The following is a 144,179-nucleotide window of genomic DNA, read 5'->3' as shown; positions in this document are numbered from 1 at the left end:
TGAGTGGTGCCAAGGGGCTTCACCATCCCACTTTGTAAAAATTCAAACAAATTTACAAGAAAAAAACAAACAACCCCCATCAAAAAGTGGGCAAAGGACATGAACAGACACTTCTCAAAAGAAGACATTTATGCAGCCAAAAAACACATGCAAAAATGCTCATCATCACTGGCCATCAGAGAAATGCAAATCAAAACCACAATGAGATACCACCTCACACCAGTTAGAATGGTGATCATTAAAAAGTCAGGAAACAACAGGTGCTGGAGAGGATGTGGAGAAATAGGAACACTTTTACACTGTTGGTGGGACTGTAAACTAGTTCAACCATTGTGGAAGTCAGTGTGGCGATTCCTCAGGGATCTAGAACTAGAAATACCATTTGACCCAGCCATCCCATTACTGGGTATATACCCAAAGGACTATAAATCATGCTGCTATAAAGACACATGCACACGTATGTTTACTGCGGCACTATTCACAATAGCAAAAACGTGGAACCAACCCAAATGTCCAACAACGATAGACTGGATTAAGAAAATGTGGCACATATACACCATGGAATACTATGCAGCCATAAAAAATGATGAGTTCATGTCCTTTGTAGGGACATGGATGAAACTGGAAACCATCATTCTCAGTAAACTATCGCAAGGACAAAAATCCAAACACCGCATGTTCTCACTCATAGGTGGGAATTGAACAATGAGAACTCACGGACACAGGAAAGGGAACATCACACTCCGGGGACTGTTGTGGGGTGGGGGGAGGGGGGAGGGACAGTATTAGGAGATATACCTAATGCTAAATGACGAGTTAATGGGTGCAGCAAACCAACATGGCACATGGATACATATGTAACAAACCTGCACATTGTGCACATGTACCCTAAAACCTAAAGTATAATAATAAAAAAAAAAAAATTAGCCCTGCACGCTAGTTTGTAAACAGACGCTCTGTTGAATTCTTTCCAGAATTCCATTTGAGTGTGCCTAAGGGTGCCCTCCTGGAGCTCTGACACTACAGATATCCCCATGAGAAATTTCTGCCCGTGGGCAAGGGCAGGAAGGGGTCACGGGATCGTGGTGTGATTTCTCTGCCTTAAATTAGTTCCTAATATGTTGTAATATTGTTGATATCAGTAAGATCCAGGATGGGGCCGGGCACAGTGGCTGACGCCTGTAATCCCAGCACTTTGGGAGGCCGAGGTGGGCAGATCACCTAAGGTCAGGAGTTCGAGACCAGCCTGGCCAACATGGTGAAACCCTGTCTCTACTAAAAATACAAAAATTAGCTGGGCGTGGTGGCAGGCGCCTGTAATCCCAGCTACCCTGGAGGATGAGGCAGGAGAGTTCCTGGAACCCGGGAGGCGGGGGCTGCAGTGAGCTGAGATGGCGCCACTGCACTCCAGCCTGGGTAACAGAGCAAGACACCATCTCAAAAAAAAAAAAAAATAATAATAATAATAAAATAAAAGGTCCAGGATGGAAAATGGAGACTGAGGATTTGAGAGGGGCCTGGCTCTGTGTGCACTCATTCTTCTCTCCATCTGCTGAGCATATCAGGAAGATGGACTCACAGGAGGATGTTGAGCGTGGAGGAGAAATCCATTAACCTGACAAACTCATCCAATCCAGGAGCAATGGTGGAGTCAACCTTTTTATTTGTTGTTGAGAGTTCCTGACTCAATGCCACCACTACTGGAATGCTTGTGATCCATAAAGCCCCCGACAAGATCAGCAAACGTTTCATGCCTGATGGGCTTGGCATTCTGTCAGGCTGTAGTTGGTAATTACAAATAGACTATAGATTTCCTCCTACATTTTTGTTTTTTAAAAGGATCAAGTGGCCAGGTGTGGTGGCTCACACCTGTAATCCCAGCACTTTGGGAGGCCAAGGCGGACAGATCACTTGAGCCCAGGAGCTTGAGACCAGACTGGCCAACATGGCAAAACCTTGTCTCTACTAAAAATACAAAAATTAGCCAGGCTTCGTGGCACACACCTGTAATCCCAGGTACTCAGGAGGCTGAGGCAGGAGAATCACTTGAACCTGGGAGGCAGAGGTTGGAGTGAGCCGAAAGATTGCACCACTGCACTCCAGCCTGGGCAACAGAGTGAGACCCTGTCTTGAAAAGAAAAGAAAAGAAGGGAAGGGGAGGGGAGGGGAAGGGGGAGGGGAGGGGAAGGGGAAGGGAAGGGAAGGGGGAGGGAAGGGGAAGGGGGAGGGAAGGGGAAGGGGGAGGGAAGGGGAAGGGGGAGGGGAGGGGAAGGGAAGGGGAAAGGGAAGGGAGGGGAAGGGGAGGGGAAGGGGAAGGGAGGGGAAGGGGAGGGGAGGGGAAGGGGGAGGGAAGGGGAGGGGGAGGGGAGGGGAAGGGGAAGGGAGAGGAAGGGGAGGGGAAAGGGGAGGGGAGGGGAAGGGGAGGGGAAAGGGAAGGGAGGGGAAGGGGAGGGGAGGGGAAGGGAAGGGGAGGGGAAAGGGGATGGGAGGGGGAGGGGAGGGGAATGGAAGGGGAAGGGGAAGGGGAGGGGAAGGGGAAGGGAGGGGAAGGGGAGGGGAAGGGAAGGGGAAAGGGAAGGGGAGGGGAAGGGAGGGGAAGGGGAGGGGAAGGGAAGGGGAAGGGGAGGGGAAGGGAAGGGGAAGGGGAGGGGAAGGGAAGGGGAAGGGGAGGGGAAAGGGAGGGGAGGGGCAAGTTTCTTTAATAGTCTTTTTCTCTGCTCTTAGAGATGAACAGATTGCTATTTCTGTGGTTGTTTTTCAGTTGAGCATCAGTTGAAGGAATAGCTTGGGTAGACACGGCCTCGTTGTATCAATAATATGTCCTTAAAATAGAATCAACTCACAAAGTGGGATGCTCACACCATGAGAGAGATCTACAGATTCACAGCATGTGAACCCCAGAAGATTATGGGGTTTTGCAGCAGCCCCCTCCACTCGGGTGACTCCATGGAGGATGGTCCCAGGAACCCCTTCCCTGGGAGGGTTCCCTGGCCTCTGCCACCTAGCAGGAGCTCCTTTTAGGGGAGGTTCTGCTCTGCAGCCCAGAGGCTGCATCTGCTATAAGGAAGTGCTTAACAGGCCGGGCACAGTGGCTCATGCCTGCAATCCCAGCACTTTGGGAGGCAGAGGTGGACAGATCACCTGAGGTCAGGAGTTCGAGACCAGCCTGGCCAACATACTGAAACCCCATCTCTAATAAAAATACAAAAATTAGCCAGTCATGGTGGCAGGTGCCTGTAGTCCCAGCTACTTGGGAGGCTGAGGTAGGAGAATCACTTGAACCTGGGAGACAGAGGTTGCAGTGAGCCAAGATCGTGCCACTGCACTCCACCCTGGGTGACAGAGTGAGACTCCATCTCAAAAAAAAAAAAAAGGAAGTGCTCAGCAGACATCGTGCCCTTTGCCCTTTGGCTAATCATGTTTTAAAAATACTTTTTCTTTTTTTAAAAAAAAAAAAAAAAAAAGAAGAAGAATTCTCCTTGGGGACCTGGTCTGCAAACTCCACTTCTGTTCCCACTTCTAAAGGTGCAGCTGTTGTCCATGGAGAATTCCAAAGATGTGCCTTGATGACAATAATGGAAAGTAGTTGGTGTTTTTCTTCCTTCATTTGGATTTCAGTTTTGTATACTAAACAGAAGTAATTGCATTTGATGACAAAGGAAAAAGAATGAAATCAGCAAAGGGATCGTTTGGGCTTTTTTTGGTTCAGTGATTCCTGTGGTAGCTGTTGTCGTGGTTAATTTTCTGTGTCAATTTGGCTAGGCCATGGTACCCAGTTGTTTGGTCAGGTACCGGTCCAGATGTTGTAAAGGTATAGGTATTTTTTTTTTTCTTAAGTAAGAGTCTCACTCTGTCGCCCAGGCTGGAGTGCAGTGGTGCAATCTCGACTCACTACAACCTCTGCCTCCTGGGTTCTGCCTCCTGGGTTCAAGTGATTCTTGTGCCTCAGCCTCCCAAGTAGCTGGGACTACAGGTATGTGCCACCATGCCCGGCTAATTTTTTTGTATTTTAAGTAGAGACAGAGTTTCACCATGTTGGCCAGGGTGGTCTCGAACTCCTAGGCTCAAGTGTTCTGTCCACCTTGGCCTCCCAAAGTCCTGGGATTATAGGGGCGGGCCACTGTGCCTGGCCTGTAAAGGTATTTTTAAAACATGATTAGCAGGATATGGTGGCTCATACCTGTAATCCCAGCACTCTAGAAGGCCAAGGCAGGAGGTTAGCTTGAGGCCAGGAATTTGATACCAACCTGGCAAGATGGTGAGTCTCTACAAAAAAAATACACAAAACTTAGCCAGGTGTGGCGGCGTGTGCCTGTGGCCCCAGTTACTTGGGAGGCTGACGTGGGAGTATGGCTTGAACCCAGGAGTTCGAGGCTGTAATGAGCCATGTTTATGCTACTGCATGCCAGGCTGGGTGACAGAGTGAGACCCTGACTCACAAAAAAATGTGATTAGTATTTCAATATATGTAGTATACTCTGAGCAAAGAAAATTACCCTCCATAATGTGGTATGCCGTATCTATCAGTTGAACACCTTAAGAGAAAAGACTGATGTCCCCTGAAGAGGAAGGAATTCTGTCTCCAGCCTACCTTGGGACTGAAGGCTGCAATATCAACTTTTTCCTGGCCTGCACTGCAGATTTAGGACTTGCAGCCCCTACAATATTTTTTTTTTTTTTTTTTTTTTGAGACGGAGTCCTGCTCTGTCGCCCAGGCTGGAGTGCAGTGGCACGATCTTGGCTCACTGCAACCTCTGCCTCCCAGGTTCAAGCGATTCTCCTGCCTCAGCCTCCCAAGTAGCTGGGATTACAGGTGCCCGCCATCACACCCGGCTAATTTTGTATTTTTAGTAGAGACGGAGTTTCACCATATTGGCTAGGCCAGTCTTGAACTCCTGACCTCAGGTGATCCCGCCCACTTCGGCCTCCCAAAGTGCTGGGACTACAGGCGTGAGCCTGCAGCCCATACAATTACATAAGCCAGTTCCTTAAAACAATCTCTGTCTCACACACGCACGTGCCACACACTTACACACACACGCCTGCATGTACACACAACTATTTCTGTAGAGAACTCTACCTAGAACAGCCATTTTGCCAGCTGAAAACAGCAGTCTGCTTTCTCAGGAACTTAGTTATTATTATTATTTGAGACAGCGTCTCACTCTGTCACCCAGGCTGGAGTGCAGTGACGTGATCATAGCTCACTGCAGCCTCTACCTCCTGGGTTCAAGTGATCTTCCCATCTCATCCTCCCAAGTAACTGAGACTAAAGATACACGTTACCACACCCAGCTAATTTTTAAATTTTTTTATAGAGACAGGGTCTCGCTATGGTGCCAGGCTGGTCTTGAACTCCTGGGCTCAAGTGATCATCCTGCCTTGGTCTCCCAAAATGCTGGGATTACAGTCGTGAGCCACTTTGCCTGACCAGGAACTTAGTTTTAAAGAATATATGCATGTAAGGCTGGAATTTAGTATTGCCAAAATTACTCTTACGAATCTTTGGTTCTCAATAAGGTCTGGTGTATGGAGCCATCTTTACACAATATGTTGTTGGGTGGCATATCAACTCAAAAACAGTCCTTTTCCCTGCTCTTAGAGATGAACAGATTGCTGTTTCTGTGTGTTTGTTTTCAGTTGAGCATCAGTTGAAGGAATTGCTTGGTTATGCAGGGCCTTGTTGTATCAAAAATATGTACTTAAAATAGCAGAATCAACTCACAAGGTGAGACTGACAGTGTGCAAAGAAATTTTGGATTCAAATCTCTAGTCTTCCTTCTACTCCAGGGCATAAAATTGTTGATGGGAATAGCAGACAAAATCTCTTTTATGATGTAAACTCATATTCTCTCACTCTCTCTGCCTCTGCCCTCAACATGCGTATATACAGTTGATGTAAGTTATGTGTAAATGTAAGCTGGGTGCAACTCTCCTGTCCAGTAAGAATGAGGGCCTGGCCTACTGTCAGATTTCACTAAACACATTTCTGGACTATGGTGTGCATTAAGAGGTCTCTTCATAACCATCCCCAAAGGAGTCTTCAGTCATTTCAGTTTGCATAGCAATGCAAAAGAGACCACTCTGTTCTTTTTTTTGAGATGGAGTTTTGCTCTCGTTGTCCAGGCTGGAGTGCAATGGTACAATCTTGGCTCACTGCAACCTCCGCCTCCCAGGTTCAAGCACTTCTCCTGCCTCAGCCTCCCAAGTAGCTGAGATTATGGGTGCCCAACACACTTGGCTACTTTTTGTATTTTTAGTAGAGATAGGGCTTCACCATGTTGACCAGGCTGGTCTTGAACTCCTGACCTTAAGTGAGGAGGCCTCAGCCTCCCAAAGTGCTGGGATTATAGGTGTGAGCCACCATGCCTGGCCCTCAGACATCGAATTTAACTCTGGTGAATATTATTTATGATATGACACTGTGGTAGCAGCTGCTAATATGGCCCTCAGTGATCCTTGCCTCCTTGTGTGAAAAAGGGGTTTATGCTCCAGTGTGTCCCCCCCAGTATTGGCTGACCATTGTGGTGAATAGAATTCTGGGAAAATGATGGTGTGGGGCTGATCTGGTTCAGCTCTGTGTCCCCACCCAAATCTCATCTCAAATTGTAATCCCCATATGTCAAGGGAGGGACCTGATGGGAGGTGATTGCATCATGGGGGGAGGTTCCCTCATCCTGTTCTCATGACAGTGAGTGGCTTCTCATGAGATCTGATGCTTTTATAAGTGTTTGGCAGTTCCTCCTTCACTATTTCTCTTTTCCTGCCACCTTGTGAAGAAGGTACTTGTTTCTCCTTTGCCTTCCACCATGATTGTAAGTTTCCTGAGGCCTCCCCAGCCATGCAGCCACGCAACCTCTTTCCTTTATAAATTACCCAGTCTCAAGTATTTCTTTATAGCAGTGTGAAAATGGACTAATACAGACAGTGGCTTCCAGGGCTAAGTCATCAAAGACATTGTGGCTTCTGTCTTGTTCTCTTGGATTACTCATTCTGAGGGAAGCCAGCTGCCATGTTGCAAGGCACCTTCTGAGAGGCTCATGCAGAGAGGAGCTGAGGCCTCCCATCAACAGCCAGCACCAACATACCAGCCATTTAGGGGGACCATCCTGGATGTGCATGCTGCAGCCCCAGTCCAACCTTCAAATGACTGCAGCCCACTTCAGCCAATATCTGACTACAACTTTATGAGAGAATTTGAAACGGAATTGCCCAGCCAACCCACTCTTGATATTCTGAGCCACGGAAATCATGACAGAAAACACAGAAAACAAGTGATGATTGTTATTATAAATCACTATAAATGAGTAATTTGTTAGCAGCAATAACTAATACAGAAACATTATCTTTTAAAATTTTTTATTTATTTATTTATGTTATTTTATTTTTTGAGACTGAGTCTCGCTCTGTCACCCAGGCTGGAGTGCAGTGGTGCAATCTCGGCTCACTGCAACCTCCGCCTCCCGGGTTCAAATGATTCTCCTGCCTCAGCCTCATAACTGGCTGGGATTACAGGTGTCCACCACCACACCTGACTAATTTTTTTGTATTTTTAGTAGAGACGGTGTTTCACCATGTTGGCCAGCTAGTCTTGAACTCCAGGCTGGAGTGCAGTCGTACAATCATAGCTCACTGCTGCCTCCACCACCTAGGCTCAAGCAATCCTCCAGCCTCAGCCTCCCAAGTATCTGGGACAGCAGATGCACACCACCATGCCCAGCTAATTTGATGTGAGTTTGACTATTTTAGTTACCATATGTAAGTGCAATCATGCTTTCTTGTTGTTGTTTTTGTTGAGACCATGTGCTCAGATTCCTAGCACATGACTATAAAGTTAGGAAAGAGTCCCCAAGACCACTTTCCCCTCTGATACCAATTTAAAGTTTAGGGCTCCCCACAACCACCTTCAAGTTCAATAATCCACTTGGTGGACTTGCAGAACTTACTGAAAGCTATTATACTTACACTTACAGTTTATCATAGCAAAAGGACACAGATTAACTTTAGCCAAGGGAAGAGACACATAGGGCAGTGTCCAGGAGAGCTTCCAGCAGTCCTCTCCCAGTGGAGTAATGGACTCCTGCAAACTATATGCACGGACCATATACATGGAGTATTGCCAACCAAGGAAACTCACCAGGCTGTTGGTGTCCAGAGTGTATAGTAGGGCTTGGTCTTGTGGACATGGCTGGCTTGACCTTAGTCTGTTCCTTCGGGGGTCAAGCTGATATGGTGTGGCCGAATCTCCCACCATAAATCACACTGGTCTAACATGTTGTGTCTGTTTGGCATGGCCCATGGCCTCCAGGTAAACACAGTGCTATTATCAAGCAGGACGATCTAAGGGCTTAGAGATCACCTCCCAAGAGCTAAGAGCAAAACCCAGATCTCACTTCAAGTAGGCTTAAAATTCTTTACTACACAATACCCTTTCCTTGTTACAGGAAAGTGGGGGTGCCCTGCTGGCCCTCACAGAGGAAGATCTCATAACTCATAACCCACAAAACTGTAATGAAGGGCAATCCATCCGACTGAAAAACAGGACTGGAAACAGGCACTGAACATTCCAGAAGCAAAGAGGGGGGAACAGGGGAGCGTAAGTGGATTTAATGACGGCTAGTCTACAGGATAAAGTGCAATCGATTCAGGTTATTGAAAATTCACCCCCAATATTTTCCTCTACTCATCAAATATGGAAGAAAGGGGCTCAATGGAGCTTGCTCATGGCTTGCATCAGGGCCAGACCACCTCAGTCTTGTTCTCTGATTATAACATCGAGGACCCCTAGGTGGCGCTGATTTCCAGCTTGGGTGGCAAATAGTTAAAAACAAAAAAGGAATCTGAAAGTTCAACAAACTTCTTTTTTTTCAAACTTTTTTGTTTTTTATTAAGCACATTCCACAGTACAAAGCTGTCATGAATAATATCTGTTCAATTGAACAGTTTCAATAGCTGTTCAGACACAAATTTATTTCAAACAGATAACTGGCAAACATAATTAACTACAAGTTAGAATTAGACTATCCCAGTGCTTTAAAACATTAATATAGCAGTAATTTACATTTGCTCAATTATGGTTAGCAAAATAAAGTCCAGAGTATGGCTGGGAATTTACTATTATAATCCCAGAAAGTCAGAATTCCTTGGGTGCCAAAGTCCCTTGCTATAATTTAGTAGGAACAATTCAAAGGTTGTGTACATATTCAAAGGCCATGATCTCCCAAGGAACAAGGGGGACTTCTATATTAAACATGCAAAAACAACAAAAAATCTATTCATTCATTGAGAATTGCCTCCTCCTCCGCCCCTACCTTCCCCCTGGGCTTTCCTGACCAGTTTGATATTGAAGTTGTAGGATGAAAGTGGTCAAAGCTCAATCACTTTCACAACCACCGTCAAGCTTACAACATCCACCTTATGAATGGAGATTTATTGTTTACGCTTTGAGACTCAACTTCTCAAAAACATAAATTAATTTAGTAACATGAGAAGGAAGGATATTTTTTAAGAAAAACTAAAAAAGCAAAGCCAACTCGATAAACCACATACACACACATTGATCCCCACACCGTTCTCAATGCAAAGGACAAATCGGAGCCCAGGGACCTTCCCTTTAGTAGTAGAGCGTGCTTCCACGGGAAGAGGTTTAATTTATAGGAGGCTGTTTATTGGTCCTTTAAAATGCTATTGACGGCCAGGTGCGGTGGCTCACACCTGTAATCCCAGCACTTCGGGAGGCCGAGGTGGGCGGATCACGAGGTCAGTAGTTCGAGACCAGTTCGGCCAATATAGTGAAACCCCGTCTCTACTAAAAATACAAAAATTAGCCGGGTGTGGTGGCACGTGCCTGTAGTCCCAGCTACTTGGGAGGCTGAAGCAGAGAAGTGTCTGGAGGCAAGGAGGTTGCAGCGATCCGAGATTGCGCCACTGCACTCCAGCCCGGGCTACAATGCGAGACTCTGTCTCAAAAAAAAAAGAAAAAAGTTATTGACATTCTTTGATCTTTGGAAACAATGGCAAAGGGCAAATCAAACCTAATATTGAATAAGGGAGAAGGAGTGCCAATTGGATGCCAATGTCCTTTCCATGCACCGTCAGGGTGACAGTGCCAGATGCCAACGTCCTTTCCATGCACCGTCAGGGTGACAGTGCCAGATGCCAACGTCCTTTCCATGCACCGTCAGGGTGACAGTGCCATTTACACATTTGGGCTGTGTACTCGGGAGTATTCAGGAGCTTTGAGAACCTGCTGAGGCCACAGCAGCAGGTGACACCAGAGATGACTGGGGTGGGATTCATGGGGTTGAGGCTTTACACCACTTAGGAGTGCCCTCCCCTCAGCATGGGCCTCTGAACCAGCCTGACCTGACCTGCAGGCTCCAACACACCAGCGGGCCCTGCCAGAACCTTGGCAAGGACAGGATGCATGAATTCCAGAGTCAAGACAGCCTGTCAATAGGGCCTTATTATTTCCCCTTCCCAGGGCCACAAGTGCACACAATAATGATTTTTGACAGTGAAGCCAAATGAATACTATGGGAAGTGACCACTAGTACTCAGGAGTACTTATGAGAAAAAGAATAAGAACAAAAATGTTTAAGTTACCTCTCTATTGTATAATATATACTGCACAACAAATAAAACATTTCATGTTCAACTTTAGAAATTACATTTTAAAACAAGATTCTCATTAAAAACACACACAAACCACACACACACACAATGACAACAAAATAAAAACACTGTAGGAATACTGCAGGAAGGGTTCCAGGTAATCCACATCAACCTTGGTATCAGGTTCTTGAGCCCAGCCCATGGCTAAGTGTGAACACACTCTGTATTAGTGTCTCAAGTGCAGGGGGCCCTGACCCCAGTAACTTTGAAGTTAAACTGTTATGTACATTATATCTACATGTGAATACAGTATTTTAAATTAGGAGGCAAGCACACATATAAAGGCGTTACTCTACCAAATATCAGGAGATGGTTGCGGGACAGAGAACAGTTAATAAAAGGGCTAACCCCCATGGCATGTGTATATCTATGTAACAAAACTGCACGTTCTGCACATGTACTCCAGAACTTAAAATACAATTTAAAAAATTAAAAATAAAATAGAAGAGCTATGTTGGGAGATAATAACTGACTTATAGTTCTTTTTTTTTTTGAGACAGAGTCTCGCTCTGTTGCCCAGGCTGGAATGCAGTGGTGCAATCTTGACTCACTGCAACCTCCACCTCCAGGGTTCTGGCCATTCTCCCGCCTCAGCCTCCTGAGTAGCTGGGACTAGAGGCGCCCGCCACCACGCCCGGCTAATTTTTTGTATTTTTAGTAGAGACGGGGTTTCACTGTGTTAGCCAGGATAGTCTCGATCTCCTGACCTCGTGATCTGCCCGCCTGGCCCTCCCAAAGTGCTGGGATTACAGACATGAGCCACTGCGCCCGGCCAACTAACTTACAGTTCTTTAAATTAAAAGAAATTGGTACCGAAAGGAAGTATAATCCAAAAAATATTACTATAACAATCCAGAGAGATTTTTCTATTGTCCAGTGTGTTCCTAATACAACAAGTCAGAATTCATAATGACTTGGACGGTCAAAAGGAGAATGCTAACTTTTGAAAATGAAAGCCCTGGACATTCTGAGTAGGTGTTTGGCACCCAAAATTTCACTGAAGAAGAATGCTGTTTCTTAATATCAAACCAAAGTGCAAAACAATATAAATTAGAGGCCAAGACTTCTCTTGGCAGTCAATTTACTTCTGTAAAACAGATTCTATGTTCCTTTTCTATGAAGAGTTTACATTTGAAACATTAGATTTTTTTCACTGATGAGGGAAGGAAATGCGCTTCTGTGCTACTTTGAAGTTGGTGAAGCCAAGGTCTCCTTCTCAAAGTAGAGCCGGAATCAGAGGTGAGAAATGTCGGGACTTGAAGAGTTAGGCTGCTTTGCATCTACCCAGCGTCTAGAACCAATTCCAGCTTCGTAACTCAGCTGTGAACGAAATCCCTTAGGCATTGGTAGCCATGTAGCCAGTAGTTCAAGACTAGAAAACCCGGAAACAGGTGAAAGTGCAGACTGTTATCTAGAGATGTAAGTGTATGTTCTGGAGGGGGAATGGGTCTCATTCTGGTCACTGGGAGGCACACTTAAGAAATCCCAAATCAAAATAGTGTCATCATGGGAGCTGCTGACGATCTGAAACTCATCGAACTGTAGCCAAAACACACATCCAGAATGTTCCACCAATGTGCACAAACACAATGTGCTTGCTGGGGCTCGAGGGTCAAGAGTGGCTTGCAAGTCCTAAACTTTAATTTTCCCATCATAGACCCCACTGACCACCCTCTTGTTATCAAACTGGATGCATCGAACCAATTCTTCATGTCCCTCTAGGACTCTTAAACAGGAGCCACATTCAATATCCAAGAGCCTGATGGTATTATCTGATGATCCACTGACAACCAGCCCATCCCTGTACTGGAGACAAGACTCACCTGTGTCCATTGAGAGTATGAGCAAATTCACAGGTGCTCATGCTCCAGACTTTGATGGTCCTGTCACAGAGGCGGACATGATGTATTTCTCGTCAAAGTCTACTACGTTGACAGCAGCTCAGTGGCCAACCAGGACACTGCGTAAAGTGATATCGGTCGCAGAAGCCATGTCCCACACAGCAATGGAGCGGTCCTTGGAACAGGTCACCATCAGTCCACTGCTGAAGCGTAAGTGCAGTACATCCTCATTGTGGTGGATTAATGTATTAAGAACTTCACCTGTGTTCACTTCCCACACTCTCACCGTAGAATCCGAAGAGCCAGTTACAATGACATGCTCATCCTACTGCAGTCAGAGGACAGAGCCTGTGTGGCCGTTAACACTTTCAAACATTCCAGGCTGGTTTTATCCCAAATCTTAATATAATTATCTTGTAGGCCACTGATAATTTTTTCATCATCGTACTGTAAACCGTAGACACCTTTACTATTTTCAGAGCGGTACTGAATCCTCTGCAAGCTGTGTCGGCCACACTGCTAGGTGGATTCTATAGTTTCTATATCCTGGATAATCTTTGGGTATAATGACCTATAAAATGAATTTGGAGGGCTAGCTGTGGGTCTGTTTTGAAACAGGTACTGATCCCACCCTCTTCTTTCTGAAGGTCCTTTCCATAGGGGATCAGTGTGTACCATTGGTTCAATCAGCTTCTTCCAAAGCATTCATTCTGAGATCACTCCCTGCCATTCTTTACATATCAGCTCTGCTGCACACAGAGACCTGACATCCAGGTACGAAAGAATGTTTTCTGCTATGTGATCTAAGCCTTGCTCGGGTAAAGCAGTAATAAAGTCATGCTGCAACATGGGCTTCAGGTAAGAGTTAATATGTCCATGCTGACAATGACACATTCGTGAAATATGATGTTCCACAAATTCCAATTGATCTGATTCAGACCACTGGTTAAAATATTGAATACACAAGTCTTTTTCTTTTTGATAGTTTCCTTCTGATGGCCTCTTTCTGGAGACGATCACAAATGATGTTCCATTACTTATCTGCCAAGGAGTATTTTTCTTTGGGGACTTATCTTCATCTTGATCTTCCATAACTGAAGTGTTAGTTCCACATGGCTGGGGAGGACTCATAAGCATGGCAGAAGGCAAGGAGGAGCAGGTCGCATCTTACGTGCAATGGCAACAAGCAAAGAGAGAGAAGCTTGTGCAGGGAAACTCCCCTTTTTTAAAAACATCGGATCTCGACCAGGTATGGTGGCTCACGCCTGTAATCCCAGCACTTTGGGAGGCTGAGGCTGGTGGATCCCGACCTGAGGTCGGGAGTTTGAGACCAGCCTAACCAAGATGGTGAAACCCCGTCTCTACTAAAAATACAAAATTAGCCAGGTGTGGTGGCGCATGTCTGTAAACCCAGCTACTTGGGAGGCTGAGGCAGGAGAATCGCTTGAACCCGGGAGGCAGAGGTTGCAGTGAGCCGAGATTGTGCCATTGCACTCCAGCCTTCAACAAACCTCTTCTATCAAATTACATTTCTCAGTGAGGTAAGATTACAATAAGAATTGGCTTTCAATTTGTGCAGTTGGTGTAAGTTCACCTCTTGATTCACTTTGTAAATCTTTGCCACGGGACTGCTGTGGTGGTTGGAAAGGTATTCCACTGCCAATAGGACAAAGTTCAACAGGGATGGGGCCAAGGCGTGCTATTTAGGGAGGGAGGAGGGGAGAGGAAGACAACTATGGGCAGAGAGTGGCACAGAACAAACAGCAGGCATTTTCCACAAGGGCAGGGCTTCCTACAAAACTAACAACTGAGTTTAGCCAGCAGGGGTGCCTGAGTGAGGCCCCCCTGCAGTGCAGCGGGAGAATGGGGCAGTGGGAAGGTGGAGGGTGCAGGGGCGAGGTGGGGAGGGAGGGCTGGGGAGTTGGGAGTGACGAAAGAAAACTTTTTCTGCTTCGCCCCTGCTGCCTTCTCTACACCGACTGGGCTGTCTTCAACAAAGAGGGGAGATATTTTTCTTCGCTCTAGTTTCCCTCCCCACTCCATTTGCCTTTTTCAGGATTTCCAGTCTCCTCCCGCCTTCTTGGATAGGAAGCCTGGACTACAAGCAGCTGTTTCATTTCTTTATGCCGCAGACAAAAGCTAAATAAGTCTCAAACTCAAAACTTGGGTACCAAAGCCTTGACAAGTCTTATTTTAGGCACAAGAGTAAAATAAAGAGAAGTGAAGCATTGTTTGGAGGGGTGATGAGACACAGATGGTAAAAATGAACAGGAAAGTATCCGACGGTGACTATTGCTTATGAAGGAGTGAAACTGAGTGTCTGATAGCGGATGAGTGGGTGGGCATTCTTAGCTATGTCAGGAATGGTTGCTTTAAGAAGGTGACATTTAAACAAAGAGCTGAAAGACAAGAATGAGCCAGTAATGTTAACAGCTTCTGTTGGGGAAAAATCCCTTGAAGTGATTAAGGAAGCCTGGACTTGCCCTAGAACATGTGGAATGAACTAAGACTAAGCAAACCGGCTGAGGATGGAGCTTCCACACCCAGCGGAAGGAGTGTTTGAAATAATAACACATTTCAGTTATGGGAAAATTAAGAAAGCTGCAATCCTCACCACCAAGGGAGAGGCTGGCAAAAGAACTGGGTCTTGGGTGGCTCTACTGAAACCCACCAGAAAGCCTCCCGAAGCTTTCTCTAAGACTTGCCCCTAACTTGGTGAGCCGTGTCATTTCCAGTATAGTGGGGTGGGGACAAGTGAGGACTCTGGCATCAGAGACAAAGCACTGAATTCTAGGTGCGTGACCTTAGGCAAATATTAATGACGTGGAGCCTCAGTTTCCTCATCTGTAAAAGGGGTATGAGAACCCTCCCATTCAGGGAGATTTTGAGGGTTCAATGTGATGATGTGTGCAGAATATTGCCATAGAGTTGTCATGAAGGACCTTAAAAGGTAGTGTTCAGGCCGGGCGCAGTGGCTCATGCCTGTAATCCTAGCACTTCAGGAGGCCAAGACGGGTGGAGCACCTGAGGTCAGGAGTTCAAGACCAGCCTGACCAATATGGTGAAACCCCGTCTCTACTAAAAATACAAAAATTAGCTGGGCGTGGTGGTGGGCGCCTGTAATACCAGCTACTTAGGAGGTGGAGGCAAGAGAATTGCTTGAACCCGGGAGGCAGAGGTTGTAGTGAGCTGAGATCATGCCATTGCACTCTAGCCTGGGTGATAGAGTGAGACTCCATCTCAAAAAAAAAAAAAAAAAAGGTGGGGGTGCTGGGCGTGGTGGCTCACACCTGTAATACCAGCACTTTGGGAGGCTGAGGCAGGCGGATCATGAGGTCAGGAGATCCAGACCATCCTGGCTAACACAGTGAAACCCCATCTGTACTAAAAATACAAAAAATTAACCGGGCATGGTGGCAGGCGCCTGTAGTCCCAGCTACTCAGGAGGCTGAGGCAGGAGAATGGCGTGAATCCGGGAGGCGGAGCTTGCATGCAATGAGCCGAGATTGCGCCACTGCACTCCAGCCTGGGCAACAAAGCAAGACTCCATCTCAAAAAAAAAAGAGGAGAAGAAGAAGAAGGAGGAGGAGGAGGAGGAGGAGGAAGAGGAGGAGGAGGAGGAGAAGAAGAAGAAGAAGGAGGAGGAGGAGGAGGAGGAAGAAGAAGGAAGAAGGAGGAAGAAGAAGGAAGAAGAAAGAAGAAGACGAAGAAGACAAAGAAGACAAAGAAGACGAAGAAGAAGAAGAAGAAGAAGAAGAAGAATAAATTAGCTGGGTGCAGTGGCGCATGCCTGTACTCCCACCTACTCAGGAGGCTGAGGCAGGATAATCACTTGAATCCAGGAGGCGGAGTTTGCAGTGAGCTGAGATTGGGCCACTGCACTCTAGCCTGGGCAACAGAGTGAGACTCTATCTCAAAATAAAAAAAAAAAAAATAAAAATAAGGTGGTGTGCAGCCACACATCAGAGGTTCTTGACGTGGCCCAAGCAGATTGCTCGGTGGGATAAGCAGGTGCTTTCTGTAGCCCCAGGTCTTGGAAGGGAGGAAGAAATGCCTTTACTACCTGGAGGACTCTTTCCTAGCAAACTCCTTCTTGCAAAGGACAAATGGCATTATCTCATGCAGCTGTTGCATAACAGGTTATGTAACTACTTAAGGGGAAACACAACTCTGTGGATGGCTGAGATTTCACAGAATCACACATCATTGTTTTAAATATAAACACTTTCCCACATCAACATGGAAATAGCCAGCACAGAAGACGATGCAGGTGGCTTGTCACCATTTACATGGTTCTGATTTCCAGCTGGTGGTCAACATAAGCAGAGAAAAAGGCAAGAGTAAGTCCATCTTGTTTTGGGAGGCAGGAGATCCGAATTCTAGTCCTGGCTGGGCAGCCTTGGGCAAGTCACTCAACTCTTGTTACTCCAAATGTGGTACCTGGGCCAGCAGTATCCATGTCCCCTGGGAGCTTGTTGGAAATGCAGAATTTCTGGGCACGCCCCAGATTTACCGAATCAGAGCCTGCACTATTAGCAAGATCTTCAGGTGGTTTTATGCACATTGAAGTGTGGGAAGCATTAACTTCACATCTCTGAGCCTTTCTCTCCTAAATAAGGGGCCAAAGTGTCTTTCTTTTTTTTCTTTGTTTGTTTGTTTGAGATGGAGTATCACTCTGTAGCCAGGCTGGAGTGCAGTGGCATGATCTCGGCTCACTGCAATCTCCACCTCCTGGGTTCAAGTGATTCTCCTGCCTTAGCCTCCCGAGTAGCTGGAATTACAGGCGCGTGCCACCATGCCCAGCTAATTTTTGTATTTTTAGTAGAGATAGAGTTTCACCATGTTGGCCAGGATGGTCTCGAACTCCTGACCTCGTGATCCACCCTCTTTGGCCTCCCAAAGTGCTGAGATTACAGGCGTGAGCCACCACACCCAGCCCAAAGTGTCTTTCAAATTGAATATAACTAGCTTCGGCCAGGTGCAGTGGCTCATGCCTGTAATCCCAGCACTTTAAGAGGCCGAGGTGGGTGGATCACCTGAGGTCAGGAGTTTGAGACCAGCCTGACCAACATGAAGAAACCCCATCTCTACTAAAAATACAAAATTAGCTGGGCATGGTGGTACATATCTGTAATCCCAGCTACTTGGGAGGCTGAGGCAGGAGAATCACTTGAACTCAGGAGGCAGAGGTTGCGGTGAGCCAAGATCGTGCCATTGCACTACAGCCTGGGCAACAAGAGCAAAACTCCGTCTCAAAAAAAAAAAAAAAAATCTATATCTACATCTAGCCTCTTAAAAATTATAAAAGTAGGCCGGGTGTGGTGGCTCATGTCTATAATCCCAGCACTTTGGGAGGCTGAGGCAGGAGGATCATTTGAGGTCAGGAGTTTGAGACCAGGCCTGACCAAACTGGTGAAAATCTGTACTAAAAATGAAAATGAAAAAAAAAAAAAACCACCTAAGTAGCCAGGCGTGGTGGCACATGCCTGTAATCCCAGATACTTAGGAGGCTGAGGTAGGAGAATTGCTTGAACTTGGGAGACAGAGGTTGAAGCAAGCCAAGATTGTGCCACTGCACTCCAGCCTGGGTGACAGAGTGAGACTCCATCTCAAAAAAAAAAAAATTACAAAAGTAATATATATTCACAATTAAGAAAAACAATTAAATAGAAAAAAGAGCAAAAACGATTATCTGGGCATGGTGGCAGGTGCCTGTAATCCCAGCTGCTTGGGAGGCAGAGTTAGGAGAATTGCTTGAACCCGGGAGGTGGAGGTTGCAGTGAGCTGAGACGGCACCATTGCACTCCAGCCTGGGCAACAAGAGCGAAACTTCATCTCAAAAGAAGAAGAAGAAGACAAAGAACAGAGAGCAAAAATAAAATGTACAAGTCCTTCTCCTTCCCATAACTCCCCCTCCCAGGCCTGCCTTCCACTAGCCATCTCCTGGACTTCCTCAGGCTGGACTCTGACATCCAGGGTTTCTCCCTTCCTGGCAGGCAACACCCACACTCCAGGTGGGCTTCTTTCGAAGCAGAGTTACTTGCCTTGAGTTGGAGGGGTGGGGTGGAAAATCACCCCTTCCCCACAAGCTAACCACACTCTTCACCGAAAGGATTGTTCTGATGTGCCTATGGATCCTCCCTTTCCCCTTGACAGCCTGCAGGAAAGGAATGGGTTCCAGGTCAGAGAATTGGTCCCACCACCTCTTAGCAAGTTATGTGGGGTTGCCTTTACTCTTCACTTTGAAATGTCAGCGGCTTGTCACTTGTCACTTATATTCTCGGTTTGAGGCTTCAGCTGACATCCTCAGACAAGAGTCTGTTATGGTCGTCCAAATCTAGGGGTCTGTAGATTGACCCCATCAGACCATATTTGTCCCAGTGATCATTTCATGGTTGGCTCGCTCTTTCTCCAGCATGAACGTGACATGATCAAAATTATGACTGCCCTTCATAAGGGCATTCTGGCTGCCCTAAAGGGAGTTTGCTAGCATCTCTGGCTTCCATGCCTACTCAGTTAGAAACTTTCCATCTTTGTCCAGTTTTAACAGACTGAGATCTTGGCCAAGCCTAAAATCTGAGGTTCTCACCTATTATCTCCATGAATGAACAACAAATGCTACCTACTTGGCTGATTTCTATGACTCAAATATCCTTTCATTAGCAAAATGCAGAATTACAGAATGGAAGCAGCTTGCATTTGGTTTTGATATGGACTTATTCATCAAATATTTATTAGAGTTGACTCTGTGTTGGCACTATGCCTGGGCTGGAGGTTTAATAATGAACAAGACAGGCAAGGTTAAATTTGACGAAAGGCCAGATGCGGTGGCTCATGCCTGTAATCCTAGCACTTTGAGAGGCCAAGGCAGGTGGATCGCTTAAGCCCAAGAGCTAGAGACCTGCCTCGGCAACATGGCAAGACCTCATCTCTACAGAAAATACAAAAACTAGCTGGGCATGGTAGTGTGCGCCTGTAGTCCCAGCTACCTGGAAGACTGAGGTGGGAAGTTCCTTTAAGTCTGGGAGGCAGAGGTTGCAGTGAGCTGATATCATGCCACTGCACTCCAGCCTGGGAGACAGAGTGAGACCCTGTTTCAAAAAACAAATGGACAAAAGATACCCCTGTGAGCTAGCTTTCAGTTCTGGAGGAAAAAAATCTCTAGGAACTGAAAATCTTAACTTAGTCTCCATGATAACTGAATCTTACCTCTTGTAAAATTTGCCTTAATAGTATTTTTAATAAAGCATTTAAAATCTTTATGTTGGATTTATTTTATTTCATTTTGGAACTCAGGTTCCAAAGGTAGATTTAATCATACTCCTCAATTTATGGCACACTTAAAAAAAAGAATTACTTTATTGTGGTAAGAATACGTAACATGAGAGCTACCCTCTTAATACATTTTCAAGTGTACAATACGGTATTGCTAAGTATAGGTACAGTGTTGTACAAAAGGTCTCTAGGGCTCATTCATCTTGCTTAATTGACACTTTATGCCTGTTGATTAGAAACTTTCCATTGAGGCCGGGCATGGTGGCTCATGCCTGTAATCCCAGCACTTTGGGAGGCCGATGCAGGTGGATCACCTGAGGTCAGGAGTTTGAGACCAGCCTGGCCAACATGGTGAAACCCCATCTCTACTAAAAATACAAAAATTAGCCAGGTGTGGTGGTGCACACCTGTAATCCCAGCTACTCGGGAGGCTGAGGTGGGAGGATCACTTGACCTTGAGAGGTGGAGCTTGCAGTGAGCCAAGATCACACCACTGCACTCCAGCCTGGGTGAGATAGCAAGACTCTGTCGCAAAAAAAAAAAAAAAGAAAGAAAGAAACTTTCCATTGATCTTTCCCCAGCCCCTGGCAACTACCATTTCAGTTTTGTATTCCATGAATTGGCCTATTTTAGATACTAATTTTAAGTGGAATCATGCAGTATTTGTTCTTCTGTGACTGGCTTATTTCACTTAGCATAATGTCCCAAAGTTCATCCATGTAGTCCCATATTGCAGAAGTTTCTTCTTTTCTAAGGCTGAATAATAATATTCCACTGCATGTGTATTCCACATTTTTTTAATCCACTCATTTGCTAATGGACAGTTGGGTTGCTTCTGCATCTTGGCTATTATGAATAATTCTGCAATGAATATGGCAGTGTTAATAACTCTTGGAGATTCTCATTTCAATCCTTTTGGATCCATACCCATAAGGTGAATTGCTGGGTCATATGGTAGTTCTATTTTTAATTAATTAAATTTTTTTTTTTTGAGAAGGAGTCTCCCTCTTGTTGCCCAGGCTGATGTGCAATGGCGCGATCTCGGCTCAGTGCAATTCTCACCTCCTGGGTTCAATCGATTCTCCTGCCTCAGCCTCCTGAGTAGCTGGGATTACAGGCATGCCCCCAGCTAATTTTTTTTTTTTTTTTTTTTTTTTTTTGTATTTTTAGTAGAGATGGGGTTTCACCATGTTGGTCAGGCTGGTCTGGAACTCCTGACCTCAGGTGATCCGCCCACCTCGGCCTCCCAAAGTGCTGGAATTACAGGCATGAGCCACTGCACCTGGCCCTATCTTTAATTTTTTGAGGAACCTCTATGCTATTTTTCATAGCAGTTGCATCATTTTGCATTCCCATCTACAGCGTAAGAGGATTCCAGTTTCTTCATATCCTCACCAGCGCTTTTTGTCTTTTGTTTGATAATAGCCGTCCTGACAGGTGTAAGGTGATATCTCATTGTGGTTTTGATTTGCATTTCTCTGATAGTTAGTGATATTTGTCCCCACCCAAATCTCGGGTTGAATTATAATCCCCAATGCTGGAGGTGGGGCCTACTGGAAGGTGTTTGGGTTATAAGTGTGGATCCTTCGTGGCTTGGTGCTATCTTCAAGATAGTGAATGAGGTCTCACAGGATCTGGTTGTTTAAATGTGTGTGGCTTTGGGAGGCTGGGGTGGTAGATCTCTTGAGCCCAGAAGTTTGAGATCAGCCTGCACAACATGATGAAACCCCATCTCTACAAAAAATACAAAAATTAGCTGGGTGTGGTGGTGCATGCCTGTGGGCCCAGCTACTGGAGAGGCTGAGGTGGGAAGAATGCTTGAGCCAGGGAAGTCAAGGCTGTAGTGAGCCGAGATCGTGCCACTGCACTCCAGCCTGGGTGACAGAGCAAGAGCTTGTCAAAAAAAAAAAAAAAAAAAAAAAAAAAGTGTGTGGCACCTCCCCTGAATCTCTCCCACTCTTGCTCCCATTCTTGCCTTGTGATGTGCCTGCTCCCCCTTTGTCTTCTGCCATAATTGGAAGCTTCCTGGGCCCTCCCCAGAAGCAGAAACTGCTATGCTTCCTGTACTGCCTCCAGAACCGTGAGCCAATTAAACCCCTTTTCTTATACATTACCCAGTCTTAGGTATTTCTTCACAGTAGTGCAAGAACAGCCTTACACAATTAGTGACACTGAGCATCTTTTTGTTGGGCATTTGGATGGCTTCTTTGGAGAACTGTCTATTCAAGTCTTTAGGCCATTTTAAAATTGGGTTATCATTTTTTATTGCTATCAAGTTGTAGGTAGTCCCTATGTATTTTGGAAATTATCCCCTTATCAGATATATGGTTTGCCGATATTTCTGCACCCTGTCGATTGCCTTTTTTACTCTGTTGATTATTTCCTTTGCTTTGCAGAATTTTTTTAGTTTGGTGTAGAACCACCTATTTATTTCTGCCTTTGTTGCCTGTGCTTCTGGTGTCATAGCCATGAAATCGCTGCCAAGACTAATAGCATGAAGATTTCCCCTATGTGTTCTTCTACGGGTTTTATAGTTTCAGGTCTAATACCATTTTTAGTTGATTTTTGGGATAGTGTAAATTAAGGCTCCAATTTCATTCTTTTCCATGTGAATATCCAGTACTATTTGTTGAGGAGACTTTTGTCATTGTGTATTCTTGGCATCCCTGTCAAAGATCAGTTGACCATTATTTGCAGATTCTGTTAAGTCTCTCTCTATTGTGTTCCACTAGTCTATATGGCTGTCTTCATACCAGTACCATATTGTTTTCATTACTGTCGTTTTGTAAAATATTTTGTAATCAGGAAGTGTGATGCCTTCAGCTTTGTTCTTCATTTTCAAGATTAGTTTGGCTATTTGGGGTCTTTTTTGGCCTCACATGAATTTTAGAATTACTTTTTTTTTTTCATTCTGTAAAAAATGCCATTGCGGTTTTGATAGGGAATGCATTCAATTGTAGATGACTTTGGGTAGCATTGGACATTTTAACAATATTAAGTTTTCTAATCTATGACCATGGGATGTCTTTCCATTTATTTGGATCTTCTTCAATTTCATTTATCAATGTTTTGTAGTTTTCTGTTTATAAGTCTTTAACCCCCTTAGTTAAATTTGTTCCTAAATATTGAACAGGGTCTTGCTATGTTGCCTAGGCTGGTCTTGAACTCCTGAGCTCAAGCGATACTCCCACCTCAGCCTTTGTGACCTGCCAGCCTCAGCCTCTCAAAGTGCTGGGATTACAGGTGTAAGCCACTGCGCCCGGCCGATTTCTTTCTATTTTTTATTCTCTATATTGTCGATTTCTCCTCTAATTTTTATTATTTCATTTCTTCTGTTAACTTTGGGCATAGTTTGTTGTTCTTCTTCTAGTTTTTTTTTTTTTTTTTTTTGAGACGGAGTCTCGCTCCATCATCCAGGCTGGAGTGCGGTGGCGTGATCTTGGCTCACTGCAAGCTCTGCCTCCCGGGTTCACGCCACTTCTTCTAGTTTTTTGAGATGTAAAGTTTGGTTGTTTGAGATGTTTCCTCTTTTTAATATAGGCATTCATTGCTATAAACTTCTCGCTTAGTACTGCTTTTGATTCATCCCATAAGTTTTGGTATGTAGTATTTTCTTTATTTTTAATTTAATTTAGTTTTTTCAGAGATGGAGTCGCACTCTGTTGCCCAGGCTGGAGGGCAGTGGTGCAATCATAGCTCACTGCATCCTTGGTCTCCCTGGCTCTATAAATCCTACTGCTTCAGCCTCCCAAGTAGCTGGGACTACAGGTATTTGCCACAATGCCTGGCTAATTTTTTGTTAGTTTGTTTTTGTACAGAAGGGGTCTCACCATCTTGCCCAGGCTGTTCCCAGACTCCTGGGCTCACACAATCCTTCTGTCTTGGCCTCCCAAAGTGCTGGGATTACAGGTGTGAGCCACTGCACCCAGCTGGTATGTAGAATTTTCATTTCTATTCATCTTAAGATATTTTTTTGATTTATCTTTTTTTTTTTTTTTGAGACAGAGTCTTGCTGTCCCAGGCTGGAGTGCAGTGGTGCAATTATGGCTCACTGAAGCCTCAGTCCTCCAGGCTCAAGTGATCCTCTTGCATCAGCCTCCAGAGAAGCTGGGACTACTGGCATGTGCCACCACGCCTGGCTAATTTTCTTTTTCTTTTCTTTTTTTTTTTTAGTAGAGATGAGACCTCACTTTGTTGCCCAGGCTGGTCTTGAACTCCTGAGCTCAAGTGATCCTCCTGCTTTGGCCTCCTAAAGTGCTGGGATTACAGGCCTGAGCCACCATGCCTGGCCTCAGAGCTGTGTTTTTCTGCTATTGGCTTCTAGTTTTATTTCACTGTGGTCAGAAAAGATACTTAGTATGATTTCAGTCTTCTTAAACTTGTTAAGACTTGTTCATGACTGTTATGGTTTGAACATTTGTCCCCTCCTAAACTTATGTGTTGGAGATTTAATCACCAATGCAACAGTTCTGGGAAGGAAGGCCTAATGGGAGGTGTTTAGGTCATGAGGGCTTTAACCTTGTGAGTGGATTAACGGTGCACTTGAACGAGCTATTTAGAGTGGGCTCATCGTCTTCTGCACTTTTGCCATGTGAGGAACAGTGTTCTTCCCCTCTGAAGGATGCAGCCAAACTTCCTAGCACCTTGATCTTTCACTTCCCAGCCTTCAGAGCTGTGAGAAATCAATGTCTATTCTTTACAAATTATCCATCCTCAGGTATTCTCATATAGCAGCACAACATGGATGAAGGCAGTGGCCTAACATTACAATTTATCCTGGAGAATATTCCATGTGCACTTGAAAAGGATGTGGATTCTGCTGCTGTTGGGTGGAATGTTCTGTGTATGTCTGTCGGGTCCATTTAGTGTACAGTGTTGTTCAAATCATTTGTTTCCTTATCAATAGCCTATCTGGATGTTCTATTCACTATTGAAAGTGGGGTATTGAAGTCTGTTACTATAATTGTATTGCTTTTTTTTTCCTTTTTACAAAGTAGCCAGAGGCTCGGATATTATTGTATTGCTTTCTCTCTTTAGTTCTATCAGCATTTGCTTTATATATTTAGGTGTTCTGATGTTGAGTGAATATTTATAATTGTTATGTCTTCCTAGTGAATTGGCCATTTTATCATTATATAATGTCCTTCCTTGTCTCTTATGACAGTTTTAAATTTTAACTCTATTTTGTCTGATCCAAGTATAACCACTTCTGCACTCTTTTGTTTACCAGTTGCATGGAATATGTTTAAGGACACACATTGCTCTATGTGTGTCCTTAAATCTAAAGTGAGTTTCTTAGAGACAGCATGTAGTCTTGTTTTTTTATCCACTCAGCCATTCTATATCTTTTGATTAGGGAGTTTAATCAATTTACATTTAAAGTAATTATTTATAGGGAAGAATTTACTACAGCCATTTTACTGTTTTTTGTTTTTGCTTTTGTTTTTTTGGGGTTTTTTTTTGAGACAGAGTCTTGCTCTGTCGCCCAGGCTGCAGTGTGGTGGCACAATCTCAGCTCACTGCAACCTCTGCCTCCTGGGTTCAAGTGAGCACATCTGGCTAATTTTTGTATTTTTAGTAGAGATGGGGTTTCACCATGTTGGCCTGGCTGGTATCAAATTCCTGACCTCAAGTGATCTGCCTACCTTCGCCTCCCAAAGTGTTGGGGTTACAAGCATGAGCCACCATGCCCAGCCTTATTAATTGGTTTGTGTGAGTCTTACAATTCTTTTGTCCATCTGTTCCTCTCTTGCTGTCTTCCTTTTTGTTTTGTTGTTTTTTTGTATTGATATGCTTTGATTCCTTCCTCTTTTTCTTTTGTGTAATTTTTACAGATATTTTCTTTGTCATTATCATGGGATTTACAAAAACAATCTTATGGTTAGAACAGTCTATTTTAAGCTGATAACAACTTAAGTTCAATTGTATACAAAACATAATACTTTTATTACCCCCTACACACGCATTATGTTGTCATAATTTACATGTACTTATGTATCTATTAATGTATCCTTTAACTATAGGTATTTATAATGCTTTTGTCTTTTAACTTTTATACTAGAATCAAAAGTGATTTACCCACCACCATAACAGTATTGCAGTATTCTGTATTTGTCTTTGTATTTACCTTTACCAGTAAGTTTTATATTTTCTTATGCAACTGTTTTGCTGTTTTAGCATCCTTTTGTTTCAACTTGAAGAACTCCCTTTAGCATTTTTTTTTTTGTACGGCAAGTTTAGTGGTAATAAAATCTTTTAGCTTTTGTTTTCCATGGGAAAACTTCATTTCTCCTTCATTTTGGAAGGACTATTTTGCCAGGCACAGTATTCTTAGTTGACAAGTTTTTTTTTTTTTCCTTTCAGTACTTTGATTATATTACCCTATTCCCTTCTGGCCTACAAAGTTTCCACTGAGAAATCAACTCATAGTCTTATAGGGGCTCCCTTGTACATGTCCTTATACATTCTCCTCTTAACTGTTTATTATTATTATTTATTATTATTATTAATATTATTATTATTTAGAGATAGGGCTCACTCCATGGCCAAGACTTCAATGCAGTGGTGTGATAATAGTTCAATGAAGCCTCGAATGCCTGGGCAAAAGGGATCCTCCCATCTCAGCCTCCAGATTAGCTGGGACTACAGGCACAGGCAACAATGTCCTGCTAATTATTTTATTTTTTGTAGACACAGGGTCTTGCTTTGTTGCCCAGGCTGGTCTCAAACCCCTGGGCTCAAGTGATCCTCCTGCCCTGACCTCTCAAAGTGCTGGAATTACAGGCATGAACCACCACACCAGGCACTTCTTGACCATTTTTAAGTGTATAATTCAATAGCATTAAGTATTTCATATTGTTGTTGAACCAGTCTCCAGACTTCTTTTCATCTTGTAAATCTAAAACTCTATACCCATTAAACGATAACTCTTCATCCCTCCCTTGCCTTAGCACCTGTCAGGCACCATTCCACTCTTTGTCTCTATGGATTTGACTACTCTGTTTATCTCATATAAGTGAAATCATATGATATTTGTCATTTAATTTTATTGTATTGTAGAGATGGATCTCACTCTGTTGCCCAGACTGGAGTTCAGTGGCATGGTCATAGCCCCCTGTAGCCTTGACCTCCTGGGCTCAAGCAATTCTCTTGCCTCAGCCTCCCAAGTAGCTGGAACTACAGGCATGCATTAGCTTGCATGGCTAATTAATTTTTTTTGTAGAGACAGGATCTCACTATGTTGGCCAGGTTGTTTTCAAACTCCTGGTTTCAAGCAATCCTCCTGCCTCGGCCTCCCAAAATGCTGGGATTATAGGCATGAGCCACCTTACCTGGCCTATTTGTTCTTTTTTGTCTGGCACATATTGCTTAACATAAGGTCTTCAAAGTTTATCCGTGATGTAGCATGTGTCAAAATTTCCTTCTGTTTTAAGAATAAACAATATTCTGTTGAATAGATACTTCACATTTTACTTATCCATTCATCGGACAATAGAAACTTGGGTTGCTTACACCTTTTGGTTATTGTGAATACTGCTGCTATGAACACGGGTGTACACATATCTACTCATGTCCTACTTTCAATCCTTGTAGGTATATACCCAGAAGTGGAATTACCTCCTCACTATTTATTTTTATTTTTATTTTTGAGACAGAGTCTTGTTCTGTTGCCCAGGCTGGAGTGCAGTGGTGCAATCTTGGCTCACTGCAACCTCCACCTCCCAGGTTCAAGCAATTCTCCTGCATCAGCCTCCCAAGTAGCTGGGACTACAGGTGCCTGCCACCACGTCTGGCTAGTTTTTGTAATTTTAGTAGAGACAGGGTTTTACTATGTTGGCCAGGCTGGTCTTGAACTCCTGACCTCAAATGATCTGCCTGCCTCGGCCTCCCAAAGTGCTGGGATTACAGGCGTGAGCCACCGCGCCTGGCCACCCCCTCACTATTTTTAATTACAAACTAAATGGCTCTGTGTTGAAAAAAGAAAGTCAGGATGGGCACACAGTCTGTTCAATATTTACCACCAGTTTAATATCTTAACTGGAGGTCCTTATTTAAAATGAAGAAAAGGGGCCAGGTGAGGTGGCTCACACCTCTAATCCCAGGACTTTGGGAGGCCTAGGTGGGCAGATCATTTGAGGTCAGGAGTTCGAGACCAGCCTGGCCAACATTGTGAAGCTCTGTCTCTACTAAAAAAGTACAAAAATTATCTGGGCATGGTGGTGTGTGCCTGTAGTCCCAGCTACTTGGGAGGCTGAGGCAGGAGAATCATTTGAACCTGGGAGGCAGAGGTTGCAGTGAGCTGAGATCACACCACTGCACTCCAGCCTGAGTGATAGGGTGAGACTCAGTCTCAAATAAAATAGCCAGTGTGGTGGCTCACGCCAGTAATCCCAGCACTTTGGGAGGCTGAGGCAGGCAGATCACGAGGTCAGGAGTTCAAGACCAACCTGACCAATATGGTGAAACCCCGTCTCTACTAAAAATACAAAAATTAGCTGGGTGTGGTGGCACACGCTTGTAGTCCCAGCTACTCGGGAGGCTGAGACAGAAGAATCACTTGAACCTGAGAGGTGGAGGGTGCAGTGAGCCAAGATCGTGCCACTGTACTCCAGCCTAAGCAACAGAGTGAGACTCTGTCTCAAAAAATAAAATAAAGTAAATAAAATGAAGGAAAGGGATTTTTTTTTTTGAGACAAGTTATTGCTTTGTTGCCCAGGCTGGAGTGCAGTGGCACAATCTTGGCTCACTGCAACCTCCGTCTCCTAGGTTCAAGTGATTCTCCTGCATCAGCCTCCCAAGTAGCTGGGATTACAGGTGCCCATCACCATGCCTGGCTAATTTTTGTATTTTTAGTAGAGACGGTGTTTCACCATGTTGGCCAAGTAGGTCTCGAACTCCTGACCTCAAGTGATCCACTTGCCTCGGCCTCCCAAAGTGCTGGACTATTTTGGAAGGTGTGAGCCACCGTGCCTAGCTAGGAAACGGATTTTTTTTTTTACCTTCTCACAGATTCATATAAGGTCCCACTCACTGACATTCTTTCAATCACATCTTGTTTCTGGTGTAACTGTTTACACACACACTCTCTCTCTCTTCATAAATTGTACCCACACAAGTATCATAATCTTATTAAACACTCCCCATACTCACATAGCTAATCGCCTTACATTGTAGATATGTAATTTCACAAAATCTGTTGCTTTAGGTTTATATAAAAGATCAAGTTCCTTTCAATAAAATAACAACAACAATAAAAAGATTATGACCTTACAAAAAGCCCTTGAAATGTTTAAAATAGATTAAATAAAATATAGATCAGCAACTCAGCAGGGAATAAGAAACAGCTAGCATTTCACAGACTTACACAAAGCCAATGAACACATGAACATATACTCATTAGCATGAATAATCAAGTAAGTAGAAATTTAAAATGAGGTTTTCTTTTTCACCTCTCAGATTGGTAGGTAAAGAGACTGGTATTACGGTTTGGTGAGGCTGTAGGGAAATAAACAGAGTAGGAATGGAATTAAGCACAATCATTTTGTTTTTTAAATTTATTTTATTATTTTTATATATAGGATCTTGCTCTGTCTCCCAGGCTGGAGTGCAGTGGCGTGATCTCGGCTCACTGCAACCTCCGCCTCCTGGGTTCAAGCAACTCTTGTGCCTCAGCCTCCTGAGTAGCTGAGATTACAGGTGTGTGCCACCACACCCCTGCTGATTTTTGTATTTTTTTAGCAGAGACACGGTTTTGTCACGTTGGCCAGGCTGTAAGCACAACCATTTTGAAATACAATTTGGCAAAAACTTGTGAGTTGGCATATACACTTTTAGCAATTTGTATCTCAGAAGCATTCCACAAGTCCATAAGAATATATACACGTCCATAGAAAACACATATCTGTTCTAATAGCAAATAATTGAAAACATCTACAAGTCCATCCATAGGTGTGATATGTTGAATTGTGTCCCCTAAAAAGATAAGTTTAAGTCCTAATCCATGGCATACTTGTGAATATGACCTTACTTGGAAATACAGTCTGTGCAGATGTGATTAGTTAAGACAATGGTCCCCAACCTTTTTTGCACCAGGGACTGATTTCATGGAAGACAATATTTCCATGATAGAGGGTGGTTTCGGGATGAAGCTGTTTCACCTCAGATTATCAGGCATTACATCCTCATAAGGAGCAGGCAACCTAGATCTCTCACATGTGCTGTTCTCAATAGGGTTCACCCTCCTCTGAGAATCTAATGCTGCCACTGATTTGACAGGAGGCGGAGTTCAGGTGGTATACTTGTCACCACTCACTTCCTGCCATGTGGCCCAGTTCCTAGCAGGCCACGGACTGGTACTGGTCTGCAGCCCAGGGATTGGGGACCCTTGAGTTAAGATGAGGGCATATTGATATGGCTCCGATGAGTGGAGGAACACAAGGGTTCTTGGTCCTCATGCCGGTTTAGATAAAATGACATGGACACAAGTGGAGTGGTTTTAATAGGCAAGTTTATTAGGCAAGAAGGGAGAAGGCAGAAGGAAGAAGCTCCCTCATACAGAGACAAGAGGCAGGGAAGCTCCAAAGCTGAAAGAGGAGACACCAAGTGGAGTGGAAACCAGCTAAGTATATATAGAGGCTGGAGGAGGCGGTGTCTGATTTGCATAGGGCTCAGGGGATTGGTTTGACCAGGCATGTCATTCACGCAGACCGGGAAAAAGCTGGTCCTCCCACCCTAGCCTTTTAATATGCAAATACAGAGCACCATGATGTTCTACACACGTGGGGATATGTGGGGGTGGCCATGTTTGCCAGGTACATGTGGGGCAAGGGCAAGAAGAAGAGGGTGGGAATCGTCATGTTTGGGTAGACCCAGTTTCTAATGGCCAGCATGTGCATATCAAAGGTTGCTGGCCTGGCTCTAAGAGCCTGGGCTTTACGAGAAACGTTTCCGGAGCAGCTTTAAAAATGAAAACTTCCCAAGGACCCCTTTTCCTCTCTATCTGCCTAAAATAATTTCTTAATAACTCCTACCACAATATGGGATTAGAGTTGACCCTAAACCCAATGATGGGTGTCCTTGGAAGAAGAGGAGAGAACACACAGAAACAGACACACATAGAGAGGAAGACCACGTGACCACATTGGCAGAGACTGGTGTGATGGGGCCATAAGCCAACGAACACCAGGAGCCACCAGAAGCTGGAAGAGGCAAGGGAGGATTCATTTCTAGAGCTGTTGGAGAGACTGCAGCCCCACTGAGACCTTGATTTTGCAAATCTGCCCTCTAGAACTGTGGGAAAATAAATTTTTGTTGTTTTAAGCCACACAATTTGTGGTAATTTGTTATGGCAGCCCCCAAAAAATATTGTAATAAGGGTTAGTTCAATAAATAGTGGTACAGGCCAGGTGTGGTGGCTCACACCTGTAATCTCGGCACTTTGGGAGGCCGAGGTGGGTGGATCGCTTGAGGGTAGGAGTTCGAGACCAGCCTGCCCAATGTGGTGAAACCTCATCTCTACTAAAAATACAAAAATTAGCTGGGCATGGTGGCGCATGCCTGTAGTCCCAGCTACTCTGGAGGCTGAGGCAGGAGAATCGCTTGAACCCAGGTGGAGGTTGCAGTGAGCCAAGATTGTGCCACTGCACTCCAGCCTGGACGACAGAGTGAGACTCTGTCCCAAATAAATAAATAAATAAATAAATAAATAGTGGTACATACACATGACTAAAGATGGAAGTGAAAACCTGCCATCGATTTCCTTTTTTCGTTTTTTTTTTTTTTTTTAAGATGGAGTCTTTGCCCTGTCGCTCAGGCTGGAGTCCAGTGGGGCAATCTCGGCTCACCTCTGCTTCCTGGGTTCCAGAGATTCTCCTGCCTCAGCCTCCGAGTAGTTGGAATTACAAGCCCACACCACGCCCGGCTGATTTTTGTATTTTTACTAGAGGGGGGGTTCACTATGTTGGCCAGGCTGGTCTCAAACTCCTGACCTCGGGTGATCCGCTCGCCTTGGCCTCCCAAAGTGCTGGGATTACAGGCATGAGCCACCGTGCCCAGCCTATTCTCTTTTATGTTTCGGTTTCTGAACTATGTGAAAATAATTTCTTTCACAAAAATAAAGTAAAATTTAAGAGTTGGGTGTGGTGGCTCATGCCTGTAATCCTAGCACTTTGGGAGGTAGAGGCAGGAATATTGCTTAAGCCCAGGGGTTTGATACCAGCCTGGGCAACATTGTGAAACCCCATCTCTACAAAAAATACAAAAACTAGCCAGGCATGGTGGCATGCATCTGTAGTCTCAGCTGCTCAGGAGGCTGAACAGGTAGGATTGCTTGAGCCTGAGAGGCTGGGGTTGCAATGAGTGGTGATCGTGCCACTGTACTCCAGCTTGGGGGACAGAGTGAGACCTTGTCTCAAAAAATAAATAAGTAAATATGGCTCACGCCTGTAATCCCAGCAGTTTGGGAGGCTGAGGCAGGTGGATCACCTAAGGTCAGGAGTTCAAGACCAGCCTGGCCAACATGGTGAAACCCCATCTCTACTAAAAATACAAAAATTAGCCTGACGTGGTGGCGTGTGCCTGTAGTCCCAGCTATTCAGGATGCTGAGGCAAGAGAATCGCTTCAACTTGGGAGGCAGAGGTTGCAGTGAGCCAAGATCGTGCCATTGTACTCCAGCCTGGGCAACAAGAGCAAAACTCCGTCTTGAAAATAAATAAATGTATAAACAAAATAAAGTAAATGTGATTCTGAGCCTTGTTCTATACACCACTAAAAGATTAACTTAAAGCACATGACGTAAGAAAACTGGAAGGGGAAGAGAGTCCTGATCAAGTAGCATAGGAAGAAGAGTTTTTATTTTTATGAATATAAGAAAACCAGCCTGGGCAACATGGTGAAACCCCATCTCTACAAAAAAGTACAAAAGTACTTTTTCAGATGTGTTGGCACATGCCTGTAGTCCCAGCTACTCCAGAGGCTAAGGTGGGAGGACCTCTTGAGCCTGGGAGAGAGAGGCTGCAGTGAGCTGTAATTGTGCCACTGCACTCCAGCCTGGGCAACATAGCAAGACCCTTTCTCAAAAAAAAAAAAAGAAAAGAGAAAATAAGATAAGCAAGTATACCCTAGAAGGCCTGGGTACTTAGCATACATTCTGTTGAATCAAAATGCATGAGAATCTTAATGACAGTTTACTCATACTGTACTTAATATGCAAAATTAGAATAATCAAGTAAGAACAATGATTAGATGCCATTTTTAAATTCTAAAATGAATGCCATGTGGGGATGAGAGTGCTGGCCTTGAACTCAGAAAACCTCGGTTCAAGTCTGGGTTTTTCCCATTTCTAGGTTGTGATCACTTCCCTCCCTGAGTCCTTAATTAAAATACCCAGTTTAGGCCGGGCATGGTGGCTCAAGCCTGTAATCCCAGCACTTTGGGGGGCCGAGGCAGGCGGATCACGAGGTCAGGAGATCGAGACCATCCTGGCGAACACAGTGAAACCCCATCTCTACTAAAAAATACAAAAAATTAGCCAGGTGTGGTGGCAAGCACCTGTAGTCCCAGCTACTCAGGAGGCTGAGGTAGGAGAATGGTGTGAACCCAGGAGGTGGAGCTTGCAGTGAGCCGAGATCATGCCACTGTACTCCAGCCTGGGTGACAGAGCAAGACTCCGTCTCAAAAATAAAATATCCAGTTTATAAATAGGGATAACAATATCTGCCTGGCCTGATAACAAGGGCTTGTAAGTACAAAATGCAATAAGGAGAAAGCAATTCATGGACTTTGACTCTCAGTACCCAGGAGAAGTCTTGTGCATGAAGGAAGAACATAGAGGAAGTCATTAGTGATAAGGACCACAGGTGCAGTTGCAATTCCTGCCCTTTCTGGCAAAGAAAAAGGAGAGATCTGTGCCAAAACAAGCAGCTTCTAACTCAAGTCATACACCAAGTCAGTCCCTTGCACTGCACATTGTCCTAATGCTGGCACCGTCCTGGTCTTGCCAGTAATAGGTTGGGTATCCTAATCTACTGCCCGGAACTTTCAGTGGTTTCCTCTTCAGTTTATCTAGTTAAATGTTCAGGATAATCCTTCCCCTCAGCCCCCTCCCCTATAAGTGAAGAAACTCCATCTCAAAATGGCTTCACCAATGTTGAGGTGTATTATCTCGCAGAAGAAGAAATCCAGAGAAAGTGTGGCTTCGTGTTAACAAATATATGGGCTGGAAGATCATGTCTGTTAGCTCTACCACCTTCGGCTTGTTTTATGCAGTCTAACTCTCATTACATCTGCAAGATGATTGCTCTAGATATCCAGGAGAAGAAGCAAGACCAATTCTTCATTTTGCGTATCTTTTTTTTGTTTGTTTTTTGAGACGGAGTCTTGCTCTGTCACCCAGGCTGGAGTGCAGTGATGGGGATCTCGGCTCACTGCAACCTCTGTCTCCCAGGTTCAAGTGCTCTTCCTGCCTCAGCTTCCCGAGTAGCTGGGACTACAGGTGTCCACCACCATGCCGAGGTAACTTTTGTATGTTTTAATGGAGACAGGGTTCCGCCATGTTGGCCAGGCTGGTCTTGAACTCCTGGCCTCAGGTGATCTGCCCGCCTCAGACTTCCAAAGTGCTGGGATTACAGGCATGAGCCACCATGTCCAGCCTTATATATCTTTTTTTGTTGTTTGTTTTTTGAGACAGGGTCTCTGTCACCCAGGCTGGAGTGCAGTGGCGCGATCTTGGCTCACTGCAGCCTCCACCTCCTGGGTTGAAGCAATTCTCCCACCTCAGCCTCCCGAGTAGCTGGGATTACAGGGGCGTGCCACCATGCCTGGCTTTTTTTTTTTTTTTTCTTTTGAGACAGAGTCTCACACTGTTGCCTGGGCTGGAGTGCAGTGGCACGATCTTGGCTCACTGCAACCTCTGCCCCCTGGGTTCAAGCGATTCTCCTGCCTCAGCCTCCTGATAGCTGGGATTACAGGCGCCTGCCACCACACTCAGCTAATTTTTTGTATTTTTAGTAGAGACGGGGTTTCATTATGTTGGCCAGGCTGGTCTCGAACTCCTGACCTCATGATTCGCCCGCCTTGGCCTTCCAAAGTGCTGGGAGTACAGGCATGAGCCACCGCACCCGGCCTATATATCTTTTTTAAAAGAAAAAGAACATATCCCAGAAATTTCCAACTGAGTTCCCCTCTGGGTCAATACCGGAATTGGGTGGGGGTCTTCAGCTCACCCCTAAACTCATCATTGATAAGCAGAATGAATGACCACGGCTGGTTTAGACAACTGAGATTTCCTCTGACCACTGTAAGGAAGGATAGACACTAGAACAAAATCGGGTCTAACAGAGTGGAAGAAAGGGAAAAGGGTTGGTGGGGAGATAATCAATAGTGCCAGCGAACTGGAAAATCATGTTGATATTTCGGTTCTGCTCTTTGACTATGGTAATTGTGTATAAGTTAAAAGGGGAGGTCCATCCATCATTATCTTTCTTATCTCAGATAGCTAAGAGACATCATGAACTTAACTGTGTCTGAAATGAAACTACTGGTCTTTTTCCTCACACCTGCTCCACTGGCAGCCTCCCTGGCCATATTAATTAACAGCAACTCCTCCTATTGAACCAACACCTCGGAGTTATCCTAGACTCCTGTCCTCTTGCATTCAACATCTTAACGATTGGCAAATCCTATTAGCATGGACTTTGAAATACTGTACCCAACTTGGGGTCCAGGGAACTATGGCAGGGATTTGGGGGAAGGCTATAACTCTCTGCCTCAGCATGAAACCCAGCCATGCTCCAGTACCACAGAAATAGGGGGTATCTGGAGGTACCACCCTTGGCATGGAATTAGGTGTCCTCATGACGCCAGTGGCAGTGGTAAAACTTCACGTGGCTCTGTGAATGATGGACAGGAACAAGAAACCAGACCAGAAGAGGAGGCTGATACAGTTTGGCTGTATCCCCACCCAAATCTCACTTTGAATTGCGACTCCCACAATTCTCACATGTCATGGGAGGTGTGGGGGTGGGTCTTTCCCATGTTGTTCTTGTGATCGTGAATAAGTCTCATGAGATCTGGTAGTTTTAAAAATGGGAGTTTCCAGTTGGGCACAGTGGCTCATGCTTGTAATCCCAGCACTTTGGGAGGCCGAGGTGGGTGGATCACCTGAGGTCAGGCGTTTGAGACCAGCCTGGCCAACATGGTAAAACCCCGTCTCTAGTGAAAAAACAAAAAAATTAGCTGGGCCTGGTGGCACGTCCCTGTAGTCCCAACTACCCGGGAGGCTGAGGCAGGAGAACCCCTTGAATCCGGAAGGTGGAGGTTGCAGTGAGCCAAGACTGCACCGTTGCACTCCAGCCTGGGCAACGAGAGTGAAACTCCACCTCAAAAAAAAAAAAAAAAAAAAAAAAAAAGACTGGGCACGGTGGCTCACGCCTCTAATCCCAGCACTTTGGGAGGCCGAGGTGGGCGGATCACGAGGTCAGGAGATTGAGACCATCCTGGCTAACACGGTGAAACCCCGTCTCTACTAAAAATACAAAAAATTAGCTGGGTGTGGTGGCGGGAGCCTGTAGTCTCAGCTACTCGGAAGGCTGAGGCAGGAGAATGGGTTTGAACCCGGGAGGTGGAGCTTGCAGTGAGCCAAGATAGCACCACTGCACTCCAGCCTGGGCAACAGAGTGAGACTCCATCTCAAAAAAAAAAGAAAAAAGAAAACAAAGAAATATCTGAGACTGGGTAATCTATAACGAAAAGAAGTTTAATTGGCTCCCGGTTCTGCAGGCTGTACAAGCATGGCACCAACATCACTCAGCTTCGTGGAGGGCCTCAGGGAGCTTTTATTCATGGCGGAAGGCAAAGTGGCAGCAGGCATTTCACATGGTGAAAGCAGGAGCGAGAGAGAGAGTGGGGGAGGAACTGTAACACACTTCTTTTTTGGGCTATGCAAATTCTCCAGTTGCACCCCGGGTCTAATGAATCAGAAACACTGGGGGTGGAAGCGTATTTCCAGCTACAGCCATGTGAAAAGTCAGCAAATCCTCTCCCCAGAAAGCAACTATAAGTCTGAACAAAATTGACAAGAACAACTATTTCGGTGCTCTGGAAATCAATAAAACTCATACAACAATCTGAGAAGTGTTTAAGCTTGAACATCGGGTAAGAACAGTGGATGTCAGAGGCATTCTTTCCTAGGACTGCTCTCATCTCCTCTAGCCGAGTGGGTGTGGAGGTTCTGCCAGGGCAGGACCAGGCATGAGGACCTGCAGTGGTGCTGCCAGGTTGGAGGGGGCTTACTGGATTTGCTGTAGCAGGTGATGCCCACACCTATGGCACTGTCAGTGGAAGTGATGACAGTTTTGCCTTTCAAGAAACGCCATAGGAAGTCCTTTAGACTGAAAGGGACATCAGAGAGCAACTTTAATGCACAGGACAAAAATAGGCCGGGTGTGGTGGCTCACGCCTGTAATCCCAGCACTTTGGGAGGCCGAGGTGGGTGGATCACGAGGACAAGAGATTGAGACCATCCTGGCCAACATGGTGAAACCCCATCTCTCTAAAAATACAAAAATTAGCTGGGCATGGTGGTGCATGCCTGTAGTCCCAGCTACTCGGGAGGCTGGGGCAGAATTGCTTGAATCCAGGAGGCAGAGGTTGCAGTGAGCCAAGATCACACCACTGCACTCTAGCCTGGGCGACAGAGCGAGACTCCGTCCCAAAAAAAAAAAAAAAAAAAAGAAAAACCATTGGAATTGTTAAATATGTGGGCTGATAGAAAAGACTCCATAAATATATTTTTCTCATTTCTTCTGTTACCTTTTAAAAAAGACATAATATTGTGTAAAGCAATAATCATAACATTGTATTGTTGGGTTTATAGCACGTATAAACGTAATACATATGATAACACAAAAAAGAGGGAAGAGAATTGAGCTTTATTAAAGCAAAATTTCTATGTTTTATCTGAATTAAATTAGTATTAATCTGAACTATATTTAGATAAGATGCATATTGTTATCAAAATATCAAGTTGTACTCCTTAAATATATAGTTTTGTCAATTATACCTCAATAAAGCTGAAAAAATTACTTTGAGATGGCTCTTATTAAAAAATACATATTGCGGCCGGGCGCGGTGGCTCACGCTTGTAATCCCAGCACTTTGGGAGGCTGAGGCGGGCGGATCACGAGGTCAGGAGATCGAGACCACGGTGAAACCCCGTCTCTACTAAAAATACAAAAAAATTAGCTGGGCGTGGTGGCGGGCGCCTGTAGTCCCAGCTACTCGGAGAGGCTGAGGCAGGAGAATGGCGTGAACCCGGGAGGCGGAGCTTGCAGTGAGCCGAGATCGCGCCACTGCACTCCAGCCTGGGTGACAGAGCAAGACACCGTCTCAAAAAAAAAAAAAAAAAAATACATATTGTAATCCATACAGCAATGACTAAGAAAATAAATATTTAAATAGTTAAAAAAAGAATTTAAATGGTGTACTAAAAAGTATTTAACACAGAAATCAGTGAAAGAGGGGCAGAGAAACAAAAATAGGAGACATATGGAAAACAAATAGCAGGTTGGGTATGGTGGCTCATGCCTGCAATGCTAGTACTTTGGGAGGCTGAGGTGAGAAGATTGCTTGAGCTCAGGAATTCAAGACCAGCCTGGGCAGCATAATGAGACCCCATCTCTATAAAATTATAAAAAGAAAAATTAGTGGGCTGTAGTGGTGTTTGACTGTAGTCCTAGCTACTTGAGGGGCTAAGATGGGAAGATCTCTTGAGCCCAGGAGTTTGAGGCTACAGTGAGCTGTGATCACGTCACTGCACTTTAGCCTGGGCTATAGAATGAGACCCTGCTTCTAAAATAATAAAAATTAAAAAAACAAAGAAAAGTAAATTAAGCAACAACAAAAGAAAACAAATAGCATATGGTAAATGTAAATCCAAACATCATTAATTACATTAAATGTGAATGGTCTAAACTTCCAATAAAAAGCAAGATATTTGGATTGGATAAAAAAGGCAAAATCTAACTATAGGCAGTCTGCAAGAGTTACACCTTCGGTTCAAAGACACAAACAGGTGGAAAGTAAAAACATAGAAAAAGATATGCTACGAAAATAGTAGGCTGGACATGGCAGCACATGCATCTAAAATCCTAGCACTTTGGGAGGCCAAGGTGGGAGGATTGCTTGAGCTCAGGAGTTTAAGATCAGTCTGGGCAATATGGCAAAACCCCATCTTTACAAAAAATACAAAAATTAGGGCATGGTGGTGTGTGCCTGTAGTCCCAGCTACTCAGAGACTGAGGTGCGAAGATCCTTGAGCCTCAGAGGTCAAGGCTGCAGTGAGCCATAATTGGACCACTGCACTACAGCCTGGGTGAGAGAGACAGAGTGAGACCCTGTCTCAGAAAACAAAACAAAACAAAACAAAACAAAACAATAGTAACCATAAGAGAGTTGTAGTCATTAGTTATGTGGCTATCAGCTAACATAAACTGTAAGTCAAGAAATATTACTGGAGACAATGAGGAACATTTAGTAATGATAAAAGTCAATATGTCAGGAATGTACAAGTCATAAATATGTACGTATCTAATAAAGCCTCAAAAACATGAAACAAAACTGTCAGAATTAAAAGAGATATAAGGAGATACGGACAGTTCAACAACAGTTGAAGATATCAATATTCTATTCTCATTAATTGATGAAAAAATTAGACAATAAATCAGCAAGGATATTAAGGACTTAGAAAACATTATTAACCTATATGACCTAATTGATATACGTCCAATGAGTCTCAACTCATTCAATGAGAATAGTTAATAAAGACATTTTTATTACCAGAAAATAAAATTACAGAATAATATCCCTTAACATACCAAATTCTGCAACATATATAAAGGATTATATACTCTGAACAAGTGGGATTTATTATAGGAATTCAAGGTTGGTTTAATGTCTGAAACTTGACCAGTGTAATATACTATATTGCTAGAACAAAGGACAAAAACTACATGATCCTCTCAATAATAGATGCAGAAATACCTTCTAACAAAATCTAACACTCTTCCATGTTAAAAACTCTCAACAAACTAGGAATAGATGGGAACTTCCTCAACCTGGATAAAGTGCATCTATGAAACACCCACAGTTAACATCATACTTAACAGTAAAAGACTGAACATTTCCCTGAAATGTCAGGAACAATGCAAAATGTCAGTTCTTGCTACTTCTATTCAACACTGCCCTGGGGGTCCCAGACAGTGTTATAAGGCCATAAAGATGAAAAAAGACTTAAGTGGACATTTCATTAAAGAAGATACACAAATTGCTAATAAGCATTACGATAAGATGCTCAACATCATTAGTCATTAGAAAAATGCAAATTAAAATTACAATGAAATATTACTATACATTTATTAGAATGGCTGTAATCAAAAAAAAAAAACAATACCAAGTGTTGGTGAGGATGGGGAGAAAATGGAACCATCATACATTGCTGACGGAAATGTAAAATGATGTAGACACTTGGAAAAGCTAATTGGCAGTTTTTTTTAAAAAGTTAAACAAAAGTTAAAAAACCAAAGAGAAATAAAACCATATGTATTCACAGGCATGAATGCCAGTGTTTACAGCAGCATTATTCATAATATTCAAGAACTGGAAATACTCCTGTATGCATTGTCTAAAGCTGCTGTAACAAACTACCATGAACACGGCCGGATGCAGTGGCTCATGCCTGTAATCCCAGCACTTTGGGAGGCCGAGGAGGGTGGATTACCTGAGGCCAGGAGTTTGAGACCAGCCTGGCCATCATGGCAAAACCCTGTCTCTACTGAAAAACACAAAAAATGAGCCGGGTGTGTTGGCAGGTACCTGTAATTCCAGCTACTTGGGAGGCTAAGGCAGGAGAATTCCTTGAACTCAGGAGGTGGAGGTTGCAGTGAGCTGAGATCGTGCCATTGCACTCCAGCCTGGGTGACAGAGTGAGACTCTGTCTCAGAAAAACAAACAAACCGGAAAAACAACTACCATAAACTGAGTGGCTTATATAACATTGTCTCATAGTTTCAGAGGCTAGGAGAGATGAAGGTGTCAGCAAGGCTGGTTCCTTCTGAGGCTGTGAAGAATCTGCTCCATGCTTCTCCCCTAGCTTTTTGGGGTTTGCTGACAATATCTGGTGTTCTTTGGCTTGTAGAAGCACCACACCTATCTCTGCCTTTATATTCACTGGGGGTGTTCTCCCTGTGTGCTTATGTCCAAATTTCCTCTTTTGTAAGGACACCAGTCATACTGGACTTAGGGGTTCATCCTACTCCAGTATGACCTTATCTTAACTAATTACATCTGCAAAACTCCATTTCCAAACATGGTCACCTTCCAAGTTATTGGGGGTTAAAACTTCAGGGCTGGGCATGGTGGCTCATGCCTGTAATCCCAGCACTTTGGGAGGCCGAGGGGGGCAGATCACAAGGTCAGGAGATCAAGACCATCCTGGCTAACACAGTGAAACCCTGTCTAAAAATACAAAAAATTAGTAGGGCGTGGTGGCGGGCGTCCCAGCTACTTGGGAGGCTGAGGCAGGAGAATGGCATGAACCCGGGAGGCAGAGCTTGCAGTGAGCCGAGATCGCGCCACTGCACTCCAGCCTGGGCAACAGAGCGAGACTCTGTCTAAAAAAAAAAAACTTCAACATATGTATTTGGGGATGGCGCACAATTCAACCCATAATACATTCAAATGTCCCTCAGCTTAGGAGCAGAAAAATGATCTGAGATACAGTCTATCCACGTAACGGAATAGTATTCAGATATAGAAAGGCACAAATTACAGATAAGTGCTGTAACATGAACTGAGCTCTAAAACATCAGGCTAAGTACAATAGGCCAGATGCAAAAGACAACGTATTGTATGATACTATTTATATGAAATGTCCAGAAAGGGCAAATTTATTGACAGAAAGCAGGTCACTGGTTGCCTGCAGCTTGGGGTGGGAGAAGGGATTAAGCAAAAACTAGCATGAGGTAAGTTGGGCTGATGGAAATGTTTTAAAACTGCATTGTGCTGGTAGCTACCAACTACATAAATTTACTTTAAAAATCATTAAAATGCATGCTTACAAAGGGTGAATTGTATGGTATGTAAATTGTATCTTAATAAAACTGTTAAAAAAAAAAAAAAAACGAAACCAAGCCAAACCTCCCAGGTTGGGGAGCAGCAATTTTTTTTAAAAGAACAATAACAATAAACCAGTGCTTTTTTTTTTTTTTTTTTTTAAGGCAGGGTCTCACTCTGTTGCCCAGGCTGGACTGCAGAGGCACGATCTCAGCTCACTGCAACCTCTGCCACCTGAGTTCAAGCAATTCTGCCACCTCAGTTTCCTGGGTAGCTGAGACTATAGGTGTGTGCTACCATGCCCAGCTAGTTTTTGTATTTTTTGTAGAGTTGGGGTTTCACCATGTTGCCCAGGCTGGTCTCAAACTCCTGGGCTGAAGTGATCTGCCCGCCTCCGCCTCCAAAAGTGCTGGGATTATAGGGTTGAACCACCATGCCCAGCCCCTTTCCTTATAAACAGAAAGAAGTTGTGAAGCAGAATCATCCTGTGATGATAAAGGTATGACTAAATAATACTTACATGAAAAACATGCAACTCAATTAACTTCAGAAATGTAATGATCTCAAACAAAATATATCCTCTTATATCCTTTATCTCAACTTAAATATCAATCTTCATGCAATAAGTAAAATCTGCACTGATGAGACTTTTAAAACAGCAGCCCCCACCACATATGAGGCTTATAAATCAAGCTTGTCCAACCCGCAGCATATGGTGCCTGTGGCCCAGGAAGGCTTTGGATGCAGCCCAACACAAATTCATAAACTTTCTTAAAACATGAGATTGTCTTTGCGATTTTTTTTTTTTTTGCTTACCAGCTATCATTAGCGTTAATGTATTTTATGTGTGGCCCAAGACAATTCTTCTTCAAATATAGCCAATGTAGTACTGGTCCACGGCCCAGGTGATGGGGACCCCTGGGGTTTAAGCCACACAAACTTGAGGCATTATCATTTCAAGTTTAAGTCTCATCCAACTCCTACCCACATAGTAGGGTAGAGGATCATGAAGAAAATTATGTGCCTTAAAGGGAATAGATAATTACATTTTTAAAAAACAACTTTGAGGCTGGGTGCAGTGGCTCATGCCTATAATCCTAGCACTTGCGGAGGCTGAGGCAGATGGATTGCTTGAGCCCAGGAGTTCTAAATGAGCTTGGGCAACACAGGGAGACCCCATCTCTACCAAAAAATAAAAAAAATTAGCTGGGTGTGTTGGTGCTCACCTGTAGTTACAGTGAGAGGTGACAGCATGCTGGCAGTCCTCAGAGCCCTCGCTCACTCTCGGCGCCTCCTCTGCCTGGACTCCCACTTTGGCAGCACTTGAGGAGCCCTTCAGCCCACTGCTGCACTGTGGGAGCCCCTTTCTGGGCTGACCAAGGCCGGAGCCGGCTCCCTCAGCTTGCAAGGGGGTGTGGAGGGAGAGGCGCGAGCGGGAACCGGGGCTGTGTGCGGTGCTTGCAGGCCAGCTGGAGCTCCTGGTGGGCGTGGGCTTGGCGGGCCCCACACTCGGAGCCTGCTGGCCCCACGCAATGAGGGGCTTAGCACCCGGGCCAGCGGCTGCGGAGGGTGTACTGGGTCCTCCAGCAGTGCTGGCCTACCGGGGCTGCGCTCGATTTCTCGCCTGGCCTTAGCTGCATCCCCGCGGGGCAGGGCTCAGGACCTGCAGCCTGCCATGCCTGAGCCCCTCCGCCTCAGTGGGCTCCTGTGCAGCCCGAGCCTCCCCTGCGAGCACTGCCCTCTGCTCCACGGCACCCAGTCCCATCGACCACCCAAGGGCTGAGGGGTGCGGGCGCACGGCACGGGACTGGCAGACAGCTCCACCTGCAGCCCCCATGTGAGATCCACTGGGTGAAGCCAGCTGGGCTCCTGAGTCTGGTGGGGACTTGCAGAACTTTTAGGTCTAGCTAAGGGATTGTAAATGCACCAATCAGCACCCTGTGTCTAGCTCAGGGTTTGTGAATGCACCAATTGACACTCTGTATCTAGCTACTCTGGTGGGGAGGTGGAGAACTTTGTGTCTAGCTCAGGGATTGTAAACGCACCAATCAGCACCCTGTCAAAACAGACCACTCGGCTCTAACAATCAGCAGGATGTGGGTGGGGCCAGATAAGAGAATAAAACCAGGCTGCCGGAGCCAGCAGTGGCAACCCGCTCGGGTCCCCTTCCACACTGTGGGAGCTTTGTCCTTTCTCTCTTTGCAATAAATCTTGCTGCTGCTCCCTCTTTGGGTCCACACTGCCTTTATGAGCTGTAACACTCACCACGAAGGTCTGCAGCTTCATTCCTGAAGCCAGCAAGACCACAAACCCACTGGGAGGAACGAACAACTCCAGACGCGCTGCCTTAAGAGTTGTAACACTCACTGCAATGGTCTGCAGCTTCACTCCTGAAGCCAGTGAGACCACGAACCCACTGGGAGGAACGAACAACTTGAGACGCGCCGCCTTAAGAGCTGTAACGCTCACCGCGAAGGTCCGCAGCTTCACTCCTGAGCCAGCAAGACCATGAACCCACTAGAAGGAAGAAACTCCAAATATAGCCGAACATCAGAAGGAACAAACTCTGGACATGCCACCTTTAAGAACTGTAACACTCACTGCGAGGGTCCGCGGCTTCATTCTTGAAGTCAGTGAGACCAAGAACCCACCAATTCGGGACACGCCAGCTACTGGGGAGGCTGAGGTGAGGGGATCACCTGAATCCAGGAAGTCGAGGGTGCAGTGAGCCGAGATCACGCCACTACACTCCAGCCTGTGTGAGAGTGAGACCTTGTGTCAAAAAAAACAGAACAAAATAAAACAAGAACGTTGAATAGGATGTGTGTTAATTCTGAGATGGAGTCCAGACTTAAGAATGGTCCTGAGGCTTAGACCCATATCCAAGAGGATGATTCCAGCCTGGCACTTATGGGTTCCTCAGGCACCTCAGATGCACCCTGTCCTGAATTAACTTGAACCTGCTTTCCTTGGTAAACAGCACCAAGGGGGCTAGAAACCTGGGGGCTGCCCTTACCTTTCCTCTCTCACCATGCACCTCTAATGGGTGGCTGGACTTGTGGTTGCATTTCCGTGATCTCCCAGATTTCTTCCAGTGATGGCCTTAGGTGGGCTCTTATCCTGTCTCCCAAATGGCCTCTCTGCCTTGAGTCTCACCCCATCTGCTCTCAGTCCACCCACTTAGCTATTCCAGAGACCATCTGACTCCCTGTGGACACCCCTCTGGTGGCTTCTCATCTCTATCAGAAATTGCTTTTGACCGCATGTAACAGAAATCTGGTTACGCTATTTAACCAAATAAAGGTTTATTTTTCTCATGTGATGAAAAGTACACAGATAAGCAGCCTACTTCCATTGATAACCATTGAGGGTTTCTTATGACTCTTACAGCAATGAAATGTATATTTACAGTATAAAGACATACAATTTTAAGGTTTTAATATAATTGGGTCTAAGCACAGTATTGTTTGTTTGTTTTTGTTTTCAACTGCCCAGGTGATTCTATTGTGCAGCCAGGGTTGATAAACACTACATCTAGGCCCAGTGCCTTTGATTTGCAGCTGAGGTCTAAAGAGAATTATTGAAACTGCAGTCCTAGCTACTTGGGAGGCTGAGGTTGGAGAATCGCCTAAGCCCAGTGGGGTGAGGCTGTGGCGAGTCAAGACTGCACCACCGCACTCCAGCCCGGGCAACAGAGCGACACTCCATCTAAAAAAAAAAAAAAAAAAAAAAAAAAATTTCTGGTCTACCTTTTTGCCCACCTTTTAACCACAGAGGGCCCCCAAACATGAATTTTCACTCTCAGGAAGGCTGAAATGACACATTACAAGTGGTTTAGTCATCTGCGTGTGCCGCCATCTGATCTGAGGCATCTATTCCTCCTCACCATTCCTGACAAAATTGAACTGTCTACATGCGCCACATTCTCCTCTTTCTATAATTCCTTCCTTCCTTCCCTCCCTCCTTCCTTTTCTTTCTTCTCTCTCTTTCTCTTTCTTTCTCTCTTTCTCGTTCTTTTTCTCTCTTTCTCTCTCTCTTTTTTCTTTCTGACAGGGTCTTGCCTGTTCTGCTTCTTTAAACCCCGGGTTTCAAATGCAAAGGTCCCTCTCATCTGATTACCCTATTTTATTTTATTTTAGTTAGATACTCCACGATGATGACGATGATTATTGTTGAGACAGGGTTTCATTCTGTTGCCCAGGCTGGAGTGCAATGGTGCGATCACAACTCACTGCAGCCTCAACCTCCTGGGCCCACACGATCCTCCTACCTCAGCCTCCCAAGTAGCTTGGACTACAGGGGTGTACCACTATGCCCGGCCAATTACATGTGCCAGGTTCAACCCACGTTCCAGGGTTCCAAACAACCCAGGCTCTATCATCCTGTCTTCACAAATACACCTTCATAAAGACCTGGAAGGCAGGTTCAAATGGAGAATTCTTGGACTTCTTTCAGTTCTGTGTAAAAGGGTAGCAGCGGAGAGCTGGCTGCCTGCCCGCCCCTGGCCTCTCCTCCTTTCCCCACCCCCGCTCCTTGTGGCACTGGGCAGGGCCTACGTTCAAGGCTAGCAGTGTACTCAACGAGGGACAGTCCCCGTGTGGCCTGTTCAGGATCCTATACACAGGCTCAGGGCTCTTTGGGCAGGAAATTCCAGGATCCTGGTACTCAAGTGGTGTTCTAAACAGTGGTTCTTGGCCGGGTGCGGTGGCTCACACCTGTAATCCCAGCACTTTGGGAGGCCAAGGCGGGCAGATCACTTGAGGTCAGGAGTTTGAGACCAGCCTGGCCAACATGGTGAAACCCCATCTCTACTAAAAATACAAAAAGCCAGGCATGGTGTGCACGCCTGCAGTCCCAGCTACTTGGGAGGCTGAGGCAGGAGAATCACTTGAACCCAGCAGGTGGAGGTTGCAGTGAGCCGAGATTGCACAACTGCACTCCAGCCTGGGTGACAGAGTGAGACTCCATATCAAAATAAATAAATAAATAAAACAGTGATTCTTAACTGGGAGTAATTTGGCAACGTCTGGAATTATTTTTGGTTATCCCAGCCTGGCAGGGAGGGACAGGGTATTACTGGCATCTAGTGAGTAGGGGCTAGGGATTCTACTAAACATCCTACAGTGTACAGGACAGCCTCCACAGCAAAGAATTGTCTGGCCCAAAATGTCCATAGTGCCCAGATTCGATGCCCTGCATTAGGAAGACACAAATACTCTTAAATGTCACAGAGTTAAATTCCTTACCGCTGTTCTAGGAGAGATGATATTCTTGGGGGGAGCATCTTCTTGGCTTCAACACATTCTTTTCTCCATGGGAGATGATGCCAGAAGAGGGACAGAACAGGGCCCGGTAAAGTATGGGGCCCGGGGCCGGGGACCCCCTTGTTCAGGTGTGAGGACCGTCCTAGGAAAGCATCACCCAGGCATCATTAGACCGTCTCAAAAGAAGAGTAATTCACTGTCCCAAAGCAGCTCTCTCGTGTCTGTGGGCGGCTCCCTTGGCAAGTTCACAATCAACTGAAATCTGCCGAACTTCCTGGAACCCAAAGAAACTTCAGCCTTGGGCAAAGGCCGTTTGGCCAGCATTTGCACTGTTTATGCAACCGTTTAGAATATACGAATTATCTGGAGACTACTACTAAATACAACAGGCAAAACTGCAAATATGTATACTTCCTAGAGGATGATAAAAAATGTGAATTGTGTTTCTCTGATAGAGGATGCATTAGAGTCTGAGGGTCTAAATAGCGTAAATAATAAATAAATAGATAGTACTGTAACTCCAAACGAGGCTGGAATAGCTTCTACTGTTGTTTCACACTGGACTTCAATTAAGTCTCAGTATTTTGCCATGCTCAATATTAAATACTAGGTTGGACGTGGTGGCTCATGTCTGTAATTCCAGCACTTTGGGAGGCCGAGATGGGTAGACGGCTGGCTTGAGATCAGGAGTTTGAAACCAGCCTGGGCAACACGGTAAAACCCCATCTGTACCCAAAATACAAAAATCAGCCAGGTGTGGTGGTGGCACATGCCTGTGGTCCCAGGTACTTGGGAGGCTGAGGCAGGAGGATGGCTTGAACCCAGGAGGTCGAGGCTGCAGTGAGCTATGACCGTGCCACTGCACTCCAGCCAGAGTGACAGAGCAAGACGCTGTCTCAAAAATCAAATAAACAACCCCCTCGCCCCAGACAAAAGTAGTTTGCACTATTTTCTCATTTCATAATATGTTTTTGAAATATTTCCCTTGAAAGGCAAGTCATATTTATCATTCCTGTTGTATGGAGGCATCATAAACTATTTCACCATTCTACCCTCCTTGAGTGTTGTGGCCTTGGGACCAGACACAAACGCAGGAGATGCCTAGAAGCCAACTAGTTGCCGTTTGGTTATCTGTAGGGTTGTGGCCTTGCCAAACAGGAAAAATATAAAAAGAACACCGAATTCTGCCAACCAAATAAGAAACTCTATACTAAGGACTAAGAAAATTGCAGGGGAAGAAAAGGTGAGGCCCCGGGTTGAGGTGTAGCGACTTTCTATACCCTCAGAAAACTAAAAAACAAGACAAAAAAATGAAAACTACAAAAGCATCCATCTTGGGGCGTCCCAATTTCTGAGTAACAAATGAGACGATGTGGCCAAAGTCAGCCATAACTAATGACATTTCTAGACAAAGTGACTTCAGATTTTCAAGGCGTACCCTGTTTACATCATTTTGCCAATTTCGCGTCCTGCAACCGGCGGGCCACGCCCCCGTGAAAAGAAGGTTGTGTTTTCTCCACATTGCGGGGTTCTGGACCTTTCCGGGCTGCGAGGTGGGGGCAGTCTCCGGCGCACGCGGCCGCTTGGCCCCGCCCCCAGACATTCCCGGCCACTCGCGGCCCGAGGCTGCCTCAGGGGGCGGGCTGAGCGCGTGCGCCGCGAGTGCTTTGGGGCCAGAGTGGGCGAGGCGCGGAGGTCCGGCCTATAAAGTAGTCGCGGCGCCCTGGTGGTGGTTTGCGGCGTAGTCTCCTGCAGCGTCTGAGGTTTCTCTTGCAGTCCTCGGAACCAGGACCCCGGCGTGGCCTAGCGAGTCATGGCGATGAAGGCCGTGTGCGTGCTGAAGGGCGACAGCCCAGTGCAGGGCATCATCAATTTCGAGCAGAAGGCAAGGGCCGGGATGGAGGCTTGTTTGCGAGGCCGCTCCCGCCCGCTAGTCCCCCCGCGCAGCTTTGCTAGGAGCGGGTCGCCCGCCAGGCCTCGGGGCCGCCCTGGTCCGGCGCCCGGCCCCGACCCGTGCCGCCCGGTCGGTGCCTTCGCCCCCGGCGGTGCGGTGCCCAAGTGCTGAGTCACCGAGCGGGCCCGGTCGCGGGGTGTGGGACCGAGGCCGCCGCGGGGCTGGGCCTGCGCGTGGCGGGAAGGCGGGCCGGGGAGGGGTAGGGGCGGGGGCGGGCGTGCTGCCCTCGTTGGTCCGTGGGCCGCCGCCGCGGGGTCTGTCGTGGTGCTTGGAGCGGCTGTGCGAGTCCCTTGCTTGGCCGTGTTCTCGTTCCTGATGGTCCCGCGGACACCGAGTGGCGCAGTGCCAGGCCCGGCCCGGGGATGGCGACTGCGCCTGGGCCCGCCTGGTGTCTTCGCATCCCTCTCCGCTTTCTGGCTTCAGCGCTCTAGGTCAGGGAGTCTTCGCTTTTGTACAGCTCTAAGGCTAAGAATGGATTTCATATTTTTAAAAGGCTTTGGAAAACAAAAATACGCAACAGAGACGGTTTGTGTGACACTTTGCAGGGAAGTTTGCTGGCCTCTGTTCTAGGTCATGGTTGGGCTGCAAGGGCAGAGAAGGTAGTCTTGGATAGAGGTCCTTTTCCTCCTCCTAAGCTCCGAGAGCCAGAGGTTTAACTGACCCTTTTGGGGATTTTTGAGGGCAGTGATTCTTAACTTTGGGTGCACAGTTAGCTTATTTGAAGATCTTAATAAAAATACACCAGAGCCCAATCTCAGACCAATTACATCAAAACCTGTCCTAGTGCAGGGTGAGTACTGCTGTTTTTTAAAAGTTTCCAAAAGTGATTTTGATGTGCACCTACGATTGAGAACTGTTGTTTGAGGACAGTGGGTGGGGCTTCGGATTTGGAAATTAGAAGACCTGGAGTTTCCATGACACCGAATTGGCACTTAATAACTGTTGTCGGAACATTTCTTAAGCCACATTTTCTGTAAAGTGGCTTTAAAATTGCTCTGCCAGTAGGCAGGTTGCTAAGATGGTCAGAGACAAACTTCTGAACGACTCTTGTAAAATATACAGAAATATTTTCAGAACTGTTATCAGTAAAATTACAAAACATGTTGCAAGGGAGGTGCTTGTGATAACACTGTCGCCAGAACCTTAGTGAAGTTACCAACTGGTGGAAAATTGTCTCTTGTACTCGGCTTAAAAATCATGAGGGAACATTTACTATATGAATGAGATTCAGTCTTTAAAGGGGTTTACAGAAACGTGAGAGGACAGGAACAGTTAGTCTGTGTAAATGTCCGAAATGTATGTGAGGGAGATACATGAGTTTAGCTTTTTTCTTTAATAGGTCTCCAGATTTTCTGGAAAAGGTTCTTTGGCGTTTGACTCCGTTTTGCTGTTTCATTTGTCAGACTTCTTTTTGTCCCTTTTTACTTCTCCCCACATAATTCACCAGTACTAGTGTTTTGTTTTTGAGACCGAGTCTCGCTCTGTCGCCCAGGCTGGAGTGCGGTGGCGCGATCTCGGCTTACTGCAACCTCCGCCTCCCAGGTTCAAGCAATTCTCCTGCCTCAGCTTCCCGGGTAGCTGGGACTACACGCGCGCGCCGCCACGCCTGGCCAATTTTTTATATTTTAGTAGAGACGGGGTTTCACCATGTTGGCCAGGATGGTCTCGATCTCTTGACCTCGTGATCCACCCGCCTCGGCCTCCCAAAGTGCTGGGATTACAGGCGTGAGCCACCGCGCCTGGCCACTAGTGCTAGTCTTAAGACGCCTCTGAGGAATCCCTTCTCCCTGGCCTTTGAGAATCCATGCATGAACCCAGGTTTCTGTCATTTTCCACCTTCCCTGAGCAGCTTGCGTAGTTCCTTCTTTTAAGCGCCTGACTTCGTTTTGTTTGGTGCCCGTTGTACCTGAGAATGAGCCTTGGATAGTGGAGCATTCCAGCTTTCTAGATACGCAGAGATAATAAGTTGGCTATAAACTACTTGACTTGGCCTATTCCGTGTTTAAAATCTTGGACTTGTTGCTAGTTTTTACAAATCAGAATTTTTCACCTATTAGTCCAGTTTTCCTAGCTTCTCTTGAAGAATTTTTGGAGCTCTCTTCGCCCTGAGCCTTCGTTAGCCCAGGACAGTACTGCTGTAGCAGTTCATATATTTTTTCGCTTCCCAGGCCTGTGTTACTTAAGTTCATAGCCTGGTCCCTGTAGGGTTGTACCCAAGCACAGCAACTTATATGTCCCGAATATATTACCGGTTAAATGGAGGTTTCAAAGAACCTGCTGTTTTTGGCCCTGTGCTCTTGATAAGAGTGTTTGAGGGACAACTTTCACATTTGAGTTTTTCCAAAATTAAAGGTTGTGGAAGAGTCACAGTATCTATTGTCGAAAAGAATTTAAAAAGGCAGCAATTGCCAGAATACTTCATTTGAGCAATGGTATTTTCCAGTGGAAAGTCACATCTTAAGGGTTAATGCCCCTTAACTGTTGGCCCTATTTGAAAACAAATCAAGCTAAAAGCAAGAGACACTAACATGTATGACGGTGTGGTGTGGATGTTGTGTTTATTTTAGTCCTGAGATCTAGTTGTAACTTCCTTGATTTCTGTATATAGCCACGGAGCACCATTACCGAGCACCATTACCTGAATGCTCGTACTGCTTACTTTCATTTTGGTAGCGTGGAAAGGTTACCTAGGTTTCAGTGCTTGAAAAGATTTCAGAAAACAGTAGTACCTCTGGTTAGACTAGAATCAGCCCTCTCCCGGGGGCAGTGGAATAGAATATTTTCTGACTGCTAATTAAAAATACCTGTGATAGCCAGGCGCGGTGGCTCTCGCCTGTAATCCCAGCACTTTGGGAGGCAGAGACAGGTGGATCACGAGGTCAGGAGATCAAGACCATCCTGGCTAACACGGTGAAACCCCGTCTCTACTAAAAATGCAAAAAAATTAGCCGGGTGTGGTTAATTCTACAGGTGGGCGCCTGTAGTCCCAGCTACTCAGTAGGCTAAGGCGGGAGAATGGCATGAACCTGGGAGGCAGAGCTTGCAGTGAGCCGAAATCATGCCACTGCACTCCAGCCTGGGCCACAGAGTGAGACTCCGTCTCAAAAAAAAAAACAAAAAACAAAACTATGATGGACACTTAAAAACACAGTGGGGAGTGGAGAGCAGGGGTCCTAGGGTAGCTTGTTGGACATTTCCAGGGTGCCTTTTTCTTTTTTTTTCAAGTCAAGTGAGTATGCCATATGGAAGAGGGTCTATGTGGAGAAAAAGCAAGGGGCTTCAGAGTGTATGATGAGACAAACACCTTTTGGGTTAAAAAGGCTGAGGCAGGAGAATGGCGTGAACCCGGGAGGCGGAGCTTGCAGTGAGCTGAGATCATGCCACTGCACTCCAACCTGGGCGACAGAGCGAGACTCCGTCTCAAAATAAAAAGGTTTACATGTACATGTATATTCAACATGTACAAATATGACCTATTCAAAAGTATTTATTACATAAATGGGTACTTATATTACCTAATTACTGTAATAGTCAAAGCCTATGAAGTATCTAACTCTGATGTGTAGGTACTCACGTTGCTTGCCACTCTATTCGGTGCTTTTTATGTTATTTAATCACGAAGCCTGGCCACAGGGCGCTTGTGCATTGAGTGTGGGAACAAGATTACCATCTCCCTTTTGAAGACACGGGCCTAGAGCAGTTAAGCAGCTTGCTGGAGGTTCACTGGCTAGAAAGTGGTCGGCCTGGGATTTGGACACAGATTTTTCCACTCTCAAGTCTGGCTGCTTTTTACTTTACTGTGAGGGGTAAAGGTAAATCAGCTGTTTTCTTTGTTCAGAAACTCTCTCCAACTTTGCACTTTAATTAAAGGAAAGTAATGGACCAGTGAAGGTGTACGGAAGGATTACAGGACTGACTGAAGGCCTGCATGGATTCCATGTTCATCAGTTTGGAGATAATACGCAAGGTGGGTGTTGTGCTGTGCTGGTGACCCATACTTGTTCAACCTAGTTAGATAAACAGTAGAGTAGCCCCTAAACGTTAAAACCCCTCAACTTGTTTTTGTTTTTGAGAAAGGGTCTTGCTCTGTCGCCCAGGCTGGAGTGCAGTGGTGCTGAGCGATCACGGCTCCCCTTAGCCAGGACCTCCCAGGCTCCAGTGATCCTCATGCCTTGGCCCGTAGCTGGGACTACAGGCACACACCACCACGCCTGGCTAATTTTTGTATTTTTTTCTAGAGGTGGGGTTTCATCATGTTGCCCAGGCTGGTCTTGAACGGCTGGGCTCAAGTGGTCTATCCTCCTTGACCTCCCAAAGTGCTGGGATTACAGGTGTGAGCCACTGTGCCTGGCAAAACCCTCAACTTTTCTTTAAAAGAGAGGTCAACTTTATTGTATATAAGCACTGTGCTAAAATTGCAGAAACTGGGACCATATCTTGGTTTTTGTAATAATGCCAGCAGAGTACACACAAGAAGAAAAGTAACTGCACTAGATTGTGAAGACTGGGGTGGACCTGCTTCTGAACGTCCAGTGCCCTTTGTCTTAAGATTTGGTGTAGTATATCTTCAGAAACCAAAAAAAGAGAAGTCAAGTTAAAATAACTTTGAAGATCAACCTGAAGATTAGCCACAAAACTGGTCTTTGATACCTAGGTGTGGAAAAGAGAGAAAGAGTTGATGTTTTGTCTTACAGCATCATTGTAGAAGAGGGTGGTTGTTTTTTTTTGTTTGTTTTTTGTTTTTTTGAGTCGGAGTCTTGCTCTGTCGCCCAGGCTGGAGTGCAGTGGCGCGATCTTGGCTCACTGCAAGCTCTGCCTCCCAGGTTCATGCCATTCTCCTGCCTCAGTCTCCTGAGTAGCTGGGACTACAGGCGCCTACCATCAGGCCCGGCTAATTTTTTGTATTTTTCATAGAGACGGGGTTTCACTGTGTTAGCCAAGATGGTCTCTCTCCTGACCTGGTGATCCGCCCGTCTCGGCCTCCCAAAGTGCTGGGATTACAGGCATGAGCCACCGCGCCCAGCCAGAAGAGGGTGTTTTTTAAAGAAGGCAAATAGGAAATAAAAACTTTGGCTCTTAACTTTTGTAATGATCCCAGGTGTTTGAGCTGGGGGTTGAGGGTGGGTGCCTCAAGCAAAGGGGCTGCATTTATTTGCATAATGCCATGTAAGAGTAGCTCTACACCCCAAACACAGGCTCCTTAGTGGGACCAAAGTATGATACAAACTGAAGATGGAATGCAGAGGATTATTGGTACTTTGGAATATGCTTAAAAATTTTTTTTTAAAGTATTTTTAAAAAATCAGGCAGCTCCTGAACCAGAGTAGGTTCAGAGAAACTGCCAAGTTTTATTTTCTTAATTTGGGATTGGAAGCAAGTTAACAAAAGTTTATGAGTTAAGTTGCATTTAGTGATCTTTTGCCATATTTGAGTAATAATCTGATTTTTTTGTTTATAGGTTTCTTCTTAAATTAGCTTTGTTCATCTTGCTAATTGAGTTTCAAATAGTGATTTGTAATAATCAGATTTGATCCGTTTCTGTAATTGCTGAAATTCCCGAGTTGGTTTTTGGCTTTACTGCCTCTGGTTTGGGAGGTGATTGCTCTGCTGCTTCCTGTAACTTGCCTGCCTTTCTCCCTGTGTGGGACTCCTGTGGGTGAGAGCGCTGCTGAAGACAGCCGTGTTATGAAAGGGCCTCCTGTGCTGTCGAGGTTGTGCTTTGTGAATGTCATCCCCTGGTGCACAGGAGCACCTTCTACACAGGATACAGTCGGAATGCCGCCCCCTCAAGTTGTGTAAGGCAGCAGCCTTGGCCCTTGCACATAAGTTGCTGTTGAATATTCTGCCTGCACCAAGTAAAGGGCACAGATAGAACTGCTTGGCAGTATGTTGCTGGGGAGATGAGTTTTTTGTAAAGTACACTACGTTCTTAAGAATTTGGATCATAACCATGGGATTTTAATAATAGAAAAACTGTTGAAGATCAGTCTGGTCCCTTATTTTACAGTGAAGAAGCCAAAGCCCAGAGAAGGGTGTTAACTTTACAAGTGTCAGACAGTAGTTAGAACTTTTTTTTTCTTTTGAGACGGGATCTTGCTTTGTTGCCCAGGCTGGAGTGCAGTGGTGCGATCTCAGCTCACTGCAACCTCTGCCTCCCAGGTTCAAGCGATTCTCCTGCCTCAGCCTACCAAGTGGCTGGGACTGTAGGTGCGCACCACCACGCCTAGCTAATTTTTGTATTTTTTTCAGTAGAGACAGGGTTTTGCTATGTTGGCCAGGCTGGTCTCAAACTCCTGACCTCAGATGATCCAGCCACCTCAGCTTCCCAAAGTGCTGGCATTCCAGGTGTTAGCCACCATGCCCGGCCATAGACTTGTTTCTGTTCCCGTCTCACTGTGCCTGTACCAAGGTGTTGCTTATCCCAGAAGTCGTGATGCAGGTCAGCACTTTCTCCATGGGAAGTTTTAGCAGTGTTTCTTTTTAGAATGTATTTGGGAACTTTAATTCATAATTTAGCTTTTTTTTTTTTTTCTTGTAAATAGGCTGTACCAGTGCAGGTCCTCACTTTAATCCTCTATCCAGAAAACACGGTGGGCCAAAGGATGAAGAGAGGTAACAAGATGCTTAACTCTTGTAATAATGGCGATAGCTTTCTGGAGTTCATATGGTATACTACTTGTAAATATGTGCTAAGATAATTCCGTGTTTCCTCCCCCCTTTGCTTTTGAACTTGCTGACTCATCTAAACCCCTGCTCCCAAATGCTGGAATGCTTTTACTTCCTGGGCTTAAAGGAATTGACAAATGGGGACACTTAAAACGATCTGGTTTTGTAGCATTTATTGAATATAGAACTAATACAAGTGCCAAAGGGGAACTAATACAGGAAATGTCATGAATAACAGTACTGTCAACCACTAGCAAAATCAATCATCATTGTGAAACATAGGAAGCTTCTGTAGATTAAAAAAAAAAATTGATATTGAAAACTAGTCGAGACTCTATTTGTATGTGTATGTTTTCTGAAAGCCTTTCAGGAAAATATTAAATATAAGGACAAGATTTTTATATCAGAGGCCTTGGGACATAGCTTTGTTAGCTGCCAGTAATTAACAGGCATCACAGTAACTGAGAGTTTATCCTTTGGTACTTCTGAAATCAGGTGCACCCCCATCTTTCTTGCCAGAGCATTAGTTTGTAGATGTGAAGCCTTGTTTGAAGAGCTGTATTTAGAATGCCTAGCTCCTTGTTTGCAAATTTGTGTCTACTCAGTCAAATTTTAATTTAGCTCATGAACTACCTTGATGTTTAGTGGAATCAGCCCTAATCCATCTGATGCTTTTTCATTATTAGGCATGTTGGAGACTTGGGCAATGTGACTGCTGACAAAGATGGTGTGGCCAAAGTGTCTATTGAGGATTCTGTGATCTCACTCTCAGGAGACCATTCCATCATTGGCCGCACATTGGTGGTAAGTTTTCATAAAAGGATATGCATGAAACTTCTTCTAACATACAGTCATGTATCTTTTCACTTTATGATTGTTAGTCGTGGTTTCTAAAGATCCAGATAAACTGTACTTGCAGTTCAAATTAGGAAAAGCAATTTTATTGGACAATTATGGTGAAAATGAATTATTTTATCTAGGTCAGTTAAGAACACTGTTCTGCTAAGATGCAGTAAAAAGCAGGTTACATTTGACCATATTGGATCTGAGTTTGGAAAACAGAAGTAGTCTTTTAGTTTTAAAATGGCCAGATTTTCTTGCCAGGATTGGGTTTCTCACTTGTTAAACAGAACATTTTGTTAAGTTTAAAACCTGGGATGGACTCGAGTATTCATGTTCATTCAGGACTGCAGGTTATCATGACTTGTTTAACTTGTGGGAAGCTGTTGCCCCGTTATCCTGGGGAACTGCATCTGGTTCATGCAAAACACCAAGTATAGATAGGCTTTTACCTCCCCTTGAGGGCATTAACATTCAGTAATCACTTCCATTCCGTTAACCCTTTATTTTTATGGTTTTCTTGAGCCATAGTTGTAAAGCAGAAAAGTCATTTATAAAGGTTTGTTGGAACAAAATTCAAAATATTGTTGCTAAAGTATTAAGATTTTTTAGGATTATATCTTACTTATAGGCCTGTCATTCATTTGGCATGAAATTTTGAGTTTTATTCACTTTCACTTTCCTTTTTTTCCAAAGCAATTAAAAAAATTGCCAAAGTAAGAGTGACTGCTGAACTAAGGTTACTGTAACCTATCACGGAGGATTAAGGGTAGCCTGTGGTGGTCTACAACAGTTATTTGGGTTTTAGTATTTCATTTAGACATAGCAAGTTACCTAATGTTTAAAGATAATGTCTTTGCAACATCAAGAAAAAGCTTTGAGTAGTAGTTTCTACTTTTAAACTAAGTATTAGTATATCGCTCTACTAGGACTGTTATTTTTCTAATATTATGAGGTTCTTAAACATCTTTTGGGTATTGTTGGGAGGAGGTAGTGATTACTTGACAGCCCAAAGTTATCTTCTTAAAATTTTTTACAGGTCCATGAAAAAGCAGATGACTTGGGCAAAGGTGGAAATGAAGAAAGTACAAAGACAGGAAATGCTGGAAGTCGTTTGGCTTGTGGTGTAATTGGGATCGCCCAATAAACATTCCCTTGGATGTAGTCTGAGGCCCCTTAACTCATCTGCTATCCTGCTAGCTGTAGAAATGTATCCTGATAAACATTAAACACTCACTGTAATCTGAAAAGTGTAATTGTGTGACTTTTTCAAAGTTGCTTTAAAGTACCTGTAGTGAGAAACTGGTTTATGATCACTTGGAAGATTTGTATAGTTTTATAAAATTCAATTAAAATGTGTTTCAATGACCTGTATTTTGCCAGACTTAATCACAGATGGGTATTAAACTTGTCAGAATTTCTTCAATTGTCATTCAAGCCTGTGAATAAAAACCCTGTATGGCACTTATTATGAGGCTATTAAAAGAATCCAAATTCAAACTAAATTAGCTCTGCTACTTATTTATATGAACAGCTTCAGTGGAACAGATTTAGTAATACTAACAGTGATAGCATTTTATTTTGAAAGTGTTTTGAGACCATCAAAATGCATACTTTAAAACAGCAGGTCTTTTAGCTAAAACTAACATAATTCTGCTTAGACAAATAGGCTGTCCTTTGAAAGCTTTAGGGAAATGTTCCTGCTTAGTCATTTTAGCGTTTTGATTCATAAAGTACCTCCGTATTGTAAAAAGATTACGGTGTAAGAGAGCCATTTGATAACTTTTTAGTGAGCTGTAAAAGGCAAGTTACAGCCTCAGTAAGATTATCTACCTGCCAGAATGGCACAAATTCTACATTCAAGGGCAGACGTTGGCACAACCTACTTACAGATTAGCCCTTTAAAGAAATCTGTAGCATTAGAAGATGGAACCAAGGAAATGTTTGACTGTGGGTTCTGGCTGTTAATAATTTACACACCGAATTAGTGAAATGAGTCACTTTCTCTTAATGTATTTATGTACCTGAGAGAATGCTTTTAAATATTAACCTAACTCAGGTTTGTCTAAATTATTCAATTGGAAATTATAGAATATTATTTCTGATAAACCAGGAATAAGTGAAATGCTGTTTGTTCATAAATATGTACTTCATCAAATGTAGGAGAGATCATTTAGGAGAGGAAAACCTAAATTGGGAAGACAAATCTGTAGTGTTTCCGAAGTTGTAAAATCATGGTAAAGAACAATATGCTCGCAGTAAGTGGTTAAAACAACCATTCTTTAAATCTCAGTAGATAATTTTTAAACAGTATTTAACACATTTCCCTAATGTAGTTTGCTGTCTATGTGGAATAACTCAGAGACTCACTTATGCCTTTTAAAACTTCAAATATAATCACACACTACCAGTTTTTCCATGTGCATACAGGATGGTCTCAATACTTTAAATTGGAAATACAGGCTGTAAGTCCTTCAAGTCTGGATGTTGGGTAATCACGTTTTCTTCCAGAAACCATTTCTTAGGACTTTCAAACTTCTCAGTGGGCCAGTGTAAAATTAAGGACGTTTTATAATTTAAATTTACAGATATAAAACAATTTTCTCTCATTTTCTAAAGGCAGGAATATAAGGACATTGCCCTAGATATATTCTCCCCATCAAACCAAAGGTCTTGCTGCTGAGTATTATTTAAAGCAGCTTTGCCTGAGGATGAAGGCAAAGACAAAGTTAACTGCTCAGCATACTGAAACCAGGAGTTTAAAAAAATAATTAAAAACAACTTCAAGGCCATAAATACTTGGATAGTGTGACATCAGGTCTTGGCACTGGATTTCCTGCAATTTCAGATGAAGGCTTGACTTGGCTTTGGATGTCTTCATGTGATAATTCTTGGAAAACCTACAACGATTTTTCCTAGGTAACCCACCAACTTTAAGCAAAAGAAGTAAAGTATATGTGGGGGAAAAGTTTGTTTACCTCTGCCCAGCAGGGGAATTAAAAAACTGGTGAAGAAAGGCAACAGGCAAGGCTTATATAAGGAAACAATAATAGGTTGCATTGAAGTTCTCAAACACAACAAAAAGCTTTTAGGTTGCAAATATTAACCTTGATTCTTTTACCCTTTTGAAAAATTCAATGGGATGGTTGGAAAAAAAAAAAAAAAACCACACACATGCAACCTTCTAACGTAATACCCAGGCAGTCAGATAATTTATAGCACAACGTGTTAACACTGGGATCCAACTCTTCCCCCAGCAAAATCTCCTTACAAATTAGTTAGGGCAACATATACCACAAAGCCAATGGAAAAAAAAGAAAACCTCGATTGAATTGCAAACACAGCTTTTCAATTGACATTAAAACAACTAACCTTTACCTTATGACTGAAACACTAAAAATCAAAAGTATTACATATAAAAGTGAGAATAACTACATAAGATGTCTATTTTCATCAAATAAGTCTAATTTAGACTCCAATACAGTATTAACAGCTCAAACTTTGATGGTGAACAATCCTTTTCCACCTTAATGCAGTGTAGGAAGAATAGCACACATTAAAGTTTGTTACGAAAATAGAGTTTATTAAAAACATCCCTATTGTTTTGAGGAGCTTTCACCGTTACCTTGTCTTAAATTAAAAAAAAAAAAAAAATAGAGAGCACTTCTAATTACGATTTGTAAACTTTTTAAAGTCAAAACTTTTAAAAAGTTACAGCAAAAAGGGTAATATTTATTCATATTTTCAGTATTTTTTGTTATTTTGTGGCTATTTTTAAATAGAAGGGAAGCAATCAAATTGCTTACAGTTCCCCACCAGCTGGCGCGGGGCTGCAGTACAGCGGGAGCGGATATAATACAGCATCTGTACACCTCAAGCTCTATACTCCAGGAAGTGTCACTGTCACATTTTCACAAATTCCAGTCTCTAACGAGGAGCCTCTGCTGCTGAGCCAGAATCCTTTTCGGGTTCAACGGATGAGGTAGCCTCAGCAGGTAACTCTTCAGAAGGCTTTAGGACTGCAGCCTCAGACTCCCCCTTCTCAAGTTCTGAAGCAGTGTCTGCATTTCCCACTTGGCTAATGGGAGGTTCAACGGTTTTGTTACCACCTGCCCTGTCTGTCACCTCAGGCTTCTCCTTTCCTCGGGCTTCTTCCTTCTCTCTACGAGACTCTCTATCTCTAGAATCTCTCTCTCTGTCTCGATGCCCACTAGAGCGTCTATTTCTCTCTTCCAAGTCTCTGTGCCTGTCCCGGTCAGGGCTCCTCCTTCCCCACTCTCTCCTGTCACGGTTACTATTATCTCTATCATCATTACGGTTCCCATACCGTTCCCGGTCATTTTCCACCCTATTTCCAAAAGATCTTCTTCCAAACCTTTCTTGGTCTCTACCTGAATTGAACTGCTGCCTGTTATCATTTCTAAACTGCTGTGGCTGCTGCTGTGTTGGTGGAGGCTGTTGTGATGGTGGCGGCTGCTGCTGCTGCTGCTGTGGTTGCTGGGGTGGCTGCGGCTGTGGCTGCTGCTGCTGTGGCTGCTGCGGCGGCTGTTGCCTTCCATCTCTGTCTTCAGGACCCCCTGGGCCTGGCCCTGGGCCCCCGAGCCCTGGCATTCCACCAGGCCTAACAAAGGGGCCATGCGGTGGGAAGGGACCTTTCATTCCATGAGGTGGAGGCATTGCAAAGCCCCCTGGTCCTGGAGGTGGGCCTCTGTGCATCATGTGTGGTGGCATGGGACGGGGCGGCATCAAAGGGAACCGCTGTAAGTGAGGTGGGGGCATTCCTGGAGGGCGCTGGAGTGGGATGAGACCGGGCCGGGCGCCAAGAAGACCAGTAGATGGTGCCTGAAGTCCAATTACAGGACCAGGGGCAACTCCTTGAGTGCCTAAAAGACGACAAAAATAAAAATGTAAATACCACAGAAGATGGCACTCCAGTTTCAGCTGTGTTCTGTGGAGCTTAGAGCAAAATAAAATTCAACCCACAATCTTCAAATTTCATACTGTTTGCCGCTCTACCTGTCACAAACCCAGTGTGAGGCCTAGTAACAACCTAAGGCAAGCAATTGCAAAGACGTTTTTAAAGTATCTAATACAGGTAGAGGCCAGAATAAACTGGAAAATAAAATAGTAATGGTAATACCAATTTTCAGAGTATGTCAAAATCTCCTGTAGCTTTCATTAGAAGCTGTTTTCCCACTCCAAATACATTTGAGAAACAGTGTGCTAAGTCCTAATGAGATGAATACATTCACTATCAGTAACTATTCAAACTAAGCATACTGCAGGTGCACACTTAGAAAATTTACACTCTAAGTCTTCTTATTACTAGAAAAAAATAAGGTCACCGACCTAGAAAACCCAGGAAAGAGGAAGATCTCTGACTCCATGCTACACTTAGTCCATATTATTAAAATGCCTCATGCAGTTACTATGCAATGTGCATCAAATAAACACTAATGTCTACAAAACAAAGATCCATACGCAAATGTGAAGTTTATTGTTACAGTTCCTTTTTCAAGGCACAGCACGATATTTAACTTGCGAGGCCATCACGACCTGAATAATGCTCAATGTTCAGCTGTTCACCTTCTATTCATTATTTCTATTCATTCTTCCAAAGGTGGCAAGTCTGGTAAGGTTGGTGCTGCTGAAATACCAATGACTTCTTGGTTTTATGTTCCCATCTACATGAGGGTTTGCTCATACTGATATAAGAGTCACACAAGTTCAACAACCTGTCATTTTCTGCTTGGGGTTCACCACTAGGTAACAGAAAAGCATTGGAATCTCTCAATTTATTCTTTTGCAAATATAAATATTACAAGACAAATACTATAATACTATGACTGAAAGGAGTTATTCTGATAATGGAAAATGTTCCAGATACGGTTAAGAATATGCTATTTACCCATGTGCTGCAGAAAGGTCTTTGAGCAAGTTACGGGTTATGATCAGTTAGCAATGGTAAGAAAAATACTTGGGTGATACTGACAGAAAAATGACCAGTACTTTAGTACTAGTTATTTTCTTTCTTCCCCAACATCATGTTATTTTAGGTGTACAATTTGAATAAACTTCTTCCCACCTACTTCAGCAAACTAACAAGTCCTGTTTCTAGATTTTATGTATTAATAATTGTATCATGCTAAATAAGAACTTCTACTTTAGTTTTTGCTACCCACGTGTTGTCCAATAGTACTTGTCACACTTTAGCACTAAAGTGGACTTGAAAAGGTATGTAAACTAGTTTATAACTCTTTTAACATAAAGACTCATCAGGTTTGGTATTTACATAAACAAAAATATCTTCTTCTAAATGCTTAAAGAGAAATATATTATGTTCGGTGAAATACAATCTTGGACATGTGCCTCAGTATTCTGGCTTATAAATTGGGCATAGTAATAATACCTGCCACTTGTTGAGATCAAATAGGATAAAATACATGAGAGTGAGTTCAGTGTTTGGCTCATGTAACTGCTGAAATTATTCTGCATTATCTATTTAGAAAAGTAATAAATATCCTAATACTAAACATTTGATTTTGCAAAAAACACAACATTTTCCATTTCTGATAATTAAAATCTTAATCGACTCCTACTGCTTCTTCACCACCTGCCATAGTTTAAAGTCAAGTACTTCAGTAACTGGAAAAAATACATTGAGCTTTCATGTCAGGTCTAAAGTTGGGAAATGCTGATTACCACAGCAAAAATGCCAGAAATTGTGAAATGGATGAGGTGATGACTCTGTCCCTTCACAGGCTCTTCAGACTCTTTGGGAAAATCCCAGACAATGAACATGTACAGGACACCAGCTACACTGTATCTCAGATAGAAATAAAACACTCTTCACATCATTTGGGAAATATTTACTGAGTATATACCATACACTGGGGCAACAGAAGCACATGTCCTTGCTTTCACTTTATAAAGGAATAGTGTAGTTCCAACACCTGTGGACTTTAATCCAAAACATAAAATGCATATGCCAAGGCACAGTCTCTTTTAATAGAGGGATCATTACATAGAAACACCTGAAACAAACAGAACTGTACTTTCCCATCACCTTTTATTAGTAAAGATTTGTTTTCCAGGACTAAAATGACCAATGTTTACTGTTACGGAGGTCAGCGTAGCACATTCTGGTGCCTATCTATAGATTCAAGTGGCCAAGCCAAATTTTAAAATAACACCAGAAAAACGGAGGAAACAGTTTCAAAGCATCTTATTATAACAACAGAATTTAGTTGAGATGAGTCTTCAAAAGAAAGTGATTCCTGAAGGGCAATGGGAAGGTCCTACTCCTGATTGCCCCATGACTTGGCTTCCTCAAGTATCTAACAGTGGCCAAAGGATGCAAAGCCACCTCAACTTTGTACAGAAGAGCAAAAATGGGCCCTGATGATAAAATACAAACCCCAGTCTGAAGGACCACATCTCTTAAGTACTTTACAGCATTCATTTGAGGGTATAAATTAACAGGGTTAAAATTTACAATAATCATAAACCTTATATAAAAGCACGATTTTTATAAAGAATTGCCTACTTGTTTGATACATGTGGATATTTGTGTGTGGGATTTGCTTAAAACATTATACACTCAAATCCTCTTCTTCATAAATAAAGCTAAAAAGATGTGGCCAGCTGGGTTTCCTTTTAACCCTTTGAGAGCCAACTAAATTTATAGATTTCTGATAGAATATGCCCATAGCCCCAGATGGCCTTCAGACCACAAAAAATTTTTTTTATCTGTAGTTCCTTTTTTTCCCTTTTGCAGTGAACATGTAATGCTTTTATAATCAGTTATATTAAAAACACATTATCGAGACCATCCCGGCTAACACAGTGAAACCCCGTCTCTACTAAAAATACAAAAAAAATTAGCCGGGCGAGATGGCGGGCGCCTGTAGTCCCAGCTACTAGGGAGGCTGAGGCAGGAGAATGGCGTGAACCCCGGGGGGCGGAGCCTGCAGTGAGCCGAGATCGCGCCACTGCACTCCAGCTTGGGCGACAGCGAGACTCTGTCTCAAAAAAAAAAAAAAACAAAAACACAACAACAACAAAAAACACATTAGATGGCAGAAGACTGGCAAGCATGTTAGCTAGGAAGTCCTTATTAGGAAAGCTGGCATTAGGCATAAACCATCGGAGTGTACTGTGAATTACCCAGGTGAAAGGGGCATTCAAAGCAATTATTCATTTCATCTGGAAATGTGATGTGCGATATCACTGACAAGTTTTCTAAAGTTATAAATTTTTTAAAAACCCAATTCATTCACATTATGTATTAAATATCTGAATTTTCTATTAATTTTCATTTAATAGTCCTTTCCTTCAAAAGGGACAAAGTTTGGTAGAAATAGAGAAATTTCTTTTTCTTTTTTTTTTTTTTGAGATGGAGTTTTGCTCTTGTTGCCCAGGCTGGAGTGCAATGGCGCAATCTCGGCTCACCGCAACCTCCGCCTCCCAGGTTCAAGCGATTCTCCTGCCTCAGCCTCCCAAGTAGCTGGGATTACAGGCATTGTGCCACCATGCCCAGCTAATTTTGTATTTTTAATAGACAGGGTTTCTCCATGTTGGTCAGGCCGGTCTCGAACTCCCAGGTGATCCGCCTGCTTCGGCCTCCCAAAGTGCTGGGATTACAGGCATGAGCCACTGCACCCAGCCAAGAAATAGACAAATTTCAATTGCTGTAGGAGATGGCACAAGCTAGCATGGAGGTATAGAGGTGGGACTCAAAGCTGGTGTGCGAATCTGAGTGGCAGTCATCGGGGGTGTCTGAATCGGATCTCAAAGGAAAATAGACAAGGCCAGTGAGTTAACGAAGGATGTTACTATCAAGACATTACTAGCAGCTTTTGAAAAGGCATATAGCAAGGTAAAGCAGTGGTGTGTGTGGTTCAGAGAACCACAATAAAATGACTTTTGATGAAAACTAAGAAGAAAGGAGAAAATACAGATGAGGTTTATGAAGCTGAAGAGGTAAGTCAGGGCAATTCAGAGGCCCTATATGCCATAAGGAGGAACCTGGACTTTGACCTCTAGTGGTGCAGAAAACCAAGGAATTTTTAGCAGGGATAAATGATTCTATGATTGTTTTTGATAGACCCTTCTGACAAGTGATGTACAGGATAGTCAAGAGGGGAAGGCCCCTTGAGAGTAGTTAGGCACTTATTCGGAGAATCCAGCAGTGACAGTGATAGTGACAAGAGACTGAAGTGAAAGAGAGGTGCTAGAGACAGAGGACACACTGAAGACATTTAGTGGACAGGAAGGACGGGGTGTAAGCGATGAAGGAACACAGCTCTCTGCCTTAACTGAGCGGATGCAGCTGTCAACACAAGATCAGAAGAGTGATGGTGTTAACTCCCCTGGAATATAGGTGAAACAAAAAAGGGCTCACACCTGGGAAACAAGTTTTTAATACAGCAAGGCATTAGGGCAGACCAAAACAGTGACGGCTCTAAGTGCCTGAATTCAAATTTGAGAAGTATGGAAAACACACTAGAGTTTAACTAAAAATAACCAAGAATCCGTAAATTTTTCCTATGACGATCCAAAAAAGTTGTTTTACAATTAAAAAAGGGGGTGGGGAGACACCACTGCCATCTACAGTGAAGATGCCTGAAATGGTGTGAAATAAAGAACAAGTACATTAAAGGGCTACGGGGGATGTGGGAGAAAGGAAGGCTGATTTCATAGTTAGAGTCCAACGTGGACCTTGAAATCTCAGGAGAATGTGCATAAGGGATACAAAAGGCATATAAATGAATAGGGTGGCTTTCTGTCAAGGACCACAGAGTGTAAACACTCAGGGAAACAGATATAAAACATAAAATGTAAAACGTCTGATTTAAATACTGTGGGAGTGACCAACTGCATCAGTTGCAGAGGATGCAGAATTTCAGTGAGATCTTTACAGAAAAAGAGGAACGAGTCAGTTCCTCTACCTGTTTTGGTCAACAACCCTATCTTCCATTCTACCAGAGCCACCATCTCTAGGAGCTCTAGATGTTTGATCACTAATAAACTCATTACTTCCAAATTCCCAATTTCAAGTATCCCACTCTTTACCTGCTTCTCCTCTTTCCAGGTTATTCTCTCCAGATCTCCTTTCCCCAAACAATCTTCAATCCCACCAGGCTCATGCCCCACAAGGCCCTTCATGTTTTTATCTTAATCCTTACCTGCTTTGGAGTCCATGGCTCTCCCTCACCGTATCTGCCTGGAAAACCCCCAACATTGGTTTCAAATGCAACTCTTCTGCCTAATCTCCACCTGGACGTGGAGTATGCTGACTGCTCTCATTTCAAATTTCTGTAACTACAACCCAAGTGCACCCTTCATTCTGGCCAGTAATCTAACATTTTCCTAGTCAATCCACATTCTCATGTCCTGGGTGAGGACACATGTTCAAGGTCCTCCTTAATCCTGTCTACTCTTAGTTGTTTTGTTTGGTAATTTTAGTAAGGTAAAATTCACACAGCCTGTAATTTACCCACATAAATGTACAATTAATTCAATGGTTTTAGTATATTCACAGAATTGGGCAACTATCACAATCAACTTTAGAACATTTCTATTATCCTAAAAGGAAATCCTGCATCCGTGGGCCATCTCTATTTCCCCAGCTTTCCCCTCATCTGTCCCAGCCCCAAGCAACCAGGTGATGTTTTCTGTCTCTGTGGGTTTACCTATTAACATTCTGTATAAATGGAATCATAAAATATGTGGTCCTGTGTGACTGACTTTTGCTTGGCGTATCTTCTCAAGGTTCATCCATGTTGCATGTTTAAATCCTTCTTTTTTTATTGCTAATATTCCATGATATGAATATACCGTATTTCAGTTACCCTAGTTGGCTTATCATTTTTTTAAAAAGGTCTTCAGAAAAAGACTTTTTCATCCACCCACATGCTACCAAATCTACCAATTTACCTGCACCTGAATCCACATTACTCCTACTGTCTGTGACTGTCCGTGCTCCAACGGTTACACCCGTTAATTTGTACCTGGACCTATCCCCTCTCACCTACATAACAACCGAGCACACAGCCCTTCTTGCTTGCACCAACATTCTCCCCTCTACTGGGCTTCCCAATGGTAATTATGCCGTAGTTTTTGCCCATCTTTCAGAAACGAGAACAAAAATTAAAAACTCCCTCACCCTGCATCTCTTTTCAGGTATCACCCCATTTTGTTCTTCTCCTCTATAGCAAATCTCCTGAGATGTTCAAAATCCTAATTGTATCCTTCATCTCCCATTTTCTCACAACCCTATATAACTGGGCTTTTGAACTCATCAATCCAATGAAAGCACTTTTCTCACAGTCACCAGGAGCCTTCATTTTGCTAAATCCAGCTGCCAAGTCGCAGCACTCTTTCTTGATCCATCAGTGTCATCTGATAGTTCACCTCTCTCTCCCTCTTTCCTGCCTAGAAACTCTACTTGGCTTTCAGATTATCTCCCTCTACATTTGTATCCTAGCCCACAGGCTGTACCTTCTCAGTATCCTTTGCTGGAGAGTACAGTATAGATAGTGGTCAAAAGCACAGGGTCCTGTTGGAGTGAGGCTACCTTGAATTCTAACACTGCTACTTGTAGCTATGTGACCCTTGGAAGGTTATTTCATCTCCAAGTGCTTCAGTCTACCCATCTATAAAATGAAGATAACCCTGAGGGCTGCAAGGGTTAAATGATTAATATACACAAACTGCTTAAGAGTTTCCGACACGTGGAACTATGTCTACCTTAGTCTCACAGCATCATATTCTTAGCTGCCAAATGCTGAAGAATTCTTGTCCTCAGACCTCTCACCACTTCTCTATCTATATTCTCTCCTTAGGTAATCTCACAGGCTCCTGTGGCTTTAAATATTATCTTTATCTGCTGAAGATGCCAGAATTTACAGCTCTATTAGATGTTACCAGTAGTTTACTTGACATCTGTACCTGGGTATCAAAGTTAGAATATCCAACATTTTAATTTGATAGGCTCCCCTCAAACCCACTCCTACAGATTTGCACATCACAGGAATGGCAATTACATCTACCAGTTACTCACATAAAAAACTTGAGTCATTCTTGACTCTTTTTCACATTCTGTATTTAAGTAATATGGCAATTCTGAAGGCTCTATCTTCAAAATATCTTCAGACTCTAACCACTTATCACCTCCATTGCACCAGCCCAACGTGGGCTAGCTCCCATCTCATCTGCTGCACAGCATCAGAACCGGTCTCCTTTCTACTCTTACCAACTTCCAGAGTCTGTTTCTCTAACAGCCACAGTAATACTTTAAAAACTGTACATCAGATCACGGCATGGATAAAATACTCTACACCATTTCCCACTGCACTCAAAGCCTAGTGCTCAACAACCTTCTCTAAGCTCATCTCCTGCCACTTTCTTCCCTTTGCTCTCCCTTCCTGCTGTGGTTCTTCAACAATCCATGCCCCATCTCAATTCAGGCCCCCTTTCCTTTGGTCCTCACTCTACATTCCTTTCCTCTGTATTTACATGGGGGTATTCTCTTCATTACTGGTTCAGATGCTTTCCCTAGCAATCATATTTAAAATTGTACATATCCGTGTTACACCCTTATACCGCCTAACTGTCCTGTTTTACTCTCTTCACAGAAACATCTCCATGTTAAATTATTAGCCCAAGTCTGCGAAAATATAAACTCCAGAAAGACAGGTTTTGTTCATTCTGGTATTTCTAGTACCTAGAAGGGTGCCTGGCACACAATGGTTATTGATTAGATATTTATTGAACATATGAGTGAATGGTGTTTGCAGAGGTGATGACCAAACTCATCAAGAAGATACCTCTCAGAGGATTAAGAATAGAGGATACAAGCTCTAGGTTTTTTCCCAGGGTGGTAAGAATCTTTCCAGCATAAACCTAGGAGGACTTGAACTTTGAGAAAGGATGAGTTTTCTTTCAACCTCCTTTTCTGTTCTTTGTTGCAGTTCCACCGTTTTGATTTGATCTCTACAGAATGAGTGTCACTGTGGCATTTTGCATGAACTCAGAATGAAATTTTCCCACATGAAGAAAAAGATGCATCAACCACTCATCTCTTTCATCAATGCCTGAAGATCCCTAAGCATATATCCCTAGGTTTTTTTTTTAATCAGCAAGTATTATCCTTTTTTCATTTCAGACCTGCAGAAAACTGAAATAACAGTACAACCAACATATTATTTCCTTTGCCTAGATTCACCAATAACATTTAGGCCTATTTATTCTATAAGAATAACACTCCTAGGTTATTCTTATAGAAGGCACTATGTTCTGAGAGCTGGGGAAAATGGAAGAATAGGAGCTAATTTTCAAAGAATGAGAAAAAGCATCTTTCAAATTGTATTATACATTAAGATTATATTTTAAAAATGATGCTTAGAATGTCAGCAAGAGATTCTTAACAGAAATTTGAGTTTTCAATAATATATAATGCAGATATACTGAGATGTGACTCATCTATTTTTGGCATAAGGGTATATTATGTTTTGATAACATCTAATACATGAAAAACAGAATTACAAGTGAAACTGGAGAACGATTATCTTTTTTAAATGCTTGGTTTTTTCTAAATAATGTACAGTAGGCTCTGTATGGTCAACTTCCTACAGATTTGCTTTTTGGAATTTCAGTTAGCATAATAATAATTACTTAAGTATGTTACTATAATTGACAAAGTGCAATAGCTATGAGTTAAAATTTCATTATGAGAGTCAATAAATTTGAAATCTAAAGTTAACTTTCTATCACTGAATGAGATTATCTGTAGGCAATTTTATTTTCAATATTAGCTGGAAAAAAAATCTTACCTGAAATTCTTTACAGCAATTAAATTTGTCTACCAAAATCAATCTAGAGCCCAGAGTTACTGCCCCTCCCACCTTCCTCAAGATGTCCCTCAGAGAGATTTAAAGTTAAGACATTCTTCAGACTTGCACCCCAGAGCAGCCTAGGAAGTGACAGCCCAGGAGAAATGGAGACAATGTGTTAAAATATTTCAAGGTTTTCTGCAAGACTTTCTCCATGTTTCATTTGAAGTGCTTTGCCTTGTGAGAAACTATGGTGTGTTCATGTGTAAATTCATATCCATGCCAAGTATTTGTTCTAGATTAAATCACTATTTTGCATTATCCACTGTATCCAATGAACAATGTTATATACTAAGTTGAAGGTAATGTAATTCGTATTCAAGAACCATTTCTACTATATAACACTAGTGGAATAACATAATACAATAATTAGAGTACCAATTCAAATATTTTAAAGCTTTCAAAGAAAAACACTTTTATAGGATAAGTAAACAGGCTTTTTGGGTACCAAATCAAATACCTGATATACCACTCTAGCTTATAATTTAATGTAACCAAACATCAAAGTTAAAACAAATTAAAATACAAAAATTGTTTTTTAAAAAATTATGTATTATGTTAGTACTTTAAAAACTCTACTTCCTAGAATTTTCTTCAGGCTTCCTTTTAATGTCAGTGGCTAACTAGTGCATTACTAGTAGACTGGTGCTTTAATGCTCTAGTAAGTGTTGCTAAAAATGAGCTACTAAAAAATCTAAAATTCTAGACAGAAACTGGGCAAAGAAATCCAAACTTAAGTGAAATCATCAAAATCAAATTCCAGTTGATATTGGATATTGATATTGCTGGCAAAGTTATTCATCTTCTAGGCAGTTTCAGGGATCATAACGATAGCATAAAAACATTTATGCTTGTTTAAATATGATTCACAAACCAATTCTATCCCCACAATTTCCTGAGGTATCCAAATCTGGAATCATCAACTCAAATGTCTACTGAAGCCATGCCAGGACTGCAGCGCATCACACCACTGCCTAGTAATTCAGCCACAGGCCACCAACTTGTGACTCTTGCTTTAAAACCTTTGGTAACAAAAATTACAAGTAGGAAGTGATCTTACAAATACCCAATTCTTATTTAGAAATTTTACCATCAGCTACAGTAGTGTGACAAAAACTGGTGGTAATCTCTTCATATTGATAATTAATGAATAAATATACTTGTCAAGAGGCTTTAATTTTCCATAAAAGAATGAGTTCGACTTAGAACAGTTTTTGCTTGAAAAGATATTTTGGATATACTGGTAACAGAGTAGAGATAGGTAACACAAACAAACATTTTTTTGTGTATTCTTTTTTATTGTTTGGAACACCAAAGTAACCCAAACTTTACATTTACAATGAACTTTTTAATAAAAATAGGTTGTACATATTAGAGATACATGTTATACAAAAGTTTTTGAAAAGTAAACACAAACATACAGTAAAGAGAATGAACTGAATTGCTATCATTTGTAATATTCCTTCTCTCCTAAGTGACCAACAACTGTAGAATGTTACCTTTAGCTTTTATGAAACTACCACCACTGTAGCTATTTTGGTGTGTGAGATTTCTTTAAAATCAAGTAATAATCAATTATTGTGTACCAAGTAATTTTATATTTTCAGATTATCAGTATTACTAAAAGAATCAAAATCTCTAAAAGTTGGTTTTATTCCCTCCAAATTCAGTAGTACAACTCAACTAATTACTCCCAAACAAACACCCGCACTTAAGTCTGATGTTACAACCAAACCATCCTTAAGGCACCCACTGCCTCTTTCCAGTATAATCAGGCTTCACTACAGAATTTTTGGAGACCCACTGAACAACCGTTTGGCACCTACTACTTTAAAAATATTGCCACATTTCACAAATTAAGATCCAAGAACTCAGTTAAGTCTCGCTCACTGGAAAAACTATAGATATCTAGTAGGTATGCTATTTACCACTAAACTGACACGTTTTCTCATTAAGCCAACTGATGGAACTTTAATATGTGTAAATTTATGATCTACTCTATCTCGAAAATATCTGAGGCAACTATGTCAAGATAAATTTTTTCCTAAAAAGTAGGCCAGGTGCGGTGGCTCACGAGGTCAAGAGATCAAGACCACCCTGGCCAACATGGTGAAACCCCGTCTCTATTAAAAATACAAAAATTAGCTGGGCGTGGTGGCACGCGCCTGTAGTCCCAGCTACTTGGAAGGCTGAGGCATGAGAGTCGCTTGAACTCGGGAGGTGGAGGCTGCAGTGAGATGAGATTGCGCCACTGCACTCCAACCTGGCGACAGAGTGAGACTCGTCTCAAAAAAAAAAGTTTGCTTCCTCTGTCTGCCAACACAACAGTTTAAAACAAATCACAGATGAAGTAATATAATTTTAGAATTGCAAAAGATATTCTTCTCTAGGTGTTATAAATACCATCTATGACATTTCTTACCTGTAATATAAGCATCCACCATTCACTAAGTGCCTGCCCTACAGCAGGCCCCAAAGCAAGTGTTTTATAGATGTTAGCCCATTAAATCATCGTGACACCATTGTGTCTGTCATTTTTCTCCCCCTTTACAGATGAGAAAACTGAAGTTCAGCATTAACTTCTAGACTTATAGCTTTCTAGTGAGCATAACAATTCCTTTTACTATCTTAAAAGAAAACATTAGAGCACCAAGAGGAAATACCAAAGCATCTTAGTTCTGGGACTCCATCACTTGGTTATCCCAACCTAATTACTGATCCTTTAGTACTGCAATACTGCAGTGTGGTTACCACATTCCTTTATCAAAATGATAAAATTTGTTAGTCTTGGATGAACCATTCTTAACTTGCATACACATTTAAAACTCATTCCTCTATAAGGTCAAAATTCCTGTGATATTATTTTCAAGACTGCTGACTGAAGGCACATGGAAGGCTTTCTTTCTCATGACTGAACTAACCTACTTCATTTTAGTTCAAAGTGCTTATTTTAACAAAATTGTTTTCACTTTTCTTATGTCAAATTCTAAACCCTTCTGGATTTAGAATAGCCTTCAATTTTAAAATTTTGTTTTAGAATGAAGATAATCATCAGAAGTAAAATATGAATAGTCCTGCATTGAAAACCACCCACTCGTGTAACAAATGTTCCCCTCTCATGGGTCCATCTAGTGGGAGGAAGATGGACATGCAAACAGTATGTTAGGTGATGATAAACGCTATGACTGATTCAGAATTTAATTACTTTTCTAGCCATGCCTAGCTATGTTTTTCCAAGCTCACCAACTTCTTATCTGTGTTTGGTTGCACATGTTGGATGCAGAGGTTAAACTGTATGTTCAGTAGTGATAAGAAGTAACAGGCAGGGTCTTCAAGACCTAAACGTTAAATCACAGGCAGGCTACTTACTACTCTTCAGGGTTGCTTGAAAGCAGTGGTTATTAAACTCCTGGAGTTCATGAGATCTTTTCACTCATTCAATAAATTTATTAAGCCCAGTAAAAAACACAAATGCAGCAATTTTATAAAGTTTCAGGTAGTCTAACATCCATGGACCTCAGACTAGGATTCATAATCAAGGGTGTGTATGTGGGATGTGAAGAAGGGGTTGATCAGAAAACTATCCAGATTCCATGATTCTTGTGCAATCATGTTAATATGAAAAAAAAAAAAAAAAGGCATAACAAAACAGATGCAAAGATGTTCCCTGGTTCCTAGTCCAATGTTCCTTCTATGATATGACTTCCATTGGAAGGTAGACCTCTTAAGCAACTTCCTCATTAAACAAATCATTTTCCATCATTATGGTAACTACACTCCTGTATCACTTGTGATAAATTTTAATCCCAAATCCTCTTTTACCATTACCCAATCTGTGTACTAAGGGAAATAAAATCAAGGCTATTATCAGCCTAAGCTTAGTCTAGGGGAGGGCAGAATACAGTATACCATTTAAAAACAAATTGATTTTTTATTTTAAATGTAGTACATGCAAAAAATAAAAACTTCCAACAGTACTGAATAGCACAGATGAAAAGTAAAAGTCCTCCATTACAAACCAATGTCTCACAGTCCTACATCTCAGAGGTAATCAATGGGTTCTTTCCTAAAACAACTCAGATTATGAAAGCAAACAGGCATATGCATATACCTTTGAAAAATACTATGGGCTCACAGAACTAGAACACTGTAATACTCTCAAGATATTAATTTCCAATTAGGGGGTTCAAATGTTAATTATACTTGGCAATACCACTTCAAATACAACAATTTGTTAATTTAAAAGATGGTCTACTGTAACAAGCATGTGATGTATTTATTCATAACTTAAGCAGGCAAGAGTAAGCCCCCTTAAAGATGTAAAACATCTAAGTCACATCGCCCTTGATCACAGTATTGAAGTTGTGGGTAAAAAGTACAACAGATAAACTCCAGCCAAGTAAACTGAGTGAGTGGGAAAGTGGTACCTCAGGCTGCGCAACTGTTACTTAGAAAACAAAGCCATTTTATTAGAATGTATCAAAGATGATTTCTTTGCTAGCCCACAAAGAATGCTACCCAAGTCCAGGGGTTTCAGATGGATAATAATTAGTCCAGACAGAGAAAAACCTATGCTGTTAAAGAAATATCTCCTAAAAGCTGGGAAGAGATTAAGGTTAAGTGAATTACGAACTCTGTACCAATTCCTTTGCACAGAGATTACTTTTAATCATTTTTCTATACCAAATAAGGATGTGAAGATCCAAACTTTTATTCAAGACAGACAAACATGATTTTGTCTTTGAGATTATCTCTTCGTAAAGATCAAGCACACATATTTGACTTTAAGAGGAGGACCTTTCTCAAAATCAAACAAACAAAAAAACAACCAAAAAAGCCAGTCTTGGAGATAATTTTACCAAAATTAACATTGTTTTTTAAAAAACCTAACTTGGGGGTGGGTGGGGGTGGGGCACGGAAAACTAATGATAAAAAAAATAACTTACCAAGAAGTGAAACAGGCTGGGTTACAGGAGGGGTGGGCAGATTCGTGGGTGCAGCAGGTGGCACAGCAGAGCCATACATTTTCACGCTGTCACCAGACTCGGCGTTTCCTCTAGCCCCAGACACCACTGTTGGAATGGGATTTCCAATAGATAAGTCTTTTGTAGTGTCTTCATTTATACCAGCGATAGTAGCTAAGGAATATAATTATATCAACATGTGAAGCTGAATAATTAATTATCTCCCGGTCAACATTCTTCTGCCATACTATAGACCCTATTACCGGTTCACTCTCCCTCCTACACCCAGCTCCAGGAGGATAAGCAAACACAAAGAAAAAAACATGCTTACAGTTTGGGATGCTTATTGGTGGAGTGTGAGGAGGAGGAATGGATACTGGTGGAGTTATAGGAGGTGGGGGTCCAGGAGGCAGAAAACCTAGAATAAGAAAAATAATGTCAACTTATGCTGTATCACTTCATCGAAGGCTCTAAAGCATGTTCACAGACAATTTCGTGTACCTGGTGGTAAATGCATTGGGTTGAATCCTGGGCGCAAAAATGGTGGAGGAGGAGGGGGAGGAGGAACACCAGGACCAAAGCCTGGAGGTGGTATTCCCAGAGGAGGCGTGAAAGCAGGTGGCTGGAGAGCACCAACTACAGGTGGACCCGGTTGATGTGGTGGGACCTAGAAAGAAAGATAACAGAATAAACCACCTATCTAGACACCCTCCCATCCACATAGTAAGCACAGATAAAAGAGCATACTGTTGAAAAAATAGATGTTTCTTAATTTGTGCTTATTAGACCAGTCAATTTATTAAATAACAGGTGGTAGTTAACTTCTCTTCGTACCAACTGATAGAAATCAAAGTTGTGGGCCAGGTGTGGTGGCTCATACCTGTAATCCCAGCACTTTGGGAGGCTGAGGCAGGCGGATAACCTAAGGTCAGGAGTTCAAGACCAGCCTGGCCAACATGGTGAAACCCTGTCTGTACTAAAAATACAAAAATTAGCTGGGTGTGGTGGCAAGCACCTGTAATCCCAGCTACTCCGGAGGCTGAGGCAGGAGAATCGCTTGAACTTGGGAGGTGGAGGTTGCAGTGAGCCGAGATTGCGCCACTGCACTCCAGCCTGGGTGACAGGGCAAGACTTGGTCTTAAAAAAAAAAAAAAAAAAAAATGAAAGAAAGAAATCAAAGTTGTGCTCTCCACTTTATGACAGCAATTTCACACGATATTTCATCAGTTTATTGGTGTTCTGACATCATGTAATACATTTTTAAGATGTTCCATGATCCTTTCGGCAATACAGCTTTAAGACAGGCTACTTGGCAATTTACACAATGGCTAAGATCACAGGTCCTGGAGCCAAATTGTCTGCTTCTCCCACCCACTTTAGTTAGCTGTGTGACCTTGAGCAAGTTATTTAAACTCTCTAAAACGGCAAAGTGCCAACCACACATAATTATGCAGATTAAATGAGTTAATACATACTAAGAGCTGGTGCCTGGCACTTAAATACCCAACAAATGTTAGCTATTTTTTTTTTTTTTTTTAAAGATAAATTTTAACAACTCCCCCAGCCATGGACAGTTATCAGTCTATGGCCTGTTAGGAAACGGGCCACACAGCAGTAGGCAAGCAAGAACCACTGCCTGAGCTCTGCCTCCTGTCAGATCAGTGGCGGCATTAGATTGTCATAGGAGCATGAACCCTATCGTGAAATGCACATGTGAGGGATCTAGCTTGTGCAGTTCTTATGAGAATCTAACTAATGCCTGATGATCTGAGGTGGAGCAGCTTCATCCCGAAACCATCCTCCACTCCAGTCTATGGAAAAATTGTCTTCCAAGAAACAGGTCCTTGGTGCCAGAAAGGTTAGAGACCGCTATTTGAACAGATTAGGCAGGGTTCTGTAAATGAGTGCTGACACACACTGAATTTTGCTTAGAACCTGCACTGGAAGGGCATATCCAGAAGGTCAACTGAAGAGTTTGCCAACTAGGGGAGTCCATTTAAATCACAGCCAAGAATGTACCAAAGCATACAGTTTCCCCCTCACATTGAGAAAATGAAGACACAGTTCAATTTTATGATAGCTCAGATTTATCTGATTCAGATTTAATGTGAGAAACTGAGGAAGGAAGACAAGAAAAATCTAGTAGATCACACATAGAACTATGGGTCAAGTTCTTATAATTTTCAAAGGATTTTTCATTTTTCAGCTCTTATGACGTGACAAAAAACATACTGAGTACTTAACATATATTATCTCATTTAACCCTCAAAACAACTCTAACACATGAGGAATGCCAAAGCAAGGGAATTTGCACATTTACCAATAGGAAACTGAAGCTTATAGGTTAAGTTATATGCCAAATACCATACTGCTGAATATAAACAATAGAGTTGAGAACTAAACCCAGTTCTGCCAGAATCTAGTATTTCTTTTCAAGTAACAGGTTGGTTAACTAGACAGCAAATATTTTATAATAAGAACATATCTTCATGTTAAGTGGCATTTATTATGAAGTTTTCAATCCATTTAAAAATTTCATAAGGACAGCACCCAAGGTGAAAATTAAGAAAATCCCTGTTCCTCAAAGCAGCAGCTTATTGGGTACATATCCAAGTTTCTTCAGAACATAAAGTCCTTGAAGAATGAAGACTCAGAAAAAAAGTAGACAGAACCTATGGAACTTGATACTGAATAATCCGGATGGATAGATGTAAGAGAACATACATTTATTTTGGTTGTATAAACATTTATGGGCCAGACACGGTGGCTCACACCTGTAATCCCAGCACTTTGGGAGGCCAAGGCAGGCAGATCACTTGAGGTCAGGAGTTTGATATGAGCCTGGCCAGCATGGTGAAGCCCCATCTCTACTAAAAATACAAAAATTAGCCAGGTGTGGTGGTGCATGCCTGTAATCCCAGCTATTCAGGTGGCTGAGGCAAGAGGGTCGGCTTGAACCTGGGAGGCGGAGGTTGCAGTGAGCCAAGATCACCACCACACTCCAGCTTGGGCAACAGAGAGAGACTGTCTCCCCCCCCCCAAAAAAAAAAAAAAAAAAATTATGTAAACAATATAAACTTTAAATCTGACAAAACATGAAAAATTAGTATGCACATGTATGTACTCATGTTTTTTACTATGAATCCAGACATATATTTACAGTAAGATTTAGAAAGGGACCTTTCAGGCACTTAAAGTTTAAGTCATGTCCCAATATTCTCACCTGTGGAGGTGGCACTGTTATAGGTGCAGGAACAGGAATAGGAGGGACAGGCACAGGTAATGGTTTAGGTATGGGTGATACTGGTTCTGTGTGTGAGGTTTCAGCACCTCCATTTTGAGCAACTTCATTTTCAGGCTTCTTAGGAATTCCTTTCCAATCTGTAAGCGTGAAAGAAATGTAAGAGTTTACCATTTTCAGTTTGTAACTTTAAATCTAGAAATGAAAAATGTTGATTATAAAAACCTAGCCCAATAAGACATTCCTATGCTAATTTTAGAAATAGTAAATTATTTAAATCAACAACAATAGAAACATGTAAAAGAATGCGTACTGTGTGCCAGGCACTATCACAAGCACTCTATTTATACTAGCTTATTTAGTTCTCACAACCATTTACAAGTAGATACTACTATTATTCCCATTTTACAAATGAGAAAAGCAAAGACAGCTTGCCTAAGATCACATTCTTGGTAAATGGCAGGGATGGATTCAATCCATACACATTTGGTTCTAGAGTCCATGTTCTTTACCACAAGAATGTATTATTTAAATTAAAGTATTAAAAATAAAGGATAATGAAACACCCAATATTTCCTGAACAAATTTTCACTAATATTAAAGAATAACTTAAACCTTCCACCTATTTCCACATATCTTCTAGTCACGTGAAAACAAAACCATCTTTCTGCTCTGTCCTCTGAGGCTCTGGCTCCATCAGAGATTCTCTTATATTCTTGACCTTTTCAATACATTCTCCACTGGATCATGAGCTCCAAGATTACACCATCTTCTTTTTACTATTGTCTGGAGCCTCCCAGATGTCCAGCACATAGTAGGCCCTCAATACCTGATTGCCTTAACACAAATCTAGCTCTATCCTTAGATGAAGGCTTTGTACATCCAGGGAGGGAGTGGGATGTGGGAATAGTACAGCATTGTTTCATCTCTTTTTGGCTCTCAAACCATCACTCCTGCTTGAAGCTTCTTTTATTTTATTTTAATTTTTTGAGACAGAGTCTTGCTCTGTCTCCCAGGATGGAGTTGAGTGGCGCAATCTCGACTCACTGCAACCTCTATCTCCTGAGTTCCAGTGATTCTTCAGCCTCAGCGTTCCAAGTAGCTGGGATTACAGACACCTGCCACCACATCCAGCTAATTTTTTTTTTGTATTTTTAGTAAAGATGGGGTTTTACCATGTTGGCCAGGCTGGTCTCAAACTCTTGACCTTAAGTGACCTGCCTGCCTCAGCCTCCCGAAGTGCTCAGATTACAGGCATGAGCCACCGTGCCCGGCCTTGAAGCTTCCTTTAAATGTTCTTTCTGAGGGCGGTGAGGGTGAGCATGGTGGCTCACGCCTGTAATCCCAGCACTTTGGGAGGCTGAGGCGGTAGGCACATCACCTGAGGTCAGGAGTTCGAGACCAGCCTGGCTAACATGGTGAAACCCCATCTCCACTAAAAAAATACCAAACAACTTAGCAGGGCACGGTGGCACGCACCTGTAGTCCCAGCTACTTGGGAGGCTGAGGCAGGAGAATCACTGCAACCCGGGAGGCACAGGTTGCAGTGAGCCAAGATCATGCCACTGCACTCCAGCCTTAGTGACAGAGCAAGACTCCCTCTCCAAACAAAACAAAAACAACAAAAAACATTCTATGTTGCCATGCCATCCTATGCTCCTCCTTGTTCCCCTGTCTAGAATCTCCAGGTCATGCCCATGCATTCTGCGATTTTCCCCACTGCAATCTCACTGTCAATCTGGTATTTTAAATATTTATGCCCACAAATAACTGCAATTCCTTGTCTTACACGTTTACTTTAGATTGCTTCTCTGGACATCTAAAACTTTCCAAGGTAATTATCATGAAGCACTGGATTAAAACCCAATACCAGGCCGGGTGCAAGTGGCTCACGCCTGTAATGCCAATTCTATGGGAGGTCGAGGTGGGCGGATCATTTGAGGTCAGGAGTTTGAGACCAGCCTGGCCAACATGGTGAAATCCCATGTCTACTGAAAATGCAAAAATTAGCCGGGCGAGGTAGCACGCATCTGTAGTCCCAGCTACTCGGGAGACTGAAGGAGGAGAGTGGCTTGAACCTGGGATGCAGAGGTTTCAGTGACTCAAGATTGCATCACTACACTCTAGCCTGAGCGACAAGAGACTCCACCTCAAAAACTAAGTAAAAAAAAAACATAATACCAAAGATGCTCAGTTAAGACCTATATGATTTGTTAAGTTTCACAGGAAAAGTTCTACTTAATTCTGTAATTCATAGACCCCATAATCAATAAGTATTTCACTTGTGTTTGCACCTCTTTTGTCTCATTCACTATTTAACCTTCAGTTTATAACGGAGATACTGACACAGGAGGGATAATAAAAAATCTCAAAAATCACGTCCTTAAGGCAAGGAACAGGACATTCGATTTGTCATATGTACTACCAAGCAAATAAGTGAACTGTAAGAGAAATTAAATACTCCTTTACCTGGGTTAAGTGTGTCACTGTCCAACATTCCTCCTTCACAAAAACTCTCCAGTTCCTCAGGCTTAACTTTGTCCCATGGAATATAAGTAACACCAAGTTCTACATCCCAATACTGCTTATAATCTGCCTTTATTCCTTTGTTTAAGGCCCAGGCAATCTATTTCACCATTAGTGAAAATATAAAAAGTAAACAAAGAAAAACAAGGTCATAAGTCTTGAGAGTACTATTCTCTATCATTCTATCCATTCCGACTCGGGCAGCAAGGGAGCAATCTGGACCAGCTAGGCTTGGATCTCATTAAAAGCCTTATTCTCACTACAGAACTGGTTACCCTTTAATTCTCACTTTGTCCTAGGATGGAAATTTCACTGGCATCTTCTCCGTACCAACTCTCACCCAACCCAGCCAACATAAAACTTAGAGAAAAGGAAAAAGTTTAACAGGGAAAGGCTGAAGTTCCCTGAATAGCCCAGTAATATACTGGGGACTACTTTTCCAAGTCTAGGGGTGCCTTGTAATTACTTAACAACAGACAAAATCTTTTTGCAGTGCAATGCAATGGTAGAATGGGGTGTTAAGACACTGAGGAAACACTGACTTTAGCTCCTTAGGGGAAAAATACCCATGTACCTATATGTTTTTCTCCACCTTTTGTGAATATTTTTCAGTTAATTCTAAGATGGCAAACTTTAAAAATACAGTATCCAAATTTTTTGAACAGGACAAAACATATTGCTAAAAGACATTATATTTAAAGCACTAATTTACCTTGATGAACCCATCTACATTTAGGAAAAACAAAACAAAACAAATTCTACCATGCATGTAACATTTACAATTTTATGTTGAAACATTGGAGTTCTTTTAGGAGATACTCTTAAAAAAAAAAAAAAAAAAGATGCAGATGAAATGCCTCAGTGTTGAAAGTCATTTCTAAGACCCAAATTAGTTTTTATAGGCCACATATTTTTCCCCTTCTGTCTATTTTAAAAAAATGAATTATAACATATAAGACTGTACCTTTATGGATTTCTGGTTCACTTTATAGTTTCCTCGGCTCAGTTTCTGCAGGGCACGATAGGCATCTTGCCTATGAACCATAACAATATAGGCACAACCCCTGGGAGGAATCATCTGCTCCAAAACATTTTAATATTATAAAAGATAACAAAATTGAAAAGCAACAAGATACAAAACTAAGTAAGCAGTTCCAACAATCCCACCCCTCACTCCATGTTATATAATGTAAGGTTAAATTCATTTCTAAGTTGGCAATTCAAGTTTGGTCTCAATTGAGTCCTCCAAGCTTTGTTATATAAAGACTTACCTAGAAATGTTTGAAATTAAACTTGGTTATCCAAGAAATGTTAAATACAAAGAATTCTAAGAAATGTTAAATACAGATAATTCTAAACGTAGACTCTGAACACCTAAACTCTAGTCATATCTATAAACCTGGACAAATTGTAACTTTGGTCTCAGGTCCTCCATTTCATAAAATGACATTAATCACACCTGTCCATCGTACTTAAAAAACTGAATAAACACTCACATTAATTGATTCAATTGGACCGAACTCTTCCAAGAGACTGGCAACATCCTGCTGAGTAGTTCTTTTGTCCAGCTGCCCCACCCAGAGGGTAGTACTGCAAACTTAAAATAAAATTACAATCATAAAGAGATTCACATTTGATAATGAGCAGCACTGTAGCTTAAAAAAATCATTACACAAAATATTCATGAACTACATTACAACATCACAAGTTTAAATAGTAAATCTCATATACATTTTAAAAATTCTAGAAAACTGCATTAGTACTTCCAGAAAGAGAACTGGGATAGTGAAAGGTATACATAAAAGTTGGAAAAAAAACGGTTTTGTAGATGGATCTAAAGATTTCATCTATAAAAACTGAAGCCAGGGAAGCAATAACTTGCCCACCTCACCCTGCCAATGAACAGCAGAACTAGGACTGGGGCTCAAGTCTCTTGATTACCAACCAGCTCAGTGCTTTGTTCACTTACATGTAACTGTCCTTTCTCCACTCTTAAGTGTTCATGGTTTTTCTTTTATGTTGTGTCCTAGGTGATAAGCCTTATGGAATCAGAAATCTTACATATGCCCTAGTCATATTATAAATTAAAATCTTAGTCATCTTAATAGTTACTGATTTATATCAAATGTATGTCTAGCACACCTTACTAAATGTATTCTGAAGACATCTGATGAGATTCACAAAATAATGCAAGTGAATATACTCTGTAAATTTTTGGTTCACTCCTTACTGTTGCTTTATAGCTGGTTTAAGGTACAAAAGCAAATCTAAGGGTATACATCAACGCATAAACAAGGCACAAGAAAGCAATATTTCAAATAAAAATCAACACAGTGGCAACATTTCTTTTATAGCTTTGCTAACAGTTATAAAACACTTTAAACCCAAGACATGAAAAAATAGTACATGAGGTTTGAATATAAAGGTTGAGTTACCACTTGCAGTTTCCGGTTTCACTTGAGGGAGGCCTTTTTGTCGACGTTCTCTCTCTTTTTCTCGATCTCGTCTTTCTTGGGATCGAGATCGGGGAGAATGTCGGCGTCTATCCCTGGACCGAGATCGAGAACGTCGATGCCGAGACCTTCGAGATCTAGAACCAGATCTGGATCGCCTCCTTTTTGGTGACCTAATGTTTTCAAGAGAAGGGAGAATGCATAGCATACAGACAAAAACCAGAAAATATAAGCACATACTAATTAAAAAAAAAAAAAAACAAAAAACCTAGGTAATTTAATTTGGATATGTAAGAATGCAATAGCCGAGAATTCATTTTACAGATCTAGTATGTCCCAAATTAGAAATCACGCACATTATTTAAATAAAATAAACAATGTTGACAGCTTATATAATAAAAGTATCTGTCATCTTCAGTGCCTCTGGTACTATATAAAATTACATCCTTGTAATTTAAGTAGCTAATTTTCATGGTTGAGATACACTGCTACTACTGTTACCTATCTTCTTAGTAAAGTCTTTTCTGCAGCAATTAAAAACATTCTCTGATTACAGCATTACTGTGATCTTTCCACTTTTGCTGGCTGATAAAATTGTAATGGAACTTTGAAAATATAGTTCTTCTAATACCACATACTGATTACCTATGGTATAGAATTGTATCTTCAAAATTCCATTACATCTGAGCAACTCAAATATAGGGGAAAAAAAACATAAGATGAACGACGTAGATTTTTTTTTTTAATCAATACTTCACCTGCCCCCTTCTACACACATATATAAATACAAATATACCAATTGTTATTTTACTAACATTCTGAGTATCTGAAAATAACCCAATCTAATTTTAATTTCTATGTCCCCTAAGACATACAGGATTGGAAAAAACATTTTCTATAAATTACCTGGATGCTGACCTAGATCTTGACTTTCTGTTATCAGACATATGTCGCTTAACCTCTTGAACACAAGGTTGTTCTACTTCCATTTCCTTTAAAAACAAAAACCATGATAAAATGAGAAATTTAAAAAGTATAAAAGCAAGAGGACAAAATCTAACAAAAGCTACATTAAAAATCTCCTGCCCTGAAGCAATTCTCTTTTGGTTGCCTGGGACCAAATTACTAGTAACAATTGGCCATCGCTGGAAAAAAAAAAAACAAAAACCACTTTTATACTGTTTAAAAGATTAAAAGAAGTATTTCTCTACTTCTCGTAAAGTTACTTTGCTTAAATTACATACCATTTTAATAAACCATCATCTAACGCAGTGAAGTAGGCACTAGTTAAGCCTTCAACACTCTATATCAAACCTCACAGAATCCTGTGGAAGTTGGCAGTATTAGCATGTCCACTTTCCAGATGAAAAACCTGGAGCACTGAGAGGGTTTAATATGTACCTAGGTCTTTCTTCATATTCAAAAATGAAGACAGCAAGCAAATAAGGAGAAATCTGCATATAAGTCAAGGCAACAAAAAAAGATACAACTATCTGAGAATAAAATTTTACCTGCTGATGTGCCTTCTGTGTAAGTGGTTCATTTTGTGCCTGAAAAGAAGCTTGGAAAGGCTGCTGCACTGGTGGAGTTGGAGGAATCACAGGCTGAGCCATGGGAGGAAATGGAGGTGTAGGAAGAAGTCCAAATCCTGGCATTTGTCCATTAGGAGGAAGTGGAACCTTTCATTTTTAAAGAAAGTGTATGAGTAACAGTTATCAAAATAATTTGGAAAACCTTTAGTTATTATATAAAACTAAAATATCTTCAATAAAGTTTGATCAAGGAAAAGTTACGACATTCAACATTGTTTAACAATTTCCATATGTACAATTTCCATGCAAGAATTGTTACATACCAAGTATATAGGTTAAAAATCCTGTAACTCTTTTTAAAATTATGAACACACAGGTTTAGTTTTAAATATTTAAAGAAATACCTTCATTTACATAAGGAAGCAATGTGATAAACTGAACTTCGAGTCAGAAGTACTCCATTGCAAATGGTCTCTTTTCAGCTTTAAAGACAATTAAGCCTTTTGGGAGGAAAACTGGCTTTCTAGAAGCAACGACTTCTAGGTTTACTTTAAAAAAATTTACCAAGGGGGAATTTCAACTAACATACCCAACTTGCAGAGTTTCAAATAAAGTATCATAATAATAATGAAAGTAAACTACAGTCTAACATATTTCTGCATGTCAGTTTAAACACAAATAAAACTATAAATATAATGCTTTAAGTATTCTTTCTAAATTATTTATGAACTTTCAGTAATTGTTAAACACTTGAAATAACAAAAATGCTTCCCACCCCATCCCCATAATTTAGATACAGAACCAAGTTTAAGAAACACTCAGTGAGAGAATTTACTGGAACAAATTTATCTCTACTAACTTCCTGCAACTCTCCAGTGTGCTATGTATGCTCCTTTTATTGCGGATTTCAAACTATATTCCTCAATGTTCAGAGCTCAGAGCCCTCTAAAGTATCTAACCACACAAAATACAAAAGAAAGGCCCTTCCAAGGGAAAAAGCTGTATAACTAAACAGGTTGGTTTCTTCAAATAGAACTGTAATCTCTAAATTATTTTAACTAAAAAAAATGTCTATTATTAAAATATGAGCATGTGATTTTGGCATCCTTGTTTTAATTACAGAAAAAGGCAACTCAAAATAGTTACGTGTTCAACAGCTTTTATCAGAGCTATAGTACGACTTAGCCAATCACATAGCTGCAGAGTGCTCTGTGGAATGCAAACCATATGCTCTATAATGAATAGATCTTTCTTTCAACTGCAAGAAAAATGCTTGTACCTGATGGTGCATTGGATCCTGTTGTATTCCCATCATTCGTGGCTGAAACTGATCCATATTTTGATGCTGTGTGTATGCTGGCTGCTGCATGCCATCTCCAGGAAAGCCACTAAAAAAAGGTGGATATCTTTTACCCATTCAAAAGCACAAGCTTCTCAGCCACACTTAAATTACAGAAACAGAGTGTTGTTCATGAGTCATTAATCAACATTTTAGTGAACCATATATTTACCTATATATTAAATTTAATTTATAAACTCAGTATTATTCCCAACATAAAAGCCATTTTTTGGCTTTAAATCTTAGAGGATCCCTTCCTCATTCAAGAGAAAATACCACAAATTTTACAAAACAACTTCATAGAACATTGTTGTCATTGTTAAATGTTACTTAGATTATGCCTTACAACTATTACCAATTTTCTATCTGCTGAGGAATAAAAAAAAAACTAACAATGGTGCCTGTGGAGGAGGAGGAGAGGCAGCAGTGGGTGCAGCAGCAGCAGGCACGGTGGCGGTGGGTGCAGGGGGTACAGCGGCAGCAGGTGCTGTTGTGGTGACGGCAGTGGTATCCTCTTTCTTTGATTCTTCCACAGCTTCTGGCTCATCATCATAGTCAAATCTATCAAGCAACTTCTGGAATAATTATGTCAATATTTCATTTTAAAATTTAGACTGATTCACTGCACAAAAAACTATAAAAACAAAGGATGTTTACCACCATCTAGAAACTCACATTGTCAAGCACAATCTTATTTTCCCTCATGCCCCTAAGGACCTTGGTTTGTAGATATAAACAATTTTTACACAGATGCCAGTTTGGAAAACACACAGTGTTTTCATTCCTCAATTGTAAGTACAGTGCTTTCTTTCTATTTTCTATTGGTGTGTTTCACAAGTAATTTAGCAGCATACATGTTTTTCTAAAATACTCATTTCCCTAAACTAAAAATGTTTGAAACTTCGTGCACATGAAAATGGGTATACATTTTCAGTCAGTATAAAATGTACAAAAAGACTGTCTTATCCAATCACCATAATGCATATAGGAAAGTGTCCATATACTGCTTCCTCAAGAATATACTAATACAAAAAAAGAAAAAAATGGCAAGGACACAAAAAAGTCACCAGCAGTTCCTAAGAGGTTCACTTGCTTCTTTCTCATAACTTCACAGCTTACCAAAACTTTCATTAAAAAAAAATTCAGGAGACTCAATGAGATCACATATCTAGAAGAACAATTTTAAGTAAGATTTATTCAGAAAAAAGGTAATGCTTAAATACCTACTAATGTGTATCAGATCATACAGACTTCATCACAAGAACACTGCAATGCAGACAGTTTCTTCTTTTTTACAGACAAGGAAACAAAGGCTCAGATGATTAAGAAACATGATTAAGACTGTACAGTCAGCGAATGGTAGAATCAGGATGTGGACACTTGTCCTTTTGACTTCAAAGCCCTCAGTCTCTGGCTTTCAATAAGCAATCTTTCCTTTCAGGCTGTGCTCATTCTGCTCATAGACTTCAACCTTAAATTCCTGAACCTTGTCATTCTATAATAGTTCTGCCTAGAGATTCGGGTTTTGCTTTATTGAACAGATTTCTAAATCTAATGAATGTTCCGTCCTTAGACAACACAATACATAGGACTAAACTAAATGTAAAGAGTGTTTTGGGATAGCGCTAACTTATGTTTCTTTGTAGTTCTAGGCCAAGTGAGTAAAATTCTTACAAATGAGCAAGTTAGTATTTTCTGAACAGGAACCATCATAGCCCAGGTACTTTGCTGTTTTACACACATTTTTATTTAACCCTCATGGCAACAATAAAATATTTTTACTACCATCTTTATTTTACACTACTGAACACTAAACATTAATTCAACAACAGGACAGTCTGTAAGTAATTGGAGCCAAAATTAAAATCTGGTCAAAGTTGCCTACAAAAAACAAAACCTATGATCTTCACAGTTTATTACATATTAATATGTTCTTTAAAGTTTGAAGAATACTGCTTTAAAATACTTAAAGCAATTAAAAAATTAAAATGGGGTCTATCCAAAAAGAAATTTTAGTTGCTTTTTAGGAAACTGAACATCTATAAAGCAGCTGAAACAGACAAATTATTTCCAGTGAGAAGCTCGAAATAGACCTTTTTAGTCAAAGGAAAAGCACAGAATTCCTTTTTCTAAACTTATGGGCCAATCCACGTAAGGTTAAATACCAGAGGAATTAGAATTCACATTAATAAGAGAAACATGCTCACTATCATGGCTTTTCCTAAATTTACCTATAAATTCAAAGGAATTCTATACACTGACATAGAAATGTACAGTTTTCCAGTTCATCTGGAAAAGTATGCTGTGATCGTTAATTTTGTGTCAACCTGCCTAGGTTATGTAGTGCCCAGCTATACAGTCAAATACTAACCTAGGTGTTGCTGTGAAGGTGTTTTTTAGATGAAAGTAACAATAAATCAGTAGACTCTGAGTAAAGCAGATTACTCTCAATAATGAATGGGCCTCAATCAATCAGTTGAAGGCATTAAGAATAAGAACTGAGGTAGAAGGAATTATCCTCAACAGTGCAAGAGAAACCCTGGCCTGAGTTTTTAGTCTGCTATCCTGCAAATTCAGACTCAGGCCTACAATGTTAACTCCTTCTGAATTTCCAGCCCGCTGACCTGCCCTGCAAATTTCAAATTTGCTAGTCCCTGCAACTGCGTGAGCCAGTTTCTTAAGATAAACCTATCTTTCATTCAAGAATCTAGATAGACAGATGCAGATGTAGATACAATTACTGGTTCTGTTTCTCTGGAACTCTTGACTAATACACTTCATGATAAATGAACAAAGTTTGAAAAAGTATGAGGGGGAGTTTGAAAAAGAGTTAAGTGGGAGGGGGAGAGACAGGACACCAGGAAATGAAAGACAGTCTGTTACAAGAATTATTATGATGCAGAAATAAACAAATTATTAGTGGGATAAAACAGTGTCCAGAGATAAGACACAGAAACATACGAGAATTTAGTGTATAAAAAAGTAGTGAGGGAGAACTGGCTATTTTCAAAAACATAAAGGTTTAACTATCTTGAACCATATTCTAAAACAAGATTCCAGAGGGACTAAACAATCATAAAAAAAACCTTACTAGGATACAGAATTCTTTTTTAATACAAATGAGTTTTCCTAATCACAACATAAAACAAAAAACTAGGAAAACCAAATATATGAGTTTATGTTCGTATGTGCATGCAAACAAGGGTGCAAGAATATACACAAACAAATCTGTTCAAACTACAGTGTGGAATTCTTTCCTTATTTTATAACTTTCTGTATTATTTGTTTTTTTTCTACAAGTATATATTTTTTTACTCAAAAAAATGTATCCGACTTTTGTTTAATCAGTCATCAGTCATAAATCACTAAGATATAATGAAAACTGGTATTTACTAGGTGGATTTTTAATTTAGACTATTGGCAATAAAGTCCTTCTGTTTTTATAGTTAGGATGTTTGAAAGAATCAGAAATTTTAAAGATGATGAAACCAAAGGCATCAGTTCTGATTTTCAAACTTTTGAGTTTTTTTGCAGTAAAAACTGAAAAGTCAAATGATGTTTTATAAAGCCATAAACCAAATAAAACAGACAAGAGTGGAGCTGTTAGGGTTAAATTTCAATGAGAAGCTCTAAGCTGTTCAGCAAACCCATATCCTTAGTGGCAGCTTCTTAAACATGCCTAAGAAACCTATAGGCCCAATAGAGCAGCTGAAAGACAATGACCTAACTCAAATCCTCTTTTTTGTTGTTGCTTGTTTTTTAGAGACAGGATCTCATTCTGTTGCCCAGGCTAGTGGCATAATCATGGCTTACTGCAGCTTTGAATTCCTGGGGCCAAGCAATCCTCCCACCTCAGCATCCTGGGTAGCTAGGGCTACAGGTGCACACCACCAGCCCAGCTGGTTCCCAAATCCTCGTAATATATATATGGTAACTAAGGTTAAAATACACACACACACACACACGCACAAAACAATATATAATTTTATATATTTTTATATATTATTAAAAATAATACTATATATTATTAATACACACACATATATATTAAAAATAAACACAGACTGAGTCTCACTATGTTGCCCAGGCTGGTCTCAAACTCCTGGGCTCATGAGATCCTCCCTTCTCGACCTCCCAAAGTGTTGGGACTACACGTGTGAGCCACCACACTTGGCTGTCAGGTTTTTTTAACAGCAAAAAACTGAAAGCAATTTGAATGTCTATTAGTAGTGGAATGGCTGAACTGTAATGTGCCCATGTAGTGGAATAATATGTATTACATGCATTCAGTAAAAATGTAATCTAAATTCACTATTAACCTTAACAACAACAAAAAAGATACAAGTGTATTAACACCCAAACAAGTGGGTATGTATTATAATCAATTAAAGAAAAGCATATATCTGTAGGAAATTAATTCTGAAAAGATGTAAGGCAAAATGTTACACAGTAATCCCCAAGTATTGGGGTTAATGAAGAATTTTCTGTTTCCTTTACTCCCTTTTTTTTTTTTTTTCACTTTTTTCATTTTACACTAGCAAATTCAGCTTCAAACCCTGGAAATTTTTGCAGTGAGCACATATCACATTTAAAACCAGGGAAAATAATCGATGTTTTGATGTTGAGGGGGAAAATCTCTCAAATTACAAAATGACATAATGAACAATCCACAGAAGGGATAATTTCCATAATTCAAGTTGAGTGATATAAATGGTGGGGTGGGTTATGTGAGAGAAATATACCTTGTCAAATGCAGTTTTCTGTTCAGGAGGGGGGAAAGCAGCTTTTTGTTCAGATGGTTGTGTAGGAGTTGTCTTTAACTGAGCTGTAATAGCCTGAACCTGAGCCATCACAGCATTGTCAAGGGCAGGAGACTGTGGTTTTGGAGGCTGTTGAAAAGTCTGAAGGATCTGCTGAAGCTTAAAGAATGGGAAAACCAATAAATCACAGAACAAAGTATAATCATACTATCAAAAGTTAATTTAATAAAAAAATGTCTTAAAGGTGATTCAGAGTAGCACAGGCACAGAATAAATTGGGGGAAAAATCCTTTTACTAATGGTTAAATTTGTTGTGAATGAATATACAGAGATACAATGTGCATTGCTTAAGGTTAAAAATGTATGCTGATAATGTCAATGATATAAGATGATGGTCAAAAAAAGAGAAAATACAGTAAATTGTGAACAAGGTAAGCATAAGTTTTCTAGAAAAATGGAAAAATTATCTCCATTAAAAATAATTTTGAAATCCATCAGAAATGCTAGAATTGTGAGCAACATGAGCCACTTAGCAGTTCTAAAGTCCTCTTCAAAGAGGTACTGTTATTTCTAAGTGTGTTGTTCCCTTGTTTATCACTTCTACATTTTCCCTATTACTCCTTCACTTCTCTCGTGAAGGCTTTTCTAGATGAAAAGGAGATGTATTTTCTCCTTAGAATGTGCTTATTAATGAAGAATAGAACACAAGAAGTGACAACAGTACCTAGTCCTGCAAACAATTTCATTTTTGAGTAGACAGTTTACCTGTTGGCCTTGAGTTGTCTGAAACAGCTGAGCCACAGCAGCAAAAGCATCAGAGCTGGGCAACTGTGGTACAGCTGGGACGGAGTTTGGAGCGGCTTGTGTGGGAGGTTCAGAAGAAACTTTTACTGGAGGTGGAGGTGAGCCTAAAAAAGAAAAGGGCATTAAGGCCTAAAAAAAAAGTTAACCTACAAGTTTTCCTAATTAAGCTTCTTCGCTAAAATAGCATTTTATCCAATTTAACATAGTATAAAATATATAGATTGTGGCACTACAGTTTATACTGTAACGACTACCAGAAAAGCAGACCTTTATTATAAATAGGAATTATGGAAAGAAAATCATACTTTCCAAGATGTAAATTCAAGTTTCCTTCTTACAGAAAAATTCCTTCAATACAGATAAACTCTGACTGCTTCATGTACAAAAAAATAATGCCATTGTGTGAGCTCACAGATACATTTGACCATACCTTCATTATTGGTAACATTTTCTGCTACTGGGGCTGCATTACTGGTTCCTGCTGCCATGTCCAAAAGAGGCTGAATAATTTCAATTTTGAACACTCCATTTTTTTGCCAAAGGTTCAGCACACGAACTATTTTACTCTGTTACGCATGAGGAACACAAATATACAATATTTGCATAAATACCGATTATAGTCTTACAAAAAAAAAGAGAGGAAAACTCCCTAGGCTAATATTTCCATACTATGTGTGTTTCATAAACAAGGAAAAAAAAAATCAGAATTACAACCTGGTTAAACTACTCTAATTAGTCTTTCTTCAGTGGTATCATCTAGAGTAAGGAACAGAGATGGACTATAGACCCAGACAATAAAAAGAAATTTATTATTTGATATTTTCATTTTATTTTACTTATGGTTACAAAGAAACTATCACTGACAAAAAAAAAAAAAGGCTATCTTAAAGAAGTAAACGAAGGAGAATTTCTTCAGAGTAATTATAACAGCTAAAATATTTATAAGCAACTGGCCTGTAATCAAAATTTAAATTATGTGGCCAAGTAAATATGAAGATGCAGAGAAGATGTGTTATTCATGGGCACAACTTTTATCTTTACTCAAGGAATCATCTTGGTTTTGGGTGTATTTTTCCCACAAGAGCATTCTTCCAAGAATATAAAAACAGCATCTATGACACTGAAATTTATATGCTGTTTATTGTAAATGTCTCCGCTCTTCATTATTCTGAGTATGTTTACTAGTATAATTCTCCCTATCTACTTATAGTCAGCTACTATATCTGCAATGTTTTTCTACTTTTATATAGTATGTTGTAAAGCCAACTGTATATATAAGGAATTAAATACTGTAGTCTGATTGCTAATGAATACCACTTAAGCTTTAGTATCTCTATGTTGGGGAAGAACATCAATTATTGGCCCTTTCTTTCTGGAATAACCAACAATCAGATGATCGCTGTCTTTTCCTACTGCACAATTTCTTCCTTACTCAACTACACAAGCACATCTTTCCAACGGTATCTTCTTTAAAGATGATGCGCCTTTCATATTATTTTTTAAAAATTTTACTTTACTGTGGTAAGAACACTTAACATGAGATCTACTCACTTAGCAAATTTTTAAGTGTACAATACAGAATTGTTAACTATAGGTACAAGGTTGTTCAGCAGATCTCTACAACCTATTCATCTTGCTTAACTGAAATGTCATACCTATTGATTAGCAGCTCCTAATGTTTCCCTTACCCCTAAGTCCCTGGCAACCACTATTACACTCTTTGATTCTGTAAATTTTGTTCCTGTCATATTTCAACAGTATGACTGATAATCCTGAAGAACTCATAAGAAAATAAATACGAAACGACCACTGAAGAAAAAAACTGTTTTGTCTCAAGCTCACAGACATCGCTACATGAAGATCTTATCTAGTAATATAGTAGGCTCCAAATATCTAACATACATTTAAAATAATATTTTTTAAAGAATACAAGTTTTAGTTTAAAAATTAATTATACCTTATCTTCAGATGGACAAAGATATAAATATTGGAATGTGGCAGTTATGTTTTTAGAGAATCTTGGCCCAAAAACATCTTTATCAGTTCCAAACTGATGACGAGACTGTCGCACAATTGAGTCAATTACATATAATCCCGGAACCTTGTATTCTGGTTTACACTGCAAGGATAAAGATGTAAGATCAGAAAAAAGATGTAAGACAGAAAAAGCAAAGTCGCAATCTGACACCCATTATTTTCACATTTATGAAACTTTTATATATCCATCCAATGATTGCTTTTGTTTAAAAACTACTTGAATGTTTCAGCTCTCTAAATGGCTAACTTGTCAAATTTCCCATGTCTATAACGGAACTACCATTCTCTTGATACTACTGACCCCCAAGATTTTACTCTTCCTTGATTTCTCTACTTCCCTACACCCAATGTCCCCAAATCGACATTATTTTACCAATCCTTAAGCCAGTTCCATATAAATTCACTTACTATGAAAGTCTCTACAATTCATCCTGCTCAAAAAGGTAATTTTTGTCTTTCAAAATTAACAAAACATTTTTTAACATATCAATTTTAATTCTATTACAGTACCAAATAAAAATTAAAAACGAGAAGTCGTTTTTGGCTAACCAAATTGACAACAGCAGAGAAAAGCAGAGAAACAGACACCTATATATATTTCTGGTGGTAGTGGAAACAGGTATAACCCTTTACGGAAGACAATTTAGCAATAAAAGCAAAGTCTTATTTAACCCACCAATTCTACATCTATGAATTTATGCCAAAAAAAAAAAAAAAAGAAATTAGGAAATTAGGTCTAACTCAGAAAATGGCCGTGTGCATCACTGTAACAACCGCAGAGGAGTATTTTGCAAATGTTTATGATAAACTCAGTAGGAAAAGCAGGCTAACCACCAGTATTATATCCATTTTTACTTTTATAAATGTACATGTACATAAAAATAAATCCAAATGTATTAATAAATATTGCAGTAATTTGGTGACAGTGCCTGTAGGTAATTTTTTCCATTTTATTTATTTGTACTTTGATGTACTACTATGCAAAGCGTCTACTAACCATCTTTTTTGCCTGTTGGAGCTTTAACTTTTATACCTAAGCCAGTATACAAGGGCCATGGATTAGAGACATTTTTATAAACACTGATTAGTAGGTACTACATGTCACAGCTCCAGGTAAGGGGTTAAGACAAAGATGTCTCAGTCTCTGTTTTCTATTTTCTACTGAGACAGATGTGTGCCAATCACAGTTATAAAACAACAGACAACTGAACTGAAAATAATTTTATTCTGATGGGAAAAGGGAAGAATTGGGAAAATTTTACAAAGTAATTTCATTTGAAATACTCAAAGGTGAGTTAAATGCCTAAATGTCAATAGTAGTCAAGGCAAGGGGGTAGAGTAAGCACTTCAGGTTTAGGGAAGGGTCATAACCAACATTAAGAAACTGCTGTGAGTTGAGTGCCAAGTTCACAGTAAGTTAAGTACCAATTAATGGTACTGCTAAAAATTTGTTTTTATAAACTTCTAGTGATTAAAAAGAACCTCCAGTGACTAAATTTTTGTGAAGTGGTTTTAGAAACAAGCATTGAGATTAAAATTTACAAAGTAAATTACAAATCATATTTTAACTAAAATGAGGTAATAATGAGAGATAGTTACCTTTTTGATGAACTTTTCTACTATTTGAACTACATGCTTATAAAGCTGAAAAGAATTAAGAGAAAATTACTGTTCAGTTTACTTATTTCTACATTTCCTATAATTGGAAAATTCTTAAAACTCTGAAATCTATACAATCTAAATATTATCAATACTGAATGAACCATGAGAAATACGTAATAAAAAATTTTAAAAAGTATTAAAAAACAACTCAGAGAAAAATAAACTAAAAACAGAAAACTACAAAAATTCCCCAAACAGAAGATCCCTTTTCTTAAATTTTAAATCAATAAACCTTCATGAAGCAGAATATTTGGCAACCTTATGGGACAAAACCAATGGATTAGAGCTAAACAATGTAGTTTCTAAAATAAGTCACATTTTAAAGTGTGATTTTGGGTAAGACATTTAATTTCATGGAGCTTGAATTTTTTATCTTTAAATAAAAATGAAACTAAATAGTTGGTTTATGATAAGGAATAAATGAAAATTTAAAAAACTGCTTTGAGGCTGGGTGTGGTGGCGCACACCTGTAATCTCAGCTACTCAGGTGGCTCAGGCATGAGAATCACTTGAACCCAGGAGGGTGAGGTTGCAGTGAGCCGAGATCGCACCACTGCATTCCAGCCTGGGTGACACAGTGAGACTCTATCCCCCTGCCCCCACCAAAAAACCACACTGCTGTGAAACAATACGTTACAATGCAAATGTACGCTTATCATGTACCTTCAGCAAAGGCTGGTTAGGGCTCTTTGATTTAGGCCTGAACTAATTCACAAGTTGACTTCTCATGTTTAAGAGTAATAACTATTTTCAAAATTTCAAAAACATTTCTCAAATTGATTTATTTTATCATTACCTTAATAGCTTTAATAGCAGCTTTAGTGATGAGAATCATCTTGGCTCTAGAGATGGGAGGTTTCATATCCATAAGCGAAAAGAGCTTAAAAGACAAAAAAAAAAAAAAAACTTTAAAAAATATTTTGAAACGTAAAGTTTAACTATTTGGCTAGTAAATAACCACCTTTCCTACATATCTGCATCACCACTTGGAAAATACAAATGGGGTGGGGGTGGTGAGGGGGGTCTTAGCAGCCAGGGTAGCAGGAAGAGCTTCGGTGGCCAGGTGGCCAGGCACCCAGCACACACCCTCCCCACTGCCATGATACCCAAGAAGAAGGTCAGCTCCGCTAAAGTGGTGGTGAAGGGGTAGTGAAGGAAATGCCCAAGAGGCAATCAGCGTGGCTGTCAGCTAAACCTACTCCTGCAAAAGTGGAAATGAGGCTGAAAAAAGGCAGCAGAAGTATAAATCCTTAGACAAAAAAGTGCAAACAAAAGGGAAAGGGAGGCGGAGCAAAGAGAAAACAGGCTCAAGTGACTAACCAAGAAACTAAAGATTTACCTGCAGAAAACGGAGAAACTAAAACCAACGAGAGTCCAGCCTCTGATGAAGCCAGAGAAAGAAGCCAAATCTACTCAGTACATACCATGTCTTATCAGTGGTCCCTGTCTCCCTTCTCTTCAATCCAGAGTATTTTTATCAACTGTTTCGTAAATGCAAGATTTTAGTAGGTCTAGAAACGTTTTTAAGGAGGGAATCTCACTTCATCCCATTTTTTATGTATAAATGCTTTTTTTTTTTTTAAAGAGGTAAAATCATTCACCGGTTGTTTATTTTTTGGTACAACCAGAACAAAGTGTGGGATGTTGTATTATGAGAGGTTTTGACTGTCTTGGGTGTCAGCTTAACATTCCATAGATGGGGGGGTTACTTTTTATATCTTATAATGTCTCTACTAAATATACAAAAATTAGCCGGCCGTGGTAGCGCGCAGCTGTAATCCCAGCTACTCAGGAGGCTGAGGCATGAGAACTGCTTGAACCCAGGAGATGGAGGTTGCAGTGAGCCAAGACTGCGTCACTGCACTCCAGCCTGGGCAACAGAGCAAGACTTCGTTTCCAAAAAACACAAACAAAAGGGGAAAACCAAATTTAACAAATCTCACAACAGTAAATCTACAGCCATCAGGTGCTTCCACGAGACTTAACCACATACTTCCCCCAAAGGGTTAAATCCAACCAAAACATAAGGAGAGTCCATAGAGGGTTATAAAGATAAAATCCTGACATTAAGAAACATATCTAGCTTCTTAAATTATTGTTTTTGTTTGGTTTAACCATAAGCATACACTTACCTGGGACTTCCAAAAGATATTGTGAAGTAAGTTTCAGAGATCCCAACATTATGAAACTCATATGAATCACATTTCCATTCTTTCGATTTATGTCAATATTCCAAATATGGAGCCCTAGGGTATGAACCTTTACTAGACCACTAGCTAAGGGGCTAACCTAAAACATGAGTGTTTTCTCAGAGTAAAATGCCTCACCTAGCAGTGTATCCTAAAAATTCAGACAATTTTCACCTCTTTTCAAAACTATAGACATCAGTAACAATTTTAGAAAAGGCATGGAATGCCAAATATAATCAATAAAAAACCAGATAACTACTTAAGCAGAAAATAATGTATTTTTTCCATAAGATACAGAAAATGGAGAAAACACTAAGATATTAACACAGGAATTCATTTTAATAAAAGGATTCTCTAAATAAGGTTGCGATTCTTCATTGTATTACTTCATTTACCAATGTAATAAAAAAATTATCTTTGAGAATAAAATGCTAACTGAAAGGCAATTAGAAAAGAAATAGTAAGGCCAGGCGCGGTGGCTCATGCCTGTAATCCCAGCAGTTTGGGAAGCCTAGGTGGGTGGATCACCTGAGGTCAGGAGTACGAGACCAGCCTGGCCAACATGGCGAAACCCCATCTCCACTATAAATACAAAATGGTGGCGGGCACCTGTAGTCCCAGCTACTTGGGAGGCCGAGGCAGGAGAATCGCTTGAACCCAGGAGGCGGACAGAGGTTGCAGTAAGCCAAGATCGCGCCACTGCACTCCAGGCCGGGAGACAGAGCGAGCCTCTTTGTCTTTAAAAAATAAAAAGAAAAGAAAAGAAAAAGAAATAATAAATCCTTAAAATTATACAAACCAGTAAGAAACAATTTAACATATTTCAACTTAAACACAAATTCTAAAAATATCAACACTGCATGATTTATAAATATGTAGCATACATTTATAAAAGGTATATTCTATGTTATAAAATCTATTAAGACAGTTGCTTATTATTGTTCTATTTTCTATACCTTAACACAGTGAAAGGGGATGCAAAAACCAAAACCAAAACCAAAACCCATGGGTCTTAATGAACACGCCCACACACATTTAATTCTTGGGTTGTCTCCACAACTCTTCAATGATTTAGACAAAAATCCTGAAGAAACTAGAAACCCTCCCTTCCTTGTTCTCAATCTCCTGAGTCAAGACCACTTCTTGATGTGATTCATGCCAAACACTTAAGACACTGCTATATTTTGGATAGATTAAATCTTTAATAATAAAGTAGAAGCAATAAGGGGCCTTTCTGTGTAGAAAGTCAAGAGGGTCAGGATGGCCAGGAGGCCAAGAAAAGGAATCTAAATGTATATCCAAGGCAGTCTGGAACTTACATGTAGGTACAAGAAACTTATGTCAAAGTAGCCACAAGATTATTTCATAGGAGATGAACAAATGTGACTCCCTGTTTACTGTTAAAAATCAAAGCTTTAGGTGAAATCTCTAATTTAAGCTAGGTAAGAAAGCCTTCACCTGTCTGTTCTTTTCCTGATCCCTTCTCCTCATTCCTGAAATGTAGAGACTGAGGCCCACTGGGCACTGGTACCCCCCATCACTGGGGCGGGGGGTGTCTATTTGATGGTTGATTTTGCTGAACCAGGTACTTCCGTTCCCATTTTCTAATGATTTTGTAACATACAAACTGACTCTTTTCCCTTCCCTTCTCCTTTCCCTGGGAAAATACAACAAGTAAATAAAGACTTACTGGTACTGAAACTGTCAAAAAAAAAAAAAAGAAAGAAAGAAATGAGAAACAGTAAGAACTACTTCTCTGGTCATTAAAAGCTTAGAGTAAATTTTAAGGAAACCTAAGCCAGAGCTAATATTCATCTAATGCCCCCAAAAAGCGCTTTATCATTTCAGCAGTAAGCAACTCACTAAATTAACAGCCAAATGAACACACAAGACAGACTAGCGTAGCTTCTAAGGAAACACTCCATAGTCTCTATTTAAATTATCATAATGTATTTAAAAAATTAAAAGTAAAGACTATACCACATAACAGTATAACCACCAGTCAGGCAAAAGACCAGCAAGAGAACCGTCAGGTACCACAATCTGAGACAGCTGCAGAGTATTATTACATTCCATAAAAATATTATTTGGGAAGAGAAGAGGTAACTAACATTTGAGTGCTTATCAGGCAGCAATGAGTTTAAGTGATATGTTGTATTTTTTACTTAATCATGTTAACTAAGGCAGATCTGTTACACCTGTTTTGAGATAATACTTAAAAAAAAGGGTCATATCTGTTTTAGATGATGCCTAGGCCATGATCTGAACTAATATTTGTTGATTCTAAAGTTCACACTCCCTAATAACATACCCATACCTGATACAATGCTGCATACAGACTAAATTTGTGCAGAGACCATTAACTATGAAAAGGAATATGGGGGGGGGGAAATCCAGGAAGGCATCTGTGCCTGCCTGTATACTGTTTGGATTCAGGGATAACAATGAAACATATTGAATTTGGGATGCCTACTAAATATCTAGGCAGAGAAAGAAATATGGATCTTGAATGTATAAGAGATCCAGGCTAGAAACGGAAAGGTTATAGAACCATGAGGATGGATTAGAAGGAGCCTGGAGTAAGAAGGGAGCCAAGAACACATACACCAGGCTGGTGCGGTGGCTCACACCTGTAATCCCAGCACTTTGGGAGGCCAAGGCGGGCGGGTCACCTGAGGTCAGGAGTTCGAGACCGGCCTGGCCAACATGGTGAAACCCTGTCTCTACTAAAAATACAAAAATTAACTGGGTGTGGTGGCACGTGCCTGTAGTCCCAGCTACTTGGGAGGCAGAGGCATGAGAATCTCTTGAACTCAGGAGGTGAAGGTTGCAGTGAGCCGAGATGGTGCCACTGCACTCCAGCCTGGGATAGAGCAAAATTCCATCTCCAAAAACAAAAACAAAAAACAAACAAACAAAAAACCACAAAACAGAAGAACAACATATATACCAAAAATTTCAATGTAGCAGGGAAAAAACCTGCAAAAATGAGCACCAGGACAAAGTAGAATCCCAGAAATTAGAGACATCTGGCATAGCCAAATGCTACAAGAGGTTAATCAGGATGCAAAACAAATCTTGTTTATTTAGTTTGGCAATTAGGTGAATGCAAGTGACATCAGTTTTTGAAAGTGATTCCAAATTCCAACTGGTTAAGGAATGAGTGGCAGGCAAGGAAGCAGAAATGCATTTTTGGCTCATTTTTCATTAATTCAACAAATATCTGAGAGCTTAGTTAAGTGGCAAGCTGAGTGTTTCGTATATAAAAAGGAGACAGGACCATGTTTCCAAGCTTTTTTATAAATGACCGCCCTTACTTATATCTTATTTGTTAGCATTATGAAGTTTCCATCACATTTCTTTCTTTAAACTCCTGAGTTCAAGTGATCCTCCCATCTCAGCCTCCCCAGCAGCTGGAACTATAGGCATGTGCCACCCCACCAGAGAAGTTTCTTTTTGGATGACTTTTATTCTCCTTTACCAACATTTTTCTTAAAATTTCAAGCGGTGCATTTGCATTTGATACAATTTACGAAGAAAAACACTACAGGCAAATACAGATTTTTCAAAATTGGAGGTTTGCAAAGTCACCTTTTAACACTCAATGAATGCTGTTAATATTTTATTGACTTACTTAATGTACAAATTCATCAAACGGTCTCCACCTTTTGCAAGACAAAAAAGTTCCTTGATACCTACAGCAATGCCTTCACTGAACAGATACAGAAATCCAGAAATTATGCTGATGTACTTTGACACAGAGGATATAAATTGATATACTTTCCTGGTAAGCATGTACATTGACACTGTCCATTTGGACAGAAATAGTAACAGCCTTTATGGTGAGGCAGATGTTATAATTCCATTTTAGAGATGATAGCACTGACGCTCAACAATCTGCTCAGTTATAAAGTTAATTAAGTGGTAAAATTCAATCTGTAATCAACCATTTCCAAAAACTCTAATTCTTTTTAACTAGTACCTAACAATAACAAAATTATTTCAAATATATTAGCCCAAAAGAATAGTGTACAGATAGTAAAGATAAAAAGGACTGTACAGCTATGTTAAGTGGGAAAAAATTGCAATGTGGACCCAAACTAGAAAGTAATATACTAATATATAATTGTTATGAGGAGTTGAACACAAGAATTTTTTAAAGAAAAAAATTAAGTGGCACAGAGGTATAAAGTGATGTGCCTACCCAAGCAACAAGTTAGAGGCGATATAAATTACTAAAATAGGGTCAATTTTTTGATGCTTTAAATGACCCTACAATAATGAATGTGGTGACTTAGGAGGAAAGTGTCAGCATAATTTATTTAGATGATCAAAATACTGATCAAATTTCAATTTCTCAAGATTAAAGATCAACACACTGTTTTTATGTTTTAGAACTCAATTTTATCTTAGGGCATGAGGGAAAGCTTTAAATAGCCAGCATGTTATACATTCAGAAATTCTTCTTTCTGAATATTGACTCATCCAAATATTTCCAGGTAAGACATGGGCCCTCTACTGTTGCCAGCTCTGCTGAGTTTCATTCTCCCATTTGTTTGTTGCTTTTTTTTTTTTTTTTTTTGAGACAGTCTCACTCTGTCTCCCATGCTGGAGTACAGTGGCAGAATCTTGGCTCACTGCAACCTTTGCCTCCCGGGTTCAAGCGATTCTCATGCCTCAGCCTCCTGAGTAGCTGGGATTACAGACGTGCACCAGAACACCCAGCAAATTTTTGCATTTTTAGTAGAGATGGGGTTTCGCCATGTTGCCCAGGATGGTCTTTAACTCCTGGCCTTGTGTTATCTGCCCACCTTAGCCTCCCAAAGCGATGGCATTACAGGCAAGAGCCACCATGTCCGGCCTGATTCTCCTTTTTTTTTTTTTTTTTTTGAGACGAAGCCTTGCTATATTGTCCCCCAGGCTGGAGTACAATGGCGCGATCTCGGCTCACTGCAACCTCTGCCTCCCGCCTCCAGGGTTTAAGTGACTCTCCTGCCTCAGCCTCCCGAGTAGCTGGGATTACAGGCACTGCCACCATGCCTGGCTAATTTTTGTATTTTTAGTAGAGACGAGAGTTTCACCATGTTGGCCAGGCTGGTCTCGAACTCCTGACCTCAGGTGATCCACTGTGCCTGGCCTGATTCTCCCATTTTTAAAATAAACACTGATGGCCTTCTTTATAAAACTGTTAATAGCATGAAATAAAAGTATCTAAAATAATGTGCTTAATAAATGTCTAACTCCTACCCCCTCTCACATATACCAATTCCTGACTTTTGTTTCTCTTAATTAAAAATCAATTATACTGCTCATTGCTATATCTGTTTTATTTTCCATTTATGCATGGTATATTTTTCTCATTCTAAAACCAAATGAACTTGTTAGTTGTAAATGATTTATTACTGAGTCCTTACTTGTGTCTAAAGCAAAGTTGCAATTTATTAATCTTAAATAAAAGAGTTAATTGTTATGGTCACCAATATTGTTTGAGGAATCTCTCAAGAGAAGTACATAATCTTGTGGTGATCTAAGATTTTGATTGATTTTCCACAATAATTTGTTAGAATAACGGTAAATGCACGGGCTCAATAATAACTGCCCGGGAAATCTTGGCTCTACCACTTGCTACCTATGAGAATTTCTCCATCTGTAAAATGGGGATAATCATAGTCCCTACTTATTTAGTTAAGTCTAAGAATTAAATACAAACAATACATACAAAAGCACTTAGAGCAACACCTAGCACAGAGTAAATACACAATAGATATTAATGAGTACTACACGTAATTTTTTTGAGAAAAAGAGAGAATCCTGGAGTTAATCCAGAGCAGTGTTTTTCAAACTGTGGGTTGAGATCCATGAATGAATTACATAATTCCTACTGTGTGTATTGTGGTCAAAAATATGAAGGACAACAGCCCAGGGAAAAACTATTTTGTTTTCAGAAATGAGGAAAATAAGGCCCAAACTAATTGCTAGTCACCTTTCGATAATGTGTAGGTTCCTTCAAACCATTAATAAATTTCTCATGGGCAAACCGGGGTGGGGGTGGGGTGGGGGGGGGCAGGGAAGAAGCACTGCCATGTCAGAAAAAAACTTCATGTTTTTCAATCAAGTTTACATACACATAAGTATTATACACAGAGTAGACAACAGATTCAAAGATAATTCAGTTACTTATGACCAACATCCAATTTCAGTCAACAAACCTCAGGAAAAAAAGCTATTAGCTTTATATATCAAGTCTGAAAGCCACAAAATTTAATATAATTCCAACAAAATCTACTAGTGAGAAAAACCAGAAATTGTGGTATTCTATAGAGAGTGAGAAAGATTTGGTTTTGAATCTGGGTCTGGCCATGCAGATGATTCTGGGCAAATTAATTTCTCTAAGCCGTAATATCCTCGTTTGTAAAAAGGATATACCAATATCTGCTTGATAGGTATCAGTTTCAGTTAGAACTATACGAGTTTTTGTATATGGAATGACTTGTACTATGTCACCCGGCAGAGGAAAAGTATTCAATCAACACCATTAGATGCAGAGCTCCCCCAACATTATAGCCTGTATTCACAATTAATGTTATCTGTGAATGAATAAAAAGTGTCAAAGCAGCCAGAGAAAACCACGAAATCCTCCTGCATAAAAATAACAACAGCCCCTCCAAATACAAGACTTCTTTAGAAGGGATAAGCATAGTGGAAAAGAATGCTACTTGTCAGCAGTAGATATGAGTTTGGCTCTTTGCTTTGTCACTAGCAGAATGATTATGAAAACGTCTAAACATGACCACTGCCCTGCTGCATGACATATAGAAGCCTGAGACACAAAATCCTCTAAAAATTATGAAGAACGATTCATCCTGATCCCTCATACCAGTAAAGAGTTTCAAGTGAAGATAAAGAACGAGGGTATCTGCCTGTGATACCTGCAGAATTCACAATGTTTAGGGATTAGTCAAAGTAACATGGGTACTCTGCTATTTACCAATGGCATAAACCTTAACAAGTTTAGTCAACCTTTCTAAACTTCAAGGATTTTTAAAATCTGAAAAACAGGGATTAATAGGCTCACCTCACCGCATTGTTAGGATTAAATAGGATAATATATGTAAATCTCTTAGCCCAGTACCTAACACATAAGTGCTCAGTAAATGGAGCAAAACAATGTGAAGATAACTAGTATTTCCTCTCTTTTCTTTAACTATTAGCCAAATGATAAGGTTTCTAGATGATCCTGGTTAATTCCCTTTAAGTATGGTATCCTCAAATGGACAGGGTCCAGATGTAGTCCTGCATTATGAATTGGCTTTTTATTAGTTTCCTATTTCTGTAGTAAGAAATTACCACAAATTTACTGGCTTAAAGCAACACGAATTACACTTCTGAGGTCAGAATCTCACTAGCATCAGCAAGGTGACATTCCTTGTAAAGGCTCTAGGGAAGAATCTATTTCTTGCCTATTCTAGCTTCTACAGGGTGCCTACATTCTTTTGGCTCATAGCCTCTTCTTCCATCTTCAAAGCCAGCAGTATGGCACCTTCTCCTTCTATCTCTTCTGTTGTTTTATTTCCTTCTTTGACTCCTAACTCTCTAGCACAAGGACCCTTATGATTACATCGGGCCCACCCAGATAATCCAGGATAATTAACCCGTCTCAACATCCTTAACCTTATTTACATCCCCAGTCTCTTTTGCCTTGCGAGGTAATATATTCACAGGTTTTAGGAATTAGATTATGAACATCTTTGGAGAAGGGGGCATTATTTATTACCTAAAAAAATTAGGGCTTAATTCATTAACTCCAATTTGTAATCATCTGAAATCTTCAGGCTGCTTTCACCAGGATTCCCATCAAAACTAGATCTTCACATTGACTTTGTGTTGGTTTCTAACAGACCTTCAACCTATTTAGCAAGGAAGTCATTTTCTGCTATTTGATGTAGCTCCAGCTATTCCAATCAGCTTGTAAATTTCATGAACTTGTTGTGCATGCTTTCCTCCAAGTCAATGTTTTCTAAAAATTAAAATAGGACCTATTTGAAAGATGACCTTAACTGATATTCCTTGGGTATTTATAACCAGTCAGCTAAAATCCACTTAGCAATACTGTCATCCTGCCCATATTTTTCTAATTCATTCATAATGCAATCATATCCAATATCTTTCTGAAATATTTGGTATATAGTTTTCACTAGACATAACATACTTTACAAATGAAAAATGTTTAGTTTAGTCTGTTATAAATTGTTAGTGAATCTGTTCTGGCTCTTAGTGACTAGCAATTTCTAAAATTAATAAAAACTGGCAGACAAAAGTAAACTGGCACAGAGTCTACAATTTCTAAAGTATGATTTTTCCTACTTTTTGAAATAAAGTTGCCAAGGCAATAAGAATTAGAAGACTATATACTAATCTAAGTCATCTTTTTAAAACTTAAATCTCTCAAGCAATGTTTCTTTCTGAATCTTTCTCAATGGGATATTTATCCCTTTCTTTTCGAAACCTAAACTTTAAAAAATGTATTTTCCTAAATTTACTTTGTAACGGATTACACTGATTATTTCCAGTATTCCTTCCTTTGGTAGTATGACCTCCAAGATGACAAAGCAATTTTCCCTTAAGCTCCTATTACTACGTAAAGTTGAATTTAAAGAAAAAATAGAAATGCTTCCTAAAAGAAATACATATATACTCACAATGACAGGCTAGTATTCAAATCTTCTTCCTGTTAGATGCAAATATCAAAGCATTTAGTTCTACAGTCTTTCCTCCTCTTTCATTCTCAATATATCAAAGACACTGTCTTAAACCAAATAGTTAAATCCAACACAACTTTTATGTTTATTAGCAACGTATAAACACTGTATAACAAAGTACACACTAAATTTCTTAACAAAAGATAATTTAAAAAAAGTTTTAAAATCATCTTTCCTGTAAAGATGCTTTATCCATCTAATTTAAACCTGAAGACAACTCCATAAAACACTACTGCTAGAACAACTAGGTAAGGGATCATATACAGTCCTTTTCTTACCTGGTATTTCATCTTATGCCTTTAATATATAATTTACTAAATGTGTGTCTGGGTTAATACTTTTTTAGTATCAGGTAATATAATGGGGTGAGGAAAGAAAGCCAATCACATGTTAAACAAGTACCACTATGTCACTCTACCTGAAAGCAGAATACTGTGTATGAGTTAATCAACAGTACATACACACAGTAAGAGATACAATGAAACTGAAAAATGTACAGAAGCAACTCATTTAACAAAGAAAATCTCAACATCTAATTAACAAACACAGGAAAAAGTGTTCAATCATACCAATCAATAATCAAAGTACAAATTAATACAAGGAGATAAAATTCTTACATTATCTAACGGACATGCATGTGGACTAGCATAAAGCAAAAAGAGTACTGGGCTGGTGAGATCTAATGGACGAGTTTTAATTCCAAAGGGAAATTTAAAACTATAAAACAAGAACTAAAAAATGTCCATACCTTTTAAACCAGTAATTCTACTTCTAGAAATTTATCTAAGGCAATTATTAGATATTCTCAAATTTTCCACAATGACTATTGAGAAAATGATAGAGAATTTCATGCTATTAAAAAAATCTGGTAACTACATAAAAATTTCCAAACACAAGTGGAGGAGAAAAAAAGACAAAGGAAATACTCTAAAATGCTAATGGTGTTTGATGGGATTGTTTTATTTTCTAATTCAAATTTATCTAACTTGCATTAATTTTTAAATGAAAAAAATTAAATTCATGGATTTAAAAATGAACTTTAATTTGTATCTGTTTGAGATACATCTTTGTTCAACTTTTGATTATAAATATAACTAAGTGATAAAGAAATATGGTTATATAGAATCACCATTATCACATAACTTGTCCACAGAGTAAATCTTGTCTTTGAAGCTCAGTTACTATGTTTAAATCAGTAACTTGCAAATCTTTAATAAAGCCTTTCAAAATTAGTAAATTTTTAAATTAAAAAATTAAATTAAAAACACCCCTCCCCCCACAAATCCTTACAATAACTGAAGCCCGGTGGATAAAATGAACAACATACACTGTGCAAAAAAAAAAAAAATCTGGGAAATTGCTGCCACACACACACACACACACACACACTATATATATATATATATATATTTTTTTTTTTTGAGACGGAGTTTCACTCTCATTGCCCAGGCTGGAGTGCAGTGGCGCGATCTCGGCTCACCACAACCTCCGCCTCCCAGGTTCAAGTGATTCTCCTGCGTCAGCCTCCCGAGTAGCTGGGATTACAGGCATGTGCCACCACGCCCAGCTAATTTTTTTGTATTTTTAGTACAGATGGGGTTTCTCCATGTTAGTCAGGCTGGTCTTGAACAACTGACCTCAGTTGCTCTGCCCACCTTGGCCTCCCAAAGTGCTGGGATTACAGGTGTGAGCCACTGCACCAGGCCTATATTTTTTTCAACATCTCTTCATTAAAGAAAGTGTCCCTTTAATTATTGATATACAGCTTATTCCCATATAAATTCCATTTGCTTGTCACAGACTCAAACCTTTTGAAACTTAAACATTTAACCATTTTTCCACTTGCTTAGAAGGAAGGTATGAAAACAAGATAAATCTGGCATTGTCAATATGAAATACTCCTAAGGTAGAGAAAATTTACAAAGCCTTTTCTTTTTGGTACAGACGGGATTTTGCCATGTTAGCCAGGATGGTTTCGAACTCCTGGCCTCAAGGGATCTGCCAGTCTCAGCCTCCCAAAGTACTGGGATTACAGGCGTGAGCCACCTCATCCCGCCCCGAAAAGCTTTTTAAAACAAATAGGGGAAAAATGCTCTACCATTTTCCTGCTCCTACTGAGCAGAGTCTTGTTTGAATGTAAACATTACAAAACAGTTCCATCTACTTCTGTACAAAATTTACTCTTCAGATTTCAAGAGATTCCAAACCAGGTACTTTCATAAGCAACAGAACTGCACATAATATTCAAATTCAAAATTTTCATACTTACTTCTTCCTAAATTTCTTTACTATACCATATTCTCTGACAATCTTGTTGACTTTTCTTCTAGTTCCAGAATTTAAAGAAATGTTTTACCAAATAAACACATGGAACTGCTAAATTACATTTAATAATAAATATAACATCATTTTTAGGCTAACTACTTTTATTTCTATGTGCAGTAAGAACATTAAGAAAACAGAATATAGGCTGGGCACAGCGGCTCACGCCCATAATCCCAGCACTTTGGGAGGCTGAGGTAGGCAGATCACCTGAGGTCAGGAGTTCGAGACCAGCCTGACCAACATGGAGAAACCCCATCTCTAGTAAACATACAAAATTAGACGGGCGTGGTGGCACATGCCTGTAATCCCAGCTACTCAGGAGGCTGAGCCAGGAGAATCACTTGAACCCGAGAGGTGGAGATTGCGGTCAGCCAAGATCACGCCATTGCACTCCAGCCTGGGCAACAAGAATGAAACTGTCTCAAAACAAACAAACAAACAAACAAACAAACAAAAAGGAAAACAGAATATAACAGACAATGGTTTAAACTTCATCTGCATTATTTTTCACTCTTTAATTGTATCATCGAGCCCTTATTCTATTATCATTTACTCCGGGCAGAACTAATTTTCTAAGTATTAATAGTTAATTTCTGAAAACTTACTCTATAAAGCATGTCCTAATGTCGTCTTCTTCTTCTTTTTTTTTTTTTTTTGAGATGGAGCTTCACACTTGTTGCCCAGGCTGGAATGCAATGGCATGATCTCAGCTCACCACAAACCTCCACCTCCTGGGTCTAAGCGAGTCTCCTGCCTCAGCCTCCCGAGTACCTGAGATTACAGGCATGTGCCACCATGCCTGGCTAATTTTGTATTTTTAGTAGAGACGAGGTTTCTCCATGTTGGTCAGGCTGGCCTCGAACTCGTGACCTCAGGTGATCTGCCCACCTCGGCCTCCCAAAGTGCTGGGATTACAGGCGTGAGCCACCATGCCCGGCCATGTATTCTTCATTTTACACTACCTCCCCTACAATTTCCAAGGGTCTACCCTCCACTCAAACTTTCCACTTTTTGAATCAAGGCTGTATACCTCACCAGGGCTTTTAACCTTACTGGTTCCAGCTTATCACATTAGGTTATTTTCCAAATGTACTTCCCAAATCAATCCACAACTTCTTCCTTTTCACTTGCTTGAAAGACAGACCAGGAGGTGATTTTAGGAAATGCCAAATGTTTTATCCATGCCAGTGCTCTCCTTTAGCAGCACAGGTGCCATATCTTAACATCACATTTACTGTGCCTCACTAATGAACTTTTGGTCTCCCTCCCCTCATAGTTGGCTATTAAACATTTTTGTGAATTAAACCCTTCTTCCTAGACATCAATACAAGAAATAAAAATTGATTCCAAGATATAAAATCATTTAATTACAAAACAATTTTAATGTTAGCATTTATAAAATCCTTAATGAGTTAAAATTTTTAATTGAGTATAAACTGGTAAAGACAATAGATATCTTCAGTTTTAAACGCTGATTACATTTACTGCATTACTGTGGATGGCCCAAAAACTTAATCAAACCTTGTTATTCTTAAACTGTGACAAGCCCTTCCAAAAGTATACATTATTTTGATAGTTATCACTTGCTACCATGCTTCAGATGTATAAAAGCTGTTCACTGATTCTTCTCCCCACATAAATGGTCCATTAGATAAGGATTCACTGCTCAAAAACTTCACAGCAGCCATGTGGGGCTGTGGACTAGACTCAGATGGGATCTTAAAAGGACTGTGTCAAATCTCAGAACTGTTACTTTTACACTGTGTGACCTCAGACCATTCACCAAACTTCTCTAGTTTCCTTACCTTTAAAATGGAAAGGATGCAAAGACATGTACACAACACTCATCAGCCAGCGCCTGGTTATTTAATGGGCAAATGCAGGATTCTTTTCTTGTCCTTCCGTTAAACTGTTCCCACAGGATTACTCCTTAAAATAGTATGTCAAAACTAAACCTAACCTTTGAACAAACTTAGGATTCGGGATCAACAAAATAATTTACAGAGCCATGCAGAGGCTCTTGTTTTCATCTTGATAGAAAATCAGGTAAGGCAAGTAAACAACAAAATGGTTATAACCTGACATTTCTGTGTATTTTACAACAGCTTTGTGATATAAATCACATACCATAAAAATCCATCCATTTAAAATGGACAATTCAGTGGTTTTTGATATATTCAAGAGTTGTGCACCCATCAACACTTTATAGAGTATTTTCATCACCCCCAAAACAAATCCCATCCCCATTACCAGTCACTTTCCATTCCTCCTTTTGCTTTCTGCCAGCCAATAATCTACTTTCTGTCTCTACGAGTTTGCTTTATAAAATATATCCCTATATTTGTTAAAACAGATAGTGGTAAAAGACCTTCATAAAGATTTGGACTTATTTCAACTGATCCCCAAACTTGGCTGCCCTATCTAAAGTGATTTAACATTCGGCATCTTTTAATTAAGGTAAACTAAGTCACGTACGGCCATTAAAGTTTAAAGACTATTATATATTTCTTAAAGGCTTTAAAACAGATATCACAGTAACTTTCAGTATTACAGGTTTCCTTTAAGCAGGGTATTATAATTCTACTTTAACTGAAAGTCAAAAGGAGGAAATATAGAGGAACGCTCATGATAGAATGTAGTAAGATATACTGGGCATATTGCAGAGGGAGACTTTACAGACTAGCAGATTGGTCAACTATTGCTCTTTAATGCAACTGCATACCTAGAGTGAGGCAAGGGGAGCAGTCCACCCAGGTGCAGGCAGTAAGTGGGTGAACTATCAAGACTAAATAAAATAGCAAGACTTTGATTTTGTTCTTTTATTACCATCAAGCACGAGCAATTCTTTTTTTTTTTTTTTTGAGATGGAATCTCGCTGTTGCCCAGGCTGGAGTGCAATGGCACGATCTCGGCTCCTTGCAACCTCCACCTTCCAGGTTCAAGTGGTTCTCCTAACTCTTGAGTAGCTGGGATTACAGGCATGAGCCACCACACCCAGCTAATTTTGTCTTTTTAGTACAGACAGGGTTTCTCAATGTTGGCCAGGCTGGTCTCAAACTCCTGACCTCAGGTGATCCACCCACTTTGACCTCCCAAAGTGCTGGGATTACAGGCGTGAGCCACCACACCTGGCCTGAGCACAGGCAATTCTAAATAAAACCAGGGATAAAATATATCCGCCCCAAAATATTTTGGCAATACTCTAAGTTTTAAGGGGTTGCTGCGGTTACTGCTGAGTTTTAACAACATACAAATGTCAAATCCGCACATTTTTATTACATACCCTTTAATAAGCAATCCATCTTAACTGGAAGTTTATTAGGAAATCCCCCAGTTACATAGTCAGTTCCCAACACATGCAAATTTGATATACCTGTTCATTTGGAAAGTAAGTACAAAAAGGTTCAGGATAGCTTCCGCTCTCCTCAGGCTCAGCATGACTCCAATCCTATTGTACCTATATACATTCCTGTGTTTAAATAGTATATTCAAAATTATAGCTGTGTCCAATTTTTCTCTGAGATAAATTTTTTTCTGGCATAAATATTTACAAACAACCAGAATCAGCCTCAAACAAATCTCGCTCTGTCATCCAGGCTGGAGTGCAGTGGCACGATCTCGGCTCACTGCAAGCTCCGCCTCCCGGGTTCACGCCATTCTCCTGCCTCAGCCTCTCCGAGTAGCTGGGACTACAGGCGCCCACCACCACGCCCAGCTAATTTTTTTTTTGTATTTTTAGTAGAGACAGGGTTTCACCGTGGTCTTGGTCTCCTGACCTTGTGATCCGCCCGCCTCGGCCTCCCAAAGTGCTGGGATTACAAGCGTGAGCCACCGTGCCCGGCCTATAATAAAACTTTAAAGTGAAGACCTGTGAACACAAATGATAGAGATACCATCACTAAGCAACAAAGTACAAGGAAGCTGTACCTCCTTGTACGTGAATATCAAAAGTGGTTATCAAATATAATAGACATTTACATTGAATTTTTAGGTGATAACCATTTCAGTAAAATTTTGACTGAGGCATTTCAAAGTCATTACACTCAAGGTCGGGTGTGGTGGCTCACGCCTCTAATCCCAGCACTTTGGGCGGCTGAGGCAGGTGGATCACGAGGTCACGAGTTCAAGACCAGCCTGGCCAACATTGAGAAACCCCATCTCTACTAAAAATACAAAAATTAGCCGGGTGTGGTGGCACGTGCCTGTAATCCCAGCTAGTCAGGAGGCTGAGGCAAGGAAACCACATGAACCCAGGAGGCGGAGGTTGCAGTGAGCTGCGATTGCACCACTGTACTCCAGCCTGGGTAACAGAGCAAGACTCCATCTAAGAAAAAAAAGTCATTACACTCAATGCTGAAAAAAAATACATGGATAGTATTGTGATTTCTAGAATTTATTGTGAAGTGTGTGCTGCCAAACACAGTATTGTGTTTAAAACTTCCTATTTGTGTATGTGTTGCTGCATGTACAACCTTTTGTAATTAAAATTAATTAAAAGTGCTCTTAACTGTGGGTGAAAACAGATGAGTAAATCTGGTTGTAACTGTCTACTGAACACAAATATGTGAAGATGAATTTTAACAGTCATTGACAAACCTGCCTAAAACTTTTAAAGAAACTGGCCAGCCTGGCCAACATGGTGAAACGCCATCCCTACTAAAAATACAAAAACTGGCCAGGCCTGGTGGCGTGCGCCTGTAATCTCAGCTACCAGGCAGGGCTGAGGCAGGAGAATTGCTTGAACCCAGGAAACAGAGGTTGCTATGTGCCAAGATCGCGCCACTGCACTCCAGCCTGGGTGACAGAGCAACACTCCGTCTCAAAAAACAAAACAAAACAAAAAAAACAAAACAAAAAAAACCTGTTAACATTCGTATTCATTATTGTGACATATCAGTATGCAGGTAAGTTTTTCCACTATTTCAAAAAACATACATTAATGCAATTTAAAAGTCTGGTATGATTTATATGTAGTGTGTGTGTGGTGGGGGGGTGTGTGTGTACGCGCGCACATACAGTTCAAGTTTCCTTTCTGGCCATTTCCATTATTCATTTCATGATTATTTCTGAAAATAATTTTGCTATACAAAAAGGGTGTGTTTAAAAAAATCTGCTCTGGATGTCAAATATGCTAGCTATACCACCGCTCTCCGGTCTCTTCCAACTGGGATTACTGACCCACATGGATTTATACCAAGAATCATCAATTACCCAAACATAAATTATAACTTTCGAGAGGTATTTGGATGGCCATCCACCTTTCACTGAGCCTTGCTGTTCTCCTCTACGCCCTAGTAAAAACCTGGGCTTCTAATTCTTAACTCCACTGCTGAGTTACACTGGTTTTCTTCCTGAATTTACTACTAATCTGGTACTTTACTGGAATATCAGGTTTCTGTATACTTACTTATCTATGTCTTAAAAAGCACCAATAAAAAGCTCAAACTACTCAGCAATGAAATGTAATCAATAAACCATGCAAATATTGAACAGAATGAAGGTGATCAGGGTATAATAAATTATAATATTGTTTGTAAAATCTCTTGTAGTTCTCAAAATCACAGCAGCACAGTATTAATTACACTTAATATTAACATAGAAATGTAGACATGTCTCTCCTAAGCTCTCAACAGATCCTGGTAAGGCCTATTCTAATGCAAATTTAACTATTACCCACCTCTATATTTTCTGTGGTTTGACAGAAACATAATACTAATTAATATACCAATGTTACCAAAATTTTGAACTGTTAATAGGTAAGCTGCTTATTCTGCTATATACCTGACAACACAGTGTAGTTTTCAGCTTATCATGAAAGTTATATGCTGTTGCTCTAAAGTGTGCTAAAAAAGGATTTGGCATATTGTCTCAACAAATGTTATGAATAACACTAAAGGTTCACTACTTACATAACATTTTTTTCCCTACTATGTTATCAAGGTGTATTTCAAATGAGATTTGAATGTGCTCAGATATGTACAAAAAAGTTACTTCGAATTCTGAAGTAAATTATATTTGCACTTGCCCCATGACACAGAACAACCTACAATTTTTATAGTGGCTTCATATGTGGTAAAGAAAACAAAAATCAAAACAAAAAAACACTACCAATTGCGTCATCTCTCTAGTAGGTACAGTTTTAACCTGAATTCTGTTTCACAAAGTTTAGAAACCAACTTTTCCATTATTCTAATTGTTCTCTGAATCAATTCCTTATGTGTTCATGTAATTTTTTCTGAAACAAAATACCAGACAAAATGATAGACTAGGGAGGGATAATACTTACAACAAGAACATCAGTGATAAACCCTGCTACAGAAAGCTCTGAAGAATCACTTTATTGCAATCACTATAAAGCCAGACCAATACCCTCGTCAGAAACTAAGAATTCCCTGGGTCAAGAAAGTAGAGAAAGAAAACTATGTATAACTAACTTTCAACATTCAAAAACTCCTGGGATAACAGAACAACATGGTCATCTTTTGCAAGAGAAATCTCCAATTTTACTGCCAATAATCGACCTGGTCCTCTACATCTTTTCCATACAGTAAAGAACTTTGAACCCTCTGTCTACATGTCTTTAGATAAATGTCTCAGAAATGATCAAACCCCAAACATTAACACTACAGGTTAAAAAAAATACTTAATAAGGCATCCCCATCAGATGAACTAAATTCTAGAAGACAATCATCCCTAGTAATCAACAATAGTCATACAGAACAATTAACAGTGAGAAGAGGAAGGAGTAGCAAGCTCCCCACTAAGATGTAGAAGTCAACTCTTCCTTCAGAATAACGATTGACAGCCCAACTGGATAAGTGTACCAATGTCAATTCGTACATTAAGCATTCATAAATCTTAATTTATGTCCAATTTTAAAGATAACCATGAATATACAAGTACTTGCATTTTTTTTCTGTACTGCAAAGTAGCATTATATGCATACCACCTCAGCACTGCAGTTCTCAAAAAGTAATCTAAGGACCTTTGAGAGGTCTTTGAGTCCCTTTCAGTGGTTTGAAGTCAGAACTGTTTTCATATGAATACTAAGATATTTCTTGCCTTTTTGTTCGTTTTCTCAGAAGTATGTAGCAGTATATTCCAGAGGCTACCTGATATGTTATTGCAACAGACTGAATGAAAAAGTGGAATGAGGATCCAGGTTTTATTAAACCAAAGTTTAAATGAGATGTGCAAAAATGCAAAATGATGTCACTCTAATTTTTTTGTTTTAGAAACGTTACTTTTCATTAAAAATGTTATTTATGTTAACATATTGTAATAAGTTTACTGTTATTTTTAGTAAATTAATAAACACTTGCATTTCTCAGTTTAAATTTCTAATATGGTAAATATCAATAAATATAATAACCAACAGAAAGATACAAAAGCTCTCTGTGGCCCTTAACTTTTTTTTTTTTTTTTTTGAGACGGAGTCTCGCTCTGTCGCCCAGGCTGGAGTGCAGTGGCATGATCTCGGCTCACTGCAAGCTCCGCCTCCTGGGTTCACACCATTCTCCTGCCTCAGCCTCCCGAGTAGCTGGGATTACAGGCGCCTGCCACCATGCCCAGCTAATTTTTTGTACTTTTAGTAGAGACAGGGTTTCACCATGTTAGCCAGAATGGTCTCGATCTCCTGACTTCGTGATCCGCCCGCCTCGGCCTCCCAAAGTGCTGAGATTACAGGTGTGAACCACCACGCCCAGCAGTGGCCCTTAATTTTTAAGAATTTAAAAGGATCTAGCCAGGCATGGTGGCTCACGCCTGCAATCCCAGCACTTTCAGGAGGCTAAGGTGGGCTAATCACTTGGGCCAAGAGGCTTGAGACCAGCTTGGGCAACAGGGCCAAACCCCATGTCTACAGAAAAAAAATTGAAAAATTAGCCAGGCATGGTAGCAGAGGTTTGTAGTCCCAGCTACTTGGGAGGCTGAGACAGGAGGATGGCTTGAGCCCAGGAGGTGGAGGTTGCAATGGGTGGAGTTCGTGCCACTGCCCTCTAGTCTGGGCCACAGAGCCAGACCCTGTCTCAAAAAACAAATAAATGGGTCTAAAACCAGAAAGTTTGAGAACAGCTGTCCTACAGAAATTCCTACACATGTGCACAAGGAGACATGTTTGAAAAGTTCATTGCAGCCTGTCAGCAAAATATTAACTAAATCTTAATAGACAGTATTAATATTTGAGCAAACAAAAAAAAGCAGGTCAAAGCTGCAGTAAGCCGTGCTGGCGCCACTACACTCCAGTATCAGAGAATATTATATATCGTTTATAGACCACAGAGATTAATATTAAATTATTTGATTGCCTCTCCTTCAAGTGGGAGGAGGGTTGGGGTTGGAGTGAGAATGAAAGGAAGACTTTATATTTTATTTTTAAATTAAAAACACAAAATAGTAACAACTGTATATTCTTAACTGTTTTATTTTCTCTGCACTATTTTTGTACTTTTTTTCTTTTTTTTAAGATGGACTCTCGCACTGTCGCCTGAGCTGGAGTGCAGTGGCCCAATCTCGGTTCACTGCAACCTCTGCCTCCAGGGTTCAAACAATTCTCCGACTTCAGCCTCCCAAGTAGCTGGGATTACAGGTGCCTACCACCAGGCCCAGCTAATTTTTTGTATTTTTAGTAGAGACAGGGTTTCACCATGTTAGCCAGGCTGGTCTGTAACTCCTGACCTCATGATTCACCTGCCTTGGGCTCCCAAAGTACTGGAATTACAGGCGTAAGCCACCGTGCCTGGACTATTTTTGTACTTTAAATGTCTTAAAACTGCAGATGATGCAAAAAAAGTGGGAGGGGCAAGATATAATTCTTCAGGATTTAGGCAAGATGGGTTAAAGACTAAAAATACAATCAATGGGTTAAAAAAACACAATCTGGCTGGGCGCAGTGGCTCACGCGTGTAAACCCAGCACTTTGGGAGGCCAGGAGGGTGGATCACGAGGTCACGAGATCAAGACCATCCTGGCAACATGGTGAAACCCCGACTCTACTAAAAATGCAAAAATTAGCTGGGCGTGGTGGTGTGCTCCTGTAGTCCCACTTACTCGGGAGGAGAGGCAGGAGAATCGCTTGAACCCAGGAGGCAGAGGCTGCAGTGAGCTGAGATTGCGCCACTGCACTTCAGCCTGGTGACAGAGCCAGTCTCCATCTTAAAAAAAAAAAATTCCATACTCTTTATTCTATTCCACAAACTTTAGCAAATTCTTCACATTCAGAAGTATATAAACTATACAACAGGCACCATTAAGTATTAGCCATAATTGATAACTGATTTTCACTCCCTTTTTCATCTTTCACAACACTTAATATATGTCTTGGCATAAAAATTCTCCAAATATTCTGTTAAATGGGTATCTTTAATAACCTCATCTTTCTTACCTTCCTTTTCTTCTGTATCAGAGATGGACGTCTTTCACTTCTGCTTCTGATTTGTCCCATTTCTCTTATCCATAATTTTGCTTCAAGTTAGCCATCCCCTCTTGCTGGTAAGCTATGCTATTCTACACCCTCTTCCTTGAAAATGCTAAAGCCTCTACTCCCATCTAAGAGACTAGGGATTCAACACTACTAACTGAAGCTAAAGCCATATATATATAAAACAAACAAATGTACTGCCTATCACAGTGCCTAGTACACTGTTAACTGCCCTTCCTTCCCTCATCCTTAAGCAACGTTTCCCTCTAATCCCTCAAAACCAAACCTCTAAAGACTACTTTACACTAGCTACCTCTTATTTCCTTATCTTCCATCACCATTCAACCCTAAACTTCAAATCCTGTTATCCTCAAATATTTCAGTGGCCAAGTCCCCTCATACTATACAAAATATTATCTTCGGGCAGCAATTAAATTGGAGAGATCCCAATTCAAATCCTAGTTCTGCCATTAACTAGCAATATGCCCTTAGGGGAGTTTTTATTATAGTTTCTTGGAAAATCAGTTTCCTCATCTGTAACTGGACGTCTATGCAGGATTGTGGGAATACATATTAAATTAGATATGTGTACATATCTAATGCCTGACAATGCCATTGGTCTTATACTAATTCCTTTTCCTCCCCCTTTCAATTTTCCCCCACCTTTCCCATCCGAACTCCTGGATGTCTCCCTCTATCTCTTAGTTGCTTCCAAGTTTACGTCCTATAAGCCCAACTGCTTGCCAAAAATGTCCACATGATTGTTCCACAATTAACTCAACCTGTTCAAAAATCAAACACATTTTCTTCTCTACTAAGCAGGCTTTTGATGACTTGTGTTAAGGGTAGCACCACTCTCTCAGCCCTTAGGATGTGGGGACAAAAGGTGCTTATAAACCTATCAGATGCCAAGGTCCATGGATTCCTTTGGCCCACATCCTTTCCTTATTCTCCATTCCCACTATACACTTGCCAAGTTCAGGTTTTACTTATCTTTCCTACCAAGTCTCTGCCTCCTACAACACATACCACTACGAACGAAACAGTTTTGATTACATTATCCCACTGCTTAAAACCTTCAATGTTTACCCACAGCCTAAAACTGAAATTCAAACACATTAGGCAAACATGAAACTTGTCAGGCCCAAACTACTTTACCATCCTTACTTTCCAGTAGCCTTCAGAATCAAAATACTCACTTTTCAGCACTACTGCCCTTCGATCACTGCTTCCTACATCTTCTGAAACCCTAAAACTGATACCTGCTCCTCTTCCCAAGCCTTCACTGATCTCCAATGGCTATGCCACACTGCAATGGAAGGATCCCAAAGGAAGCTGTTCTATCTCATATTAAAGTTATTTGTCTAAGTCTTATGTCCTCTATTGGATTAGACTTTTAGGTGACTGAGATCCTTGGTAGCCCTACAGTATTCAGGACATGGCTGTGCAGGTGAGCAGGCACTCAGAAGTTTAAGTGAAGATCAGATCTGAGAGATTCAAGATTATATGGGGAACGCAGATTTCATGAATGGGGAGAAATAGCTGAGAAGCACTACACATCAAGTAGGCACAGTAAGATGAATTTTAAAGTCAGATTAATTTCTCTAGAAGAATTTTAATTTAGCAGAAAAGAGCTGGCACTCTTTGCAGTTCATAAAGACTAGGAATAGAACTGAAATGAACTGGAAAATGAACAATGATAAGAAAATGCTCATTTTGCACATTTAAAAGGTCAAATATCACTTCCCTTTTTGAAGGAATCAATACCATTCCTAACTTAGGTTTTTCAAAGTAAAAATTACTGATTGTGCCTTTTCAGGATTAATAGAAAATACTCTGCTTAACAATGTGCTTGATGTCAACTTCCATAATGCCTGAATCAGAATACTTCTGGATCTTAATAAACTAAAAATCCTCTTCTTTCATCAAAAACATTCATTCTTCCGATTCTGAAATAAATTTTTAAAATACACATTCATTGTTGGGAGAAAAATGTACTTGAAATATTTTAACTATTGTTGTGCCATTTGTTTAAATTCTCATTCAACAATTATTTGCAAGGCGTCTGTTTTGATTGGTAGAGAAGGGGGGAAAAGAACTGAAACTTCCTGCCCTCATGGAGCCAGGAGCCAACATGCCAGTGAATTCTACCTTTAGAAAACAACCAACTTCCAACCCTGAAATATTTGAAGCATTATCACAAATTCTCTGGCGATCAAAAACTAGGACATTATTATTTTTATTGTTTTGAAATCATCACTACTGAACTTTTACAAGACATTGTCCAATACCGGTTGCAACTTCTGCAGTTAGGGCATTTTATGTACCCATCAATTGAACAAAATCATTTTTAGGATAATTTATATGGCAACAAATTGTCTCAACTGCAGTGTAACTGGAAAGTCCCATATATTATGGCACTGCAAATCTAAAGTAAAGTTATTGCACCATAATTGTTACAAGTAAACCTGCAAAATCTGTGAGACGCAGCACGTTTTTAACGCCACATCCACACATCTCGAACTACTACATTTGATTTTTCAGTGTTGCTTTATCTTTGGTATTTGGAAAGGGAAGACAATACAACTCAACCCATGACAACAGTTCCCATTCTGTAACTGCATTTTAAATCATCAATGGTCAAGTCTCCTCCTCCCAAATCGATTCTGACAAATAGGATGTATGGACTCTACACTCCAAAAGCAACACCTGGAATGAACAGAGAAACAACTAGAGAACTTTAAGGCCGCAGGCAGCTTTGTTCCCAGTTTGGAGAGGTTTTCACATGTAAATGTCCTCGTAGAAGGGAGCCGAGGATTAACTACCTCGGGAGGGGGTGCGAGGGTAGGGAACTGGAGGACAACGCCAGCTTTCTAGCGGACTAAGGCGGAGCGAATACTCCTCTCCCATTCAACTTTTTAGGCGTCACGTTGGAGCCATAGAGCCTGTAAGAGGGTTATGTTCACGACTTTAAATTATAACGACCACCTCCTCTCCGTTTATTAGCCCTACTTCCCAAGTGCGTGAATCCCGGAGAAGGGGGATGAACACCCTCTTCAACTCCTCCCAGACCCGGGATCAGAGTCCAGCCGTCGACGCGCCGCGGCCTGAGCAACAGGAGAGCTGAAGCCACCTCTCCGCCAGCCCCACGACCGGCAGATGCTCCCGTTCCCCCGCCCCCAACCCCACACGCCCGCCCGCGCTTCTTTCTTAGCCCTTTGCGGGCTCCCGGCACTGCGAACCCGACAACGGGGCTCGCGGAGCAGAGAGCGAGGGCGCCCAGACCCGAAAAAGGGCCAAGTTAGAGGAACGGGCACAGACTTGGGCTGGGGGAGGCCGCAAGGGGGCGAGGGGGGAAGCCCGAGGTCGCCGTCCGGGGGTGGGCAGTGGGGGGAGGGGTGCGGGGTCAGTTCTCGTGGTCGCCGCGACCTCTCCCGGGCCACAGGCCCCGCTCCGCGCAGGCCCCGCCGCCCCGGAACCGGGGCAGGAAGCGTCCCCACCCGGACCAAAGCTTTAAACCTCCGGCGGCGGGAGAAACGGGCCCCGGCTCCCGCAGCAGGCCCGGCACTCCCCTGCCCCGAACACCCCTTACCTCCTGGTTGAAGGCGTTGACGGCGTCCATGTTCGCGCTGCGGCGGCGGCTGCTCCCGGCCCGCCGGTCACATAGACCTCGCGCCGCGGCGGAGCGGGGCCGGGAAACCAGCCGGGCCTAGTGGCCGGGGGGAGGCGACGAGCGGCGGAGCCCGAGGCCCGGGCAGGAAAAGGCTGCGGCCGAAGCGGCGAGGCAGACGGCCGAGGCAGAGGCGGAGAGGTGGCGGGCCCCCTCAGTCCTGTTCGCAGGATGAGGAAAAGGAGGCGGCGGCAGCGCTGGTCTTCAACATGTCCGTTTGGTGGTGGCGGCTGCGCTCTGCGTCTCGCTGACACGGCCCCCCGCGCCCTCACGCACTGGCTCACACTGGTCCGGCCGGCGAGCGGGCGGGCCTCGCTCTCCCTCTCTCCAGCAGGATGGCGGCAGCGGCCCGAGTCCACGCCGCGCGGGGCACCCTGGGACGGCTCAGGCCTCCCGGCGCTTCCTGTGCCCGGCGTTCGCTCCGCCCCGTCGCGCTGGTCCCGCCCCCTCCCCGCCTCGTCCCGCCCTGTGCCGCCCTGCGTGCCTGGCTGCTGGCGCGTGACGCCGGGACGCCGGGCGCTTTCCCGCCGGCGGCGGCCGCGGGCTGGGGAGACGGCCTTGCAGAGCGCGGGATCCCAGGGTTGCGAGGGTGACCCAGAGCAAGCCGTGGCGCACGCGCGCTCCGCTCGATGCGGTGCTCCCGGGGTGCGTCTCTGCGAAACGCTTGGCCCTAACCGGGCCTGCACCCGGCGGGGGCGGCGGGCACTGAGCCTCTGGCTCTCGGCTGCCGCGAACAAAGGGCGCAGGATTTAACCTCGGCTCTCTGGGCGTGCCTTTGCAGGCCCTCGTGCGCTCTGCTGGGGAAAAGAAAAAAAAGCTTCTGCCAATGCCAGTGCAGCTGTGTGTCCGCTGTAGTTGTGCAGGTTAATTCTGCGCGAGCTAAAACACCGAAAAAGACGTTCAGGCACTGGATATCCGCGCAGGCCTTAAGGAACCCCTGTGCAGCCTTGTGCCACGAGAGGAGTGGATTCACTAACTTTCACGCTGATTCCTCAAACCAAGTTGTTTCATTTTTGGCCAAAACTCTTTATGCTGATCACTTTCCTTGAGTACCTACTGCCTGCCTGGTGTTGAGGGCATGGAAATAAAAGATAATTGTTTTGCCTGAAAACACCACAGTTTAGTGGAGAGGACAGGCACCTGAGCAGATACTTATAAAAGCATGCTTAGTGTTAGGGCAGAGGCCCTGGGAAACAAGAAAGATGCGCCTCCGACAGGAAGTCCAGGAAAGCTTCCTAGAGGAAGTGGCACCTGAGCTACATCTGGAGAGAGGAGAGGCCTACACAGCCTGATGAGGACTGCCACCATCACCTCCCCCGAAGGAGGACCAGCTGGAGCTTTAGGAGCAAGGTAGACTGAGAGAGGAGAGTGAGACCATAAAGAGGCTTTGCTCTTCCAGAGTTTGGATTTTGCCCCTCTAAGGCAGAGGGGAGCCCTTGAAAGGGGAAGGTGGAGTGATGGATGCAGTGTTCTCTCAGAAGGATGGTACAAAGCAGTAAGAGGGGACAGGGAAAGAATAGCCCCAGGCCCCTGGGAAAATGAGGGCTGAAGGTGGTGGCGATGGAGAAGGAAGGACAGATGTTTAGGAAGTGGAGTGGAAGGGCTGAGGCAGAATAACTGTGAGGTTAATAAAGGGGGTGTCAAGGAGGATGCCCAGAGCCTGACTTGATGAATGACATGGGCGGTGGGTTTATGAGTCAACGTAGGGGATTTATGGGGAAGAAGACATGGGTTTGAGGGAAGACAAAATGATGGTTAACACTTGTCGCTTACCATGTGCCAGCGTCTACTGACATGCTATTCTGTACTGTTTCATTTAATCTCCGTAACAGGCTTCTGGGTGAGGTGTCCATTAGTAATGCCCTCGTTTTATAATTCAGGGAGTGAGTTAACTAATGTGCCCAAGGTCACACAGCTGGATCATTTCCGTTTGGGGCCTGTGGAGTTTGAGCTGCCCCTGGGACAAATAAGTGAGGATGTTTAGGAGGCAGTTGGGTAAACACTTGCAGAGTCAGGAGCGATGGCTGAGATGATAGAAATCTGGGAGTCATTAGTGCACAGCTAGTGGTGGAAGGAGCTGAAATAGGGGGAAAAAAAGCCCAGGAAGACAGGTATGTAAGGGATAAGTTGGAGGTAAGAAGAGGTGAAGAAAGAGCTCTGAAGTGATCAGCTCTATCTGGTGCTGGGAGTAGAAGTCCAGCAAGATAAGAATTGGAAAGTGCCTGACGGGTGCTACATGCAGGGAGCTTGTCCTGCGTGTAGGCTGGCGTGGTGAGGGCAAAAGCTAGACTGATGTGTATCAAAGGGGAAGGCAGGCAGGAGAAAGTTTATAGAAACTTGGTTGTGAAGGCAAGTTGTGAAGACAACAGAAAAAACCTGCAGGAGGAAGTGAGAGTGTTTGCTTGTGTGTTGTTTTGTTTTGAGATGAGAGTAGTGTACTCTTAATTACTTGTTAAGGAACAAACAAAGTAGTTTTCAAATTTTATTTTCGGGTCCACTCATCTTCTACTTCATTACCACTTCCTATCACTACTTTTTAATCTTCCAACTGAACTACCATTATATTTTCTAAATCCATCTTGCTTCTGTAACAGCTGTCATCCACAAGACCACTAACATTGCATTAGAAAGTACAGACATGAGGCTCGCGCGGTGGCTCACGCCTGTAATCCCAGAATTTTTGGAGGCTGAGGCAGGCAGATCACTTGAGGTCAGGAGTTCGAGACCAGCCTCGCCAAAATGGTGAAGCCTGGTCTCTACCAAAAATATAAAAAATTAGCCAGGTATGGTGGCACGTGCCTGTAATCCCAGCTAGTCTGGAGGCTGAGGCAGAAGAATCGCTTGAACCCGGGAGGCAGAGCTTGCAGTGAGCTGACATCATGCCATTGCAGTCTAGCCTGGGCAAGAGAGCAAGACTCCCTCTCAAAAAAAAAAAAAAAAAAAAGTACAGATGTGAGTAGATCTGTTTCCTACCCTTTGGCATTTGGCATTTCTGGAGATCTACTGTCTACCAAATTCTGTCCAAGATCCCCACACCATGTTTCCAGCCTATTGCCAGGGCACAACCCAACCCAGGTTTTGTCATTCTCTGGACACATCTGGGAATTGACATGGCTGGGCCTTTGCTCTCATAGAAAACCCCTCTCTGCTCCTCTATATAGGCAGGCCCATTTAACATCTAGTTGATATTGAGATGTCACTGCCTTTTCATTCATTAATCATGTATTGAGCATGTACCTTGTGCCAGGCACTATGCGGAAAAGCTTCCCTACTCTCCTTTCAGCCAGTCTCGGCATCTTCCACCGTATATGCTTCTATGACTCCACCATAGCACCTCTTACCTTGTATTGCTGTTATCTGAAAAAAAAAAAAAAAAAAAAAAGTCTGCATTCTGACACGACGTGCCCCTGCTGTATCTCTACCTGTTTCTGTGAAGAGTGGCAGAACTTAAAAATGGATCCACAAAGCCAAATGGGATCCCCCTTCCCCAATTCATACAGTGTGCTTTCCTCTTGTGAGTCAGGGAAATAGATTTGGCTAAGGAAGGATGAAGTCTTTTTTTTTTTTTTTTTTTTTTTTTTTTTTTTTTTGAGACGGAGTCTCGCTCTGTCGCCCAGGCTGGAGTGCAGTGGCGCGATCTCGGCTCACTGCAAGCTCCGCCTCCCGGGTTCACGCCATTCTCCTGCCTCAGCCTCTCCAAGTAGCTGGGAATACAGGCGCCCGCCACCACGCCCGGCTAATTTTTTGTATTTTTAGTAGAGACAGGGTTTCACCGTGGTCTCGATCTCCTGACCTCGTGATCCGCCCGCCTTGGCCTCCCAAAGTGCTGGGATTACAAGCGTGAGCCACCGCGCCCGGCCTAGGATGAAGTCTTAAGCTGGGGTTGGAAAGGAGGACTTGGGAGGAGAGTAGTGAGGTAAGCTTTGGGCAGGTTGCCTTGGGACTCGGTGCTTTACAGCTATTGGGGCCTATAATGGTTGTTGAATGAGAGAGTGATAGTCCAAAGCGGGTATTTTCTGTGTACCATTCTACTGAGATTTGAATGCACAAGAAACAAGATTTGGCTTCTAAGATCCATGTGCTTGAGGTAGTTAAAAGATTTTGGAGGTTCTTTCCTGGATAGGATTGTTTGGTTTTTATGTTGACAGTGTTTGTGAGGTCTTTTAGCAAGTAGTTGGTATCAGCTAGACTTTGGGTGCCTTGGCAGCATTTTCTAGCATTTTCCTGCTCTGAAGACAGCAGCACCTGTATCTGTTCTGGAACATCTCACGGCCATTTGCATAGCTACTGCTGGACTTCCATCTTTATCTCTCCAGGCAGAGGAGTCAAACCTTCTAATAGGAAATTTTGGGTAAATGACAAAAACTCATGAGGGTTGTCCTTTGTGAGCAGACTTTGAAGCAGTAGGAATGTAGCCTATTGAAAAGATGGCCAGAGGTTCAGAAATAAACGTGACAGATAAAAATCAGCAAGACATTTAATACATCTGCAAACTTGCCTTCTTTCAAAGAACATTGATTGAAACAGATTCGTTTGTTCATAATGTGGGTGTGAAAATAGTTCTGAAAAGCCATTCTAAACAAACTTATGTTTTTAAAAAGAGTAGATGAAATCTGTTTGCGTAGGAAGGAAACGATGACATTCAGGAAGCAATATTCTGGTTAATTCTGTGTTCTTCAAAAGCCAACTCATTTTCTTGAAAGGAATGCCGGCTACAATCCACAGGTAGAGAGAATATGGAGAGAAAGCATCTCACGCCTGAAGAGTCCAATAAAATATTTATAGATAAGAATTTAAGAGAATATGGGTTCTTTCTGTTTTTTTGTTTGTTTGTTTGTTTTTGAGACAGGGTCTTGCTCTGTCGCCCACGCTGGAATGTAGTGGTGTGATCATGGCTCACTGCAGCCTCGACCTCCTGGGCTCATACGATCCTTCTACATCAGCCTCCCAAATAGCTGAGACTACAGGTACAAGCCTCCATGCCCAGCTAATGTCCCTATGTTGCCCAGGCTGGTCTTGAACTCCTGGGCTCAGGCAATTCTTCCATCTCAGCCTCCCAGAGTTCTAGGATTACAGGCATGAGCCACCGAACCTGGCCTAATTTTAAATTCGTTTGTGGACAGGCTCTTCCTGTGTTGTCCAGGCTGGTCTTCAACTCCTGTTCTTAAGTGATCCTCCTGCCTCGGCCTCCCAAAGTGTTGGGAATATGGGTGTGAATATGAGCCACTGCACCCAGCCTTGAAAATGCGTTCTTTCTAATGCTTTATGCCATATACTTTCTGGAGAGAGTATAAACTGGCTGTATTATATGAGACTTCTTTCTCCTTGGTCTGCTTTCCTTCCCTGGCCAGCCTCCTGGATTCAAGTCATTTGTCAGATATGCGTATTGTAAATACTTCCTCCCAGTCTGTGGCTTACCTTTTTATTGTCTTGCCTCCTCCTCTTTCTGAAGCTTTCCCTGACACCTCTATGATTCTTCCTCTTCATCACTTAGGGATGTGACTGAACTCTCTCCTGGTTTAGAACTGCATTTCAACTGCCCACTGCCCCCTGGGGAATTCCACATGGGTATCCCTGCATCCCCAAGGGACCCACCTGACTCCTTTTGTGCATCTTCTGTCTTCATGCCCTTTATGCTGTTGGGGCCAAAACAATGGAATGAAACGTGTGGAAAGCAGGAACTCCAAGAAGGAAGAGCTCCACGGCAGTTGGGCAATGGGATTTTAGGGAATTTTCATTTTCTTCTTAATTTTTCAGCATTTTTCATACTCCTCACAGAAGGCATGTATCACTTTTTTTTTTTTTTTTTTTTTTGAGAAGAAGTCTCACTCTGTTGCCCAGGCTGGAGCACAGTGGAGTGATCTCGGCTCACTGCAGCCTCTACCTCCTGGGTTCAAGCAATTCTCCTGCCTCAGCTTCCTGAGCAGCTGAGATTATAGGCATCTGCCATCGTGCCTGGCTGTTTTTTTTTTTTGTATTAGTAGAGACGCGGTTTTGCCATGTTGGCCAGGCTGGTCTTGAACTCCTGACCTCAGGTGATCCGCCCTCCTCGGCCTCTCAATGTACTGGGATTACAGGCATGAGCCACCACACCAGGCCAGTTTTATTGTCAGAAAGAGTGAGCTCCTTAAAAAAAAAGTAAACATACAAGTAAGTATGCAGCAAACCTAAAATGTTCTGGATTTGTCATCTTAGCTATGATTGCAACAGTGAGCATATGAGTAACTAATAAAGGAAAACAATTTCTCTTCATCACTTCCTATCTTACTTAGGATTAGGAATCCAAGATTCTCTTTCCAAAATGGAAAGTATTAAAAACCAGTCTCATCTGAAGTGAAATGTCACCTTTTAGGACTAGGCCACGCCAATCCAACATTTGCTATTTCATTCATTCAGAAAATAAATGTGTACATCTCTTGTGGATAGGCACTGTGGTAGGTGTGTGGAATACTGTGATAAGCCCAAACACAGATAAGTTCCTTCCTCGAGGAACTATTCCTCCAGAGTCTGGCACCTTGCCCTGATGTTGAGTATTTTCCATGTGTATATTGGCCATATGTATACTTTCTTTTTCTTTTCTTTTTTTTTTTTTTGAGATGGGATCTTGCTCTGTCACCCAGGCTGGAGTGCAGTGGCTGGATCTCGGCTCACTGCAAACTCCGCCTCCCAGATTCCAGTGATTCTCCTGCCTCAGCCTCCTGAGTAGCTGGGATTACAGGTACATGCCACTATGCCCAGCTAATTTTTGTATTTTTAGTAGAGACGGAGTTTCACCATGTTGGCCAGGCTGGTCTTGAACTCCTGACCTCGTGATTCCCCCCACCTCGGCCTCCCAAAGTGCTGGGATTACAGGCGTGAGCCACTGCACCTGGCCATGTATACTTTCTTTAGTAAAGTGTTCAAATCGTTTGCCCTTTAAAAAATGGATCATTTGGAAGCTTCAATAGGAAGCTATTGAATGATATGAGTCCTTTGTCAGATATGTGTGTTGTAAACATTTCCTCACAGTCTGTGGCTTTCCTTTTCATTTTCTTTTGAAAAGCAGATGTTTTTAATTTTGATGGATATAATTTATTACTTTTTTCTTTTATGGTTGGTGCTTTTCTGTCATATTGAAGAATTTTTGCTTATCCCCAGGATATGGAAATGTTCTCCTGTATTTTCTTCTTGACTCTTTATAGTTTAGCACTTGTGTTTAAGTTGGTGATCCATTTTGAATTAATGTATGTGTATGAGATAAGATAAATATCAAGCTTCATTTTTTTACATTAGGATATCTAGTTGTTCCAGCACTATTTGTTGGAAAAAAACGATCATTTCCCCCATTGAATGACTTTGCCTTGTTTGTTGAAAATCAGTTGACCACATATGTGTGGATCTAGTTCCACATATGTGTACTCTGTTCCTTTATATATATCTATATACCTCTCTTACATATACATAGCCCACTGTCTTAATTTCTCTAGTAATTCAAGTAAATCAATTAAAGTCTCCAACATAGTTCTTTTAAAAATTGTTTTCACTATGCTGTGATCTTCGCATTTCTGCATACATTTTTAAATCAACTTGTTAATTTCAAAAAAAAAAAACCAAAAAACACCCCACACAACTGAAAACAAGACAAAATAGGAAGTATGCTGGCCAGGCGTGGTGGCTCACACCTGTAATCCCAGCACTTGGGAGGCCAAGGTGGGCGGATCACAAGGTCAGCAGTTTGAGACCAGCCTGGCCAACATGGTGAACCCCCGTCCCTATTAAAGATACAAAAAATTAGCTGGGCATGGTGGCGCCGCACCTGTGCGCCTGTAATCCCAGCTACTCGGGAGGCTGGGGAAGGATAATTGCTTGAACCTGGGAGGTGGAGGTTGCAGCGAGCCGAGATCACACCACTGCACTCCAGCCTGGGCAACAGGGCGAGACTCCGTCTCAAAAAACAAAACAACAACAACAAAATCACAAATGGGTGTTGAATGTTGTCAGATGCCGTTGCTATATTCATTGAGATGATTATGTGATTTTGTCTATTCTATTATGTTAATGAATTCCTGTGATTGGTTTTTGAATGTGAAACCAACCTGGCATTCCTGTAATAAAAACCGCTTGGTTATTGGATATTACTTTTTTTATATGTTGTCGGGTTCAATTTGCAAAGATTCTGTCAAAATATTTCCTTCTATATTCATGAGTGGTATTGGTGGTCTGTGTTTTCCTTTTCTTGTAATGGTTTTGGTGTCGGGGTAGCTTGCTCTCATCAAATTATTTGATAAGTGCTTCTCTCCTTTTCTGTTATCTTTTTTTTTTTTTTTTAGATAGAGTTTTGCTCTTGTCACCCGGCTGGAGTGCAGTGGCGCGATCTTGGCTCACTGCAACCTCCTGGGTTCAAGCGATTCTCCTGCCTCTGCCTCCCAAGTAGCTGGGATTATAGGTGGCTGCCACCACGCCCAGCTAATTTTTGTATTTTTAGTAGGAATGGGGTTTCACCATGTTGGCCAGGCTGGTCTCGAACTCCTGACCTCAGGTGATCCACCCGCCTCAGCCTCCCAAAGTGCTGGGATTATAGGCGTGAACCACTACACCCGACCTCCTTCTCTATTTTCTAAAATAGCTTGTGTAGAATTGATATTATTTCTTTCTTAAGATTTATTAGAATTCACCAATGAAGTCACTTGGGCCTAAAGTTTTCTTTATGAGAGGGTTTTATCTTAATAATTCAATTTTTAAAATTGATGTAGTGTTCCTCAGGTCTTCTGTTTCTCGAGTGAGTTTTGATCATTTGTATTTTTTTCAGAAAATTGTCCATTTAAAGGTTGTCAATTTATTGCATAAAGTTTTTTCATGATATTCTCTTATTACCCTTTTAATATCTGTAGTGATATTTCCTCTTTCATTTCTGATATTGACAATTTCTATCTTCTTTTTTCTTTTCTTGTTGAGTGAGGTTAGAGATTCATCTATTTTGTTGTTCTTTTCAAAGAAACAGTTTTTGGTTTCATTGGTTAGCTCTACTGTTTGTGGACTTTCTAGTTCATTGATTTTCACTTTTATTTATTTCCTTTCTTCTGCTTGCTTTATATTTAATTTGCTCTTTTCAAGTTTTTTTTTCTTTTTCTGAGACAGAGTCTCACTGTCACCCAGGCAGTTGGGTGATCTCGGCTCACCACAACATCTGCCTCCCGGGTTCAAGCGATTTTCCTGCCTCAGCCTCCTGAGTGGCTGGGACTACAGGTGCATGCCACCATGCCTGGCTAATTTTTGTATTTTTAGTAGAGACGGGGTTTCACCATTTTGGCCAGGCTAGTCTTGAACTCCTGACCTTGTGATCTGCCCACCTCGGCCTCCCTAAGTGCTTGGATTATAGGCATGATCCACCGCGCCCGGCCTCTTTTCCAGTTTCTTAAAGTGGAGGCTTAGATCATTGATTAGAGCCTTTTTTTTTTGAGATGGAGTCTCGCTCTGCCACCCAGGCTGGAGTGCGGTGGCACCATCTTGGCTCACTGCAACCTCCACCTCCCTGGTTCAAGCAATTCTCCTGTTTCAGCCTCCTGAGTAGCTGGGATTACAGGCACATACCACCATGCCAGGCTAATTTTTTTGTATTTTTAGTAGAGATGGGGTTTCACCATGTTGGCCAGACTGGTCTCAAAATCTTGACCTCAGGCATGAGCCAACAAGCCCAGCCGAGCCTTTTTTTTTTTTTTGTATTGTAAGCATTTAAAACTTTAAATTTACTTCTCAAATTTTGGTGTGTTGTATTTCCTAAATATTTAGTTCAAAATATTTTGTAATTTCCCTTGGGAGTTTTTCTTTTGCCTAAGTTCTTATTTACAGAAGTAATGTTTAAATTCCAAATATTTGGGAATTTCTCAGTTATCTTTTTGTGATTGATTATACTAATAGAATTCCATTATAGTCACATATCATACTTCATATGATTTCAGTTTTTTTTTAATTATTGAGACTTGTTTTGGGGCTCAATTCATGGTCTACCTAGATGATGGTTCCATGTGCACTTGAAAATAATATATATTCCGCTCTTGTTAGGTAGGATAATAATATATATTCTGCTTTCATTAGGTTCTGTTAACGTCTCTTGGATCAAGTTGGTTAATAGCATTATTTAAGTCTTCTAGATTTCTATTCTTTTTCTACCTGCTTATTATGTCAATTAGAGAGGAGATTTGATGTCTCCTGATGTGATTGTGCATGTATTTATTTCTCCTTTCAATAGCTTCGTGTATTTTTTTGTTTGGTTGGTTTTTGAGATGGAGTCTCCCTTTGTTGCCCGGGCTGGAGTGTATTGGCGTGATCTTGCCTCACTGCAGCCTCCGCCTCCCGGGATCAATCGATTCTCCTGCCTCAGCCTCCTGAGTAGCTGGGATTACAGGCATGTGCCACCATGCCCCGCTAATTTTTGTATTTTTAGTAGAAACAGGATTTCACCATGTTGACCAGGGTGGTCTCAAACTCCTGACCTCAAGTGGTCTGCCCACCTCAGCCTTCCAAAGTGTTGGGATTACAGGTGTGAGCCACCGCGCCTGGCTGACTCATGTATTTTGAAGCTTTGTTACTAGGTACGTAAAAATTTAGCATTATTATTTCTCCTTGATGAATAGGCTCCTTATCAATTGGAAAATTTTCTCTTTCTCCTGGTAACATTCTTTGCCCTGAATTCTCTTTTACCTGATATTGATAAAGCCACTTTGGCTTTCTTGTGGTTAATGCTTGCTTGGTATATATTTTTTCCATCCTTTTGCCTTTAATCTATCTGTGTCTTTATTTTTAAAGTGGATTTTTTTGTGGACAGCATATAGTTGCGCCTTGCATTTCAGTCCATTCTGACATGTCTGACTTAACTGAATTGTTTAGACCATTCACATTTAATGTAGTTGTCAATAGGGTTGAGTTTCATTCTACCATTTTGCTGTCTGTTTTCGGTTTGTCCTGTCTGCTCTACTATTTTTCTCTTCGTTTGGCTTCTTTTGGCATAGTTGAGTATTTTATTAGTATTTTATTTGATCTCTACTAGTTAACTTACTATGTGCACCTCTTTTTCTTTAGTGGTTGATCTAAGGTTTACAATATGCATCTTTTTTTTTTTTTTTTGAGACGGAGTGTTGCTCTGTCACCCAGGCTGGAGTACAGTGGTGCGATCTCAGCTGAGTGCAAGCTCCGCCTCCCGGGTTCATGCCATTCTCCTGCCTCAGCCTCCTGAGTAGCTGGGACTACAGGTGCCCGCCACCATGCCTGGCTAATTTTTTGTAATTTTAGTAGAGATGGAGTTTCACTGTGTTAGCCAGGATGGTCTCGATCTCTTGACCTTGTGATCCACCCACCTCGGCCTCCCAAAGTGCTGGGATTACAGGTGTGAGCCACCGCAGCTGGCCTACAATATGCGTCTTTAAGTTATTACAGTCTACTTTCAAATAAACTTATGCCACTCGACATATAATGTGTGATTCTTATAAGCCTCTATTTCCTCTCCAATCCTGTGCTTATTGTTGTTTTATATTTTATTTCTACATGTATATTTTATAAGCCTACATTACTATTGTTTTTTCTTTAGCCATTATTTTGAAAACAAGAAAATACTTTTTATATTTTCCCACATATTTAACATTTTCAGTACTCTTCATTCCTGTGTATAGATCCAAGTTTCCATCTGTTGTCAATTTTCTTTTTCATAGGGAAGTTTCTTTCGTATTTGTTTTAGGCCAGGCACAATGCTTACGTCTATAATCCCAGCACTTTGGGAGGCTGAGGTGGGTGGATCACTAGAGGTCAGTAGTTCGAGACCACCCTGGTCAACATGCCAAAACCCTGTCTCTACTAAAAATATAAAAATTTGGCTGGGCGAGGTGGCTCACACCTGTAATCCCAGCTACTCAGGAGGCTGAGGCAGGAGAATTGCTTGAACCCAGGAGGGGGAGGTTGCAGTGAGCCGAGATCACGCCACTGCACTCCAGCCTGGGCAACAGGGTGAGAGTCCGTCTCAAAAAAAAAAAAAATTTTTGTTTTAGTGCACATCTGCTGTCAGTGAAACCTCTCTGTTCTTGTTGATCTGAAAAAGTCTATATTTTACATGAAATTCTGAAAGGGGTTTTCTGTGGGTATAGAATTCTACATTTACAGGGTTTGCCCCCTACCTAGCACTTTAAAATGTGTCATTCCATTGTTTTCTGGCTGCATAGTTTCTCATGAGATATCTGTGAGATAGTTCTTATATTTGTAAATAATTGCCTTTTGTCCAAAGTCTGAAAATTGTTATTTCCTGTGTATTTTCCAGTTTTCTGGTTTCTTTTTTTATGGTGAAGTGGTAATTCTGCACCCTGTTACTACCTCATGATGAGAGACAGAAGTTCCCAGAAGTTTTTAATTATTATGGAGTAAAATTTATTAGTTTTTTTCTTTTATACTTAGAGCATTTTTGTGTTCTAAGAATTCTTGGCCTGTCCTAAGATCATGAGGATATCCTCTGTGTTTCTTTTAAAAGCTTTACAGTTTTAGTGCACAGATTTTAGGTCCATGGCCTATCTCAAGTAAATTTTTTTGTATGTGCGTGAGACATACAAAAGGTTCATTTTTTAAAAAGTTATTTCATCATCCTTTATTGAAAAACTTTCTTCCCTCCATTGAACTGCATTGGAACGTCTGTCTAAAATTAAGTGGCTACATATGTGTAGACCTATTTCTGACCTCATTATTCTGTTCCTTTCATCACTAGTACCACACTGTCTTGATTGCTGTAACTTTATAGTAAGTTTTGAAATCAGGAAGTCTTCCAACTTTGCTCTTCTTTGAGGTTATCTCGTCACAAGGACCCAAGTGGCAGTAATTTTTAAAGCTCCTCAGGTGATTCCAATGTGAAGCCAAGGTTAAGAAGTATTGTCTTAGGGGTTGAGGAGTCCTAGGCTGGTCCCGCTGGGTTTGTGGTTTTGTGGTTTTGTGTTTTCAACACATTTCCTTCAGGACAGTATGTTTATAGTCCATTTGCTTCTGAACAATTTCATGCGTAAGTAACCACATCCAAGGGCTTTGTGGAGAAATGGCCTTTAAGCCTAAGAACTCTTGGCTCCAAGCTGCTGATCATTGTGCCCTGTCTAGTCCCCTTTCCCATAGGTTCAGTGGCCATTGCAATGAGACAATTTGATAGAAAAGAGTTACATGGGGAACACTGCCCTTAGTCACCTCTTTGGTGTCTAAGTGCCCAAACTCCCCTGCTTAGGCAGTCACTTTCCTGCATCCGCTTGTATTAGCTTCAACTGAAGTAGAGGAAAAATTGCCTTTATTAACTCTGCCAGGCTTAAAATTATGGGACTCTCTGTTAAGTGGGATTGGAGAAGAACTTCACATTTAGTAAAACTGATTTTCCCCCCACTCACCTCTCAAACCAGGTGTCTCTAAGTTAAGATCTCCTCTTGGCCGGGTGCGGTGGCTCACACCTATAATCCCAGTGCTTTGGGAGGCCAAGGTAGGTGGATCATGAGGTCAGGAGATCGAGACCATCCTGGCTAACATGGTGAAACCCTGTCTCTACTAAAAATACAAAAAATTAGCTGGGCGTGGTGGCGGGCGCCTGTAGTCCCAGCTACTCAGGAGGCTGAGGCAGGAGAATGGCGTGAACCCGGGAGGTGGAGCTTGCAGCTAGCTGAGATCGCACTACTGCACTCTAGCCTGGGCAACAGAGCAAAACTCTGTCTCAAGAAAAAAAAAATTCTCCTCTCTTGGTAAGTTAGGGTATAAGATAAGCTGCTGAAACAAAGGGACCCCCCACCCTCTAACACAAATATTGTGTTTTAAAAAGTTTATTTCTCTCTCAGGTAATGCTCCAGAAGTGAGCAGTCCAGAGCTGGTGAGGTGATTCTGCCATCCCCAACATGTGAACTCCAGGGTGACTTTGCCATTTGTCATGATTTTCTAGCCACAGGATGGAGAAAGAGGAAGTAGAAGGCCTGCAGTTTCCGTTTTAGGATGTTACGTACTTCATGTTCACTCATATCCCATTGGTCAGAGCTTGGTCACAGGGCCATGCAAGGTGCAGGGGAGGCTAGGAAAGGTATTTTTGGACCAGGTGACCATGTATCTTGCTGAATCTCAGAAAACTTCTATTATTAAAGGGAGTAAAGTCTGAATGGATATGGGAGAAAAATCATTAATCTTCACCATGGCTCTCTTTTGCCGAGAGCCCAATAAGGTTTGGCTGTGTCCCCACCCAAATCTCATCTTGAATTGTAGCTCCTATAATTCCCACATGCTGTGGAAGGGACTTGGTGGGAGATAATTGAATCATGGGGGCAGGTCTTTCCTGTGCTATTCTTGTGATAGTGAATAAGTCTCACAAGATTTGATGGTTTTGTAAAGGGGAGTTTCCCTGCACAAGCTCTCTTCTCTTGTCTGCTGCCATGTGAGATGTGGTTTTCACCTTCTGCCATGATTGTGAGGCCTCCCCAACCACATGGAACTGTGAGTCCATTAAACCTCTTTCTCTTGTAAATTGCCCAATCTCAGGTATGTCTTTATCAGCAGTATGAGAACAGACTAATACAGAGCTGTAACAATGAATAAAAAAATCAACATTCTGAAATTTCATACCATTCCTCCCAATAGCACAGCACGTAGAGTTGGCCACATTTTACCTAAATCTTTTGCCATCACCAAATTACTGACCTGGAATAATTTAATCTTACTGCCTTCTATCCTACCTCTTCTGCTCAGCCAATTAATATTTTAGAGTCTATTTCTCATAGCAAACCACTTCAAAATATAAAATTCTGTCTCAAGTAGGAATGCTTATGGCTGCAAGTAAAGACAACCTGATCAATAGCTTAAAAAGGGGTTTATTTTTCTCATTACATAAAAAGTCTAGAGTAGGTGGTTTCTGGCATTGGTTCCAATGATGCAGCTGAGGACTAAGACTCTTTCTTTCATTCTGCTTGACTTTTCTTAACATGTTGGCTTTTTGACTTCTTCTTTGTTATTTTGTGCTTGCAAGATGATTGCTATAGTTCCAGCCATCACATCTATTTCTTTTCTTTTCTTTTTTTTTTTTTTTTGAGATGGAGTTTTGCTCTTGTTGCCCAGGCTGGAGTGCAAGGGCAGGACCTCAGCTTACCGCAACCTCCACCTCCTGGGTTCAAGCGATTCTCCTGCTTCAGTCCCCCGAGTAGCTGGGATTACAGCCATGTGCTACCACGGCCGGCTAATTTTTTGTATATATATATATTTTTTTTTTGGTAGAGACAGGGTTTCTCCATATTGGTCAGGCTGGTCTTAAACTCCCAACCTCAGGTGGTCCACCTGCCTTGGCCTCCCAAAGTGCTGGGATTACAGGCGTGAGCCACCGTGCCTGGCCCATCGCATCTATTTCAAAGCGTGAATCAGGAGAGAGGGTGGTATCTGCTGGGTCTGCTCCTTAACTGATGTAAAGAAAGGAGGTTATTCCACCAAGATTATGCCATTGCATTCCAGCCTGGGCAACAGAGCGAGACTCTGTCTCAAAAAAACTAAACTAAACTAAAATAATAAAAATTAGAAAGGAGGCTATTCCAGAAATGTCTCCCCACAGGTCTCCTTACCTCTTTATTAACCAGAAATGAGCCATGTGATTCATTCCTAAACCAATGCAAAGAAGAAAGGGATTGGATGAACACCAGTCAGGATTCATCTGCTAGGGCTAGAATATGAGCAACTTTCCTTTAGAACAAGGGATCTTTGCATTCTATTTGAACAAGTAAGTTCTATTAGCAAGGGAGAACAGGGAAGAAGGAAGCTAAGGGATGGCTAATGAGTGAGAACAAAGACTAATGGCCACACAGGCAGGACACTGTGAGTGTGAGTGTGGGCTGTGTGATTGTGTAAGCATGCAGGCAGTGTGGAAGGATGTATACTCGGTTGTTAGCACATGCCACATCACAGTGGGAAAAGGGGCAGGGATACAGGTGAAGGCAGGAGGGGAAGCAAACAAAACTGAAAAGAAAAAGTGGCCTAAAAATATGGCGATCATGTTTATGCATTTATGTCCAATTATGTACTTAGTGAATATCTAAATAAATTTGAAAAATGTTTAAAATCATCCTGATCCCATCCTAAATACAGGTAGTTTTTTGCATTATATCAGCACCCTGGCTGAGCCCCTGCATTCAAGCACAAAAACTAAATCAATGAATGATGAGTACATGAATAAATGAATAAGTCCATAGCAGCCACAATAGATATCCCATTGTCCACAGATTAAGATCGTTTATGCCACCAGCTAGAGGGACAGCCACTCTGCACTCACTCCCTAGTGTAGTTATCTAGTGCAATTCTAACATCTTGAATCTTCTTCTTCTTTTTGTTTTAAAGTCCCAGCATATGAAAAGTAGAAAAATAGTTAAGGAGGCTACTAGAGATAGGGAAACTGACAGCAACTAGAGGTAACAGCTGACATGTTGACAGTGAAGGAGAAGACAGCCATCTATAGGAAGCAGACACAAGAACACACAAAGAACATACACAAGAACACACACGATCTATAGACAGCAATCTATAGGAAGCAGATGCAAGAACACACAAAGACAACACTGTCAGGCCATTCTGTTTAGGAGGAACTCGTTCCAGGCACCTCCATAACCCCCGGTGGCACTGGTTTTACAGCAAGTCACAACAAGGCTGCTATACACATCAGCCCCCAGTGAACGGGGAATGGGAGAGTATGCGCCACATTGTCTGTTTAAGAAGGCAAAGCGGTGTGTGATAGAACAGAGGATGAGGGCTATGCCCAGATCATCCTTGTGACTTTCAAGGCACAACTTTCAGCTCTCAGCTGGATGCCACATCTGGACTCCGCAGCCTTCTCAAGCTCAGCACATTTTAAACTCTTCCTGCGTCGTTTCCAATTGAGGTGCCAAGTTGTCATTGGCTACCAAAGCTATAGGCAAATCCATGTATTGAGATTTTCAAGGGAAATGTCTGAGAAAGTGTTTCTCAGCAATTCCTCATCCTTCCCTACTCAGAGATAATAAACATGATCAGGGTGCAGAGAGAGAGAATTTGGGATAAGGAGATTGGTAGTGAGAGTTTTGGGGGAAAGGAGTAGACTGTTTAAGGCTTCTAACCCCCCTCTATTTGGGGCGAGAGGCCAGCAAGCTTTTGTCCTGTGAGCCAAATCTGGTCATAGCCTATTTGCACAAACAAATTTTAATTGGCACGCTGCCATGATAATTTGTTTGAGTATTGTCTCTGGCTGCTTTCTTTTTCTTTTTTTTTTTGAGACAGGGTCCCGCTCTGTCACCCATGCTGGAGTGCAGTGGCTTGATCTCAGCTCACTGCAACCTCCACCTTCCAGGCTCAGGTGATTCTCGTGCCTCAGCCTCTGGAATAGCTGGGATAACAGGCATGTGCCACCACGCTCGGCTAATTTTTGTATTTTTAGTAGAGATGGGGTTTTGCCATGTTGGCCAGGCTGGTCCCGAGCTGCTGGCCTCAAGTGATTCACCCTCCTTGTCCTCCTAAAGTGCTGGCATTACTGCCATGAGCCACCATGCCCAGCCTCTCGCTGTTTTCAAGTATCAGTGGGAAGGTTGTGACAGAGGCTGAAGCCCATAAAGCCTAAAATATTTGCTGCCTGGCTCTTTCCAGAAAAAGTTTGCCATCCCTGATTGTAACCTCATGCCTCATGAGGAAGACCACAGGGGTCCCCAGGAGAGTTTTAAGATATGTCCCTTGTAGGTGGGCAACATAAAGGATGAGTACCTAGACTGTATCTAAGGTGGCCATGGGCTAGGCTCTGACTCTCCCAAGGGGGAGAGAAGGGTGAAGACCTGCTTTGGTGGCATACCCCGTGCTGTGACACTGGGATGGGAGGTGATGCTGAGTGTTTCCCAAGGACCACACTCAGGATTGAATGGGAGAGAGAGCAGCCACCTGGAGACCTCAGCAGATAGAGGCTGGAGTGGATCAACTCCTGCCCAGGGATTAAAGAATCGCAAGAGACCACCCAGAATAGGTGCATTCTTTGCAGTCAAAGGAAGTGGGGGAGAAAATGTTGCAGAAAAGAATCTCTAGGCCAGGCGCGGTGGCTCACGCCTGTAATCCCAGCACTTTGGGAAGCCGAGGCGGGTGGATCACCTGAGGTGAGGAGTTCGAGACCAGCCTGACCAACATGGCGAAACCTGGTCTCTACCAAAAATACCAAAATTAGCCGGGCATGGTGGCATGTGCCTGTAATCCCAGCTACTTGGGAGGCTGAGGCAGGAGAATCACTCAAACCCGGGAGGCGGGGGTTGCAGTGAGCCAAGACTGCACCGTTGCACTCCAGCCTGGGCAACAGAGTGAAACTGTGTCTCAAAAAAAAAAAAAAAAAAAAGAAAAGAAAAAGAAAAAAGAAATCTCTAAAGAGCTCACCAAAGTGAGAGAGAGCCTCCTCTAACTATCTGCCAGCCCTGAGACAGCATGAAGCCAGCTGCCAAGTTGGAGCTGGGCTAGACCCTTCCTTCTCCCTATCCACCGCTTCTGATGCACCTGGTGGGACTGCACCCACAACTGGCAAGTTGGGGGACACATGAGTAAGGGAAGAGGAGGACCAGAAGGCCATGGTACCTTCCCTGCTGCAGACTTCCAGCCAAACAGTGAGGGAGATTTAACACTGTCATGTTTGGCATTCTGACATTCTTCTCTTTTTTGAGAGAGAGACAGGGTCTTACTCTGTTGCAGGCTGCAGTGCAGTGGCATGATACTAGCAGCTCACTGCAGCCTCAATCTCCTGGGCTCAAGCGATGCTCCCTCCTCAGCCTCCCGAGTAGCTAAGACTGCAGGTATGCGCCACCACACCCAGCTAATTTTTTCTTTTCCTTTCTTTTCTTTTCTTTCTTTCTTTCTTTTTTTTTTTTTTGAGACAGAGTCTCACTCTGTTGCCCAGGCTGGAGTGCAGTGGCGCGATCTTCGCTCACTGCAACCTCCCCGCCTCCCGGGTTCAAGCGATTCTTCTGCCTCGTCCTCCTGAGTAGCTGGGACTACAGGCACCTGCCACCAAGTCTTGCTAATTTTTGTATTTTTAGTAGAGATGGGGTTTCCCCATATTGGTCAGGCTGGTCTTAAACTCCTGACCTCGTGATCTGCCCTCCTCGGCCTTCTAAAGTGCCGGGATTACAGGCGTGAGCCACGGTGCCTGGCCAATGTTTTCTTTTTTGGTAGAGACAGGGTCTTTCTGTGTTGTCCAGGCTTGGTCTCAAACTCCTGGCCTCAAGAGATCCTCCAGCCTCAGTCTCCCAAAGTGATGGGATTATAGGCATGAACCACCACACCCAACCCATTCTAACATTCTAACTACTAAATTGAAACTGTTTGTGACCTAATATGACTCATCTGTTCCAAGGAATGAGTGGAAAAGGTTTGGGACGTGCCAGAGTTTCCCAGCTCATGAGAAGGCCACCTCCACTAAGGAGAGCTTAGGGGGCTGATAGGAACACACTGAAGTAAGGTTTGGTTTCTGGCATGACTCATGCTTGTTCGACATGCTGGATTGAATAACACACAGAATGAGCGTCCCTAATCCCCAAATCCAAAATATGAAATGCTTCAAAATCTACTAGTTTTTGAGAACTGATGTGACATCACAAGTGCAAAATTTCTCATTTGACCTCATATGAGGGATGGCAGGCAAAACACAGTCAAAACTCTGTTTCATGCACAAAATTGTTTAAAATATTGTATAAAATTTCCTTCAGGCTATGTGCATAAGGTGTATATGAAACATAAATGGCCAGGGGTGGTGGCTCATGCCTATAATCCCAGCACTTTAGGAGGCCGAGGTGGGTGGGTCACCTGCGGTCAGGAGTTTGAGACCAGCCTGGCCAACATGGCAAAACCCCATTTCTACTAAAAATACAAAAATTCACCAGGCATGGTGGCACATGCCTGTAATTCCAGCTACTTGAGAGGCTGAGGCACAAGAATCGCTTGAACCCAGGAGGCGGAGGTTGTAGTGAGCTGAGATTGTGCCACTGCACTCCAGACTGGGCAACAGAGTGAGACTCTGTCTCAAAAAAAAAAAAAAGCAAACAAACAAAAAACTGTAAATGAAACAAACAAAAAACTGTAAATGAATTTTGTGTTTAGACTTGAGTTTCAACCCCAAGGTATGTATGTGCAAATATTCCAAAAAGTGAAAAACATCTGAAATCTGAGATATTTCTGGTCCCAAGTATTTCACATAAGAGATATTCAACCTGTATTATTAAGCACATGCTGGACATCATGCTAAGCCCTTTTCATACATTACACATGAAACCTCCCAACCAGCCTCTACTATTAAGCCAATTTCACAGAAGAGGAACCGAAGCAAAGGAAAGATAGGCTATGGTCTAGAGGAAGCTTGTCCAACACACAGCCTGTAGGCTGCATGTGGCCCAGGACAGCTTTGAATGTAGCCCAACACAAATTTGCAAACTTTCTTAAAACGTTATGAGTTTTTTGTTTGTTTGTTTGTTTTTTGTTATTCTTATTTTAGCTCATTAGCTATCATTAGTGTTAGCATATTTTATGTGTGGCCCAAGACATTCTTCTTCTTCCAATGTAGCCCAGGGAACCAAAAGATTGGACAACTCTGGTCTAGAGCCTCATTATTAAGTGGTGGAGATGAGATTCGAACCCAGGCAACCCAGGACCAGCCTGAGTTCTCAATCGCTATGTCACGCTGACTGGAAGCACAGCAACCCAAGTCTTGGTTCTCTAAAGGTTTGTTATTGGCTGAGAGGTCTTGACTTCCCCTAGAATCCCAGGGTTGCTGACTTTGTTTCTCCCATCAGAGCCTGCCACAGACTCTTTATCATATCTGAGTTGGCCAGAGACCCTTCAGACATCATTGAATCAGTTGGGTCACAAGCACTAAGTTGCTTGCAGTGCAGCCTGGACCAGCTCTGGAACTTCTCATTGTCAAAGCTAAGAGTCAATTGAGTCACCCCTTGAGTCAGATGGCATACTCAAATGTATTGCACAAGTCTAAAATCCTGTGTAGGCCCACAAATATTGCACCTGAGTCCTAGTGATAGGGCATACCAGGCACAGCAACTTGCTTTTCATTTTGGAGAAAGAGCCCTAGTCCCCCCAGATCATTGAACAACTTCCCCCAACTCTGCTCCAAATCCACTGTCCCACATCTTCTGTAGCTTTGGGAGATTTCTCTTCTGCCCATTGGTGTGAATTTTCTTACCCAGGCATCCTTGGTGTCTGCTACTTCAGCTCCCTAGATTCTATCAACTTAATGTCCCTTGAGATGGTTCAGGTTCCCGCAGACCAAACTTAAGCCCAGCACCAGAGAGGTAACAATACTGAGGTAAGTAAGGAAAAGATGTACTATTGTCCTTGCCAGGTACAACAAACCAATGAACAAATGAATGAACAACTAACCTGCTTCTGCTTCTAGTGTGTGTCATAACAGAGAAACATTTGGCAAATCCACGGATGCATACCAAGTGCCAGAGTCTGTGTATATCTGTTTTGATCAAATGAAGCCACCTGGAACAGCAGATGTAACTGATTAAGTTTATGATAATGCACTGTCATTCCCCAAGCCCCATCTGGTTTTCTTCACTAGTCAAACTAGAGAGTTAAAAGGAATGTGATAGCAATCATCACCTCTGGATCTTTCATGTCTATTAATCTCTGAAATTCTCCAAGGGATATGGTATCTCTTGTGATGAGTTATTTTGTACATGAAGAGCCCTTTGAGTTTACACTTGGCCATTTGAGCCAATGTGGGGATTTGCTATTGTTACATGTATACGTTCCACTTATACCCTCATGAGCTGGGGAAATAAAGACAGATTTGGGGACTCTTTGGGCCTAGTGACAAACTTAAAACTTCGTTTCTTACCTAACTCACCATAAATCCCTTCTCTGACTGGTGGGCAGCAGTGGTATTCTAGGTCCATAGGAATTAGCATTAGTAATGGATGCAGTTTTCAATAATCCTTCAGAGATCTAGGTTTTCCATTTCTCTAGTACAC

The 144,179-nt window shown here is 41.7% G+C and overlaps 2 protein-coding genes, 1 non-coding gene and 1 pseudogene across 12 annotated transcripts; 2 read left to right on the top strand and 2 right to left on the bottom strand.

Moving 5' to 3' along the window:
* Positions 1 to 11,571: 11,571 nt before the first annotated feature.
* On the bottom strand, positions 11,572 to 13,726 carry LOC129481830 (F-box/WD repeat-containing protein 11-like; annotated as a pseudogene).
* Positions 13,727 to 48,768: 35,042 nt separating this feature from the next.
* SOD1 (superoxide dismutase 1) lies at positions 48,769 to 58,127 on the top strand. The gene is made up of 5 exons (XM_055279478.2): positions 48,769 to 49,047; positions 52,987 to 53,083; positions 55,659 to 55,728; positions 56,469 to 56,586; positions 57,662 to 58,127. Exons 1-5 carry the CDS (start codon positions 48,976 to 48,978, stop codon positions 57,767 to 57,769), a joined length of 465 nt encoding a protein of 154 aa, XP_055135453.1. The 5' UTR covers positions 48,769 to 48,975; the 3' UTR covers positions 57,770 to 58,127.
* On the top strand, positions 53,502 to 53,681 carry LOC129483817 (small nucleolar RNA SNORA81). The gene has a single exon (XR_008658305.1). It is a non-coding gene; the product is annotated as a small nucleolar RNA SNORA81 (small nucleolar RNA).
* Positions 58,128 to 60,184: 2,057 nt separating the features above from the next.
* Positions 60,185 to 122,619, bottom strand: SCAF4 (SR-related CTD associated factor 4). 10 transcript variants are annotated; one of them, XM_055279476.2, is made up of 20 exons: positions 122,119 to 122,619; positions 96,632 to 96,715; positions 95,773 to 95,817; positions 94,094 to 94,255; positions 92,567 to 92,702; positions 92,098 to 92,240; positions 91,315 to 91,491; positions 86,966 to 87,147; positions 86,513 to 86,621; positions 85,213 to 85,380; positions 84,608 to 84,693; positions 83,684 to 83,874; positions 82,745 to 82,845; positions 82,213 to 82,326; positions 81,192 to 81,348; positions 78,705 to 78,862; positions 75,983 to 76,148; positions 75,813 to 75,899; positions 75,464 to 75,589; positions 60,185 to 61,505 (listed from the first exon to the last, which is right to left on the bottom strand). In XM_055279476.2, exons 1-20 carry the CDS (start codon positions 122,146 to 122,148, stop codon positions 60,550 to 60,552), a joined length of 3,378 nt encoding a protein of 1,125 aa, XP_055135451.1. In that variant the 5' UTR covers positions 122,149 to 122,619; the 3' UTR covers positions 60,185 to 60,549. The 10 variants fall into 10 exon arrangements, with proteins under 10 accessions (XP_055135451.1, XP_063496674.1, XP_055135447.1 ...); XM_063640604.1 differs by having other exon boundaries at positions 75,464 to 75,655; positions 86,966 to 87,144; positions 122,119 to 122,614; XM_055279472.2 differs by having other exon boundaries at positions 75,464 to 75,655; positions 122,119 to 122,607.
* Between the last annotated feature and the right edge of the window lie 21,560 nt (positions 122,620 to 144,179).

This window comes from Symphalangus syndactylus, chromosome 5 (genome assembly GCF_028878055.3).
Source record: "Symphalangus syndactylus isolate Jambi chromosome 5, NHGRI_mSymSyn1-v2.1_pri, whole genome shotgun sequence".
NCBI lineage: Eukaryota > Metazoa > Chordata > Mammalia > Primates > Hylobatidae > Symphalangus > Symphalangus syndactylus.
This window is presented reverse-complemented; position numbering and strand designations above follow the sequence as displayed.

Excerpts from the sequence above, each read along its gene's own strand:
- SCAF4 (XM_055279472.2), bottom strand. The coding sequence starts at position 122,148 with ATGGACGCCGTCAACGCCTTCAACCAGGAG. Across the intron at positions 92,703-94,093 it reads TTTGTCCATCTGAAGATAAG|AGTAAAATAGTTCGTGTGCT; the intron begins GTATAATTAATT and ends CATGCGTAACAG. Across the intron at positions 82,327-82,744 it reads GTCCAATTGAATCAATTAAT|ATGATTCCTCCCAGGGGTTG; the intron begins GTGAGTGTTTAT and ends GTTTTGGAGCAG.
- SOD1 (XM_055279478.2), top strand. The coding sequence starts at position 48,976 with ATGGCGATGAAGGCCGTGTGCGTGCTGAAGGGCGACAGCCCAGTGCAG. Across the intron at positions 55,729-56,468 it reads GGGCCAAAGGATGAAGAGAG|GCATGTTGGAGACTTGGGCA; the intron begins GTAACAAGATGC and ends TTTCATTATTAG. Across the intron at positions 56,587-57,661 it reads TCATTGGCCGCACATTGGTG|GTCCATGAAAAAGCAGATGA; the intron begins GTAAGTTTTCAT and ends AATTTTTTACAG.